At 52.7% G+C, this 139,513-nt stretch overlaps 1 protein-coding gene across 2 annotated transcripts; it reads left to right on the forward strand.

Annotated features, from left to right (window-relative positions):
• Positions 1-26,729: 26,729 nt before the first annotated feature.
• On the forward strand, positions 26,730-107,651 carry CLIP2 (CAP-Gly domain containing linker protein 2). 2 transcript variants are annotated; one of them, XM_060119972.1, is made up of 17 exons: positions 26,730-27,077; positions 45,614-45,804; positions 60,455-61,005; positions 76,104-76,228; positions 77,718-77,931; positions 78,783-78,980; positions 79,913-80,016; positions 82,260-82,320; positions 88,728-88,832; positions 90,481-91,416; positions 93,667-93,724; positions 96,318-96,401; positions 97,362-97,518; positions 99,061-99,220; positions 100,929-101,120; positions 101,404-101,466; positions 105,574-107,651. In XM_060119972.1, the coding sequence occupies exons 2-17, from the start codon at positions 45,681-45,683 to the stop codon at positions 105,583-105,585; spliced, it is 3,144 nt and encodes a 1,047-aa protein (XP_059975955.1). In that variant the 5' UTR covers positions 26,730-27,077; positions 45,614-45,680; the 3' UTR covers positions 105,586-107,651. The 2 variants fall into 2 exon arrangements, with proteins under 2 accessions (XP_059975955.1, XP_059975954.1); XM_060119971.1 differs by lacking the exon at positions 88,728-88,832.
• The last annotated feature ends 31,862 nt before the right edge of the window (positions 107,652-139,513 follow it).

Below are 139,513 nucleotides of genomic sequence, written 5' to 3' on the forward strand. Positions count from 1 at the left end.
GTTCCCATGTGGTAATATTCATATTTTCCTTAGAGTCAGCTGTCACTCACACACACATGTCCCAACCACCACATACCCAGTTTAGAAACTAAACATTTTCAGTAAATGCAGAAAATGGTGTATAATTCTTTCCTCTTTCCTGGTTCTCCAAAAACCCCACTCTAGAAGAGGCTTGTTGGTGCTCCCAGGACCCCGCATTCATTGATGTGCTTGGAATACCAGGAGAATCAGAAGGAGATGACCTTTAAGGCAGAACTGCACCATCAGGACATTTTTTTCTTTTTTTCTAGTCTGAGCCTTCTGTGATTTGTTGGACTTGGGCCCAGACAGAGCTTAGATCTTAAAAGCTCCAGCCACTCCCCTAGGGCCACACAGCAGCCACATGGGGGGACCAAGGAGTGTTGGGGAAACCACAGGCTCTTGTAAAAGGGCAAGAGAAGTCCAAGCAAATCTTCCACTCCTCTCCTGACAAATCTGTGAAATCCCAGGAAATTGAATTCACATATAGGCTAAGCTCCCAGACTCTTATCACAAGAGGGCAATTAGAGAAAAGAGGAAAGATGTCAAAAGGAAATAAAATTGAAAAAAAATCCTTTACCTAAAGCCAGGAGCTTTCAGTCAAATTTATCAAATGGGACAGGCAGCAAGTCTTGGTTAAGATGACACCTTGACTTTGACCATTAAAGTACAGCTCACTTCTCATGTGACATTGCAGGATGGGGGGTTGGAAATCTGGTGGCATCTCAGGACCAGGACTGCCAGATATCCCAGCTTTCCACCCACTAGTAGCCTCCATTGGCCCAGAATGTTGAACCTACTTGATGCTGTTTGCTTTGTTTACACTGAAGTTTTAAAAATTCATTTGTTGTTTTCTAGTGGTTTCCTTATGAATTTTAGCTAATAGTGATACTATCACTGAAATAATTGTTTGCCCTCAGGCACGGCAATCTTCCATCACCGGTAGAGTTTTTCTAACATTCTCATTAGCATTTTCAATATTAAAACTAACGCTCATTATGTAGTGAAAAAGCATACATCCTAAACAAATCTACAGTATAAGGATTTGTTCTAGGGAATTGCTCTGATTAGATTTGCAGGATTTGGAAGCTGGAAACCATTTAGCCTGACTCTTGGTTTCTGTCTAACAATATTGATTGAAAGCCTACAGCCGCTGTTATGGGCACTGGATGTATGAACAGGGCAAGCTTCAGTCCCTAAGGAGCTTGTAGGGAGGGAAAGGGACACCAGGCAGCCAATCATATGTTTACTTAGCTGTAATTATTATGTGTTAGAAAAAGCACTGACTGGTTGTTAGGATGTCAGTCCTAGGGTACCACCTCACCTGGGAGGTCAGGAAGGGCTTTGCTGTGGAGGAGGCATTTAACCTGAGATCTGAACCCTGAATCTCTGTTGGCTTTACCTGGCAGGCACCTCCTAACCCCTTCCTTCTCTCCCATGACTGTCTTCCCTCTCATTCTGTTTATTTCTTTATTGTACTTACCCATGGTTATCTGGGTTTATTGCCTTGTTTATTGTTTGTTTCCCCTCCTAGAATGACAGCTTGTTAAGAACAGGAACTCTGTCTGTCCTGGTCATCATTTCTCCCCATTGCCTGTTGTGCTGGCCCAGCATAGGTGCTCCATTTGTCCTGGAGAGATGAGTGACGGACAGATGGATCTGGGATGAGCGGGTGTTGGGGTTGGAGAGAGATGAGGCCTGCAGGGACCGGAGCATGCAGGACAAGAGTGGGGAGCCCCTGGAGGAGGCTGGGTAAAAGCCACATGACCCAGTTTATGTTTCGATCACTCTGGTTACCGTGCCTCAGGTGGTCTGGAGGGAGGCAAGTGTGCATGTGGAGGAAATGCGTGCAGAACTGTTTGTGTTTTTTTGTGATCTTTTAATTTCTAATGATGATACTTTTTTATTTTTGGCCGCACTGAGCAGCTTGCAGGATCTTTGTTCCCTGACCAGGGATCGAACCCGCACCCCATGAAGTGGAAGCGTGGAGTCTTAACCACTGGGCCGCCAGGGAAGTCCCAATTTCTAAATTTTAAAGTGTAAAACATTTCAAATAGACTGAAAATAATATCCACATTCATGTACTCGCCACCAAGACAGATGTTAAAATTTTGCCTTGGGCTTCCCTGGTGGCACAGTGGTTAAGAATCTGCCTGCCAATGCAGGGGACACGGGTTCAATCCCTGGTCCGGGAAGACCCCACATGCTGCGGAGCTACTAAGCCCGTGTGCCACAACTACTGGAGCCTTCACGCCTAGAGCCCATGCTCTGCGACAAGAGAAGCCACTGCAATGAGAAGCCCACGCACCGCAATGAAGAGCAGCCCCTGCTCGCTGCAACTACAGAAAGCCATGCACAGCAACGAAGACCCAACATAGCCCCAAAGAAAAACAAACAAATACATAAATTTATTAAAAATAAATAAATAAAATAAAATAAAATGACCTTGTATAAAAAAATTTTTTTTGCCTTCTTTAAAAAAAAAAAAGAAAGAAAATCTTATGGATACAGCCAAAGCACTCCATCCTGTTCTCTCCTCTTCCCTTTTCCACCTTCACTTTACAGAAGAGGAAACTGAGGCACAGAGTGGTCAAGCTGTGGTTCCCAAGGTCTCTCCATGAGAAGTGGGTAGAGTCTGGATCTAGACTATAGACCAGGTGGTCTGATCCCAGGGCCTGGATGTTTTATACGCTTTTAAACTTGGTTAAGGCATAGATTCTCTGTTAACATGATGTACTATTGTTTGGGGGGCTTTAAAATATTCCATTAATCGTATCATGCTGTGTATAACTTTGCAATTTGTTTTTCTCACTTAGCGTTATGTTTCTGAGCTTTATCTAGACAGATCTGTTTCCTCTTCTAGGATGTAAACTCCCCGAGAGTGGAATTGTTGTCTCTTTTTTTTTCACTGCCTGGAACAGAGTAGGTGCTCAGGAAAACTTGCTGAATGAATTAATTTGTTTTCTGCCACAGAGTATTCCATTCTGAGACAGTTTCTCTAGGGTGGATACCTAGAAATGGAACTACTGGGTCCCGGGTAAGGGCATCTTTAATTTAACAAGAGTCATTAGAATGACTTTCTGGAGAAGGCCTCCAGATAAAACCTCACAGAATATTTAGAGAAAAAACCCAAGCCCTGTAGGGCCCCATATGTCTTACCTCCATGCAGCCATTTCTCTGACTTCCCTTTCTACCACTCTTCCCTCATATACTCAATTCCAGACACATGGGCCTCCTAGTTCTTTTTTTTTTTTTTTTTTTTTTTTTTCGGTACACAGGCCTCTCACTACTGTGGCCTCTCCCGTTGTGGAGCACAGGCTCTGGATGCGCAGGCTCAGCAGCCATGGCTCACAGGCCCAGCCGCTCCGCGGCATGTGGGATCTTCCCGGACCGGGGCATGAACCCATGTCCCCTGCATCGGCAGGCGGACTCTCAACCACTGCGCCACCAGGGAAGCCCTTGCCACCTAGTTCTTGATGAAAAGGGCCAAGCACATCCACCTCAGGACCTTTGCACTTGCTATTGCCTCCAATGTCCACTTGCTTCCTTGGTTCCTTCTGGTCTCTGCTCTGTGTCATCTACTCACCAAGGCTTCCCTGCCCCCCTCCTCCCACCAATTTTTTTCCTCCCTACCCTGCTTTTCTTTTTTCTCTATAACCTAACTCTAGCTGATAAATAGGTATTATGTATGTATTGTGTGTGCAACCCCCTTCCCCCATTAGAATGTTTAGTGATGGCAAGGATTTCTCTCCATCTCAGTCACTGCTGTTACCAGTGCCTCCAGTGGTGCTTGGCAGACATTGGCACTTTGTTTCCAATGAATGAATAATCCCAGGGAGTTGCAGAAGTACAGACGTGATGAAGTAAATGAGAATTTTGCATTAGTATTTTTCTGTAGCACTAGCACATCATTGTTACATATTTGATAGTTTAAGAGAACTTGGAATACTAGTGTCTAACAGGGGAACTTTATGACTCTAAAAGGTAAAATTGAATTAAGTTAAACTCGTGATTTTAAGTTGAAATCTTACTAAATTTATAAATAGTATTGGGACATTTAAGAGAACTTGAGATTCCACATATTGCAGGTTTAACTTGTTAGATTTATGAGATATATTTAAATACTTGGAAGGTTTGTCAGATAACTGAGATACTTAAGAAGGGAATCAAATATGTTGAATTTATAAATGTAGTTCCAAATGTTTGACAGATAAAATATATTGTATCTATAAAGACCTTTAAAAGTCACTGTCAAAAAGAGCTAGAGGGCTTCTCTGGTGGCACACTGGTTAAGAATCGGCCTGCCAATACAGGGGACACAGGTTCTAGCCCTGGTCCGGGAAGATCCCACATGCCACAAAGAAACTGAGTCCGTGCGCCACAACTCCTGAGCCTGAGCTCTAGCGCCGGTGAGCCGCAACTACTGAGCCCACATGCCACAACTGCTGAAGCCTGCACAAAGACAAGCCACAGCAATGAGAAGCCCACACACTGCAATGAAAAGTAGCCCCCACTCTCCACAACTAGAGAAAGCCCGCTCGCAGCAACGAAGACCCAACGCAGCCAAAAAAAAAAAAAAAAAAACTTGAGTAACTTTGCAAATAAAATTTCAGTGCACAGAAGTTGTCTCAGGGCCCACCAGAAAACCCCCATTTCCCCTGGGTGTTGTCACTGTATCCTGCAGTGTGTACCAGCATAGCTCTTACCGCAGTACCAGGAGGTAATTTTTGTTAAGTGCTAATCAATGCTTGAGTACTATTTTTAGTACAGATGAGACAACCAAGGGTCACTGAGATTCAGTCTGCCTCTCTGAGGACATCGTGACATCCTGGGGGCCTTGATGGCCTGGGGTTAATTAAGGTCAATCTACCCGCAGAGAAGGTGCACTGGCCACCTGAAAGTCCCTCCCTCCGTGCCTGTCTCTGTCTCTCCTGGAGTCTCTCCCTGAATCTGGTGTCTCTGAATTTGAGAGCTGCTCCTGTCATTCCGGATAACAAGGTCACGGAGTGACCTCCAGCCGGCTCTCTCCACAGGCGTCCCAGAGAAGGCAGCCCATTTTTCCAGGACAGTCCTAGCTATTGAGCCAGAATGTGAGTCTCACATGGTCAGTCCACAAAGGACCGGCCCTGTGTGAGCTCTGTTCTGGGAGCACTGTTCTGACCACAGTGGGAGATGCAAAAATAAGCCCGACAAGAAGTTCATGATGGGAATGTCCTCGCACCTGGAGAGCACTTGCGGCTGGAGTGGCCCAGGCCCCATGGGGAGATGACCTGTGAGCTCAGCCTTCAAAGGAAGCACAGCTCAAGTTTAAATCGATGCTCCTGAGCAAGAGTGTTCAGAGGAGGCCTGATTTTTAAACGTCTACACCTCTCAGAGGAAAATATTGGGTCCTAGGCCCCCAGACACCTCCATTTTGAGGGGCAGGGGGAAGATGCTACACAGGACCCTAAGATGCACCCTTTAAAAGACCTTCATTTTTCCTCACAAGGAAAAATGGCATTTTAGAGGGGGTGGGACTGGGGATTTCAGAGAGACCACCCTGCTTTAGGCAAACCCCGAGTAACAATCCTTTAAAAACCCTCCCAGAGAACCAGCTAGTCTAAAAAAATGTGGTTCCAGTTCAGTGCTTTCTGTATGTAAATTTTTCATTTTAACTGTTTCGTTACATTTTAACAATCAGGAAATTTTGAAAACTGCTTTACACACTTCCTTGCCTTCTTAAAATAAAAGCGGATGAATGTTTCCTGGTGCCTTAGAGTTTTCACTACAGAGGCTGCGTGACTTGTGTGCTGTGATGGGGGGCTGACCCCAGGGCTGGGGGGTGTGCTGGACCACTTGTCCTCATACTTGACACCCCGGATCATTAGTCTCTTTGGATTTTTTACTTCTCATTTTGTTCTGTTTGTTTATTTATCCAAGCTCTCCCTTCTTCCTGTTCTCAGTCTGTCTGCCCTGGCCTCCGTGTGGCTACATCTCAATCTGCTAGTGGATGGGGGACCAGAACATGAAGTTCGTTCAGTTACGTCCCGGCTATCCCTCCACCAATAATGTTAAAATTACTACATTTTAACATTATGCAAATGAGAGATGAGAGAGAGTACTTTTGTTTTTTTGCCAATCTGGTGTATATATATATATATATATATATATATATATATATATATATATATATATATACACACACATATACAGATACACACACGTATATTACATGTAATATACATATTATCTGTAAATGATAACATATGTGTATGTATAATTGCTGTTTTAATTTTAATTTTCTTTTCTTTTTTTTTTTGGCCACGCCACTAGGCATGCAGGATACCCCCACCAAGGATCCAACCCGTGCCCCCAGCCCCCCGCAGTGGAAGCATGGAGTCCTAACAACTGGACTGCAAGAAAACTCCCTAGTTTTCAGTTCCTTGATAAGCTCCTTTTAATATGTGTGTTGACCTTTGACATTTCCTCTTCTGTGACTTGTCTGTCCATTTTTCTGTTCTGTACAAATTATAAGGCCCTTTTGGAGAACAATGTGTCAGTTTCTAGGGATGCTTTGTTTTTTATTTCTATTATTATTATTATTATTATTATTTTGGCTGCGTTGGGTCTTCATTGCTGCACACGGGCTTTCTCTAGTTGCAGCGAGCAGGGGCTACTCTTCGTTGCAGTGCGTGGGCTTCTCATTGTGGTAGCTTCTCTTGTTGCAGAGCACGGGCTCTAGGCACGTGGGCTTCAGTAGTTGTGGCACACAGGCTCAGTAGTTGTGGCTCTAGGGCTCTAGAGTGCAGGCTCAGTAGTTGTGGCTCACAGGCTTAGTGGCTCCGCGGCATGTGGGATCTTCCCAGACCAGGGATCCAACCTGTGTCCCCTACATTGGTAGGCTGATTCTTAACCACTGCGCCACGAGGGAAGTCCCGATGCTTTAGAACTATATATTTTTTTGACGCAGAATTTACTTCTAGAAACTTGTCTGAAGGAAGTACACATATTCGCAAAGATATGTGCACTAGGATATTCATTGCAGCGGTTTTTTGTTTGTTTGTTTTGTTTTGTTTTTTGGGGCCGCATTGAGCAGCTTATGGGATTTTAGTTCTCTGACCAGGGATTGAACCCGGGCCATTGGCAGTGAGAGCATGGAGCCCTAACCACTGGACTGCCGGGGAATTCCCTCATTGCAGCAGTTTAGAATGGAACCAAACAGAAAATGATAGAAATGTCCATCTGTAGTTGAATGAGTAGGTAAATTATGGTATATTCATGCTGTACAGTCACTTAAAAATGAAGGCCATTTACGTATGCTGAAATGGAAAGATCTCCGTGTGCCACCCCCCAAAAACAAACTCACAGGAAAAACATAATCCAATGCATTTTAAAAGAAACTATATCTCAGCCTGAAACAACCAACGTTAGCTGTGTTTCCCTCTGGGGAGGACAGTGGTGTGGAGGGGTTGCTGGTGAATTGGAGAAGGAACTCTTTCTCTCATGGACTTCTGTTAGTTGTAATCTTCTACAACAAGAGTTACCTGTGAGCTATTTGTGTCTGAAATATCTTATTTCAAATGAAAATTATTCTGTCTAAAGTCTTGCCACATCAGGTGTGGTCCAGGGTCCAGCATCATGGGCACCAGCTGAGAACAGTTTAGAAATGCAGGCTCTCAGAAATCTCTCCACCAGTAACGAAAGCGGCAGAACGCGTCTCAGTACTCAGTAGAGTGTGGGCTCTTCTGTCTCAGGGCAGAAAGAATTCAGCGAGAGGCAGAGTGACAAGTAAGGGAAGAGTTTATTAGTATAAGACACTTGTGAGAGATACAAGCAGGTGGGTCAGGGAGTGCCACCTTGAGAACTTAGTGGGCTGTAGTTTTATAATCAAAGGAAAAGTGGGGAGGGGAAGAAGACCACCTTCTCCCTCATTTTTTTTTTTTTTTTTTTTTTTTTGCGGTACGTGGGCCTCTCACTGTTGTGGCCTCTCCCGTTGTGGAGCACAGGCTCCAGACGCGCAGGCCCAGCGGCCATGGCTCACGGGCCCAGCCGCTCCGCGGCATGTGGGATCTCCCCGTACCGGGGCACAAACCCATGTCCCCTGCATCGGCAGACGAATTCTCAACCACTGCGCCACCAGGGAAGCCCTCTCCCTCATTCTTGGGTAGACGTCAAGGTTCCATCATCAGCTCCGCCTCCACGTCAGGTGGGGGAGTTTTTTTGTCCCTACCGAGTTCAAGCCGGGACTGTCATGGTGCAATGGAAAAGAGCCAAAAGGCAGTAACATATATTAAAATATGGTAAATCATCTCAGGTTTCAGTATAATGTCACCTTTTCCTTATATTTTTTGTTTTTCTTGGGCACCGAGAAGCATGTTCTAGAAAACATTAACTTGAGCTCACAGGGCAGGATGTGGGTCTCATTCCACCATTTATTGTTTGGGGGCATGTCTTATGCTTCTGTTGCATGGTTTTGTTGCTAAGAAAGCCTGCTTGGTTTTGTGGTTAAGCAAACCTGCTTTCTTGAGTGATCATTAACTTACAGGGTCGCCCATAATTTTTTCTTTACTTGTAATCCCCTAGTGGGATTAACTATTTAATCACCTACTCTGTCCCTTTACTCTGTGCCTATCGGTAATGTTAAAATTACTACATTTTAACGTATGAGGATGATTAATGAGACAGCATGTTTTTGCTCAAGCCTGGCTGCAGAGAATCACCTAGAGAGTTTTACACAAATGCAGAGGCCCCAGAGGTTCTGATGTAGTAGGTCTGGGGACCTGGGCATGCAGTTGGGCTGAACCTCTGCTAAGGCGTCAATAAATGAGGGGGAAGCAGTGTGAGTAGGGGTGGGGGGATTCTCCCAGCAGGAACGTGAGAACCAGGGCAGGCTCTTTAGGCTGACCTGTGGGATATTTTTTTTTTTTTTTTTTTTTTTTTTGCCTCCTGTTGGGTACTCTGTGGCATGGGATATTTGGACTGCCAGATCAGGAAACCCACTTAAGAAGTCCTGGGAATTCCCTGGTGATCCAGTGGTTAGGACTCTGTGCTTTCACTGCCTAGGGCTCGGGTTCAATCCCTGGTCAGGGAACTAAGATCCCACAAGCCACCTGGCCCCCCCAAAAATTGTTTTAATAGGAAAAAAAGAAGGCCTATACTGAAGAAAACTGTGTGTCCTCACAGGATCACTTAGGGGTTGATTAACTGCATTCAAAAAACATCATCTAGGGCTTCCCTGATGGCGCAGTGGTTGAGAGTCCGCCTGCCAATGCAGGGGACACGGGTTCGTGCCCCGGTCTGGGAAGATCCCACATGCCGCGGAGTGGCTGAGACTGTGAGCCATGGCCACTGAGCCTGTGCGTCCGGAGCCTGTGCTCCGCAGCAGGAGAGGCCACAACAGTGAGAGGCCTGCGTACCGCAGGAAAAAAAAAAAAAAAAAAAGAATCTGTCTGCCAATGCAGGGAACACGGGTTCAACCCCTGATCCAGGAAGATCCCACATGCCGCAGAGCCACTAAGCCCATGGACCACAACTACTGAGCCTGCACTCTAGAGCCCATGCTCCACAACAAGAAAAGCCAGTGCAATGAGAAGCCCGTGCGCAGCAACGAAGACCCAACACCACCAAAAATAAATAAATAATTTAAAAAAAACATCATCTAAGCAGTTTCACATTTCTTTCAGTAACAGTCTCCGCAGGACATTATTTCTCAATCTGAGGTCATGTCCACCATTTCAATACCACATCCACTGTGAATGGTTCATGTTGGTCCAGTCTAGCTGGCTGGTGCTCCAATTTGGGGGGTATATTTTATGTTTCCCCTAATCCCAGAAATAACCAAGCATGGGTCTCATCTGAAGAAGGCATCATGTACATTTTAAACAAAGCTTAGTCCCAGCATGCCCACTCATGCTCACACAAGCACACCACATTCCTTGGGAAGCCCCAAGGGCGTCAGTTCCATGAAGGATGTGTCTCATAGGTGGAAATGTTTTCTTCATACCTGAGGCCATTGGGTGCAGGGTGTAACTGCGAAAGTCCTCTGTACCCTGATTCCACCAAGACTATAACTTCTTATGCTCCAGGAAGTGTCCTGGGTGCAGGGATGTGTAGTACACAGGCTGAAGGGTGAGGCGGTGAGGAGACACAGCAAGAAAAGCTGGTGCACAGTGTAAGGCCCTAAAAGAGTAGGGTCTGACATCCATGGAGCAGATGCGTGGGAGTGAAGGGTTCCATCTGAGGGTGGTAGCAAGAAGAAATGGCCACAGGGCTTCTCTGGTGGCGCAGTGGTTAAGAATCTGCCTGCCAATGCAGGGGACACAGGTTCAAGCCCTGGTCCGGGAAGATCTCACGTGCCGTGGAGCAACTAAGCCCGTGTGTCACAACTACTGAGCCTGCGCTCTAGAGCCCACGAGCCACAACTACTGAAGCCTGCTCGCCTAGAGCCCGAGCTCTGCAACAAGAGAAGCCACCACAATGAGAAGCCCACACACCGCAACGAAGAGTCGTCCCCACTCGCCACAACTGGAGAGAGCCACGTGCAGCAACAAAGACCCAATGCAGCCAAAATAATAAATAAATTTATTTATTTTAAACAAAGAAGAGATGGCCACAGACACAGGTGGTAATTGAGTTCTCTTCAGCCATCCATCCATCTATCCATCCATCCATCCATTCATTTATTCAGTAAGTATTTATTTAGTGAACCAGGAACAAAAAGTCTGGGCCCTATCAGAGTGTGGGATACGGATGAGGAAAAGCTTTAGCTGAGCATTGCAGGTGCTACAATAAGGGAAATCCCAGGCCATGGATGCGGGGAGGGGGACTCTGAATCCAGATTTGGAGGGGAAGCATCAGGACCTGATAGTTGAGAGGGAGTTATCCTCCTGGGGGAGCCCAAGAGATGGGGTGCCCTGGGTTCCAGGAAAGGGTGTAGTCCATGCAAACATCTGGAGGGGGTGTCTTAGAGACCAGTTGAAGCTCACAGAGGTGAGATCGCACCAGGTGGAGCAATTGGAAAAAACAAAGGGACAGAACCCTGAGAAGGTACAGTTTGGGGAATGACGGGGGAGGTGAGGGGCGGTTGTTAGGAACACTCTTAAGTAGCTGAGACAAAGGATGCCCAGCTGCAGAAAGGGCAGGTGAGGGGCTGGAGAGGAGGCCAGGCACTTCTGCGAGTGCCAGCAAGTCAATCCTGTCTCAAACCGAGGAAGAGGGGATGAAGGGACCCAGGGATTAGGGGAACCGGATGCACCATAAGGTTAAGCGGCATCCCGACTCACTTGGAGGGCACTGGAGTCCCAAACCCGGTCTCCAATCAAGGGGTGGAGCCTGCACATGCCCCCCACTCCCAACCTATAGAGGAGACGGCGGGGGGGGTGGTGGTGGTGGTGGTGGGCGGGTCCCAAGTAAGCATTGTCCAGGAGGTCCCCACTTTGGACAGTCCCCGATCAAATACCACCTCTCCACAACCACCCGCAAATATTTACATCCTGTTTATGCCGAGGCCTCCCAGGGCCTCAGTTTTCATGAATAAAATATGAGTTTCCAGGCCGAGCCAAGGAGGGAAGAACCCCCGCCAGCTGGTAGGGACCAGAGGCAGTTTAGCATTTCGGTTGCTGTCGCCTCCCGCGTGGTATTTGGAGGCAATTTGAATTGGACGGTCAAGGTGACCCGGGGCGGGAGATTTGGCTGTTTCTATACTGTCTGAGGGTTCCTGGAACTAAACTACTTTCAGTGCACATACCCGAACTTTTTTCATAAGGCTGTTCCCTGAGAAACTCAAGACTTTCGCTTGTTTATCCTTCAGAAATGCTAAAGCCTGAGCATGTTATAGCCAGAGGGGGTTGTTTAGAGATAATCTAGCCGAAAGCCCTCATTTTAAAGATGAGGAAACAGGATCAGAGGGCAAGGAGCTTGCTCAGGGCCATTCAACGAATCAGTGATAATCACACTTCCGGCAAGTACAAAAAATTTACATTAATACAGTATTCTTCAGAACAGTTTTAGATTTACAGAAAGTTAAGTAGATAATAAAGAGAAGTTCCCCTATACCCTATCCCCTGGCACACAGCTTCCCCTATTATTAACATCTTGAATTAATGTGGTGCATTACTTATAATTAGTGAACCAACATTGATACATTATTATTATGTAAAGCTCACAGTGTACATTAAGGTTCACTCTTTTTTGTTTGTTTGGTTTTTGGTTTTTGATTTTTTTTTTTTTTTTTTTTTGACCGTGCTGCACAGCTTGTGGGATCTTAGTTCCCTGACCAGGGATCAAACCCAGGCCCTGGGCGGTGAAAGCATGAAGTCCTAACACTGAACCCGCCAGGGAATTCCCAAGGTTCACTCTTTATGTTCATCAGTTTTATGGATTTTGACAAAGGCATAATGTCATGCATGTATTCACGATTACAGTGTCTAACAGAATAGTTTCAGCACCTAAAAATCACCTGTGCTCCACCTATTCAATCCTCCTCCCTTCCTCTCCCTCCCAGTCCCAGGCAACCACTAATATTTTTGCTTTCGCGGTGGTTTTGCCTTTTCCAGAATGTCATGTAGTTGGAATCATACAGTATGTAGCCTTTTCAGACTGGTTCTTTCACTTGGCAATATGCAGTATATATACATATATTTTTAATACCCAAAGAAACTTCCTCATGAGTAATAGAGATCTTATAGTTTGATTGAATATTTCACATTCTTTGCTCCTTCCAAAGATGTGGAAATTCATGGAAAATGATGCAAAATTCTTCCTTAATTAGAGAGACGGATTCAGGTTGGTGCCTGGACTTGCTTCTCTGAGCCTCAGCAATTTTTCTCCCTTGCCTTTCAGATACTTTCTCTTTAAAAAAAATTTCTTTGCCAGCCTTTCTTGTCGGGAATTTTTGCCTCTCACGTGGTCTTTTTCTCGGTTCCGACTTCTCTATAAAACCTGAGTTGGGAGTGGGTCGGGGAGAAGTTTTGTTTCTTTGGACATGGAGTGTTTTTCCTACGCCAGGCTCTGTGCTAGAATCAATTTCCTGCAACATTTTATTTAATCTCTACAAGTCTGTAGCAGAGAAATCCTTCCTATTTTTATACAGGAGAGAACTGAATAAGTCCCTGATCAATTAGCCCAAAGCCAGGCAGCCAGCAAGTGCCTCCAGGCGGGGGTGGGGTTTGAACCCAGGTCAAAGATCTGGGCTTTAAACCTTCACTGCTTCCTTGGACGGCCTTAATTTTAATTCGGATCCAAATAAAACGTCCCCTAAATTTCCCCCGTTTTCAGAGTGGGGTGACAATGTTAGTAACCTGAGGAAATACTACTTGTGGGAAAGAAAGTTCTGGTTTAGAACTGCTGACAGAAAACAAAACAGGAAGTCAAGCATTCCTGGCTTAAATGGACCATCTGGGAATCTACTAGAATTAGTCCTGCCGGAGGCCAGGCTGTGCAGCGCTTCACCCTGGGCTCAGAGGAGAGGAGAGGGGCTCGAGTCTGCAAACAGCCCTGGGCCGGATCTGCCCTCCCACGAGGGTGGGAGTCAGGGAGGGGGTGGCCACATCTGAGCTGAAGCACCAGGCGCGGGAGAGAAGCGGGAAAGGCAGGAGCACCGGAAGCCCTCCAGCCGATGGGGAGGTAGTGCCGTGGGGAGGGGTGGAGCGAGTGTGTGGGTGGGGGCAGACACCAGGGCTGGTGGGGGGATGAATCAACCTCGGGGGTGTGTGGAGAGCCTGCCTGGCTGGAGCTGGGTGGGCCCTTGCAAGGCACTGGAGTCATTCTCTCCCACTGGGGTTCCTGGGCCGCTGGTACAAATCGCTGGCACCCCTGCTGCTTGAGAGCATAATTACTACCCCTTCCAGAGGACCTGCAGCGGTGCCAGAGGCAGGCGCTGTGTGCAGAGCCCTGGAGAAAATGCTGTCTTATTTTGCTCTCCCAGAGAGGCAAACTGAGGCACGGAGCAGTGAAGGTCGTCATCCAGGGTCACACAGTCAGTGACTGGACTGGGATCTGAAGAGAGGCTGTTGCTCCCCGGACATCCCTCCTACCCCTCTGCCCGCAGCCTCTGTCTAAACACCTTGGACAGCCTCTGTGTCCCCTTTCCCAGGAAGTACCCGGGACCTGGGTCCAAGGTGTCATCTGATCTCCTCTCTGAGGCAAAAAGGGGGGAGCGAGGATGAGGGGCCCCAGATGTTTGTGGCCTCAGTCCAGTTAGATGGTAGGAAGGAATATACCAGAGAATGGGCTGCAGCCATGGGAGGGGAAACAGGATCCATGGATTCTTTCCCAGTTCCAGGCTCCTTGAGTTAGGGCCTCCAGGCCAAAAAGCGGGCCCCGCACCAGGGCGATGCCCTCTCCACCCCAGCCCACCTGCCTCAGTACCACCGGGGGCTGAACCATCCAGCTGGAGGACAACTGGCCATAGTTAGATTTTAACAGACAGCTGGAACAGGGCCCAGGTGGAAGGGAAGACCAGGTGGGGCTGGCAGGGTCCCTTACCTCCCTGCTAGGGGCGCTGGAGCCCAGGTCCCAGGCTGAACTGGCACTACCCGCCAGCAAGGCGGGGATCAGTTTTGCAGCCCCCCACACCCCGACATGCAGCCGTTCAGGTCTGAGAAGCCCATCTGAGTGGAGAGGCTTCGTTTACGGCCCCTGCCCTCCTGCTTCCTGGAAGCTCTTCATCTTTTGGAGGCTAGCTCTGGGCTTTTTGCATCTCAAGATCTCCAGGAGAATGTCCTTACTTACCAACTTTCTGAAATGACTTTGCACAGCAAAGAATAATTTTGTAAAGTGAATTAACTTAATTTTATCTGGAAAAAAATAAAAATGGCAGAAGGAGAGAGTCATCCTGGAGCCTGACCTTGGCATGTAGGTGGCCAGGTGGCTAGCATGCCCTGGGCTACCTTGGGCAGCGTTTGCAGTGGTGTCATTGATTTCTTTCATCTTTACCTTTCTGAGTTTTGTTATTGTTGTTGTTATAAAGATTCATTTATGTAGACACTGAGCATTACATGTTTATTTTGTTAACTATTGAAAAATGTTAACAAACTATTGAGTAAATGTAACATTACTCTCCATGGCAATTAGATCTTTGATGTATGATAGTTTGCCCAAGAAATTTTCTTTAAAGAAAGAGTTGAGGGGCTTCCCTGGTGGCGCAGTGGTTGAGAGTCCTCCTGCCGATGCAGGGGACATGGGTTCGTGCCCCGGTCCGGGAAGATCCCACATGCCGCGGAGCGGCTGGGCCCGTGGGCCATGGCCGCTGAGCCTGCGCATCCAGAGTCTGTGCTCCGCAACAGGAGAGGCCACAACAGTGAGAGGCCCGCTTACCACAAAAAAAAAAAAAAGAAAAAAAAAGAAAAAGAAAGAGTTGGCCCTGGAAGGGGATGGGCATTCAGTGTTGGGACCCATATGTGGCTTCTGTAGAACAAAGAGGCGTGTTGCTAAAACGTAAATTGAAAATCTCTGATTTAAAGAAGGCCCCCAGAGACTTAAACCATGAAGAAAAAAGATGATAAATCTGACTACATTCATATTTAAAACTTCCATCCATTCACAGACATTATAAACAGAGTTAAATGAAAAGCAACAAACTACCAGAGGTTTTGACAATTCTTCCAACTGATAAAGGAATAGTGTAAATAATCCTACAAATCATTACGATAAATGACACACCATCCCATAGAAAATGGACATTTGCGTGGATAACTATTTCACAGAAAAGGAGACTCACACAGTCCACCAACTTTTGAGAGATGCCCAACCCCACCTGTAATCAGCTTTCGTTTGTTTGTGTTTATTTGTGGTTTTGTTTTTTCTTTTACAACTACAAGACAGCAAAAACTAAAAGGTTTGACAGTACAAAATGTCATCATGAATACCAGACCAAAGAAACTTATATTCTGCTGTGAGGATGTAAATTGGTACAACGAATTGGGAAAACAATCCGACATCATCGTATGAATATGAGGGCGCATGTCCTCCAAGAATTTGTAAATTTCCCTCCTGAATGCACATGCCATGAGACAGGGTCAAATGAGCAAAACCAGAACAAAACTAAACAAGACCCCAAACTGGACACAACCTAATGGTCCATCAGCCAGGGAACAGGTGAGTGTGTTGAGGGACAGTGGCCACCCTCATCCACGTGGACGGATCCCAAACACTGTTTTGAGCTGCACGAGGGAAATCGCAGACGAATACCTACATCATGGTTCTTTTTACATATGAGCTGAAAGCAGCAAAACAAACAAATGATCAAACAAATAAACAAAAACAAGGAACACAGCATCATTTGAGGGGCATATACATAAAAAGAAAAGAAAAGCAATGGGAGAAAATCCAAATTCAAGAAAGCAGGTACCTTTGGGGAGGGGATGGGCTGGAGAGGCGGGTGTAGGGGGTTCAAAGGTCCAGGGAACATTAGTTTCTTAAGCCAGGGGTTCCTAACATAGCTGTTCTTTTTATTATATTTAAGCCATGCCTACAAGTGTGCTTTACATGCATGATATTTTATGATCAAAACCAAAAGCAATTTACCACCCACCTCTCCACCCCTATTCCCATCTTATGAACCAAGGACCAGGATGGTAGGGGCAGAAATCTGACCCCGGGCTTCCCTGGTGGCGCAGTGGCTGAGAATCCGCCTGCCAATACAGGGGACACAGGTTCGAGCCCTGGCCCGGGAAGATCCCACATGCCATGAAGCAACTAAGCCCATGCGCCACAACTACTGAACCTGCACTTCTAGAGCCCGTGAGCTGCAACTACTGAGCCCGTATGCCACAACTACTGAAGCCCGCGTGCCTAGAGCCTGTGCTCGGCAACAAGAGAAGCCACCGCAATGAGAAGCCCGCACACCGCAACAGAAGAGTAGCCCCTGCTCGCTGCAACTAGAGAAAGCCGGCTCGCAGCAACGAAGACCCAACGTAGCCAAAAATAAATAAATTTATTAAAAAAAAAAAAAAAAGAACTCTACCCCCAAATCACACAGGGAGTTGGGAGCAGAGTGCAAGATTACAGCCCCACCCTGATCTAAAGACCCCCCCCAGCCCCACCCTGACCTACACACTCCCCACTCTAGGCAAAACACCCTATGTGTCTCCTTTATTCCCACCCGCTACTTCACTGCACTCCTGATACCAGATGTGTGGGATCCCCACACCAAGCAATTTTCTCTGCTACACCAGCTGGGGGTCCTGCAATTTTTTTTTTTTTCCACACCGCGTGGCTTGCAGGATCTTAGTTCCCTGACCAGGGATTGAACCCGGGCCCTCGTCAGTGAAAGTGCAGAATCCTAACCACTGGACCACCAGGGAATTCCTGGGGGTCCTACAATTTAACTCAATTCTGACGCTCTCTACCTGGAGTTAGCACTCCTAGCTTCTCCCCAAACATGGGGCCCATAAGTTAAGGGCTGAGACCCATGAGACTGTCCCCCCCCACCCCGAGATGCTAGTCACAAGTCCAGGTTGTCACCTGTGCTTTTGATCAACTGGCTGTAAATTTGACGTTCCCAAGACCCCTGCTTGTGTTCAGTCATTTGCTGGAACAGCTCACAGAACTCAGGGAAACACTTATGTTTACTGGTTTATTATATAATAGAGGATATGATAAAGGATAAAGATGAACCATCAGTTGAAGAGACACATATAGCCGAGGTCCAGAGGGGTTGCAAGTGCAGAATCTTCTGTCCTCATGGAGCTGGGGTGCATCACCCTCCTGGCATGTGGATGGGTTCGCCCACCCAGAAGCTCCGTGAACCCCATACTTTGGGGATTTTTATGGAGGCTTCATCATGTAGGCACCATCGATCATTAACTCCATTTCCAGCCTCTCTCCCCTTCTTAGAGGATTACGGGGGTGGGGCTGAAAGTTCTAAGCCTTTAATCATGGTTTGTTCTTCCTGGTGACCAGCCCCCCCATCCAGGAGCCCACCCAGAGCTGGCTCATTAGAACAGAAGATGCTCTTGTCACCCAGGAAACTCCAAGGGTTTCAGGAGCCCTGTGTCAGGAACTGGGGTCAAATACCAAAGAACAGCACAAAAGATGCCCCTGGTGCTCTTATCACTTAGGAAATTGCAAGAATTTTAGGAGCTCTGTGCCAGGGGCTGAGGGACAGAGACCAATATATTTTTTCTATTGTTTTCCACCCACCCATCTGCACCCTGATCTAGAGACGCTCCCACCCCACCTCCACGCTTACCTAGAGACCCTCCACCCTACTCCCACCCTGATCTAGAGACAGTCCCACCTCCACCCCTCACCCCTACCCCGGTCTAGGGGCCTTGCTGTGACTCTGATCTCTGTGTTTCCACGAGGCTCCAGGGAGGAGACCAGGGTCAGTGTGCTGATCCCAAACCCGGGGCAAAGGGGCTAGAGGGTGATCTGTCAGTGCGCCCTCATCTGCAGGGAGCTGGCAGGCACAAGAGGGGGAGGGGTGGCCTCGAGCAACACACTGGGCCTCAGACAGAGACCCTTGTGGACAAGAAACTTGGGGAGACTGCAGCTGCAGGCTGGGTGTGGGCAGGCGGGCACCCCCTGATTTGATAGTTGGAGGCCCTTTGGTGGATAATTCTGGGGACCCTTTGGTAAATGATACCCTCTTGACTTCTGACAGCCCCTCTGACTTGCCCTGGGGCCTCTGGACACTTCAGCTGGGGGTGCTGGGTGGGAGGACGGAGTTGCAGAGAGAAAAAGGAGCACGTCGGAGGGGCTGCAGGACCTGGGCTCCTCCCTGCACTGGCACCAGCCCTGGGACCTTGTGGCGAGGGCTGGGGGAGCTTGGCCGTGAGAAAAAACAGCAGCAGTGTGTGGTGGGGAAACTGAGGCAGGAAGCTTTTAGGTGTCTTTCTCAGAGCCCCGTGGAGGGTTTGTGCAGGAGCTGCTTTCAGCTCTCCAGGCTGGAGGAGGAGAGGAACCAGCTCGCTGATGACATTCACAGACACCCTCCCTCCTGCCAAAGACGGAAAATGCTCATTTTGGTCCCCTCCTCCTCTCTTCCCTGCTAAATCTTGATCAGAGCTGCCCACTCTGCACCAGCATCGCTGCTTCTGCCTCTTCCTGCCCAACCAACAGGAAAAGACAGGCGTGGCAATACTTTACAGACATGGCCCCACTGCCCTAAATTCCCTGTCTTCTTAGCGCCGCAACTGAGAGGTAGACGTGGCCCCAGGCACCCTGACCATGACTCCGTCAGAGCACTTAGGCTTTGAAGCCTGTCTGTCTGTCTGTCTGTCCATGCAGGTGGAGGTGGAGCCTGTCATTCCCATTTTGCAGACAAGGAGACTGAGGCTGCCCCTCCACCCTCACCTCAGTCCCAGTTCCCTGGTGCTCTGTGGGCTGAGCTCTTCAAGCTTCCTCCCAACATCACTTTTGAGCTGCCCCCTCTGCCTGCGCACCACACTTATCCTTCCAGACACATCTGGGCTATCACCTCCTCCAGGAAGCTGCCCTTGGCTCCATGCATTGAGAATTAGATGTGGCCCAAAGCACTCTGCCCACAACTTCATCAGAGCTCTTACCACTTTATACTGAGAAACTGTGTCTGCATCTTTTCAAAGCAATTTTGTAGCCACACACTGGGCAGAAAAGTGGTGAAAGTATTTAAAAGCAGTAAAAGGGGTTTTGTTGCTGGGACACTAGCATTTTGAATATGAGCTCTAACTGTTGTATGTTATGCACACCTGGACCACATCTGTGGGATGAGGGGACAGTTTGAGAATGATGAAGCTGCAGGGGTGAGCTGTAGAGTAAGGAGGCTGCTGGTGGTTTTCCTAATGATGTTTTGTCTAATGCACTTTATCTTTCCTGCTGAAAAGCAACAGGGGTTGAACAAATAACCTCCTAGCTTCTCCCCAAACATCTGGCTCACAGACACTGGGGGTGGAATGACACCAAAGCTCAGAGGGTGCCAGAAGGTAGGGTGGGGAGGATGGAAGGGTGTGTGGGTTGGTCTAAGAAAAGCCAGATTAGGCAGCAGCGCAATTCTGTCAGGCAACCAAGGTGGCCGAGAGCCCCAGGAGGGGTGGGACCAGGAACGTCACTGCCCTGGGCCAGCGTGAGCCTCCTTAGGACACTGGTTCCCAAACATTCCAGGAATAGCTGCCAACTTTAACCTCCATCTGCCGCAAAGTGAAGAAAGTTTTCCAGAAAGCCAGGTTTACTTAATTCAAAGGGTTGTCTTTTATTCCAAAATGACGTTCTTACCTTTTTCTGGTGCTAAAATGTCTTTTCTCGCGGCAATGATGGTGATAGCCCAGTTATTTTTTTCCAGCGTCTTTTTATGGTAAAATCACAAACTGGTAACCTTCTGTCAGTTTCAAGTTTTGTGTTTCTGGTGGGGTGGGGTGGGGTGACTGGTGATTGGTGTGACTTCTCAGAAGGACCCAAAAGACCGAAACCAAAAGAAATGACCCCTCAGGTGGGGGCTGTGGAGAAGGTGCAGCCTGTGAGGGGCAGGCGGCCCTGGAGGGAGCAGGGGCCAGCAGCCAGTGCCCTGGGGAGAAGGACACTGGCAGTCTCCCCGGGCAAGAGGCTCACAGAAACAGAATAAACATGATTCCAGGGTGTGTTACCACCTCGGCCGAATTATGCAATTCACAGATGTGCAAACTTGGGGACGTGAAGAGAGGGATGAGGAATAGCAGCTGGGAAGGAAGGCTCTTTCCCTTGGTTGGAAAGCAAGGGACTGCAGAGGGGCCCTGCAGGCAGCACCTTCTAGAGGCTTCCCTTGGCGAGAGGAGGCTGGGTTCTTGTGGCCCAGCTGGGGACCCAGAGAGGAAGTAACCCCAGGGGTGTGGCAGGCACAGGCAACTAAGGCCTCTACCCACAGAGGCAGATTTCCACCCCAGCAGGAACCACGGCAGCAGCAAAGTCCTTAGCTGCACGTCACCCGATTCTCAGTGACTGTGGGTGTTGTCCACCCATGCAGGGGGTGGCTTCTTCCCTCCACAGTCCCCCATTTCCAAGGCCCCCCGTTGAAGGAGCCCATTCAGGAATCGCCCAAGGAGAAGTGCCTCCCCCCGCCAATCAGGCCTCAGAGGAGGACTTGTGCCACCCCAGGGTCACAGGTGCACCCCCCCCGCAAAGCGTATTCACAGCCACTGCTTCATCTGAGAGGCAGGAAATGCAGGGATTAAAACATGGACTCTGGCCCTGGGCCGCCTGGATCCCACAGGGTGCTTCTGCCTACCTGCCTGTGAGCCTGGCCGAGATTCAGAACCTCACCTGTAAATGGGGCAGGTACAGCCCCTGTTCCTGGGGCGTCCTGAGGATTACGTGAGCTTACAGAATCTCAGGTGCTTAGAAGGGTGCCTGGCATGCAGTGAATCATCAGTGCAGCATATACAATAGGCACTCAAAGTGTACGCCTGGAATTGGCACTTTGCGAGCAGCCCTGTGGAGCAGGCAGGATTCCTGTGTTACCTGCCCAGGGTCATAAAGCCGGGGAGCAAACAGAGCTCAGGTTGGAGTTTAAGGTGGCATCTATCTCCCTGCTCTTTCCTTACAGGCCGGAGGGAGCCTGGCTCTGAACCCCGGGGGCCTGGCTAACCACGCACTCACAAGCTGTGTGACCTTGGGCACGTCTCATAACCTCTCTGTGACTCGGTTTCCTTTTCTCTAAAATGATATAGTAAGCCCACCAGCTGTAGAATATTTGGTGAGGATCACAGGAGTTAATACTGACAGACTGCATAGACAAATGGACAACGGCCAGACCATATATAAAAACTGACTGGGCTTCCCTGGTGGCGCAGTGGTTGAGAGTCCGCTTGCAGATGCAGGGGACACGGGTTCGTGCCCCGGTCCAGGAAGATCCCACATGCCGTGGAGCGGCTGGGCCCGTGAGCCATGGCTGCTGAGCCTGCGCGTCCAGAGCCTGTGCTCCGCAACGGGAGAGGCCACAACGGTGAGAGGCCCGCGTACCACAAAAAAAAAAACCCAACTGACTCACAGCCTGAAACCTCCAGTCCAGGAATGCAAATGGTAACCCCCAGAGCAATGGGCCCCGAATGGCCAAGGCTCGATCAAGAACTGCCAGCTTCCTGAGTTTTTGCCTCTCCTTCCTGCTTAGGGCCAATCCCCGAAAGCCAAATGTGCTCCCCTCACCAATCACAGAGGCGATATTCATCCCTCTCTAGTTACCCAGCCTCCAGCCTCCAGCCTCCCCAGCCAACAGCCTCCAATCAAAACACACCCGAGGACTTCCCTGGTGGTGCAGTGGTTGAGAATCTGCCTGCCAATGCAGGGGACACAGGTTCGAGCCCTGGTCCGGGAGGATCCCACATGCCGCGGAGCAACTAAGCCCATGCGCCACAACTACTGAGCCTGCGCTCTAGAGTCCGCGAGCCACAACTACTCAGCCCGTGCGCCTAGAGCCCGTGCTCCACAACAAGAGAAGCCACCGCAATGAGAAGCCTGCACACTGCAACAAAGAGTAGCCCCGGCGCGCCACAACTAGAGAAAGCCCGCGTGCAGCAACGAAGACCCAACGCAGCCAAAAACAAATAAATAAGTTTATTAAAAAAACAAAACAAAGCCTACATCCGAACCTTCCCTCTGGTCCTCTCTGAAGCCCTCCCACTCCTGGCCTGTGAGTCTTTGCCAAATGCGAGTGATGCATCTGACTCCCTCGCTAGAGAAAGCGTTGAAAAAACAGCCTTGGCTGGTTCTCCGCTGGGTGGTCTTTGTGGATTTCCATAATCCACATAACTACTCTGTAATAAGTAGTCAGAAATGCCAGCTTTGGGTCACTCAGCGAGCCTGGGTACGGGCTGTATCAAGCCTGTACCAAGCGGAGGGAGGGGGCACGGCTTCCTCTTGAGGAAGGAAGAACTGGGCTCAGGCATCTTCCTTGCGTTTGAAAGTAAGGGTGTGGCCTTCAGAGTGATGTGGCCTCAGCTCCTGTCTCCATGGTGATGTCACTCCCAGCTCAAGGCCACAACAACATCCAAACAATGTTTTGTGTGTTTTTAACAGAGACACAACATCCAAACAACCATTTGAACAGACACGGGTTTGGGTTTACATTTCTTTTGTTAGTTCTAAAAGTAACACATGCTTGTAGGAAAACACAGAAAAGGGAAGAGAAAAATCCCATTGGCTCCCCCCACCCAAAGGCTACCACGGTTACATTTTTCCCCCTTGACGGTTTACAAGGCTGAGATTGTACCATATGCACAGTTTTTTTCATTTGACATAAATCCAGGAGTGTTTCCCGTGTTATTACAAATTCCTTGTAAATAGCAATTCAGAAGCTATAAAATATTCTATCATGTGAATGTGCTATTGGTCCTAAAGAATTATACAATAAAAAGTATCCCAGGGAGCCAGCAACCTGCAGGGCAGCCAGGCCTCTCGCCCCACCGCAGGCCCCCGCGAGAGCGCTGCCCTGGCCCCCCAGCTATTCCCAACGTGCTCTTCCCATGAAACTCCCCCTCCCGTGAGGCTGCCAGTCATGGCCAGTGTCAGCAAGAAGATGGCCAAATCAGCACTTTCTGTGGAGACAAAAGAGCTGGGTGAGAGGTCTATGGGGACAGCCCCCTCCCCCAGTCCTCCCCCTTCCCCCCCATCCCCAGGCCTGATGCCCAGGGCATCGTGCCCAGTTCCACCCTCCACATCTACAGCAGAAAACCCCAATCCAAGCTTCAGCAAGGTAGAAGCGGATCTTCTCTCACGTAGAAAAAGCCTGGCAGTAGCAAGGGCAGAACCTCTCAGGTGAGTTGCCCCTTTGCAGCTCTGCCCACCGTTCAGGTGAGGGGAAGCTAGGACTCTGTGGTGTTCCCTGCTGCTCTGAATAACTGGGGTGGGGGAGGGCTGTCAGTGAGGGAGGGGGGCCGGTGGGGGCCGGGGTGGGAGGAGGGCAGGAGAGGGGTGACTGAAACTGCCAGGTGGCACAGGTGAGCTCAGGTGCATCACAGCAGCACCTGGGTAAATCCCTATCTCTCTTTAGACCTCAGTTTCCCCACCTGTACAAGGAGGGGCCAGTACTAAATGGTGGTTTTGTTTCCAACAAGGAAGCTTCTTAGTTCATCCCTGATGGGCTGGTGTCCTGGGAACTTTATCCAATTTCCTGGTTCCAGAAGCCTCAGGTGTTGAAGAAGGGAGAGGTGCCCACAGGGCCCAGGTGCCATTTGATCTGGGTCAACCCCCCTCCCCGGCCCTGCCCCAGTTTGGGCAAATCACACTTTCTGCTACACCCCACTTACCCCCTGTCTGTTCTGAGCTCTCTCTCCTGCCCTAGAACCTGGGTGTACAGACCAGGTGGGCTTCAGGGATCTGTGAACTGCCTGAAGCTGTCTGCAAAACTCCGTGTGTGTGTGTGTGTGTGCATGCACACGTGTGCGCATACATGTGTGCATGTGTGTATGTGTGTACGCATATTGCATGTGTCTGGGGAGAGTCTCCATGGATTTCAGAGTTTCCAAGGCATGTGTGGCCCTAAAAACTTATAAGAACCCCTGGCCTGGGCCTCTCCCTTTGTTTTCTGTGCTGTCTCCCCTCCCCAAGAGAATCCCAGACCCCCAGCTCTAGCCTGGAGCCTCCCAGCCTCCCAGCCTCCCAGCTGGTCTCTTAGGGCTTCAGCCTGCTCCCACAGGCTGCCAGGAGAACTTTCCTTTTTTTTTTTTTTTAATAATTTTTTTTTTTTTGGCCACACCTCAAGGCATGTGGAACTTCCCTGACCAGGAATCGAACCTGCGCCCCTGTAGTGGAAGTGCGGAATCTTAACCACTGGACCACCAGGGAAGTCCCAGAACTTTCTGAGTAGTTTTCGACTGAGTCCTATCTGCTTTCTGTCATCAGGACCCCCCTGGCCTTTGTAGCCATCCTGAGCTCTCTTCCTACCCCACACTAATTCCCAGGCAGAATATTCAGAGGAGAGTAACCTGCAAAAGCCCTGCCCTTTTACTCTTTGTGTTTCCTCCTCTCCATGGTGAGAGAAGTCCCTGTTAGAACTCATTGCTCACAGGAGAAAATCCAAACTCCTAATAGGCACTCAAGTTCTTTTCTAACCTAGCCATTTGAAACAAAGTTCACATTTCGTGAATGCAGGCACTATTTGTTCTTAGCACTTCACCTAGATTAACGTATTCAACCTTGATAACAGCCCTAGGAGGTAAGTGTGTCACTAGCTCCATTTTATAGATGGGGAAAACTGAGGCCCAGAGAGGATTGCCCATGAGCTGGTAGGTGATGGAGCTGGATTCTTACTACTGCACTTTGCCTCGGGTCTTATGTCTCAGTATCAAGACCGTCCATCCCAGCCACATGGAACAATTCACTCCATGTTTTCTGAGCTCAGCCCTCTCCACTCCCTTCCCACCCTGTTGACACCTCTTCCAGAAGCCTGCTCTCCACTGGGCTCACTCTGCACCCTCCTCCTACCTTGGTCTCCAGGTCTGGCTCCCCTGACCAGCGGAGACCTCCTCAGGGCTGGTCCAGTGCCCACCCTCCATCATCAATATCATGACCCATTTGCTGAACTGAAGTGAAACACGATCTCCAATTTATCAGTGGGGAAACTCAGTTCAAGAGGTGAAGAGGACTTCCCTGGCGGTCCAGCTGTTAACACTCCACGCTTCCACTGCAGGGGGCATGGGTTCCATCCCTGGTCGGGGAACTAAGATCTTGCATGCCACGCAGTGTGGCCAAAAATTTTTTTTAAAAAAAGGCTCATTCATTTCTCAGAGATTATGGATACCAGTGGAGGGATGGTTGGTAGCAACTTAGCAAATTCATCCATTCAACAAGTGTCATTGAATGTCGACCCTTGGCCAGGCAGTGCACTTATTCACAGGGCATATAAATAAGACTGGGCCTGGTGCCTGCCCTCCCCAGTCTCACTGTACAGACCACACCTCCCCCGACACACCCACATTCCCATATGCAAGGGAGATGGAGGTGAATTTGAGATGGGCTTTGTCTAACCGAGAAAGTGGCGAGGAACCAGCAAGGGCAAAGGAACTGAGGTTACCTCATCAAGGGGAAAAGGGAGAACAAAGGCACAGAGGCCAACCACAGCCAGGTACCTTGGGTGTTGGGATTCAGTTACTTCTCATCCCTGGACGGCCACTTAGCCTCTGCCCTTGACCTCCCTGGGAGGGGGTGGAGGGTAGGGGATGTGGGGTAGGCGGGTAGCTATCCCAATCCTCTGATATTGTAGGAGTCAGCTGCTGCCGGGGGAGGATGGTGCAGGGTTCAATCTGTATCTTGAGTACCACTTTTTCCAAACTAGTGTTGGGAGAAAATCACCAAGACATCCGTGCCATTTGTCCCCACCCGTTTTAGCCTCAAGACAGCTCAGTAAGACCTGGAGTTCGCACGTCAGCTACCCTGTCTCCTCCTCATCCCTTCCGGTCCAGTTCAAAAGTCACCTCCCCTGTGAAGCCTTCCCGGAAGCTCCAGGAACCTCCCCAACCTTCTCCGCAGCTTCCCGAGCTTCCATCTCTCGCAGTGCACTGGGACATCCTTGTGAGCAGAGCAAGGCTGAAGGATGCTCTTCCGCCAAACACGACTGAAGCACCAATAGGTGCCCAGAGCTGAGGTGGGGGCTGCCGCGCCTCGGACGCCCCACGTTTGACTGTCGCTGGAAGCGGTGGACAAGGTTCCACTCCGTTTTCCGCCCGCCCGCCCCCTTGCGGCGCGGCGCCGCAGCCTGAGAAACGCGAGGCCGCGCGAGCGCGCGCCTGACCCCCGCCGCGCCAGGCCCCGCCCTCCCGCGCCCGCCCTAGCGCCGGCCCCTTTTGTTCCCTCCTGGAGCCCGGCCGCTCGCTCCGCTCCCGCTCAGCTCCGCTCCGCTCGGCCACCGGGAGCGCAGGCAGCAGCCGGGGCTGCCAGGGTTAGCGGCGGCCGGGGCTGCCAGGGTCAGCGCCTCCCGCCTTCCCGCCGCTGCTCGGCCGGTCGCACACGCGGCGCGAGGCCCGGGCCCGGAGCGCGAACGCAGAGCCCCGGGCGCCAGGAGGGGCTGCAGCCGGTGGGCAGAGGCGCGCGGGGAGGGGCCGCAGCATCCTCTGTCCCCGCGGCGCCCCGGCCGGGAGAGGAGGGGGCCGGGTGCCCGGCCACCAGCCGCTCAGCCTATTGCTGGAAGAGCGAAGGTAGGAGCAACCGGAGGGACCCCGAGGGAGGGGGCTCGATGGGCAACAAAGGACCGAGGGATGCGGGAGGCCGCGGTAGCCCCGGCCTGGTCCGAAGCGGGGCGGCCGGCCCGCAGGCATTTTCGGGGCGTGGGGGAGGTCCAAGGGTCGGGGGCTGGCGGGTGGGTGTGAGCGGGAGCTGGTCCTGGGTGCACCCCCAACTTCCCCGTCGCCTGCAGGCGAGGAGGGGGCGCTGCTGGTGTTGGCGGACCCTTCCCGGGCTGCGGGTCCTCTCGGTGAAGGCATCACCGGCACCCTCGGTGCCCCCAACAGGGCTTCGGCACATATACTGGGGAGCCGCCCGTTCCTCCTCCCAAGGGCAGCGCTGGGCGGCTGGACGCGCCGCGGGGCTCTGGGCTCACAGGCCCGGCGGAGGGGGGTGGGGTGAGGGTGGTGGTGGGGTGAGCCTGGTGGGCGCGGCTACGCAGCCCCAGGATCTGGGAGGACACGGAGCCCCAGCTCCGCTGGCCGGGGTCGCCTGGCCAATGCCCTTTGCACAACTTGGTTGAAGTGCATGGCGGAGGGGGTTAGGGGGAGACTGGGGTGGGGCGGCTTTCCGCAAGGGTGGCCCCCCCCCATGCTGGCGCTCATGGCTGGTGAGGCAGCACATTTTCTGCCCTCCCCACAGGGAGGGGCCGTGGCCGCGCGGAGGATGCTTCGCTGGGCCTCCAGGGCCCGCCCGTTTGGGTCCTTCAGGCAGGACCTGGGCGGGGCGGGTGCCCACTGGGCACTGCCATGCAAGTCCCAGCCCCACCCAGGATAGGAGGGGGCACCTTGTGGGGAGTCACACACCCAGCTGCGAATCCCCCAACCTCTGAGATGCCGCCTCTCCCTTCTGGGTGAGAAGTAGGAGTCCAATATGGGGGGGCTGCCCTCCCCCCTGTAAGATGCCCAGGGAGGCTAGTGGGGGTGGTGCTGGCTTAGGGTTGTGGGCAGAGGAGGGGGAGGGTGCAGGGAGTACCACGTGGGGCAAGACTTCCAACCCGTTGTAATGTAAACAATGAGCCCTTCATTCATCCAGCTTCTGTCACCTGGCCCCGCACTGCCAGGGGCTGACAGGTACCCTCACTGCTTCCACGGAGCACAGCCCAGCAGCCTTTGATGAGTGCAGTGATGGGGGAGCTGGGAGCACAGAGGAGGGACACCTGGAGGATGGGGTGGAGCAGGGAGCTTGATAGAGCTCACTGTAGAAGTTTGCTGTCAGGATGCCAGGGGGGCTTGAGGGAGGGGAAAGAGCATTGGCAGGGGATAGAAGTCAGTCAGAAAAGGAGGCAGGAGCCCTGGTGGCTGGTGGCTGAGAGGAGCAGCAAAGGATTTGGGTGACTGGGGCATGAGGTTTAAGGCAAGGGAGGTTCTGTTGAGGGAAGGGATTGTTCTGTCCCTCCTACTTTCCCAGGTGGGGCTCCTTAGACGCCCTTCTCCATCATCCCCGGATGCACTGGCATCTGCAGTGCCTGGCCTGGGAGGGGTGTTGGGATACAGGCTCTGGGACAGGTGGAGGGGGATGGGACGTTGAGTTTCAAAGGCAGAAGAGTCTGGCAGAGGAGACCTGGGGGGAGCCTCAGCACACAGGACTGTGTACCCGTAAGCCCGCAGGTGCAGCCAGCAGGCTGGGAAGGAGGTGCCTGGAATTTGTATCCAGAGCCTGAAATCCCAAGGGGTGCCACCCACAGAGGCACTAATCCCTTTTCAGCATCTGCTGTCCACTCTGGCGATTAAGAGTTTGGATGCTGGAGCCTGACAGCCTGGGTTCAAAGCCCAGCCCTGCCACTTACTAGCTGTGTGACCTCAGACAAGTCACTATACCTCTCTCTGCCTCAATTTCCCCATCTATAAAATGAGGATACTTAAGGTATCTACCTTTTAGGGTTGTTGAGAGAATTGAATGGATGGATGTGTGCAAAGTGTGTACTGTGATGGAGAGAATGCCCGGTGTTAGTTGTCGCCACTGTACTAGGTGGCCCTCCAGCCTCCATCCATACCCACGAATGGCCCATCCCCTCCCCAGCTGTTTGTCCACTGTCAGGTAGTCCTGCCTTTAGCCCTGCCCAAGGCCCTGCTGTTCTCTGCTTCAATGCAGCCTCTTCCCTGGGCTGTTCTCTCTGCTCTGGTCCAGCCTCCCTTGGTGATGGGAAGGCCACCATCCCCACAGCCCTGGCCATCCTTGCTCCTTCTGCTCTGGTCCACGATGTAGGGGACAGTTTTCTCTTGACCTTTCCTCCCTGGCCTTGCCACCCTAAAGATTGATCCTGCCCTCTTGATGCCACCTACCCTACCTCTGCTTCAACACCCAGAGGAGAGAAGCTGCGTTCTTCACCCCTCCTGGTTCCCTGCTATCTTAGTCTGAGCTGTCCTAACAAAATACTAGGACTGGGTGGCTTATCAACAACACATTTATTTCTCACAGCTCTGGAGGCTGGGAGTCTGAGATCAGCATGCCAGCATGGTTGAGGACCCTCTTCTGAGTTGCATTTATTTTTGTATCCTCACGTGGTGGAAGGGGCTCGGGAGCTCTCTGGGGGTCTCTTTTACAAGGGCACTAATCCCATTCATGAGGGATGCACCCTCATGACCTAATCACCCCCCAAAGGCCCCACCTCCTAATACTGTCTCCCTGGGGGGGTAGGATTTCAACCTATGAAGTGGGGTTGGGGGGGACACATTCAGACCAAAGCACCTGCCTGGTGGTCCTTGGGGAAAATGTCAGCCTTCCTATAGGTTAAAAAAAAAACAAACCCAATGCATATTGAATGCTTACTCTGCCAGGAACTGTTTGAAGCTCTGAGTGCCTGTATTAGTTTGTGGATATCTTGATACCATTGCCTCCATTTTACGGATGAGGAAATCAAGATGTGGAGAGATTTCCCTGTTTGCCCTCCACACATTTGTTAAACACCAACTGTGTGCTTGGGAGACCTGCTTCCTTCCCCCACCACACCCACCTACCTACCTGGTTCATTTTCTGAAAGCAAGGTTTTGGCGGTGCCTTCCTCAAACACCTCCATCCATTGGCTCAAGTACAAAATCCAGACACTATCTGGCCCTCAGGGCCCACCCCCAGATGGCTGTGCCCTGCCTTCCCAGTAAGGCTCTACCCAGACAGGCCTCACCTTTTATAAACTGACCAGTGACCCTGGCTTGATGGGTAGGCCTGGCCCTGAGCTGGAAGAGGGGGGAGGGCCCTGACACATGTCTTAGGATTATTTTGTCGCAGGGAACAGGAACCACCTCCAATTAGGTTAAGCGAAAGGGGAGTTGAGAGGAAAGGAACTTTGCAGGAAGCAGTTGCAGGCGGCCTGGCTCAGCCTGGCTCCCCCAGGACCCGGGAAGCTGGCAGGCAGCCCCTCCTCCGACTTTCCTCTCTCTGGACTGTGGTTTCATTTTCTCATCCTCTCCCAGCGCCTGTCTCTTCTCCTCTCCCTGTAGGCTGCTCTCTCTGCATGGCCGCCCTGAATGGTGGCTTCAGCTTGAGGCCCCAGGACCACCCGGGGCACTCCCCTCAGTCTCTGGGTGCCTGAGAGCCGGATGGGCCCAGCCTGGGTGAGGGCGCCCACCCCATCCCCTCCGCTGGTCGGGGCAGGCCACGTGGCCTCTGGGGCTGGGAGCGGGAGACAGTGCTGGGCACAGCTGGTACAGTGTCAGCTGCAGTTATGACGTGGGGTGTGTGCTGGGGAGAATGGGTGAGTGGTGGCCTCGCTGTCCCTGGCAGCCCACTGCAGGCCTCCCGCCCCCCCGCCCCGCCCTGGGCTCAGGGGCAGAGGATGTGCTCTCCCTTCAGCGCCTGGGAACTGGTGTGGGGGGGTGGCGATTGCTGGCAGGGGACCCCCCCTGTCCCACCACTCCTTCCTCTGGGCTGTGCTGCCAGGCTCACAGAAACAGTAACACAGAACTCAAGTTTTCAGAGGACACGCTTCAAAATGATAATGAAACATTATCCCTCTGAATAGAAAGTAGAGCATATCAGGTGGTTTTTATTAACAAGGCATAAATTTGGGGCCTCGTGCACTTACTGGCTTCCGTCTTCCCGGAGCAGCTCTGGCTCCATCCCTGGAACCTACCTTTGACTCCAGCTGCAGCCCAGAGAGACAGACGCCCACTCCTCATTCACTTCCATCTGTGCCTTTTTGGCCTTTTCACCCTGAGAGGGGGGAATTTGAGGCTCACAACGAGGGCCTGGTTTTCTAATCTCTCCTCCCTAAGGAGGTGACGCTGTGGTGTCCAGGGCTGATCCGCTCCTGCTTGCACCCATCTCCTCCCCGGGGTGCCCCAGTCCTGCCCTCCAACCTGCAGCGTCGAGGGTGACGGCTGGGCGGAAGCCAGCCCCTCAGTGTGGGGGGAACACAGTACACCTTAGTTTTGGGCCCTGCCTTTGAGAAGCTTTTGCTGAATTAGGAAGACATCAGCCCCCTTCCTGAAAGTGTAAACGACATCAGCATCTTTGAGCAACATTTTAAGGCCAGAGCAGAAGAGCCTCCCTGCCCAGTGGGGTCATTGCCCCGGGAGTGGTTCAAGTCCCAGCGAGGGTTGCTCGGGCAGGGCACGGGGTGTGTGGGAAGGCTGAGGAGACTGTCTGGGGGAAAAGGACTGGGCTGCGTCCCGAAGGGTGGGTGGACTTGGGTAGGTAGGGAGTGCCTTCCATATGGGCACAGGGAGAGAAAAGTGAAGAAGTTTGGGTGGCCGGGTGTCGAGTGTCCGGCGGCGGGGGTGGGGTTCAGCGTGGAGCCCACCATTCTTCCAAGTCCACTGTGAAGTCGGGCATCTGGTTGTTGGACCCTGCGATGAAGGAGGGAATGACATTTGGTGTTTTCCGATTTTTTTTTTTTTTCTTTTTTGCTACCTTGTATCCTGATTCCGCTCCTGCCGTTCCCTTTTCTGCTGTAGACTGTTCCCTGCTTAACTTCATCTGCTTGTAAGTTCGCTCAGTCAGCTCACATTCAGCTGGGCACTGGGAACTCAGAGCAGAGGAGGGAAGGCCTCTGAAAGGGTCTCGTGTGTTCTTTGTCGGATTCCAGAAAGGACTCGAGGTGATTTACAAAGATAAATGCAGTATAACGAGATGAAAAAGATGTGAGAAAATCAGAGCAAGGAGAAACCCTGGGTAGCAAACATCAGATGAAGCTGGAGGAGCTTCGGCACCTTCTATCGGCGGTAATTTGACTCTGAGCTCTCTAGCAGCTGGATCGAGGGGGATAAGGAGTTTGGAGTGTCTTCGCATTGTCAGGTTGTCTCGTGTAAGCTGCCGCTGTATATAACGTGAAAGCCTGAGCGAGGGGCAGCAGCCCCAGGGAAGGGCTGGACAGGGTGGTCCTCGTTCTGGGGTAGGGTCCCCGTGAACCAGCATCTAGAATGCGGGGGTGGGGGGCTGGAGGAAGGCAGCCACCTTCTGATCTTTCTAATCCTCCTCCTGGAGGGTCCTTACCAGCAGCTGTGGGAGCCAAGAGCTGGGGCTGAGGCTCACAGCCAGCCCCCTCCTTGAGAGCCTAATGGGCTCCAGGGGTGGGTGAGACCTCGTGAGCCAGGAGCCAGACTGGTCCCTGCTGGAGAATCCCCATCCTGCTAGGAAGCCTCAGGGACTACGATACAGGGGTGTGCAGAGAGCTCTGGACACACCCACTTGGCTCCAGGGCTTGGCTAAGGGGCAGAAGAGGGGTGAAGGCATTCCAGCAGAACAGGCTATGGGCTGGGGTGTCTTCAGGAGCAGTGAGAAGTTCAGGGAAGCTGGAATCAGGGTGCTGGGTGGGAGGGGTCCCAGGAAACAGGCCAGAGGCGGGTGGGGGCCAGGCCAGCTGGCAGAGGTGCTGCGGACCATGGCCTTGGCACCCAGGGCCGTGGGGCACCCTCATGACCTCTTGCTTAAATCTGTGCCCTTGTTCCTGCAACCCTGTGCCTGGAGGAGCATTGGTCCCAGTTCTGTGGAAGTAAAGAGCAGTGGTTAAGAACGTGAACTCCGGGGCTTCCCTGGTGGCACAGTGGTTAAGAATCCACCTGCCAGTGCAGGGCACACGGGTTCGAGCCCTGGTCAGGGAAGATCCCACATGCTGCAGAGCAACTAAGCCCATGCGCCACACTACTGAGCCTGCGCTCTAGAGCCCGCGCACCACAGCTACTGAAGCCCGTGTGCCTAGAGCCCGTGCTCTACAACAAGGGAAGCCACCGCAATGAGAAGCCCGCACACCGCAACCAAGAGTAGCCCCCACTCGCCGCAACTAGAGAATGCCCATGCCCAGCAATGAAGACCCAGCGTGGCCAAAAATAAAAATAAATTAGTAACTTAATTTAAAAAAAAGTGAACTCCGTGGCCAGAGGGTCTGAGTTCGAATCCCACCTGCAGCTGCTCAGTTGTGTCATCCCGGGCAAGCGACTTGCCGGCTCTGGGCCTCAGTTTCCCTGTTTGTAGAGCTCCCAACAGTATCTTCTTCACAGGGCTGCTGTGAAGACTGAACAGGTTAATATCTGTAAAGGGCTCTGACATGCCTGCAGCAGAACAAATGTTACTGGTCTGGGAATTCCTTGGGCTGAAACAGCTTGGCAGGGGATAGAGCCTCATCCCCTCTGAACCGCCACACCCAGCACACTGCACAGGTTCAGAGTCAGGCGCAGCAGCCCTGGGGGCGTGGGGCAGGGCTCAGCAGGTTCTGGTTAATGTTACTGACAGTAATGATAGCTGTGCAAGCTCATGAGAGCCTCTCAGGGCAGCAGGAACCCACTCTGAGAGCAGGCCTCAGTCTCTACTTGATTCCTCCAGAGACAGGGAGCTCACTACCTGATTCTTTGCTTGTTGGATCTACTGGTGAGCACTGGCTCTGTGCCGGGTGTGCTCAGTGCTGGGATTCAGAAGAATGTGAGTTAATCCTCTCTGTCCTTTCCAAAGATAGCTCCAAGCAGTGAGTGTGGCCATGGGGTGTGACAAGCTATTGTGGGCCTCCAAGTCAACATGGGAAGGATGATGGAGGCAGAGGAGTGTATTTCATTCATTCATGTATTCGTTAGACATCTTTTGAGCTTCTCTATGTGCTGGGCGCTGTCCTAGGTACCGCGAGTCCTGAAACCAACAAGATATGCAAAGAACCTGCCCTTTAAAGCTGCTCTCAGTGAGAGAGGCTAGGGATTATGCCAACGAATGAGAGGAAGGGTATTCTAGCAGAGGGAACAGCATGTGCAAAGGCCTGGAGATGTGACAGAGTGTGCATGGGGTGGCGGTGGCACTCCGCCAGAATTTGGTGGCCGGGGAGCTTTGAGGTGGGGAGTGCCTTTCTGGAAGCAATAAAAGAAAACACTGACTTTGAGAGGTTTAGTGACTGACCTCACCCCTGGGACCACCAAGTTCTGCCCCTCCTCCCCCCTTCTTTCCCCTCCACCAGCAGCCCTGGCTGGCCCTGTTGGTAACCATGGCCCCCTGCCTGGTTCATCCCTTCTCCAGGCCACCCAAGTGTGACCCCCTTCCCTGATTTCTAGCACCATTAATAAATTTTGCCTGCCTTTGAACTTCTTTTTTTTTTTCTTTTTTTTTTTTGCAGTACGCGGGCCTCTCACTGCTGCGGCCTCTCCCATTGCAGAGCACAGGCATGGGACGCGCAGGCCCAGCGGCCATGGCTCACGGGCCCAGCCACTCCGCGGCATGTGGGATCTTCCCGGACCGGGGCACGAACCCGTGTCCCCTGCATTGGCAGGCGGACTCTCCACCACTGCGCCACCAGGGAAGCCCTGAACTTCTTTTTTTTTTTTTTTTTGCGGTACGCGGGCCTCTCACTGTTGTGGCCTCTCCCGTTGCGGAGCACAGGCTCCGGACACGCAGGCTCAGCGGCCATGGCTCACGGGCCCAGCTGCTCCGCGGCATGTGGGATCTTCACGGACCGGGGCACAAACCCGTGTCGCCTGCATCGGCAGGCGGACTCTCAACCACTGCGCCACCAGGGAAGCCCCTGAACTTCTTTTTAAATGGAAGCATACAGTCACACTCTAAGCACTTTTACATCTGCCTTCTTTCACTCAAGAGTCACAAGGTTCATACATATTGTTGCATGTGGTTGTACTGATAGTTTGTACATTCTCATTGCTGTGCTTTATTCCATTGTGTGAATAAACCACCAGTTATTTACTCATTCTGATGGAGGGATAATTTGGCTTATTTTCAGTTCGGGAGTATTAGGAATAGTCCATATCTTTTGGTGCATGTATGTGCACTTTTCTGTGGTGGCATAGCTAGGAGTGGGATTGCTGGGTCATGCTCAGCTTTAGTGTGTAATGCCAGGCTGTTTTCCACATTGCTTACACCAACTTCCACTCCTACTAGCAGTGCGTGAGCGTTCTGGATATTCCACATCCTCACCAACACTTGGTGTGGTCCGTGTTTCATTTTATACATTCCGGTGGATGTAGTGTTGTCATGGTGGCTAATGAAGGTGAACATCTTTTCACCTGTTTATTGGTCTTTTGATTACCGACCCCCCCCCCTTTTTTTTTTTTTTGGTGAAGTGCCTGTTCAAGTCTTTTGCTGATTTTTCTAACTCGATTTTTGGAGTTATTTCCATATTCTGAATAGGAATCCTTTGTACAATACAGGAATTACCAATTCTTTCTCTCTCTCCCTCCCCACCTACCCCCATTGGTATCATTTGATGCACGGAAGCTCTAAATATTGTCCAGTTTATCCATCTTTTCCCTTATTTTCAACACTTCCTGGGTTGAAATCTTTGCCTGCTCCAGTGTTAAGGCAGATCTTCTTTCATGTCTACTTCTGAAAACTGTATTGTTTTACCTTTCACATTTAGATCTGCTGTCCATCTGGAGTTGATTGTTGTGTACGATGTGAAGTACGTGTATTAGTTTCCTGTGGCTACTATAACAAATGACCACAGACTTAGTGGTTTAAAACAACATAAATGTATTATCTTACACTTCTGGAGGTCAGAAGTCTGAAATGGATCTCACCAGGCTAAAAGCAGGATGTCAGCAGGGCTGTGTTCCTTCTAGAGGCTCTAAGGAAAAATCTGTTTCTAGAAGCCTTTTCCAGCTTCTAGAGGCCTCCCGCATCCTTTGGCTGTTGGCCCCTGCCTCCATCCTCAAAGCCAGGAATGTTAGACCGGGTCCTTTTCAGGCTGCCATCTCTTTGCTTCTCTCTCTCCTGCCTACCCCCTTCCACATATAAGGACCCTTGTGATTACATTGAGTCTGCCTGGATAATTCAGAATAATCTTCTGTCTGGTCAGCTGATTAGCAACTGTTCTCTCTGCAACCTTAATTCCCTTTTGCCACGTAAACTGACACGTTCACGAGTACTGGGGATGGGGCCGTTACTCTGCCAGCCACAGAAGGGAGCATGATTTTTTTCCCATGTGGCTGTCCATTTGATCCAGCACCACTTATTGTAAAGACTCTCCTTTGCTCAGGGGTAATTTTTAGTTGCGTGTGCAAATTCCACCCCGACAGGCTGGGTTGGGGAGGAGAACCCAGGAGATGGGGGTGACTTTCCTGCAGCTGCCCTGGCCTAGATGTGTTGGATAGGGCTGCCATGGAAACCAGAAGTGAAGGAGGCAGTAGTGAAAGATGACTGGGTCAGCATCCTGGCCTGGAAGGCAGGATACCAGAGCCCGTTCCTTCCTGTTCCCCTGATCGCTGGGTGACCTCAGCAGGCCCCTCCCCTCCTTGGGCCTCTGACTCTGTCTGGTCTCAAGGACCTTCTTGGCCAGCACAGGTTTTCTTCATTTGGGCAGCTGACTCTCACTGTCCTGTTTGCTTCACTCCTGTGCCCTGGGCCTCAGTTTTCCCATTCTGTGAAATGGGAATAAAGGTGGGTCTGGGGGCAACTTGAGGTGCGTTGTTCCCCAGCCCTTCTTTTTGGGCCTGATGAGGGACCCCATCCAGCAGAGCCAGGGTGATGCCTGCCCAGTGTCCTGGGCCAGTAGCAGGAGGGCTACAGATGTCCAGTTGCTGGGGCCGTGGGTGGCCACACAGCCAGGAGTGGGTTCTGGGGCCATGGTTGTGCCCTGGTTCTGAGCATGCCAACTGTTTGCGTGCATGCATGTGTGTAAGACAGGGAAGTATATTGACGTTCCTTCCCCTCCCTAGACCTGACACAGCCCTGATCCTTTTTTTCTTTTTTTTTTTTTGGCTGCCCCACATGGCTTATGGGATTTTAGTTCCCCGACCAGGGATCGAACCCTGGCCCTCGGCAGTGAGAGCACGGAGTCCTAACCAATTCCCAGCCCTGATCCCCTTTGCCGGGAGACAGGATCTGAACTCCAAGCTCGAGGGGAGGATGGCCACACCCCAGTGTGTCCAGCTCAGGTAGGACTGACAGGATGGCCCTTCCCAGGGCTCTGCAGTCACCCCAGGGGTGGGCAGGACACAGAAGATACCAACTGACTTTACAAAGTAAGAACCACAGCCCTGAGCTCAGAGGCCATGAGGATGGTAGGATGGTGAGTGTGTGGGACTGGATGCCAGCCTTCCGGCCTCAGCCCCTGCTTGTCTCCCCCCGGCAGGTGCCAGGGAAGCAGGGGAGTCGACCGGTGCTCTTAGATTGGTCTGTCCTTCCCCGCTCAGCCCCGTGGGTGCTCCTGCACCCCATGTCCGAGCTGCTGGCACGCATGCCCTGCCGTCTTCCCAGCGTCATCCTCTCTCCCCGTCCTTGAAGCCACATCAGCTGGTGTGGCCTGGGTTCCTGCCCCAGCCCTGCTGTGAGGCTTGGCTGGGTCCCTTCCCCACGCTGGTTCTGGATGGCCGCCAGGCCCCTGGGTACTCCCAGGGCGACTCGGGGCCCCAAGCCGGGCCCACCACCACCCCATTCTTCCTGGGGTCTCCCGTCCCATCTCCTGCTGCTGGCCGGCCCCTGTGTGAATGTTGGGCTCACACAGCCCGCCCCGCGGCCTCACTGACCGGGGGAGAGCAGGGGTGGGTGGGGGGCTGGGACGCGGGCAGACAGGCGCCGTCTCCTCCGCTCTCCCAGGCCTGAGGGGCAGCTGGTGTGAGCGGCAGGACTCGCAGCGGGGGCTGTCCCAGCTCTGCTCTCTGCTTGCACGTGGGGATTCTCGCTTCACCAATGGGTAAAATTCCCTGAACCGCAGTCGCATGCGAACAAAATGGGCCTCTTTTCCAAGCAGGATGGGACAAGCAGTGGGTGCCGCCTGGGCTGAGGCTCATGGGGACGTTGGTCACACTCGCCCTTGGGGCCCCTGCTGGTTGTGGGGGTTGGGGTAGCACTGGGTTTCTGGTGCCGGCGGGAGTGTTGAGATGCCCCGTGGGGCAGCTGGCGGGGGGCCGCGCCACGCCCACATAGGGGCCTGCCTTTGGGAGCCTGGTGGTCAGCACCCATGGGGTTCAGTCTGTTTGGGGCCTGCCCCCCATTCCTCTTGGTGGGTGTGCATGGGGAGGGGAGGAACTGTTTCCTCTCCCCGTCCCCTGGTGTCTGTCTTTAAATTTTTTTTACTTAAATTTTTGAGGCACTCAAAAAGAATAGACAGGGCACAGTGAACTCCCATGTACAGCCTGCAGGACTTGAGCAAATCTCGGGACTTCCCTGGCGGTCCAGCGGTCAAGACTCCGCGCTTCCAGTGCAGGAGGGGCAGGTTTGATCCCTCCCCTGGTTGGGGAGCTAGGATCCCACATTGCCATTTGGCATGGCCTACAAGAAAAAGAAGAGGAGGAGGAGGAAGAAGCAAATCTTACAGATAGAAATGAAGCCCCAGTTGCCCAACCCCGGCCCTGTTCCCATCCCCCAAACTGCATTTCTTGGCTGTTGCGTGGGATGCTGTGGATAAGTGCCATGTAGGCGCCTCCAGGACCCTCGGCCAAGGTGCCCGGCCGAGTCTCCACTGCACCTGCACTGTTCCCCCAGGCTGTGCCCGCCCTTCGCCCAGCCCTTGGCCCACCTGCCCTTTCCCCGAGGTCTTTCTAGCAACTTGGTATCACCTGGCTTTTTGACTTTTCGCCCATCTGATTGGGTGGGAAAGGGGATCTCCTTGCAGCGTGGATTTGCATTTCCCTGATGACTGGGGAGGCCCAGCTGCTCTCCAGCCTAACGACATCCTCTCCTGGAAAGCTGGCCCGGCTGTCATCAGGGTGCCGTCAGGTCGGTGCCCTCTGGTCCCTTTCTTCTCTGCCTCCAGCCCCATATACTACACACCAGGTGGGTGCCCCAGGCCTCAGTCACTTCACACCCAGCCTGTCCCCAGATGAGCTCCCCACCCTGGCCCCTTCCTGCTCCCAGGTCCCTCCAGGTGTTGAGAGGTTCTCCTGCCTTCTGCCGTCCTCAGCCCTGCCTCCCCCCCACCTCCTCCCACCTGCCCTCCTCCACCAGTGCTTGTCACCTGCTTGGCATCTGTCCCCGCTCTGCCCCCTCCAGCCCCTGCCTCTGTCTCAGCTCAGGCCTCGTGGAGTCCCTGTCTGTCACAGCACCCCCGTCATCCTCATTAGCTCCCAGAGGTTTTGCCGAAATGCTCATTCGATCTGTCGGATCCTTTGCCTGATGCCCTCCGTGGCTTCTCATCCCCTCAGCCTGATGCCTGGGCATGATTGGGAGACCCCTCCCCACGCCAGGTGTCCCTTTCAGTCCCTGGATACCCACCCGCTGCACATTTTGGGCAGTCTAAATCCTTAGCTGTCTGGTTGACCTGGCAGAGTGGAGTCTGTGCCCCGTAGTTTCCCCAGCTTGGACCCAGCCCCCCACCCCGTGCTCCCAGTTACAGCACGCCTCCCACCACCCTCTTCGCTCCGTGGCGCTGCTGTGGTCTGGAGCCTTTGGGCTTTTGCAGTGAGTGGGCAGGGGCCACACTAAGTCCATCTCTGGCTGACATGTAGCCCGGCACATGGGTCACAGGCTCAGGAGGTGGGGGGAGCATGGGCACCCCAACTGCTGGGACCCCTGGGGTGGGGAGGAGGAGTCCCCCCCCCCCCGAAGAGCTGCGTCTGCTGGGCAGCAAGAGAGCCCAGGGTGTGGCTCTTGGCCGAGGTCTGTGAGCTGAGGTCTGGTCCTGGGAGCCTGCTTCCTGGTGCCCGCCTCCCATGCCCTCTGGGCGACGCTGGCACAAGGACATGGGCTTTCCACTGTCCTAGTTGGCATCTTTCCCCCTTCTGTTGGGCCGCACCCTGGGCCGCTGATTCGTGGAAAGTTCCTGGGCCTCATCCCCCGCCCCCGAAGCTGCAGCCCGCCACCCCCAGAGCAGCTGAAATGGAAACCCTGAAATGCAGCCCGGGTTTGTCTTTGGTAAATGGTAATTGAGGGCAGCACAAAGGGGGCCTGTTGGTCTGAACGCCACCCGCCCTTGCTCGCCTCTCCCACACCCGCCTCGTCGGGGCCCCGGCTCCCTAGGGGAGGCGGGGTGTGCATCCCGGGCCTTTGGAGAATGTAATGGAGACCAGATCGTAGTGATGCTGCCCTTTCCACACACCCTGCGTGCCGGGCACAGGGGGACATTTGTGGGGCTGTCTCACGGACTCGCTCATCCGTGCTCCCCACACAGCAGCAGTGCTTTCCCCCGCATTTTACAGGTGATGACTCTGAGGCTCGTGCTGAGCCAGGGTCCCACAGCCACTCCTGGTGGGTCTGGGGTTTGGACTCCATGAGACTGAAATCTACTTCCTCCCAGGCCTCCTGCATCGGCTGCAGTGTGGCCAGAGGCCAACTTATCCCCACGTCCCGGCTTTTTCCAAGAAACCCCTCTCTTCCTCTGTCCCACAAGCAGGGCTGAGTCATAAAGGGGCCTCCTCCCTCTTCCTGTTCACCATTCTTCTCTCCATCTCCCCTTCCCTGTGTTCCCCCAGCACCGGAGGCCTGCACAGGGGCAGGGGTGGGACTGGGGTGGGCCAAGTCATGCAGCCTTGGTTCTTCTCTCTCCCGCCAGCTCCTCTGGTCTCCTTTGTCCGTGAGGCACGTGGGTGCTCTCCCCAGAGGCCAGGGGTCTCACAAATGTTATTCCAGGCCTGGGCCAGGCAGTGTAGGGAGGCGGAGGGCTAGACCTGGGTCTGGTTCCAGCCCAGCTGCTGAGCCATGTGTGACTTTGGGCTCGACCCTGCACTTTTGCGCATCGGATGTTCCTCCTGTAAGGTGACCACCGCCTCATCAGGACATAAGGCCTGGCACACAATAGGTTCCTCACGCTGGATGCTGCTGGGTCATCAGGGTCTGAGAGGGTAGGAGGGTGACTGTGAGAGCCTCCAGAAGCCTCCCGTGGGAACAATGTCCCTGGGGATTTGTGGCCTTGAAGGCCTTTGTCCTCTGGGCCGTAGCACATGTGCTCTCATACGGGGTTTCCTAATCACAAGCTCTGTGCCAGGCACCATGCTGGGGCTGGGTTCTCAAAGAGGAGACTGTGGCCCCACCTGGGGTTACCCGTGGGCTCCCAGGAGGCATGATGAAGGTAGGAGAACGGTATCCTCTCTCCTTGGCTCAGTGTGTGATCCTGAGGTCTCTGGGTCAAAGGTCCTGGGAGACTTCCTGGAGGAGGAGGCATCGAGTTAAGTGTTCCTTATGTGGTTGGAATAGGTGAAGTGAAGCAGGTGGGAGAAAAGGCACAGGCAGAGTCTGGGAGGTGGGAGACTGTCAGGCGAGTGGTGAGGAAATGCAGGGTCATCGGCAGCAAGGCTGGTTGGGGAGCCTCCAATGCCGGACACAGTTATGATGCCTGGTCCCTGTCTCAGAGGGCACATGGGCTAGTGAGGAGTCTAGACCAGCTGCGTGAAAAGCTGTGGTGTCAGACGGCCAGCTGGGATGATCACTACAAGCCACTCAGTCCTGAGGGCTGGGCCCTGAGGAGGTGAGGGTGGCCTCCTGGGCCTCTTATCCCCATAAGCCAGCATCATTCATCCATTCAAGTGATTTCCTGAGCACCTATAGGCACCAGGCATCCCATCAGTGCTGAGGATACCACAGTAAACAGACTCAAGTCTTTTCCTTATGCAGTAGAGAAAAACAAGGCAGGGGAGGGCTGGAAAGGGGTTATAATCTTCGAAGGGGACATTGGAGCAGATACTTGGAGGAGATGAGCAACACACTGGATATTTGAAGAAAAAGCATTCCAGGCAGAGGGAACAGCATGTGCAAAGGCCCTGAGGCTAGAGTGTGCTTAGTGTGAGCTAGTGTGGCTGGAGTGGAGTGGGTGAGGGAGGGCCTTGGAGGTGGTGAGGAGGGCCTTGAAGCCCATCGCACTAGGAGGAGCCTTCAGGGATTTCTTTTTTTTTTTTGGCTGCATTGGGTCTTCGTTGCTGCACGCAGGCTTTCTCTAGTTGCGGCGAGCGGGGGCTACTCTTCAGTGAGGTGCGTGGGCTTCTCATTGTGGTGGCTTCTCTTGCTGTGGAGCGCGGGCTCTAGGTGTGCGGGCTTCAGTAGTTGTGGCACGCGGGCTCTAGAGCGCAGGCTCAGTAGTTGTGGTGCATAGGCTTAGTTGCTCCGCGGCATGTGGGATCTTCCTGGACCAGGGCTCGAACCCGTGTGACCTGCATTGGCAGGGGGATTCTCAGCCACTGCGCCACCAGGGAAGCCCAAGGATTTCATTTTTTATAGAATTTTTTTTTAAGTTGAGATCTAATTTACACATTATTAAATCTATCCATTTTAAGTGTGCAGTTTGATGACTTTTAGTATAAACATACAGGTGTGTAGCCATCACCACAATCCAGCGTTAGAACATTTCTACCACCCAGAAAGTTCTCTCCTGCCTGTTTGAAGTCAGTCCCTGCTCTCAACCCCTGGCAACCGCTGATCTGCTTTCTGTGTCTATAGTTTTGAAATTTCAAATAAGTGGAATCAAGCTATATGGAGTCTTCTGTGCCTGGTTTCTTTCACTTAGAATAATGTTTTTGGAGGTTCATCCATATTGTCGCAAATATCAACAGTTGGGTTCTGCATTTGCAGATATGGAGGGCTGACTGCACTATACCATTTTATATGAGGGACTTGAGCATCCTCGGATTTGGGTAACCTCAGGGATCCTGAACCAATTCCCCAAGGAAACCAAGGGACAACTGTGTACTATTGTCTAGATGAACTTTGTGTTCATATATTCACCAGTTGATGGACATTTAGGTTGTTTCCATGTTTTAGCTATTGTGAATAAGGTCACTATGAACATTTTTTTTTTTTTTTTTACAAATGTTTGTATGGATATATGCTTTTATTTCCCTTGGGTGGTTGGGTCATATGGTAGGTGTATATTTAACGTTCTAAGCAACTGTCAAACTGGTTTCCAATGGGGTTGCACCATTTTTCATTTCCACCAACAATCTGTCCTGATTGCTCCACATCCTCATCAGCACTTGATATTGTCAGTTTTTCTGATTTTAGCCATCCTAATCTGCGTGAAGTGGTATCGCATTGTGGTTTTGATCCACATTGCCCTTGTGACTAATGATGTAGGTCATCTTTTCATGTGCTTTTTGCTGTTTACGTAGCTTCATTGGTGAAATGGGGATTCAAATCTTTTGTTCATTTTTTTATTAGGTCTTATTAGTAAGTCATAAGGGTTCTTCATATGTTGGTGAATAAATGACCTTTATTAGATATATGATTTGTAGCTTGGCCCAAGCCTGACAGTGAGTGACTCCTGGGCTCCAGAATTCCTGGGGTGCCAGGGAGTTGGTCAGGGGATTAGAATGTTGGATTTGGCGGACTCTGGGGGGGCGGGCCAAGGCTGGCAGGCATGCGCATACTCCCATCAGCTCACCTGGGCATGTAGGTGCCACTACTTTGTGCCTTGCAGGAGCTCATTTTCCTTTGCTCTTATGTCTAACCACCCTGTGTGAGGAGCTGATCCTTCCCATGGCTATGCCAGGACGGTAATAGTGTTGCTGGCTCATCCTGCTGGCCTGGGAGCCTTTCTGGGGACACATATTCCTGCTGTGAGCATTGTGGGTTGGCTTCTGTATGAGTCAGAACTTCTTTGGTTGCAAGTGACAGTGTCCCTCAAAGAGAATTAGGCAAAAAGACATAACAATGACTGTGTGTGTCAGGATTTGTTGGCTGATGTAAGTGAAGGGCTCAAGTGACCAGCTTCAGGTTCAGCTGGATCCAGGCCCTCCAAATCCTGGGACTTAGCTCTGCTTTCTCTGTGTTGGCGTTGTTCCCTGGCAGTCTCTTCTGTGTAGTAATCCTGCAGCTCCTGGCTTTCATCCCACACCTAGACAGCCCCAGAACAAGAAGAGCACCTTTTCCTAAAGGTTCCAGCCAGAGTCCAGGCCCTGATGCTCCTTGGGTCACATGATCTTCCTTCAGCTAACCATGGGGCTCTGTCCAGGCCTGGGTCATGTGTCCACTCTCAGTGTGGGGATGGGGGGTCAGCTCATATAAGTCATATGGCTCAAGAATGGAGAAAAGCGTTCTCTAAAAAAGAATAATATTCTGTGACCATGGGTGGGATAAGGATATGGCTGGACGGGCAAAGGGTGTGGCATCCCCTACTGCATGAGTTTAATGTCCAGAAGGCACTAATTTCACCTGTTCCCGAGGTCCTGAGGGGGTGATGCTTTCTCCCAGAATCCTCTGTCCGTCCGCAGTGCTGTGCATCCCCTCTCCCCACTGGACAGTGTGCTCCCCTAGGTGGAGGACGCATCCTGCCTGCGGCTCTGGGGCAGGACAGGGCCTGGCCTATGGTGAGCCCTACATGAATACCTAGTTCGAGAGAGGGTGTGCACACAAGACAGTGGGGGAGTAGGGGATGTGGGCCTGTCCTTTCTGCCTCTCCCCCAACTCCCCTGCAGCCAGTCCCATCTTTCTGTCACCTAGTACCCTGAGCTGATCACCATGGAGATTGGGGGCTTCCCCTCTCAGGAATCCCCTTTGTCAAACACTAGTGCCCTATTTGCCATATGCATCGCATCCTTCTCTGCTTAGTCATGAAAACAGGGAGCTGTCATCGCGGGAGGGCAGGCTGAGGCATGGCGAGTCCATCCTGGCAGGGGGTTGAGGCAGGTGTAAGCTCCTCTGTATGTGTGTCGCCGCACCTGGGGTGGAGTGGGTGAGTGCTGGATGGTGAACCCAAAGCTGGCGTATGGCCTGTGTGGTGAGGCTGGTTGATTAAATTAGATGTTGCTTTGTCCAGCCTGCATTGAGGGATGTGAGCTGTTGGCTGGTCCTAGAGGGTCTGGGGGCCACTGGAGAGTGACCCACTGGGTTGCCCATGCATGTCAGAATCTGCTGGCCAGTGCTCTGTGGTGAGAGCTGCATTCAGCTGTTGGTGGCCGTGCTGACCTGCATGGTCCCGCTGAGGGGGCTGCTGGGGTTAATAGAGCCTGTGCCTTAGCCCCCTGAGCCGCTTGCTCCTGATTTTCACCTCCTGGGTCCTGGATGTAAGAGAGAGTGTGTGCCCGACCCAGAGTCTGGCAGACTGGAACACATGTCCTGGCAGCGCCACCGCCATGCCGGGCCCACGCCTGCGGCCACTTCTCTATACCTCAGTTTCCCTATCTAGAAAATGGGGACGACCGTGGTCCCTGCCTCACGGGGCCAGGGGTGCTCTGCCAGCTGGTGACGCTGTGATGTGACCCCTCCTGTTCTCTGCCCACAGGTGAGTGACGATGGCGGAGAGCACGTGACCTGCACGGACCCTTCTCTGCCCACCGAGTGGCACCGCCATGCAGAAGCCCAGCGGCCTGAAGCCCCCCGGCCGCGGGGGGAAGCACTCAAGCCCCATGGGCCGGACGTCCACTGGATCAACCTCGGCCTCTGCCACTGTGACGGCCACTGGCTCCAAGGAAGGTGCGCGGGGCCAAGGGGGGAGCGGGGGTGGGTAGTGCTTCTTCTGGAAGAGCCAAGGGAACTTGGGCTGCTCCCTGACCAGCCTGGAGGCCAGCAGTTCCCAGAAGTTCTTGTTGATGTCTGACCACATCCCTTTGAAAATTAACGGGCAGGGACACATGCTTTATGTGCATTGTTCCTTTTCACGCTCCTCCAAATTGGGGAGGCAATACCACTGTTGGCTTCCCATAGGGATGAGGAAATGGAGGCCCAGGGAGGCATGGCAACTTGCCCACGTCACTCAGCCTGGAAAACACAGCCCGATTCAAACTCTAGCCTCTGCCAGCCTCCCTGCCCCCACTCATTCCCCTTCCAGGGTCTGAAATGATCGCCATCTTCCCATCAGCTTTCTCGTCTACCACCCAGACCTATGCCCTTTGAGCTCTACTTGTGTAACCTCTAGTCCCCCTGCTGGTGGGCAGAGGGTTCCAATGGCAGGGCAGGGGTAAGGCCAGCTGCTCGGGCTGGATGCACCAGCTCTGAAGGCAAATGGGTTGAGGACAGCTGTTAGCTGTTGGCTTTTTCTAGTGATAAAAAGTAAGAGAGTCCACTCTGTAATATTTGGAAAGTTTGACGTAGGGGTAAAATTGCCTATAATCTTCCTTAGAGGTAACTATTACTATTTTGGTTTATATCCTTTTACTTTTTTTTTAATCTTTGCAATCATGCATATACAACTTGAAAATCTGCTTTTTTCTTTTTTTATAAATTTATTTTATTTATTTTATTATTGGCTGCATTGGGTCTTCTTTGCTGCACGTGGGCTTTCCTCTGGTTGCGTCGAGCTGGGGCTACTCTTTGTTGCAGTGCACGGGCTTCTCATTGCAGTGGCTTCTCTTGTTGCGGAGCTCGGGCTCTAGGCAGGCGGGCTTCGGTAGTTGTGGCACGTGGGCTCAGTAGTTGTGGCTCGCAGGCTGTAGAGCGCCGGCTCAGTAGTTGTGGTGCACGGGCTTAGTTGCTCCGCGGCATGTGGGATCTTCCCAGACCAGGGCTCGAACCCGTGTCGCCTGCACTGGCAGGTGGATTCTTAACCACTGCGTCACCAGGGAGGCCCTCTTATTTTTCACTTTGGTAAATAATGCTGTGATGAACATCTTTGGCACAAATTCCCGCTTTGACGACACTCCAGCCAGCAGGGTAAGACAGGGTCCATCTCATCTGATTGGCATGGAAGTTTGGAGAGGCAAAACCAGTCACAGGCCAGACTGGGCAATCTGGGCCCTGGGTAGGGTCAAGTGAAGTTTGAGCCAAAGGCACGGGCAGTTGACAGAACCAGGTCCCTGGGAAAGCCAGACAGCTAGCATGGAAAGGTGAGGAAGATGTGTCATGTGGCCCGTGGACAGCCCTGCCTGGTACAGGCTTGTGTGGAGGCCCAGACAGCCCCTTTCAAGGTGGCAAATCCTCCTTTCCTCATTTCTGAGCCTGAGAAGAACGTAGGCAGGGAAAAAGCAAGGAGGAAAGGCTGTTCCGGGTGAGGGAACAAGTAACACAAGGACCCTGAGGCAGGAATGGATTGTTTGTTAAAACAGAGAAAGAAGACAAGTCTGGGTAAAGAGGAGTGTGAAATGAGGTTGGGGAGGGCGGCAGAGGCAGGTGGTGAAGGGCAGGGGGCTGGGCTTGTTTTAAGTGTGCTGGAAGCTGTTGGAGAATGTTAGCAAAGATCGTCTGGTGTTGTTGGCATCCCTCAGGCCACCAGGCAGAGGGCGGGTTGCGGGGGTTAAGAGCGGGGCTGGGAAGACTGGTGAGGAGGCATGTGGTCACCCGGGCGAGGATGTTTGCACTCACTGCCAGGGCTGGGGGAGGTGAAGGGGCTGACCACCATGAGTGGGCTGCAGGGAAGACTTCCTGGAGGAAGTGTGAGTGAGCTCAGCCTTAAGGAAGGGGGGATTGTAAGTGTGGAGGAGGACGACGATGTGGGGCCTGGAGACAGAGCATGGGCAGAGGCACCAAGTGGGCCTAGTGGTCTAGAGCGGGTGGGAGTTGTATATCCCACTGGCTGGAGAAGGGCCCCAGCCAGGCTTGACCCTGACCTTCTCCTCCACTGGAGAGAGCCCCTAGCACCTTCTGGATTCTTTCCTCATTGCCTCCTCTCTGATCCAGAGGGCCTGAGTTCTGGCTCTGATCCAGCTCTAATGTCCCTCCTGTGTGACCTTGGAAGCATTACTTAACCTCTCTGAGCCACAAATGGGATAATGTCATTTCTCTCAGGGAATCAAGTGAGTTAATAAATGGGAAGTGCCTGCAGGCACAAGACTCATTAAAGAGTAATTTCTTTTCCTTTCATCCCTCCATAATCTCATTACAGGAAAATTTGAGTGATAAAAGAAGGAATTCCCATTACCCCTCCATTTCACCTAATCACAGCCACCACTGTGACATATTCCTTCTGGTCTTTTTTCCTGTTCACATGTTGTTGTTTCAAGCAGTTAAGTCATGGGTTGTATCCAGACTTGCATCCTACTGCTTCACATTTGATTGTGTTCTGTGGGAAGTGCCCCCCGCCCCCGTGCTACGGCAGTGTCCTCTTCGCCATCATTTTGAATGGCTACATCCTGGTCTCTCGAGGGAAGGGGAATGGACCATACTGTGTGGCCTGCTGATTGCCTCCTGGTCACACCGCATGGTGGTCTGGGGGCCGCTGAGGGTGGGGGCTGGGTGGTCAGACTCTGCCTGGACCCCAACCCCGCAGGCCTGTTCCTGTGTGGGAGAGGAGGTGCCACTCCATGAATGCCCGATTGATCACAGAGACACGCCCCCTGCCGAGGGACACGGTGGCGGCAAAAGGCTGCAGCTGCGGTTGGTGCCGCCCTCCTTCCCGCTCTGGCACCTGCTGCCTTTGCAGGTCAGAGGGAGACAGACCCCCGGGCTGGGGGAGGGAGCAGAGAGCCGGGAGCAGTTGGCCAGGGCGGTGGAGCCCTGTGACAGGGGAAGGGAGATTTCTGCCGCCCAGAGCTGCTTTTGTCCCTGCTCCAGGTCTCATAACAAGAGTCCCAGCAGAGGCGGGATGTGTGACAGCAGCCGGGGAGGACGGTGGCCCCATTCCTGGCCCACAGCCTCCCTCACCCACCCCATGGAACTGGCCATCAGCTCTCCGAGGTGCTGGAGGTGCCCACCCCCATGGGAGGCTGGGAGGCTGGGACTCCGGAGGTGGGTGCTGGAGCACCAAGAGAGGGTCTGGCAGAGGCTGGAGCCTGGTGGTGGTTGGAGGGGGGCAGTTGCTCTGGGAATCGGGGCAGTGGCAGCCTCCCAAAGCATGAGCTCAGCCTCCAGGCAGAGGATCTGCCAAGGGTCAGGCCTGGGCTGATGCCTCCACCCTGCCCGGCCTGTGTCGGTTCCCAGAGCAGCAGGACCAGAGGGGCCGTGGGAGGGGGTCTCTTATACCAGGAGGTGGCCCAGAGGTGGTCAAAGCAGGTGCACAGGAAGGTGGTCTGGGACCCACCAGTGGGCCAAAACCTGGGTGGGGCCTCTAGGTCAGGGGCAGCCCAGCCAGATGGGATGGACCCCCTGGAGGCTGTTTCAGATCAGGCAGTCGGGACGGGGGAGGGGGTCCTCGCTCAGGAGGTGACACTGGTGTGAAGATCTTAGTGACAAGCAGGAACCCGCAAGGTCAGGGAGAGGGCATCCAGGCAGAGGCAGTAGTGGCTACAGAAGTCGAGTCTTGAGACCTGAGGACGGGGATGGAGAGCGGCTTGAGAGGCCGGGGAGGCTGTGAATGGGCCGCGGCAGGCATGGGAGCTGGGGAGCTGTGACCCAGGCCGCCTGGGGGTTGGGAGCCTATCCTGGGCCTGAGGAAGATGTGGGGGGAGCTCAGGTCTCCGGGCTGGTGGCCCAAGATGCTGCTGGGGTTAGGCCTTCCCTTTGGGTCAGGAGCAGCCGGTGGTGGTCGGGCAGGTCCAACACTGCTGGGCAGTCGTAGGAACCACGGCAGGCTGTGCACAGGAGCCCTTAGTCCTTCCCGGGGTCTGCTTTTGAGCCTCAGGTGGGGGCAGGCCAGGCTAGGCCGTGGGTGTCCCTCTTGGGACAAGAAGGGCTGGCCGCAGGGACCTGGGGAGGACTCTAGGGACAGGGACAGACCATAGGCCACTGTCGAGGTCCCTCCGCCCTTGCCCCCTACTGGGGCAGGCGGGTCCTTGGAGGGCCTCTCCCATCCCTTGCCCTGTGGTCCAGCCGCAGAGATTTCCCATCTAGGAGGGACGGCGTTTGACACTTGTGTGTCACAAGCCGGCCCTGCAGCAGGTGTCTTGTCACATTTCTTTCTCATTAACAACTGAGTGAGAGAACTGCTCTTCTGTCCATTTGAAAGATGACAGAACTGAGGCTTGGAGGTCTCAGCTGAGTTGCTCAGAGTTACAGGGCCAGAGGGTAGCAGGGCTGGGCTTGCTCTAAAGCTGGTTCAGGCTGCTGGCACCCACTGCCCCCAGGGCTGAGGCAGCTGGGGTGGCTGGACTCCTGAGTCCACTCCCACACTCTGCTCAGGCACCGGCTAGATGGGCAGGGTTGGAGGAGCGATCTGTTCTCGTTAGGTTGGTCACAGCTATCCCCCAGTGTGCCTGTGGCCTTTGCACACGTGGGGGACCCAGGACACAGGAGGTCGAGGACGCGTGTGCATGGGCGTCCCCCTCAGAAAAGCAGTGGGCCACTTGGGGCAGGGTCTACCTCCTATATATTGATCTCCCCCAAGGGGCCCAGAGCTTTGCAGTTCTGGCTTATTGAGCTGGGGCCCGGGTGCTCCCACACCCTGCGGGTGCTCCAGACATGGGAGCCAGCCTGATGTGCCCGGGGTGGGGTGTCCCACAGAGCTTCACAGCTGGCTTCTAATCCTAGACACTGACCCCACTCCACTCCACCCCCGGAGGTTCGTGTCTTTCACCTTGATCCCCTACGTGGGTAGGTGGCTTCATCCCCGTCTTTTTTTTTTTTTTTTTTTAACATCTGTATTGGAGTATAATTGCTTTACAAGGGTGTGTTAGTTTCTGCTTTATAACAAAGTGAATCAGTTACACGTATACATATGTTCCCATATCTCTTCCCTCCTGCGTTTTAACTGACCTGTCCCAGATGCTGCACAAACCTGGGCAGAACCAGGACCAACTTCCAGCCCTTGCTCCTGCAGAGCTAGCGCTGGCTGCAGGCGGCACTCACTCCCTTCAAGGTCAGCTCTCCTGCTCTCCTCCCCTGACCACATCCTAAACTTTTTAATGGCATCAGGATGGGGAAAGCCAAGCTGAGCTTTTCTGTGGCTGGGCTGCGGATGGGCGGGGGGCAGGGCAGCCTCCTAATGTTCCTGACGACGCCCAGAATCGATCGGGAATGGGGGCGGGTGGGGGGTGAGCTGGGGGAAGCAGGGGCCCAGCTGCCAGCGCCTGCCCGCCTGCCCGCCTGCCTGCCTGCCTGCCTGCCTGCCGTGGCCGGCGTGGCTGTAGCAGGGCTTCTCCATGGGGAGCTGGCTCTGCTCTTTCCAGGGTAAGCCTCCTGCATCTTTTTCTCCCTGGGGCCTCAGCTGAGTCTGCTGGGTAGGGGCTCTGTCCCCCTGGTTTGGGAGTAAGGGGAACAGAAGGGCGCTTCTGAGTTCCCTTTGGCTCAGGAAGGACGCTGAGCAGTCCTTGGGACTGGGGCCCGCCCCGGAACGGCGTGGTAGAGGGTCCCTTCTGCAGGGATGGATGGCTGAAGACAGCGTAGCAGGGGAGATGCCGGGCCTGTGGTGACCACAGGGGGCGGGCCCTGCCTTGGTCAGAGTGGGTTGGGAGGGGTCTTTCCAGAGCCCATATGGGTGGGGTGCTGTCAAGGGACTGACTGGAGGGTGGACCGGGCTGGGGGGCTCACGGTGGGAAAGCTGGCTCCCTTGAGGAATGCTCTAGAGACCCCATCCCTTCCTCTGGACCTCGGTGTTGAGTCCCTGCCAGGAGAGCCGCGGTCCTAGAGCAGAAAGCTGCTTTGGGGTTTGTGGGGCATTTATGTACGTTGCATTGGGGCCACCAAGGAGGGGAGGTCAGGGTCGTGGCCAGGGTATATTTCAGCCCCATTTTGGGGCTCCAGGGATGGAGAAGGGGGTCTGTGTGGACCCCACCTCCCAGGGCTTGTGTTCTGGGTGGGGTGTAGACGTGTACCCTGGCAGCCTGGGTGACAGGCTGTGCCAACCAAGGAAGAATGGAGTTCCGTGGGGTGGCAGTGCCAGTGAGAGGTGGTGGAGCTGGCCTGATGGGCAGGCAGGGTTTCCTTAGGTGACACAGAGAAAAAAATGCTATAATTTTAGGCCAGAGTGACCATGTACTGCCGGGGACAGCCCTAGTTTATGCTTGTGGTCTTGGCATGATACTATATTAATAGCACCTCTTTTCTCTCCACCGTGTCTGGTTTTGGATTATAAATTATGTAGTCACCTTATTTATAGCCCTTCCTAAGTCATCACACTGCTCATTTGCACATTAAAGGCTCTGACAAGTCCCGCAGCAAAGTAACCTTAACTTTGCTTAAGCCCCTGTTCCTCAAGTTGTTTGAATTTGGAGATTAAGGTTTTGTTTTCATGATACCTGTTAATGCCTTGTTGAACTATGTTCTATGGAACATTTATAGATATGCTTTTTTCCCCTCTGGCCTTCAGGGGCAAAGGGCCAACTTCATCATGCTCCTTGGTGCATGTCATATCATCACTGTGGGTCCCTCCAAGGCCCCTCTTGTGTTTTGGGGGATTTTTTGTGGTACGCGGGCCTCTCACTGTTGTGGCCTCTCCCGTTGCGAAGCACAGACTCTGGACGCGCAGGCTCAGCAACCATGGCTCACGGGCCCAGCCGCTCCGCGGCATGTGGGATCTTCCCGGACCAGGGCATGAACCCGTGTCCCCTGCATCGGCAGGCGGACTCTCAACCACTGCACCACCAGGGAAGCCCCATCTTGTGTTTTTTAAATTGATCCCTTTTTATCCTGTTTCCTATTCCCGTTTCCCCCACCCCCAGGCATTCATACCTGTGTACTGTGCATTGGGACACTCTTGAACCCTTTCTCACCAAGCATCACATCATAAACACTTCCTTATTTTTAAAGAGTATTTAATAATCAGAAAGACTTGACCATAATTTATATAACTGCTTACTATTTTGGGGGGCCCTAAATCCAGGTTTTGTTTGTTTTGTGAATAACAAGACAGTGAGTCTGTTTTTTCTTTCTAAATTATTTCCTTGGGAAATGGGCCACAGATGACATTATTTTATTATTTTCTTTTTCAAATATTGTATTTAATTTTTTATTACGTTATTCATTTTATTACGCAAGTAACATGGGCTTCTCGTAAAAGCCAAAGGTTAACATAAAAAGTGATACCCATCTAGAGAGTGAAAATGAGTCGGGGGAGTGATGATGTGGTTGGGTTTGCCTTCAGAGGGCTCACGCTGATGGCTCTGGAGGAGGGCCTGAAACAGGGGGTTGGAGACTAGATGCTGGAGACCCTTCTGGAAGCTTCTCTGCTGAGCAAGGTGTGAAGTCTCAAGGACTTGATCTCGGGAGGGGTCTCTGAGACCCTAGAGGGAGGTGTGGATTTAGGAGTTATTCTGTGAAATTGCTAGATCTTGATGAATAACTGGTTTGGGGGTGGTGGGGGCGGGGGGAGGAGCAATGAGGGTTAGTGGCCTGAGTAAATGGATGGGTGGGGGGCACTCCCGAGATGGGGAGGACAGAGGAGGAGCTTTTGGAGGTGGGGTCACTTTGGTTCAGGATGTCTAACGTGAAGTCCCGGGGGACATCCAGGAGAAGGCAGCTGCTGGAAGGGCAGGTCTGGCGGCCAGGGAAGGGATCTGGACTGGGGAGAACAGCTTCATTCTGTGTCATTTTGTGTCACTTGGATCTTTTACAAGGGGAATTTATTAACGTCTTTTAAAAAGCAGAAATGTGACAGCATATAAGCAGTAGCTAATGGTGCAGGAGAGCGTTAGCTTATAGGGGAGCTGGGTGTAAAGCAGGATTCCCAGGTACTGACCAGAGAACAGGGACATTTTTGCTGCCTCTCGCCCCCTCCCCGCCTGCTCCCTGCGTTGGAGATAGGTCAGGGGCTTGGTCCTTCTCTGTCTTCTCTTCCTGTCTCTCATTCACAGGGTCTAGATAATTTAGACGGTTCTTTGATGGGCCACCATCCAGGGTGTGGGCTGGGATAGGGCCCATGGTGTGCTGGCGCTGGCCCAGCCTGGCTCACGAAAACCAGTTGTGAAATTGTCAGGAATTTTGCAAGCTAGGTATTAAACACAGCCATCATTTAAACAATCAGATTGTGTGAACTTAAACTTAAGTACATTCTATTAAAAACATACGTAATAAATATTCAAAACTCATGACTTCTAGTGGTTCTCCTAGTAGTGTTTATACCACTAATACTACTACTATTTTACTGCTGGTAAAAAAGCTACTATTTACTACTAGTAAGATTTTGTAGCATGTGTGTTTTTTTTTGTTTTGTTCTGTTATTTATTTATTTATTTATGGCTGTGTTGGGTCTTTGTTGCTCGCACAGGCTTTCTCTAGTTGCAGTGAGCGGGGGCTACTCTTCATTGAGGTGCACGGGCTTCTCATTGCAGTGGTTTCTCTTGTTGCGGAGCACGGGCTCTAGGTGCGTGGGCTTCAGTAGTTGTGGTGCACGGGCTTAGTTGCTCCGTGGCATGTGGGATCTTCCTGGACCAGGGATCAAACCTGTGTCCCCTGCATTGGCAGGCAGATTCTTAACCACTGCACCACCAGGGAAGTCCCCAGCATCTGTGTCTTTGAGGTTACTTACTCTATGTTGGAAATACTATATATAATCTCTTCCCAATTCTGTGTTCAGTGGCATCTTGCTGGTAGCTTGAGATGGATCATGGTGGGAGAATTTACACTATGGAAATTGGCAAAGGCTACAAAATCAGGGTTATTATTATTATTTTCTTTTTTCTCTTGGAGAACGAGTTAAGCCTTTCCCGGCACAGCACTGGTTGGAATATAGGTGGAGAGGTAGTGGATGGAGGCCACCCCGTCGGAGAGGACCACCAGCGTGGGCCAGGGTGGAGGACTGGGGAGGCCCCAGTCCTGTCACGGGAGCAGGGAGCCTTGAGAGGAGCATGGACAGCAGGGCCAGGCACCACAAGGCCAGGAAGGGCCCCCTGCAGTGCAGCGAGGCATCCTTGCAGGAGAAGTTTCCAGAGCGGGGAGGGGTCAGGAGCTGAGGGTCAGAGAGGGACTGGGAAGCAGAGTCTTATTAGGACATGGAACCGTTTCCTTCTAGACACTGCTGGATGGAAAAATACCAACTGCAGGAAGAGCAAAGGACTGAGTAATATCTAACTACAGCCTGGCTTGTGTTTTTGACTTTTAAGTAACACACACACACACACACACACACACACACACACACACACACACACCCCTACACGCACAGGATAAAGCGTGGAAAAACACACACCAAGATGTTAACTGTGATGATGTTTATATGATGGAACTATAGGTCCTTTTCTTTTTTTTAATCAGTAACTATGTTTAAAAATTTTTCTGCAATGGACATGAATGATCTATGTAATAAACATTTAGAGAGAGAAAAGCTTGTTTGCTGGGAAGGAGAATGGGTGACAGCAGGAGGGGGCGAAGTGAGGGAAGCTGTTTTGTGGGCCAGGGCGGTGTTCATGCCACCCGTGGGCTCTGACCTCTGTTGGAGGGCCATCGCGGGGAGAGGAGAGAGGTGGCGGGGAGGCGGGTCCCAGGGAAGACCAAAGGGGGATGGAGGTTTGCTTCTAAAAGGAGAAGAGGGTTCTTAGCTTTCCTCTGGAAACACAGGGAAAATGGGAAGGGCTCAGGGAGGTACAAAGGCAGAAGGGGGACCAGGTGAACTGGAAACTGCCTGGAGTGAGCCTCAGATTCCTTGACTGAAGAAATGGGAGCAACGTTCTGCAGCTCGGATTGTTGACTATTCCATGCACCCAGCACAGAGACAGGGTGGGCCCCAGTTCTGAGCCGGCAGTGCAGTGCAGTTTGCATGGAGGGCCTGCTGCGGGGAACCAGGCTGGGTGCTGGAGAGGAAACACAGCCCGAGTGAGCTTCCATTTAAGTCTGGAGGCAGACATACACAGGTGAAGATGAGGTAAATCTCTTGAAGAATAAAGTGAGTAGAGGGTGCTGCAAGTGGGTGGGCTTTTAGGTGAAGCAGTCAGGGAAGGCTTCTCTGAGGAGGTGAGGGAACGAGCCCTGTGACTGTCAGGGCAGAGGTTCTGGGAGGTGCTCCCACCTCTGTTTGCAATGAGCCCTCTCTCCCCAACCCCAGGGCCCCGTGGACCTTGGTGCCTTCCTGCCAGGCAGAAGGCCGGCTGAGTTGTAGCTGCGGTCCTGGTGTTCTCCCCACCCCTTTGCTGGGCCCACTTTTGACACTGGGTGCTCAACGAATGGGGTCCCTGGTGGCTGAGATTCAGCAGGTATGAAAAATGCCTGTCTCCACTTCCCAGTCAGGGCAGGACCAAAGCCCTTGCGGAAGCAGGGGAGGATGCGCTCTCATCTGGGCACCTCCCACCACCCCCGCCTTGAGCACCCCCCCGCTCACGTTGGACCAGGCCACCAGCTGCTGTCACTCCACACCATGTCCTTTAGCCCTTTTTATCAAAGTTCTACTTTGAACTTGAAACCAGCAGTCAATTCCCTTGTGCCTGGTGTCTGGGGAAGGATCAGCTGCTGGCGTGAGGTTTAAGTCTGTTGCTGCCCTTTGCTTTCTTGGGGCTTTGCCGAGCCGCTGCTGGTCCATGCGGGAACTAGGAGGGCGGGGAGGCCCAGGCCCTGCCCTCAGGGAGCCTCTAGAACCGCCCCAGAGGCTCAGCCCATCAGCCAGGTCTCATAGCTCTGACGACCTGCCAGCTCCTCTGGGAGAAGAGGTGGGGCTTGTAGCATGTCAGTGCTGGCCAGTACCTTAGCAATTTCTGACCTCGCCCTTTGTTGTCCCATGGGGAAGCTGAGGCCCAGATATGGGAAGGGGCTCGGCCAGGCCCAGCCAGTGTGTTACTAACGGCTCCCTGGAGGGAAGGGGGCTCTAATGGGGTTGCCACGCTTTCCTCAGCTCAGGCGGCTGCAAGCTGCCCGGGGTGAGTGGGGGAGTGCGTGAAGGTTTGTGCCTGTGAGACTAGGACGCCAAAGAGGAAAAATGCAGCAGAACACCCAAGTGTAGTCGCCAGGCTCGTGACCTGGATTATATTTTAGCAGCTGTTCAAACAACTGGTCCCCGGGGCCTGTGACCTCTGGAAGGGGCGGGGGTGGGGAAGAAAGGAGATTACCTGGGGGTCTGCCTGGGCCAGGACAGCTGGGAGGACAGCTGAGTAGGCAGCTTCTTGCCAAGAATAGCCACGCTAGGTCCCCCTCGACCTGGGACCCTTCTCTGTGCCCTCTGCACAGACAACAGGTAGGGCAGGGTCTCACCTGAGCCACAGCCATTCTGTTAAGCAGACATCACAGAGCCCCTCAGCACAAGGAAGTGTTCTGGAAATGGATATGGGAAGGGCACTGACACCTGCTAGACACCTCCTATGCCTGCCTTACAGGGAGGCTCTGAGCCAGACCAGGGGGGCCTGGCTCCTGCCTGGGTAACTTTGGGCAAGTTTTATAACCTCTGTTTCCTAACCTGCAAGATAAGAATATAATATAGAAAAAGTACCCAGTCCAGGGCTTCCCTGGTGGTGCAGTGGTTGAGAATCCGCCTGCCAAAGCAAGGGACACGGTTTGAGCCCTGACCTGGGAAGATCCCACTTGCCGCGGAACAGCTAAGCCCGCGAGCCACAACTACTGAGCCCACGTGCCACAACTCCTGAAGCCTGTGTGCCCAGAGCCCGTGCTCCGCAACAAAAGAAGCCACGACAATGAGAAGCCCATGCTCCGCAACGAAGAGTAGCCCCCACTCACTGCAACTAGAGAAAGCCCATGCATAGCAACGAAGACCCAACACAGCCAAAAAAATAAATAAATAAAATAAATTTATATATATATAAAAAAAAGGTACCCAGTCCATTGAGGGCACGTAGTCTCACTTCATGAATGGTAGCTACTGTTTTAATGATGATAACCTTGACCCCTCATTGTTAGCAGGACCCACGGGCTACTTGGGCAGTTTTACGAGGGACCTGGAACGCCATCTAACTTGTGGCTTCCTCCCACTATGGCTGCTTTTTGGAGCAGGTTTTTTTTTTTTAAGGAACGGGCCCACCTGACCTAGTGGGGTTCCCAGGCCCCGTACTGCTGTGATCCCAGCAGAAGCTCCTTGTAACAGGATTGTCCTAGATGAGAACCAGGGACCCAGAGCTCAGCCCAGACACTGGGAACAGCAGGACGAGGTTGGCTGCTCTGGGGTGTGTGTGTGTGCTGGGGGCAGAGCCATGGGTCCAAGTTCACCAGAACTTGCCTGGAAGCCGTTCTTCTGCCCCCTGATCCTTTTGTGGTTTTAAATTTTTTCTAATCCCTTAGTTTGAGGATCAGTCATTTTCATCACAGTAAGAACGGTCAGTACTTGTTCACTTGTGTGGCCCAGGCACTGTCCCTAGGGCTTTGTGTCCATCACTGTACAGCAGCCCCGTGGCGGAGGGCAGGTGAGGAGACCAAGGTGAGGCTCCAGGGTCTGCTCCCTCAGCCACTGTGGCCTCCACCTTGTGGGATCTCAGGGGTGGAAGAGAAGAGCCTTGGGGACCCCGCCCCACCCCCGCCCCCAGGGTCCCACGCAGGGTCCCACAGAAGAAGGAGACATCCCTCTGCAGGAAGGAGTACAAGATGAGATTGTTCCCTGCTCGAAGGGAACTGTAGGGTTTGGTCAGAGTCTAGGAAACAGGTCCATGCAGAGGAGTCCAAGATTGGGGTGGTTGTAGTTTAGGGTTTGGCATGGCGGGTGCCTTGTACACATTTCCTGGACGAATGAAATTGCCCTGAACCAAGAGCCAGGGGCTGTTGGCCGGACCTTGGCGCTGCTGCCTCCTGCCTGGGGGGCCTAGATAAAGCACCTGATATCTCCAAGCCTCAGTTTCCTCATCTGTAAAATGGGATCATGGAATCACTTCACAGGGTTAACTGAGGGTCCAATGAGCTACTGTATGTATGTCTGCCTCTTAGCACAGAGCATCAATTCATGGGTGTGATCACTCTGGTTGTTAATCAAGTTCAGTAGCGAAGCTCACTGATTCCCCAGGAGCCCAGCTCACAGCTGAGAGGGAACCCCTTGCCCCTCAGTTAGGACCCCCATCCTGGCTCCCCAGGCCCTGGGTGATCACATGCTTTCCCACCACTACCAGTGTCCCAGAAGGAGAACCTGCCTGCTTGAGCTTGTATGTCAGCCCTGCGTTGGAGTTGTGTGGCTTGTCCTTCCAGCCTTGAGACAGCATGCAGCCAGGCCTGCGGCCCCAGGCTCCTTGGCCTCGGGTACAAGGAGGATGCTGGTGGAGCCGCTGCCCCTGTGGCTCCTCTACTGGCTACCCATGGAAAGGACCAGAAACACAGGCAACTCTGATAGGGGCATGGCAGTGTCTGCTTGCCTCCTGTCCCCGTCTGTATTTGACAAGTCCGTCAGCCTCTGGAGTAGAGGAGGAAAAGGATGAGTCCTTCCCTGCCTGACACTTGGTCTGGCAGGAAGGAGGGGCAGCCTCCAGACCTTGAGGTGTAGATGGGCAGGCTTGCCAGCATCCACTTGCACAGGAGGCCCTGCGTGGGGCCCAGGAGCCAGACACGCACAAAGCATGGTGGGTTTGAGCTCTGCTTTGTCCTTTTGTGAGTGAGCATGAGCAGGTTGTCCCCCCTTCCCTTCTTCTTCTGAGTCCAGAGCACATCAGAGCCCAGGCCTGGGAGGCAGGCCCCCTCCAAGGGTTTGAGTCCCCATTTCTGCTGTGTGGCCTTGGGTGAGGCCCCGGCCTCTCTGAGTCTCAGGGTCATTCTTTCTGTAAAGAGGGGCTGGATTAGGGTACCCAGTTCAGGCCAGAGAGCCTGGAGTTCAGTCCAGGAATGAGGTTAAGTGCTTGCTTCCGCCTCTCACCCTCCTCACCGCCCCCCCCCCCCCCGCCCCGCCCCGCCCCGCCTTTTCCTGGTCTGTGTGCCCTGAGGCTTGGGCTGCAGCTTGGGGACCTGGGAGGAGAGGGAGACTCAGGAGTGGAATAAGAGGGTTTTCTGGCTCCTTCCTTGTCCCGAGATGTCTATGGTCAGCTGCCAAGGAACAGTAAGGACCCTTTCGTGGGGCCCAGAACTTGCTGGAGAAGAAGGTGGGGGGGCACAGAGATCCCCCCACAAGACCTGAGTCCCACATGGGGCCGTGGGTGGCCTCAAAGTAACAGCTGAGGGCCTGAGCCCACCAGGATGCGGAAGTAGCAGCTTGTAACCCTCGGTCATGGGTTCATTCTGCCCTCAATTTCGAGTGACCCTGAGCAGTGGAAAGCCTTCAGAGGAGGCACTGTCCTGAGCTTTTCATCCCTAGAACTTTCCAGAGGGGCTGGCAGAGTAGGGAGCCACCCGGGGATGCCGACGGCCCAGGAAGAATGAGACCCGCCCCAGGCCCCACTCCCAGCCCCGCCTGCCTCAGTTTCCCCCCGGCCAGCTGGACCGCAGAGGGTCCAGCCCCAAGCCGAGCCCTAACTGCCGCCTCTCTCCTCCTCCACAGGCTCCCCCCTGCACAAGCAGGCCTCGGGCCCCCCGGCCGCGGCCCCCGCCGCCCCTGAGAAGCCCGGCGCTAAGGCGGCCGAGGTGGGCGACGAGTTCGTGGGGGACTTCGTGGTGGGCGAGCGCGTGTGGGTGAACGGCGTGAAGGCGGGCGTGGTGCAGTACCTGGGCGAGACGCAGTTCGCGCCGGGCCAGTGGGCGGGCGTGGTGCTGGACGAGCCGGTGGGCAAGAACGATGGCGCCGTGGGCGGCGTGCGCTACTTCGAGTGCCCGGCCCTGCAGGGCATCTTCACGCGGCCCTCCAAGCTGACGCGGCAGCCTGCGGCTGAGGGCTCGGGCAGCGATGCGCACTCGGTCGAGTCGCTGACCACCCAGAACCTGTCGCTGCACTCGGGCACGGCCACGCCGCCGCTGACCAGCCGCGTCATCCCCCTGCGGGAGAGCGTCCTCAATAGCTCCGTCAAGACCGGCAACGAGTCGGGCTCCAACCTCTCCGACAGCGGCTCTGTGAAGCGGGGTGACAAGGACCTGCGCCTGGGAGACCGTGTGCTGGTGAGTCCCCCCCACAAGCATTCCATCCCACGTGAGTGAGCTGGATCCCCGGGACTGGGCAGGGCGGGGGACCCACGGGGCTCGGGTGGGGTCTGGGCCGGGGCACCTGCTCCTGGTCAGAACCACAGAGTGACCAGGGAGACGGGTAAAGTGGGGACCCTGGAGACTGTCACTGTGTGACCCTGGACAAGTGTCTTAACCTTCCTGGGCCTCGGTCTTCCCATCTGTAAAATGAGAACTTTAATAGTATCTGCCTTGTAGGTTGAAATGTGTGAATACATGTTAATGCCTTTAGACAGTGCCTGATACTTAGTGACCTCAAAATGTTAGCTGTCATTGATATTATCCATTGATCCAGCCCACCAGCGTGGATGTGCCAGGATTATACTGGAAAAGGCTGGGGACCAGAGTGCTCAAGACCCTTGGCCCTCCACTTCCTAGAGTAATGAAAATAAAAACAAAAATAAACAAATGGGACCTAATTAAATGTAAAAGCTTTTGCACAGCAAAGGAAACCATAAACAAAATGAAAAGACAACCCACAGAATGGGAGAAAATATTTGCAAACGAAGCAACCGACAAGGGATTAATCTCCAAAATATACAAGCAGCTCATGCAGTCAATATCAAAAAACAAACAACCTATTCAAAAAAAGGGCAGAAGATCTAAATAGATGTTTCTCCGAAGAAGACATACAGATGGCCAAAAAGCACATGAAAAAATGCTCAACATCACTGAGAGGTGTTGAGATGTTATTAGAGAAATGCAAATCAAAACTACAATGAGGTATCATCTCACACGGCTCAGAATGGCCATCATCAAAAAGTCTACAAACAGTAAATGCTGGAGAGGGTGTGGAGAAAAGGGAACCCTCCTACACTGTTGGTGGGAATGTAACTTGGTACAACCATTATGGAGAACAGTATGGAAGTTCCTTAAAAATCTAAATATAGAACTACCATACGATCCAGCAATCCCACTCCTGGGCATATATCCAGAGAAAACCATAATTTGAAAAGATACGTGCACCCCAGTGTTCACTGCAGCACTGTTTACAGTAGCCAAGACATGGAAGCAACCTAAATGTCCATTGACAGAGGAGCAGATAAAGAAGATGTGGTACATATATACAATGGAATATTAGCCATAAAAAAGAACGAAATAATGCCATTTGCAGCAACGTGGATGGACCTAGAGATTGTCATACCGAGTGAAGTAAGTCAGACAGAGAAAGACAAATATCATATGATACTGCTTATATGTGGGATCTTTAAAAAGTAGTACAAATGAACTTATTTACAAAACAGAAATACAGTCACAGACATAGAAAACAATCTTATGGTTACCAGGGAGGAAAAGGGGGGAGAAGTTGGAAGATTGACATATACACACTACTATATAAAAAATAAATAACTAATAAGGAACTACTGTATAGCACAGGGAACTCTACTTAATACTCTGTAATGGCGAATATAGGAAAAGGATCCAAAAAAGACTGGATATATGTATATGTATAACTGATTCACTTTGCTGTACACCTGAAACTAACACAACATTGTAAATCACCTATACTCCAATTAAAAAAAAAAAAAGACCCCTGGCCCAAGGTTGGGTGGTTCAGACATCTAATCAGCTATAGCCCAGAGTGATCAGGCAAGCTGGCTTAGAGTCTCACTGAGCTGTCCTTGGGGATGCCTGGGATCTGAGGGCACCTGCTGGCCATGGCCACTGCAGGGAAATCAGGCCCAGGTTCGTGCCTTTGCTGCTACTTCCCAGCTGTGTGATGCTGGGTGATTCACTTAACTGGGCCTCATTCCCATTCATTCATCATCTGTCCATTCAGCAAAACGGGCGTAGATAACTCCCGTGTGATACTTTCACTGGGATCATTGAGAAGCTGCTGGCTGTGGAAGTGCATCATAGTTACCAAGGGCTCTGGCTGTGCAAGACCTGGGTAGTGTCATGTGAGTGCCCTGTGGGGTGGGAAGTGGAGCCCCTTAGGGTTATTGACCATCCCTGAATGCTCCTCAGGTTGGGAGAGGAGAGAGGTTTAACCCCAGTGTGATCCTGCCTAGAACTCCCCTTGTACCTGCTCCCCGCCCAGGGAGTGAGAACTGGACGTACTGAGCAGGGGGCACTCAAGCTGTCACGAGGCAGGCCCTGCTCTGGAAATCTCCGCCAGAGGGGCAGCCCTTCAGCGGGGTTGGAAGTAGCAGCAGACGGGCCCCAGTGACTTCCCAGCCTGAGACTGGGTTGCATCCTTTGGTTTGAAACACTGCTTTCTCCAGGGCGTATCCATGCCCAGCACTCTCTGCACCTTGTCTCTTTTGGTTCTCCCCACTGCCTTACGCAGTGGGTGTTATCTCCCCATTTTACAGATGAGGAAACTGGGCTCAGCCCTGGAAAACAACCTGCTCAGGGCCACTCAGCCAGGAGGTGCTGGGCCATTCATTCCTTTATTCACTCAGCAACTGTGACTGCCCTGGAAACAGGACATGCTTGGATTCTGGTGGGTTGGGGAGAGGAATTTGAAGGAGGGATTTACTTTCACCTCAAGGATGGAGCCCCACATGCCCCACCCTAGTCCACAGCTTCCCTTGGGTTAGTCCTCCAACCTGGACCGCTGTGCACAGCCAGGATCCAGCTGGCTTGGCCGACCCTGGGACTTGCTACTTCTCCGTTGTGCCTTCTGTAAACACCTGACACATCATCTTCCTATCCTTACCCCTCCCTTTAATAAATTATATCCTGGACATGAATGAAGGTAGAGACCTGAGCTTATACAATTTGAGGATGGGGGCTTTTTAGGAAACAACAATACAAAAAATATTGCTTTCGCAAATTTTACAAATCATGTGATCCCATGAATGTATTGTCAGGGCCCTCCCCAACCAGAGCCTCCAGAGAGGCTGGTGTATGTGAGGGGCTCTGATTACCTAAGCTATGTTAGCTTCGCCAGCCACAAACCTGCTTCTGACCCGGGTCAAAGGCATGAACAATATTTGTTATTTTTGAACATAAATAACAGAATTTATGTCCATTAAGTTATGCTGCTCTTCAGTGATACCTCTGGATCCTGGTTTCATTTGGGCCTCAGCACTACCCCAGGAGGTCCGTGTACTTGCCAAATAGTCGTGGGCAAGTTGTTTATCCTCTCTCTGCCTCAGTTTCTTCACCTATAAGATGAGGATAAAAGTTCACCTGCTGGGAATTCCCTGGCAGTCGAGTGTTTAGGACTCTGTGCTTTCACTGCCGGGGCCCAGGTTTGATCCCTGGTTGGGGAACTAAGATCCTATAAGCTGCACAGCATGGCCAAAAAAAGTTCACCTGCTGCATATGTAGTGTTTAGAAGGTGGTCTGGCTCCAAGTAAGCTCTGTGAAGTGTTAGCTGGTATCAGCATTAAAGTCCATGAAGGGTGGGCATTCTCCCTGGGCCATGGGGTCCTGGACACAGGGAGGGACTCAGAGCTCGGGGAGCCTCTCTGAGGTCACACAGCGGCTCATGTCGGCTTGCGTGTCCTTGGCTTTCACTGGCCGAGTGCTCTCTGGGAGCGGAGCCTTGTGCCAAGAACTTTACACGCACAATCCATTTCCTCTTCAACCCTAAGGGGCCCTGGCCCCCGGAGGAACCCCTGGGAGAGTGACACAGGGGGAACATGCCTGACCTTCCTGGAATAGTGTCACTTAAATACTGGGAATCTTGTCACATGCCTGCCAGAGCCAAATTGGCAGAATTTCCAGGTGTGGTTTGGAGTTGCACACTGAGCTGCATGGATTCACCTCTTACTATCCCAGATGCCCGTGACACAGATGTTCATTGTTCCATTTTACAGGCTGAGGATGAGAATCAGAGGCCTGAGTTTCCCACAGCACCCAGAGTGGAAGTGGCAGAGCTGGGTTGTCCTGCCTTTGTCCTTCCCGCCCTCGGCCCCTCCCCAGGACACACACACACACACACACACACACACACACGCACGCGCGCGCGCACGCACACACACATACACACAGAACCTTTCTGGCTAATCCCTGAAATTCCTCCAGCATTGAATCATTCTATTCCACCCCAACTTCCTCTTCTGAAATCCTCCCTCCCTGAGTGCTCTCATAGCTCGGACTGGGTGAGTTTGGGGGGTAGTACTCAAGGATCCTGGGTGTCTGGAGTTGGGGCGCATGGCAGAGGTGGGAGCAGAGAGATGCAATGACTTGTCCAAGGACATGCAGCCTTTTAGAACATGCCTGGCACAGCTGAGACGGGACCCAGGCCCACTGGCCCAGCCTGGTGGGACCCTGGCATCCCAGGCCACCTCTCTATTTCCTTCTGCCTGGGAACACCCACCACTCCCTTTGGTCCTGGGCACCTTCCAGGCCCGGGGAGCCTATGGGGGGCACTCGGCTGCCTAGCTGGCCTGAGACATAGCTGCTGTGTGTGTCCCCCAAGGTGTGGTCCCGAGGGTCCATCCCAGGAAGTGGGTCTGTCCGCGTGGTTTTAGGGATGTTGCTCCAGAAGCAGCAGGGCTGGTGTGGCAGACTCTAGAGCCAGCCATTAGTTTGGGATTTAGGTCCTGGAAGAGAAGAGACATTCCAGGGGAATTAACGGAGAAGAAGGAACCGAGACTATGTAGAAAGGCAGCTTGAGAACTGGTGGCACAGAAGAGGGGTAGGAAGACAGCCCCACCCCGGGGGGCTGATCCAGACTCAGACAGGCCTGCTGGGGCAGAGACCACCAGGCCTTAATCACTCATTGTACAGGAAAGGAGCGTGAAGGTCAGAGAGGGTGAGGGGTTGCCTGGGGTCACACAGCACATCAGGGGCTGGCCTGGAACAGGAGCTCTGGGCTTTTATCTACCAGTCCTGGAATGTCCTCTGTATCCCCCCCACCCTGAGTGGATCCAGCAGTCCAGGTGGAGGGCTGGAAGTATCTTGGTCAGCTACAGTTGCCAGCATGGGGTATGATTAGCAAGGACCAGAGGAGGCTGTCTCAGGAAGGAAGAGGCCTGGCTGGTTGCCTGTGGCTCCAAGAGGTGCCCCAGGGCCAAAGCCGCAAGGAGTGGATGTCAGTGAGGTAATGGGAGAGCTCTGACCCCCAAAGATGTCAGATGGCTCGTAGGTTGCTGTGGAGGGTCGGGTTCTCCAAAAGTAGGCGCCAAGGTGGGGTTTAGGGTGTTTCTTAGGGCTTTTAACTTCTGTGAAAGATTGGGCAGAGGGAGAAGTCAGACTGCTCTGCAGGCCAGACAGAGTCTCGGCCAGCCTGGGGCAGCTCTGGAGCAAGATTGCCCATCACTGCGTCCTCATGCTGAGCCAACGTGTCCGGGCCTTTCTGCCCCAGCCTCGCTCAGTCACCGCATGTGAGTGCCCCATCTCAGGCGAGGGCTCCGCACAGCAGGGCAGCAAGGGCTTCCTTGAAGTGGGATCTGAGTGGAGCATCTCCAAGTACTTGAAGTCTCTGCCCCTTTATGTCCCTTCATGTACTGGCCACAGAAGCATCCTGAGGATGGTGGACCAAGAAACCTTTCCAGGGGATCGCCTGTACTGCTGGCACCCTCTCCCGGCATATCCCAAAGCTCCCTGCTGGTGCCAGCCTGGCCTTGCAAATAACCCAGAGTGTACCAGCCCGCGAGGCAGTCTGAGCAGCCCGGCCCCTCTGCACTGGGTGGGTAGGTTCTCTGCAGGGCTGTGTCCTGCCTGCTGCCCTCTTGGCAGCTGGCCTGGGCAGTGTGGGACCAGCCTCCTGAGAGATGAGGAATGAGGTTTTCTCTCTGCAGGTGTCTCCCTCTCTCCTCAGGCCCCAGTCAAGTTCCCACCACTCTGCTGAGAACAGACACCCAGCAGGGCCATCCGTAGTGTAGAGGCTGCAAGGTGGCCTCTGGGGTGTACAGGCCTGGGCGTGAGCTCAGCTCTGCCCTTCAGAGCAGTGTCCCAGGGCAGGGTGCTGAGCCTCAGTTTCCTCGTCTTTAAAATGGGCCTGATATTCCCATTTCGTAGGATTTGTATAAATTGAATAAGGAAGGGACTTCCCTGGCGGTCCAGTGGTCAAGACTCTGAGCTTCCACTGCAGGGGCCATGGGTACCATCCCTGATCAGGGGACTAAGATCCCACATGCCATGGCGTGGCATAAACAAACAAATAAATAAATAGAATAAGGAAGACTCCCGGTTTGCAGTGAGCCCTCGGGAAAGGCTGGTTTTCTTTCCTTGCTCTGGGTGTTGTTTCTTCACCCCGGAGTCTTCACAGCTGAGGGGCAAGTGCTGTGATGCCCAGTGTGAGGCCTGGCTGTAGACGGGAGAGGTTTGTGAGGACTGGCCAGGGGGCATCCTGGGGGCTGCTGTCCTGGGTGCTCAGGCAGAGGGAGCTGGTGTCTGTTGGGAGCGGGGAGGGGTGAGCAGGAGGGGACTCGGTGGCCCACCGAGCGCACAGGGCTGCTGGGCCTCCGTGTTCAGGCTCTGCTAATGGGGGGCAGAGCCAGGTAAGGCAGGGGGCCCAGGAGGTACTAGAGCTGCGTCCTGCTTCCTCTGTGTGTCATGGGGCTTCTGGCTGGATGGCAGGGGGCAAGGGTGTGGCCTTTAGTCCTCCCATTTCCTAGAGGGACAGGGGCAGGGCCTGGGAGGTCAGACTGACCCCAGGCTAGGAAGACTCCAGAATGTCTCCCTTTTTTTTTTCCCCCTTTGGCCACACCTCACGGCATGCGGGATCCTAGTTCCCTGACCAGGGATCGAACCCGTGCCCCTTGCAGTGGAAGCGTGGATTCTTAACCACTGGACTGCTAGAGAAGTGCTGAAACGTCTCCCTTTTTCCCAGGGGAATTCTGGCTTGAGTTTGTGCAGTAGCCTCTGTCTGGCCCCTCCCACCTTTTCTTTAAACTATCCACGTGCCTGGGAGGACAAATGACCGACTCCCCCGTGTGCTGGGCTGGGGAGAGGATGGACTCGAGGCCCGCAGACCTACTTGGGGGAGTCAGCTGGGCCACTCACTACCTGCCGCTTAGCCTCTCTGACCCTCAGTCTCTTCTGTAATATTCATAACCATCTTCTCTCCAAAATACTGCCAACGCCTGCCCCTCCCCCACATTTCAGCTGGTTGACTCTTCTGTGCTTCCTGGGAAGAACAGGGCTGTTGTCCACCACCAAACCCGCCGGCGTCTGCGCACTCTGCCTTCCCTCCAGCTGGTTTTGTCCAGTCCAGGGCCCCAACCTCCAGCTCTTGTCCGAGGCCAGCCCCTCCCACCCGCCCCCTGCAGACAGCCTCCCTCCTCCCGTGCACATTCCCCCTTTCCCGATTGCCCCAACCCCTTGCCTTCCTCCTGCTATTTGCCCATTTCTCTGTCCTCCCTTCAGCTAAACCCCTTAAGAGGCCCATCCGTGACCGTGGTCTCCACCTCCTGCTCTCTTCCCATCACTGATCACTCTAGGGAACTCCCCCCCGCAAGGCCACCAGAGCCCTTCACATTCCAAGTACAATGGTCAGTTCTCAGCCCTCATCTTCATTTCACCTCTTAGCAGAATCGGCCACCATCTCTCCCTGCCTCCTTCTAGAAGCACTTTCTTCCCTCACCTCCTGGGATTCCGCACACTCCCCTGGTTCCTCCTACCTCCCTGCTCTTCCTCTTCCCAGCATCAGGTCAGAACTCCAGCCTCAGCTTGTCTCTCCCTTGATGGAACCATCCAGGCCCGTGACTTAGGACAGTCCAAGCATATGTGGGCATCACACTGCCCAGGGTTCCATCTCCTGTCTCGTGTGTCAAGCCCTTAGTCAACATCTCCACTTAACCTGCATTAGTTTCCTATGGCTGCTGTAACGAGTACCATGAACTGGATGACTTAAAACAGAAATGTACGCTCTCCAAGTTCTGGAGGTTAGACATTTGAAATCCCAGGTGTTGGCAGGGCCATGCTGTCTCTGAAGGATCAAGGGAAGAATGTGCTTCATGCCCTTCTCTTGGGTTCTGATGTTGCCCGCGCTCCTCAGCGTTCCTTGGCTTATAGGTGCGTTCCTTGAATCTCTGCCTCAGTCTTTACATGGCCTTCTTCCCTCCGTGTCTCTCCTCTTATAAGGACACCAGTCATATTGGGTTAGGGCCCGCCCTAGTGAACTCATTCTAATATGATCACATCTAAAAGACCCTATTTTTATTTATGTGTTTGTTTGTTTGTTTATTGACTGTGCCGCACAGCTTGCTGGATCTCAGTTCCCCAACCAGGGATTGAACCCGGGCCACGGCAGTGAAAGCCCGGAATCCTAAGCACTAGGCCACCAGGGAACTCCCATAAGAGACCCTATTTTTTAATCAGGTTACACTCATAGTCGTGGGAGTCAGGTCTTCAGCATGTCTTTTTGGGGAACACAGTTCAAACTATAACACACCCAACCCCCATCCCCGACCTGCTCCCGCCCAGCCCCATCCTCCCCATCTCAGTAAATGGCACACGTGTGTCTCCACCAGACCAATCCAGGAACTTGGCAGTTGGCCTTACGTCCTGTTTTTCTCTCCTCCTGACCACGTGATTCATAATCCGGCCTCTGGTGCTGCCTCTAAAATACACCCAATTGGTCCCCAGCCCACCACCTCTGTGGGCAGGTCCTCTCTCTCCAGTAATGGAACCGCCCCCTCCTTGGTCTCCCTGCCCCCACTCAGGGCCCAACACTCCAGGAGCCCCCATCTCACGTGGGATAAAACCCACCCATCTTCCCATGGCCCCCAGACCCTTGTGGTCTGCCTGCCCGCCCTCGTCTGATCCGACTTCGCCCTCCGTCCTGGCTGCACTCGGCCGCCCTGGCTTCCTTCTCTTTGCTCCCGTACCAGGCCGGTGCCTCTGCTGTGCCCTGCTGACCTCCTCCACCAGGGACTCTGACCCCAGGGCTCCCCACAGCTCACTGTCCCGCTTCCGTTAGGCCTCTGCGCCAATGTCACCTCTTGGAGACAGGGCCCTCCGGTGCTGTTCCACGTAGCCCTTGTCATCCTGGAATGACAGCATTTACTCACTTACTGCTGGGCTGTCTGCTTCCCGCCCTGACGAGGAAGGTTGTGGTGTTTTGATCACGTGGCTGCATCCCCAGGGCCTGCAACAGAGCCTGGTGCCAGGGAGGCGCTCAAACCTTCCTGCTCAGTGAATGACCCACAGCCCTGCCAGGTGGTCCTGAGAGCGAGTGAGGTACCACGTGTATGACGTCGATGCTGCAAAAGCTAGTTGAGCCCCAGGTGCCCCTCACTAGCTGTTCAGGTCAGCGACCGTGGACATGGTCAGGGAGGATCACTGAGAGGGGTTGCTCACCTCTGTCCCCTCATCTCCCTGAAGGTGGCCCAATGCCACCACTCACCTGCCCGTCTCTCCCGGGCAGCCTCTTTCCTACCAGGACCCCCTCCTTCCCCGCTTGCTCTGCTCTTATGCCACAGCGGCCCAGCAGGTGCTGCTCCAGGTCTTGGAAATGAGCCCCTCACTGGACCCTCATGGCTGCCCTGTGAGACGGGGGGACTTGCCCCAGCCTCCTGATGGCAGAGCTGTCTGTCCTTGTGGGCGAGACGCATGGGTTTATTTTAAACGAGTCACCTGTTTTAACTTCCTCAGAGGAAAATCCCGGAGAAACAGATAAATTCAATCTGCCCACCTCCCTTGTTTTATGAGATCCGGATGTAGTCGGTGTTTGGCCCAGGCCAGCGGGGATTCCAGCCTCACAGATAACCCTCAGGTGCTGGAAAAGGAGCGGGTGGGGCTCATCCCTCCGGAGACTGGGGCCCAGCCTGTCCCCCAGTGGGGGTGTGGGGAGGGACAGTCCCTTAATGGAACTACACGGACTCTGGTGCATTGCTGGGGAGGGCCAGGATGCAAAATGCACAGGCACTTAGGAAGACAGTTTGGCCACTTCTTACAAAACTAAACATGCTCTCACCATGCGATTCAGCAGTCCTGCTCTTTGGTACTTACGCAAATGAGCAGACATATCTGCATGAAAACCTGCACACAAATTTTTCTAGCAACTTTATTCCTAATTACTAAAACTTGGAAGCAACCGAGATGTTCTTCAGTAGGTGAATGGATAAATAAACTAAGGTGCATCCAGACAGTGGAGTGTTATTCAAGGCTAAAAGGAAATGAGCTGTCAAGCCATGAAAAGACATTCAGGAACCTTAAATGCATAGTATTAAGTGACTGAAGCCAGTGGGAAAATGCCACGTACTATATGATTCCAACTGTATGACATTCTGGAAAAGACAAAACTTTGGGGATAGTAAAAGATCGTTGGTTACCAGGGGCTAGGGGAGGGAGGGATAAATAGGTGGAACACAGAGCATTTTTAGGGCAGTGAAACTATTCTGTATGATACTATAATGGTGAGTATGAGTCATATATATTTCTCAAAATCCATAGAATGTACAACACCAAGAGTGAACCCTGATGTGAACTATGGACTTTAGTTAATAAGTTAATAACAACTTGTTGGCTCACCATTGTAATAAATGCACCCCACTGATGCAGGGTGTTAATAAGAGGGGAAACTGTAGGGGCGAGAGGTAATGGGATATATGGGAATTCTCTGTATTTTCTGCTCAAATTTTCCAGAAACCTAAAATATCTCTATAGAACAAAGTCTATTAGGGACTTCCTTGGTGGTCTAGTGGTTAAGAATCCGCCTTTCAATGCAGGGGGTGCGGGTTCGATCCCTGGTCGGGGAGCTAAGATCCCACATGCCTCAGGGCCAAAAAACCAAAACATAAAACAGAAACAATATTGTAACAAATTCAATAAAGACTTTAAAAAAATGGTCCACATCAAAAAATCTTAAAAAAAAAAAGAGAATCCGCCTTCCAATGCAGAGGACGCGGGTTCGATCCCTGGTTGGGGAACTAAGATCCCACATGCTGCAGGGCAACTAAGCTTACACACCACAATTACTGAGCCCTCGCGCCACAACTAGAGGGAAGTCCATGCGCTGCAGTGAAGATCCCGCGTGCCACAACTAAGACCTGATGCAGCCAAATAAATAAATAAAATTTTAAAAGCAACATCTTAAAAAAAGTCTATTAATTTTTTACAGTAAAGACAAGGTTAAATATAATAAAAAAAGAAAGAAGGGAAAGGTCTCATACCTTGGAGGGCAGGGCCTGGCACACATGCAGTGGGGTCTGATGAGGGGGAAACTTGTTCGTTTCTTCTAGGTTGTCGAATTTGTTGGCATGTAATTGTTCGTAGTATTCCCTTATGGCTTTGGGGATTTGTTTTGTTTTGTTTTTTGCCGTGCACCGCGGCATGCAGGACTTAGTGCCCCAACCTGGGATTGAGCCCGGGCTACAGCAGTGAAAGCGCCAAATCCTAACCATTAGGCCACCAGGGAACTCCTGAATTGCAAGGTTTAGAATTCATGTCTTCAATGTGCCTGGCACATAGCCAGTCCTTAAGAAATGGTGGGAATAGAGTGAGTTTTAATTAGGGAGCTGGTTCCTTTCGGGCACACCTGAGGGTGTCAGAGAAGGTAACATTTAGAAAGTCCTATTTTGGTTCAGATAAACACAGTAGATAAACACACACGTTTATTTTCACCCTTTCCTGAATTTGCACTAGAATGACAGTGAAGGGATTTAAAAAAAAAAAAAAGGTATTAAACCCTCAAGGACAAAGAGAACAGGAGAGGAGACAGCAGAAATACCACTGGAAACCCAGTGCAGCCCAGTGCACAGGCAGCCGTGGGGAAAGCAGAGAAGCAATCAGTGTTTCCCTCAGAAGCCTGCTGAGGATCGGAAGTCAGCCGTGTGGTGGCCTCTGGAAATGGAGCTGACATTGTTTGAAAAATCTTCAGACTCCACCTCCCTGCCTAGGGTCCCCTCTGTGCGGTGACTGCCCCTCCAGCAGACGTCTGGGATCAGTGGTTGTCTCGTGAGAGGTTCAGAGAAGGAGTCTTTGGGTGGGGGAACCCCTGGCATGTTGGACTGAAAAGGGAGGATTAAATGAACATGTCTGTCCTAAAAGCTGAGCCCCTTTTTCCCACCGGCTTCTCCCTCACTCAGCTCCTAGATCACTGGCGGCCAAGCCTGCACCCTCCAGAGGGCACAGAAGCTTCTCTGGGGAAGGTGGCCGGTCCTTTGAGAAATAAGAGAAGGTGATACCAGTGTCAAATCTGAACAGAAGGCCATGGAATATAAATATGGATATTCAATAAAAAAGCTCTGGATAATGGAAAATCTGATTGCAGATATAAGAAACATCACAGAAGTACTGGAAGATAAATTTAAGGAAATCTCCCAGACAGGAGAGCCAAAAGACAGATGGAAAACAGGAGAGAAACACAAAACGATCAGAGGAAGAGAAGGGTGGAAGTCAAATAAGCAATCAGAAAATTCCCAGGGTTGACAAGCATTTCTTGGTTGGACAGGAGCCTAGGAAAATGGATGCAAAGAGGCACAGTGCTCCTGTTTGTGAAACTGTACAACCCTGGACAGGCAGACAGTCCTGCAGGTTTCCAGAGTGAGAAGATGGGCTCACAGAAAGGCGTGGGACTCAGAATGACTTTGAACTTCTCAAGAGCAACACAGGATGCTAGAACACACAGAGGGAGACTTCTAAATTCTGAAGGAAGAGACCCCGCCAGACTCTTGTTCAAGAGTGACAGTCACAAGAGAATTGAAGGTGTTCACACATCAACTTGTACATGAATGCTCACAGCAACTTTCTTCATAATAACCAAAAAGTGGAAACAACACAAATGTCCATCAGTGAATGGATGGATAAACAAAATATGGTATAATCTATACAGCGGAATATTATTCAGCCATAAAAAGGAATGAAGTGCTGATACTGATAAACACGGATGAACCTTGAAAACACTCTCCCACATGAAAGAAGCCAGACACAAAAGGCCACATAGTGTATGATTCTGTTCATAGGAAATGTCCAGAATAAGCAAAGCTATAGCGACAGAAACTAGCAGAGGAGCTGGGGAGAGGGGAATGGAGTGGGCAGTGACTGCTATTGGGTACAGGGTTTCTTTTTGGGGTGATGAACATGCTCTGGTTTTAGGTAGCAGTGATGGTTGGGAATGTACTAAAAGCACTGAATCGTATACTTTAGAATGGTGAATTTTATGTCATGTGAATTTTACCTCAATTAAAAAAGAAAGTGAGGACAGAATAAAAAATATTTTCACATAGGCAAAGGCTCAAATATTTTACTTCCTCGTGCACCTCTTCTTAGAAAGCAATGGAAGGCAATAGATAACTAATAAGGACGTACTGTATAGCACAGGGAACTCTACTCAATACTCTGTAATGACCTATATGGGAAAAGAATCTAAAAAAGAGTGGATATATGTATATGTATAACTGATTCACTTTGCTGTACACCTGAAACTAACACAACATTGTAAAGCAACTATACTCCAGTAAAAATTAATTTAAAAAAAGAAAGCAGTGGAAGGATGTGCTTTACCAAAATAAGTGAATAAACCAGGAAAAATGGAAGATATTGCATCCAAGAAATGGGAGATCCATCCCAGGAGCGAGGCAAAGGGACTCCTCAGGGCAATGGTGACAGGTGGTCTTGGGGTGACGGCCATGCAGAAGGAGGGCACCCGGCTCCAGGAGCGTCTTCTCCAGGAAGAGCTTGATGGAGTTTCCAGTGCCTCTGGACATCTTGGCAGGAGATTTAGGCAGTTGAAAGAGTTTACGTTAAATTAGTGTAAGGGCCATAAAAACTAGACAAACAATCATAAAAGACAGTTGTTATCTGTAGGGAAAAATTGGTGCTGGGAGGGAAAAGTATCTGCATCTGCCCATCCACGTCTGTGAGTAGTGTTTGCTTAGTCCCAGCACCGTCAACCTGGAGTCTGATCAAAATGAAGCCATCACTACGTGGCAGGGGTAGAAACCCAGTAGGGGTGTGTGCAGCCTGGTGATGGGGAGGGAACGCCTCCCTTTTCCCGATGAGATGTAGATGGATGTCACCCCCAAATTGAAAAATTGACAAGTAGCAATATTAGCATGTCATTTAGAAATATGGAGGTCAACACCAAAAACTTCATCTTAAAGAGTGAAAGTGCTTCTGGGGAGAGGTGGAGAAACTTACAGGGTTTTTTAAGGCTTTGGAAGTATGTGTATGTGTATATATATATATATATGTGTGTGTGTATATATATATATATATATATATGTGTGTGTGTGTGTAAAACTTTATGTATATATATAACTTGAATTGAAAGTTTTTAAAATCATTGTTACAGTAATATTCCTGATTACTGGTCTGTCCTGAGTTTTTTTAATTGTGGTAAAATACACGTAACATAACATTTACCTTCTGAACCATTTTTGAGCGTACAATTCAGTAGTATTAAGTATATTCACATTGTTGTGCAACAGATCTTTTTCATCTTGCGAAACTGAAACTGTATTCCCATTAAACAACAACTCCCCACTTCCCTTCCTGCCCAGCTCCTGGCAATCCCCATTCAAACCTTTTTTTTTTCCTTTTGGCCGCACAGCTCGGCTTGTGGGATCTCAGTTCCCTGATCAGGGATTGAACCCGGGCCCTCGGCTGTGAAAGCGTGGAGTCCCAACCACTGGACTGCCAGGGAATTCCCTAAACCTTTTTTTTTAAAAAACATCTTTATTGGAGTATAATTGCTTTACAGTGGTGTGTTAGTTTCTGCTTTATAATGAAGTGAATCAGCTATACATATACATATATCCCTCTATCTCCTCCCTCTTGAGTCTCCCTCCCACCCCCTAAACCATTTTTAAGGATAACATTTATTGAGACTCTAGTATGCTCCAGACACTGCACATTTAGTACTTAATCCTCACAAAAGCCATTTTGACAGATGAAGATGCTGGAGCTCAGAGAGGTTAGGTAACTTGCCCAAGCTCACACAGCTTGTAAGTGGCAGGGTTTGAATGCAGGTCTGTCTTTCTGACTCCAGAGCTTTTGCTCAGGACAGCCCTGGGAAGCACTCTTTATACTTGTACCCCTCCCAGCTGTCCTTGGGCCTCCCCCTCATCTCCCCTGGCCCTTGCACACTGGAAGGGAGGCGTGGGATGAGCCCGGGCACTTGGGTGCCTGTGCCATCTCTGCAGTTCCCACTGCATCCTCTGGACCTGAGTCTCTCTGTGTGCCTATAGGTTGGTGGGACGAAGACTGGCGTGGTACGGTACGTCGGGGAGACAGACTTTGCCAAGGGCGAGTGGTGTGGCGTGGAGCTGGACGAGCCCCTTGGGAAGAACGATGGGGCAGTGGCGGGCACCAGGTATGGTGGGGAGGGAGGAAGGGAGTCCTCTTCTCCTAGGGTGGGTGCAGAGGTCGGGGTTGGGGCATCTGAGAATGCCAGTGTTGAGCATCTGGGTGGCTGTGCCAGATACCATGTACAGATGCTACCACCTCCCTTCTGTCATAGCAGCTCATGGAAGCAGGTGGTGGGAATATCACCCCCATTTTACAGATCAGAGAACCAAGGCCAGAGAGGTCATTGCTCAAGGTCACACAGAGAGTCACGAGCAAGCACTAGGAGAGTCATCTGTCCCTGGGTTCCCCTCCCCCTGCCACCCATGACTAAGTGAGGTGGGAGCACCAGAAAAGGAGAGGCAGGGGTCCTGCCTTCTGAGAGTTGCCCTGGGTGACACAGGAAATAAGCAGACAGTGCCTGGTGCTCTACAGCCAAGGTTAGGGTCACAGCTGGGTCCCAGGTTTCTCAGCATCTCTGATTAAAGGGAATTGACTGCCAGGAATGCTGGGTTGAGAAGGTCTAAGGCCATGCCTGGGCCCTTTGAGGGTGGGAGGGTGATGCTATGGCTGAGCAGCGTCAGGGGTGTGGGGTAAGGCAAGGTGGCCCGTGAGCCTGTGTTGGCTGTCCCTGGCCTAGGTTCTGTCGTCCAGAACCTGTGACAGCTCTGAGAAGGAAGGTGTGCTAGGCTGGGGGTCAGGCTGCACAAAGACCTGGATGTGGGAAGAGGCAGGGTGGGGTGGCAGTTTCAAGGTGAGCGGGAAGCTGGACAGAACTAGGTCCCTGGTCCCACGTGGAATCCATGGCTAGAGAGGTTTTGAGAGAAGATGATCCAGAGTTCCATGACAACACTTGCCTTCCTGTTTTCAAGACAGCTGTTTCTCTCAATTTACTCTTGCTTTCAGAATCCAGGGGCAGGTTGGGCAGCATCCCTCACCCCACCCCTAAGGTGCCTCCTTCAGGCTTCTGCTTCTCCATTCGGGGGCTCCATGGGCAGAGAGCCTTGGGGCTGGGGGTGGTCCAGAGGCAGCCATGAAAGTGGGGCTGCAGATATGGCTGGGAGCCTCTGACTGATGTGTGGGAGCCAAAGCATAGTGGGCTTTGGAGTCCACTGGGTCCAGTCTCAGCTTTGCCATTTAATCAGCTGTCTGACTGTGGACAGGTTACTTAACCTCTCTGAGCCTAAATCTCATCTGTGAAATATGGATAACAATAGAGTGGTTGGGGGATCGAAATGAGCATTTATGTAAAGGGACTGGCATGGAGCAGGTGCTCAGTAATTGTTATTCCCCCATCCCCCAGAAATATGCCCAACCGCTGTTCATGGCTATGCAGAATATCAGGCCCTGCTCACCTCTATTCCCTTTCTGGGAGTCCTGTCTATTGGTCTTAGGGTGTGGGTGATGGGTCCCCCAGGAGAAGCCTCTCTCTGCTGGACTCTGAAGAGGTAGGGGAGGCAGGCCAGGCTCCAGGCTGTGGGGCCATGATAGCAGCATGGTCTCTCCTACCTCTCCAGGTACTTCCAGTGCCCACCCAAGTTTGGTCTCTTCGCGCCCATCCACAAGGTAATCCGCATCGGCTTCCCATCCACCAGCCCAGCCAAGGCCAAGAAGACCAAGCGCATGGCCATGGGAGTCTCGGCACTGACCCACAGTCCCAGCAGTTCCTCCATCAGCTCTGTCAGCTCTGTGGCCTCCTCCGTGGGGGGCCGGCCCAGCCGCAGTGGCCTGGTGAGGGATACCCTGGTGTGTGTATGGGGGTAGGGCGGGGACAGAGAGACCCAGTTGTCCCCTGACTTGCTCTGGTTCCAGGCATCTGTCAGTTTGGAGTTTTAGAACAAAAATGAAAGTGTATATTTTTTAACAGAGAAATTGACCCATTTACATTTATTGTTATTTTTTTTTTTTTTTTTTTTTTTCTTTTTGCGGTATGTGGGCCTCTCACTGTTGTGGCCTCTCCCGTTGCAGAGCACAGGCTCCGGATGCGCAGGCCCAGCGGCCATGGCTCACGGGCCCAGCCGCTCCGCGGCATATGGGATCCTCCCAGACCGGGGCACGAACCCGTATCCCCTGCATCGGCAGGCGGACTCTTAACCACTGCGCCACCAGGGAGGCCCTATTGTTATTTTTATATTACCGATTTGTCAGTAGCTTAAGCTCTTCCCTGGGAGTTAAAGAGGGTCATACAGAGGCAGGGCAGGTTATACAGGTGCAGGGCAGGTGCTTTAGAAAGGCTGGCACAGCCACCTTGGGTGAGGAGGGAAGGTGAGGTTGCCCTTCCAGCAGAGCTGTGTCTACATGGGAGGTTCCTCCTAGTCCAGGAGAAGGTGGCCCAGGTGAGGGAGCCCACCATGAGGCGGACCCCCAGGGGCTGTGACTCTCCTGGGAGCAGGGAGTTCCCTGGATCGCAAACATCATGATTCCCTTTACATAACTAGGCAGAGTGTCTAGGGCCCTGGGAGGGGGAGGAACCAAACCCCAGGAGTTGAGGCACTTGGACCCCCCACTTGCTAGGTAGTGGTGGGTTGCCTGGACGGTGCTCCACACCCCTGAGTCCTGTCTGCGCCCACGCTTTCCTGCAGCTCACGGAGACCTCTTCACGCTATGCCCGCAAGATCTCGGGCACAACTGCCTTGCAAGAGGCGCTGAAGGAGAAACAGCAGCACATTGAGCAGTTGCTGGCTGAACGGGACCTGGAGCGGGCCGAGGTGGCCAAGGCCACGAGCCACATCTGTGAGGTGGAGAAGGAGATCGCCCTGCTCAAGGCACAGCATGAGCAGGTTGGTGGGCAGGCAGGGCCATGGAGCACCCAGAGGGCACCAGCGGTCTCCTCGGGCCAGTCTTGTCCCTCAGTCACGCTCAGTGAGGAGAACTTGGGGTGTGCAGAGAAAACTGAGACGCGTGTTACCAACATCCCTTATCCTCCTGGTGAATTTCCTTCCAGTGGTAGGTCCACATTCTACCTCCAGAACCTCGATACAAACTTGCGTGTCCTGCTTTTTCCTACTTCCTATAGTGCCAGCATGATTTCTAGGTCATGGAAAATTCTTCCCCGTTTGAAGGACTGCATTGCTGTCTGTTACGGGCTGTGTCCTTACTGACCTTACTGACATGGCCTGTCCCCTGCTGGTGTTTAGGTTGTTTTCCAATTCCTCACTTTTTCTAAATAATACTGATATAAACATTTTTGGGTTATATCTGTCCACATTTCGGATCATGCTTTCGAGCAGATTGATTCCTGGGTTGGGTTTCAGGGAAGGAAGTCCTCGCCCATAGCCTTGACTCTGCTGCTGTCATGTGTCTACTCTTCCCTGATGCTTGTTCCCCACATGGGAGCTCCTTCCTAGGACCCTGTCCCCATTTGGAGCCTGGCTCACTCTTCCCTCGGGTTCTGGAATTACTAAGGCCAAGCTCACGTGTGTGCCATGACAGGGGCCTTGACAAGACAATAGGTCTTAGGCCCTCAAGGACTGAGGGAGGTGGCAGGTACTGGGGGCAGGTGAACCTGAGGTTCCCGTTCCTGGCACTCAGCTGGCCCTCTTCCCTCACATGTAGGTCCACGGTTCCGGTCAGACTAGGGCTGGCAGGGGATTAGGGGTGGCTGGGTTCCAGGCCTGGCTCCTTGCACCACCTCCACACCCACCCCTCCCCCACCTGGCTCCCGGTCCCCAGGAGGAGGCTGACCCTGTCCTGGCCCTCGCTCGGGGCCCAGTATGTTGCAGAGGCAGAGGAGAAGCTGCAGCGGGCCCGGCTGCTGGTGGAGAGCGTGCGGAAAGAGAAGGTGGACCTGTCCAACCAGCTGGAGGAGGAGAGGAGGTAGGTGCCACTCCTGTCCTGGTCCTGGCGGGACACTTTCCCAGAGCCTCGTTAAGGATGACCAGGAAAAGCAAGGCTCAGGACCAGCAGGCACAAACCCTGCCTCCCCCACGTACTGGCTGTGTCACCTGGGCTGGTGACATGAGCTCTGCGGGCCTTAGTCCTCTCATCTGCAAAGTGGGGTGATGATCCCCATCTCTGCAGGCTGTTGGGAGGACTTACAAGGTAACTCCAGTAAAGCACCCAGCGTGACACTGAGCACATGGGAGACACTACATACGTCACTGTTTTCCTTCCTGACATGGGGTTCACCGTTCCTGCCCTGCCCGGCTCATGCAGCACCATGAGAACGCCCAGGTGGGCGGGGGAACCTCTCACTAGGGAGATGTGCATCCGATGTCCCCACCCCCTGACCCAGTTCAGCTCAGGGAACACCCCTTCTACATCAGGTCCCTCGTGTGGAGCTCACAGCCCGTGTCCTGAAGCTTCATTCCCATTTCATGTGTCAGGAAACCGAGGCTCAGAGAAGCAGCAGGAAAAGGCCCCTGGAAACACCTTGCGCCTGGGGCTCAGCCCCGGGGCTGGGTGCTTTACCTGTTCTGTCTCTCTCTGTCTTACAATTAGCCCAGGAGGCAGGTATTGCCCCCCAGGTCACAGATAAGAAAACTGAGGCTCAGAGCAGGGAAGGGACTTGCCTGGGGTCACCAGCCTGTTAGTGATACCACTGGCTCTTTCTGTCCTGCCAGTGGCAAGTGGGAGTTGTGTTCCCTCTGTATGGGGACTCTGGCCTGACTTGGTCCTGGGTCACCTGGTGGGACTCAGAGCTGACTAGGCCTGACAAGGGTTTCCCTCAGCCCAGAAGCCTCTCTTTGTCTCCTAGCTGCTGGCACACAGATTTCTGCAGCTTCCTCTGCTACCCTGCACAGTAGCACCTCCCAGACCCAGCCCTCCACCTCCCCCAACTTGGGTCTGGTTTTGGGCTTTCAGCTGAGGCATTTGCTCCATGGGCTGTTGTTACTGTCTGACTTGGAGACAGGAGGGCTTATTTACATCTGCCTGAGAGGGTCGGTGGGGCCCACGCATCTGGTTCCCGTGGCAACGTGCCTGATGCCAACAAACAAAAACAGATCTTTGAGACATCGTGGGAGTTGTGTTCAGGAAGGCCTGGGTGCAAGTTCCAGCATTGCCCTGCACTTGCTGTGTGACCTTGGGCAGGTCACTGGCCCTTTCTGGGCCTTAGTTTCATCCTCTGTGTGCTGGGAGCTGTCACGAGGCCCCAGGAGTAGCAGCTTTGTGAGCTGTAATGTGCCTGTGTCTCTTCCCTGTGCTCTCTCGGGGGTGGGTGGGTGTATCTCCTTGAGGGTGGGCCCCACACCTTCAGCAGGGCATTGGGGGCCCTCCACATCAGGGAGCAGCCCAAGCAGTGGGGGCTGGGACTCTGGGCCCTGATTTTGAGGGGAGGGAATGAGAATGGGGTCAGTAGGGGAAGAAGCCCACCTTGCCTCCTTCCCCACAGACTGTTCCATGCAGCATGTCTGTTCCCTGCTGTGATGAAAACAGAGCTGTTAGTGCTTCTATTTACTATCCATTCTGTCATTTATTTCCACAACCACCCTAGTGGGGAAGGATGCTGCATTAAACATTCCTATTTTATTTTATTTTATTTTATTTTTTTTGCGGTATGCGGGCCTCTCACTGCTGTGGCCTCCCCCGTTGCGGAGCACAGGCTCCGGACGCGCAGGCTCAGCGGCCATGGCTCACGGGCCCAGCCGCTCCGCGGCATGTGGGATCCTCCCAGACCGGGGCACGAACCCGTATCCCCTGCATCGGCAGGCGGACTCTCAACCACTTGCGCCACCAGGGAGGCCCAAAACATTCCTATTTTATATCTATCTGTCTGTGTGTGTTTGTGTGTGTTTGTGTGTGTGTGTGTGTGTGTGTGTGTGTGTGTGTGTGTGTGTGTTTGCAGAAGGATTTATTTCTTGCAGCAAGTAAGGAGAACACTGGGGATCTTTCCCAAAGCAGTGTCTATTTTAGAGAAGCCAGTGTTCTCTGTGTAGAGCATGGATCAGTAAATTGGGAGGGCTGGATGTTTCCAGGAACTTGGGGCTCTGGGCAGTGTCTTCTGCATAATCTGAGTGTGGACTTTGGGCCACCTGTGGCCTTGGCTCTCTCTGCCATTGCTGACTTGGCAATGCCCACCCCTCTGGGTGAAACTCACTCAGCCCCCTCTCCCCCTGCAGGAAGGTGGAGGACCTGCAGTTCCGAGTGGAGGAGGAGTCCATCACCAAGGGAGACCTGGAGGTAATGGTCAAAGGCCCCCCGACCCCAGGCTTGCACCCCAAGCCCAGCCCTCGAAGAGCAAATGGCCATGAGGTCTAGGCAGCAACTCTGGGCCCCCTGGGAGGGGGCAGGGGGTATTGCAAGGGAGAAATGGGGAAGGGTCAAAGATCATACCCTGGGTGGGGGTGGCGGTCACGAGAGCCTCAGTGTCAGAAGTGGCTCAGCTCCAGGAGCCCCAGAGGGGCCGCTTCCTGTGTCAGCAGCTTGGTGGAATGGACCCAAGGCATCCACAGAGCTGGGCCTGAGGACATAGTGGCCAGGCTCCCCCGTCCCTTCTTTCTTGGGCAGTAGCCCTAAAGGTGTTCCCTGGGCCCTTTGTTCGTCTTGAATTCCACGTAAAATTTTGGCTGGAAGTAGCTTGTGGTTGAGTCACAGAATTTATAGACGGGAAAACAGGCTCAGAAAGGCAAAGGGACCCTCCCAGTCATGGAGCAAGTCAGCAGCCGGTGGGACCAGGACCCAGGACTCCTGACTCCTGCATCCAGCCTGTAAGAATGGCCAGTTACAGCACCTCCTCAGTTACAGCACCTGGACGAGGGGTCTGGACCTTTCACTCTCACTCTCCAATCCAACCCACTCTTTCTGAGCTGAGCGATGAAGGATGCTCACATCAATGAGTAAAGCACTTAAGGATCCCTGCCCCCCAAGACAAACACTAGCCCCCCTCACCAAATCATTTGGAGACCACGGGGCTCACTAGGCCTGCTCACAGTTGGGTGGGCAGGAGTGCCTTTCCACTGAGACCCTTCCTGCTCCCTGGGAGGTGACAAAAGACAAGGACTCCCAGAATTGTCAGATGGGGCAGGGGGCAGTCAGTTCAGTCCCTCTCCACACTCTGGTCCTGGCCCTAATTGGCCTTGGACGGCCTCTTCCTTTCCCTGGGCCTCTGTTTGCTCCTCTGTAAAATGAGGAGGTTGAACTAGGTCAGTGATTCTCAGACTTGAGAATTCATCACCTAGAGGGTGTGTTCAGACACGAAATGCTGGGCCCTGGCCTGAGTGGCCGTTCGGTAGGTCTGGGTGGGCCCCGAGAATCTGCATTTCTAACAAGTTGCCAGGTGATGCTGGTCTGGGGACCATGCTTTGGGAATCACTGCACTAGATCATGTCTGAGCTCCAATGGGAAATCACGGTTTCTGATTTTGTGAAAAAGCCATGTTAAGACCCCTATGACTTCCAACATCCAGCAGAATTGTGCATATGGCTGTCCTGTCCCTGGATGACCACGGCTCGGGGAGAGACATGTGTGATCTAGGGTCACTGACAGCTGCCCCTGTTGAGGCAGGTTTTGCTGCCTGAGCTTAAAGGATGGATACTGGGGCACAACCTGGTGTAGGAACCGCAGCCTGATATCAGGGTGTTCCAGTGTAAGTTTCCGTCTTAGCCAAGGGGGGCAGGTCATGTGGTTATGTTTATCAGGCTCTCCTGCTGGGCGGCTGCCCTCCTGCAGAGGCTGGGCCTGGGGGCTTCTGGGAAAAGCACCTGTGGTTGCAAAGAACGGAGACCCCTCCTGCTAACTCCAGTCATCCGGGGGTTACTGGAAGGCTGTAGGGAAGTCTTACAGCCCCAGTGGCAGGCAGTTCAGGGAACCAGAAGGAGGAACAGCATCAGAAATGGAGCCTATTCTCCCCCACTGAGGGGCCTCCCTCTTCTCATGACTCATGGTCAGTCTGTCTGTCTGTCACCGTGTCTGCCAGTCTCCTGGCACATCTGCTCCCTTCTCCCCGACACCCATCCTCCTGGATCTGCCCAGGCTCCAGCACCCACTGTCTCCCAGCTGTCCTCTTGGGAGAATCTGATTGGCCCCAGGCTAGCCAATGGGCTGGCTGGCTTTGAATCAGGTGTCCAGCCCAGATCCAATCAGCCTTGCCTGGGAGAGGCGTGGGGGTGGGACAGACAGTGACAGACAGCTAATTCGGTCCAAGGGCAGTGGAGCCCCGTTGCTGCTGTTTTTATTGCGACTATATTCATGACAACCGGAAGGCAGAAGTCCCTCTCATCCTCACCTGTCTTAAGAGTAAAACCCAGAATACATCCTTGAGCTTCTGGTCCCCCTCCAGCTGTGTCACCCCAGTTCTCTGCTTGTCCTTCTCCTGTCCTCACTCCCCCAGATACCCAAGGTGCCCCATTCCAACCTCTCACCTCCTTCCTGACCTTGAATGTTGGCCTGTCCAGGGGCTCAGTCTCAGTCTACACTCTCCCTGAGAGCGTCCAGTCTGTGGCATTAATGCCCCTTATAAGCCCATGATTCCCTTGGTCCTCCCCTGAGCTCCGCGCCAGTATACCCACCGGACATCCCCACCAGGAAGAGCAAGTGACAGCTACTTGTAATAGTTCCTGGGGCTTCAGGAAACAACTACCACAGTTCAGTGGCTTCATCAGCACACATTTATGCTCTCACAGTGCTGGAGGCCAGAAGTCTGAAATCAAGGTGTGGACATGGTCAGTTCCATGCCTCTCTCCCAGCTCTGATAGGATGGCTGGCAGCCACTGGTGTTCCTCAGCTTGTCGCCGCATCACTGCCTCTGTCATCACGTGGCCTTCCTCCCTGTGTGTTCCTGTGTCTCTTCACGTGACCTTCTTATAAGGACACTAGTCATCAGATCCACCTTAACCCAGTATGACTTCATCGTAACTACTTCCATGTGCAAAGACCCTATTCAAAACGAGGTCACATTCTGAGGTCACATTCTGAGGTTCCAGGTGGACATGAAATTTGGGGAGATGCTCTTCAGCCCAGGACAGCACCCCCACATGTAACGTGCCCCAAACAGATCTCTCCATTTGTTCCTGCCTCCCCTTCACCCCGCAACCCCCTTATCCTTCCCATCTCAGTAATTAGCCCCACAATCCACACGGTTGCTCAGGCCCCACAGCTAAAATTCATCTTGAACCTTCTCTTTCCCTCATCCTTCCATCAGAAACCCACTTGACCTGGCCTCCAAAATTGTCTTCATCCCCACCGCCACCTTCCTGGACCAGGTCACAGTGGGTGACCTGGGACAAGTTACCCCTCTGTTTGGCCCCTGTGTTTCCTCTCTTCTTCCACACTGAAGCCAGATAGCCTTCAAAAAGAATCTTTAAAATTTTTTAACGTTGGAAAAAATTTTTTTTTTTTTTTTTTTTTTTTTTTTGGCGGTACGCGCGCCTCTCACTGCTGTGGCCTCTCCCGTTGCGGAGCACAGGCTCCAGACACGCAGGCTCAGCGGCCATGGCTCACGGGCCCAGCCGCTCCATGGCACGTGGGATCCTCCCAGACCGGGACACGAACCCGTGTCCCCTGCATCGGCAGGCGGACTCTCAACCACTGCGCCACCAGGGAAGCCCTGGAAAAATTTTTAACATAAGTAGAGAGGATGGTATGATGCACTTCCATTTACCCATCGCCCAGCTTCAACGATGATCAACTCCTGGCCACTCTTGTTTCACCGCCATCCACAGCCCTCTCTCAGGTTATTCTGAAGCAAACTGTAGACATCATATGACCAAATCTCTTGAAAACATAAATCAGATCCTGCCCCTTCCCTGCTCACACATCTGGTGGCGCTACTCTAGATAAAAGCCGGGCTCTGTAGCCCAGGGACGACCTTGGGGACCCAACCCTGCTCCAGGTATGTGGGGCTCCTGTCTGAGGTAGAACACACCCCATGCTCTGTCTGAGCTTCTGCACGTGCTGGTTCCTCTGCCTAAAACACTCGTTTCTCCTCCACCCCTGCCCTGGTCAGCCGGTTCCTGCTTTTCCTGCAGGTCTCCCCTTAAATTGTGTTTCTCAGAGAGGCCTTCTCTGCCTCCTTGGTTTTGCCTCATCCTCCTTGCTCTGTTCTAGGCCAGGTCACGGTCAAAGTCTGAAATGATCCTCCCTGGTCATGTATAGTTTGCATCCTTCCCCAGGATGTAAGCCCCTTGGGGGGGCCCCTGTCTGTCTTGTGCTCCTTCCTGTCCCCAATGCCAGAGCAGGGCACAGCATGGTGAGATGCTTCTGGAAAACAGGCCGGGGACATGTTCTGTGGTTCTTGAATGGGTGTGGCATCATGTTGCCTCATGAAAATGTGTGCCACTCCCTGTCGCCCCCCTGGTGGGGACGTCAGGTAGCTACCTTAGACTTGAAGATATTGGGGTTTTGCTGTTGTTTTATCATCCAGGGGTTTTGTGTTATTGTTTTGTGAATTAAATAGCGCCTCGGTGTTATTTTTCCTTGGCATGGGAACACCCATTGTAAGGGGAAGAGCCAGAACTCAGAATCAGCTATTTGTTGAGAACTGGCTGTGCAGCTCAAGGCCTGGAGGGAGATGAAGAGGGGCGACGTGCCTCTGGCCTTCAGGAGCCACTGGTGCAGTTGGGGAAACTCCCCAATTAATAATAGCAGCCTTCTGTTATCCGAGGGGCGTCCCAAGGCAGTAACTTTGTGCTTTGGAGTGGGGTAGACACCGGGCGTGCAAGGAGAAGGGGGGAAGCTGTAGGTCAAGGGCTCAGGCCAGGCTTCACCGAGCTTCCAGGATTTGGACGGGGGCAGGGACACAGGGAGTCCCCCGCTTCAGGAGCTTCCGTCACTGCTCCGTGTTGCTGCTGGAAGTCTATGTCTCCCCTCCGTGAAGTCAGGATGGTTTGGGGGTGGGGAGGCCCTGGTTCTAGAATCTGGAAGTCTGAGGTTTAGGCCTCCTGCTGCCCCAAGTTGCTGGATGATTCTGAGCCTGAGGTCTTCCCCCTGGAGTGGCCACTGTGAGATAGGGAGATAACCGAGATACCCTGGGTGGGGGGGCTTGGGTTCTAAAGTCGGCACGTGAGACAGAAATGACATCCTCCCTTACACTACCCTGAGTGTAAGCGTGGTAGCTGCCACTGCTCACGCCTTGGGCAGCATCCCTGGAGCAGAATGAAGCCCAGGTCGTCCATCTCACCTAAAATCTAGGCTTCAGGGGCTCTCCCCCCGCCCCAAGCCCCTATGGGTTCTCCTGTGCCCCCATGGACCAGGAGGCTGGGAGTTCTGAAAGGGATAGTGAAGGGTCCTTTTGTAGGGGCTACCAAATGAAGTTGCCCATGAAATTGTGAAGCCTGGAGGCTTGCCCTTGGGGCCACAGGTATGGTATTTGTGATCAGGCTCTGTGTAGTGTGGGTCCCGGGCAGGGTCGCCGTGCCTGTCATCTAGGAGCAAGGTGACACGGCCCCTGCAAGGCTGGGGTTGAGGTACCATCTTCAGCCTGTAATTTTCTGGAAGAGACTGAGCAGGGCTGTTTTTTAGCACTGGGGCATGCTGCCCTCTTGGGAGGAGAGAGGGAAGAGGCGTTTGTTCCTTTAGGAAAATTCACAGGGATAAGATCATGGGCCAGAGGACATAAAGGTCTCCGTAGCTCTTGATGAATTGCACGAGTATTTCTGGGACGATACTGTGAGTCTACGCTGTCACCATTACCCTTGCCCGTGTCGGGTGTATTCTTGGTTTTTACACAACATGCTTCGGTGCTAAGCCCTGCCTCTCCTGAACTGCCGCTCAGGTTTGCTTTCACCTCATCTCTCCTTGGTGATGACGGGATGCGCCGGAGGATGCAGACAGAGGACCCTGGCTTCTCCCTATGGAGAACTTAGTGGCCAGACCCCTCTGGATGCCCTGGGCCTTCAGCCTCCCGCTGCCCTCGCAGATCTCTTAGGGGAAATCCAAATGCCAGTCTGGATGCCCTGAGAATGTCGGGCTTTGTTAGTGTGTGAAGCGGGTGTTGTGAAGCAGGGACAAAAGTGCTCTTGTGCTTTCGGGAGACCAGGCGTCCTCGGCGGGGCCTGGGGAGTGGGCAGTGCTGGGGCCGGGTTTGGGGCAGGGCGGGGTGGGGCATAGTCCAGCCTCCACTAAGGAGGCCTCGCCGGGAGAATCCTGATGGTACGGGTATATTTGAAAACCTCCCATTCAGTCGGTTCTTTGACCTTTAAGACAGGCCTGGGGGCCAGGAATCCTGGGGTCATTTACGGGGGCTTCCTGTGTGCAGGATTCCGTGCCTAAAATGAGAAACAGCCCTAGGCTTCCCGATGGGGCGGGGGGAGTAGGCTTTGGCCCCTGCCCCGGAGCTGCAAGGGGAAGGGCCACCTGGGGGTGACAAAAGGGATCCGGGTGCCCATTGTCGCCCCTTCCAGGGGCCGGCTTGGGCAGGGTTGCTGCAGTCTGTGCTCTGCCCTTAAACCCAGCTGGGACACAGTGAGGGGCGGGCAGCAGGCCCACCCCGCCCCGCCTCCCCAGACCTCCTCTCTTTCCTTGACCTGCTCTCCTGTCTTGTGCACAGAAGATGACCTGCCTCTCTCTCTCTTTTTCTCTCTTCCTCCGGCTTCCTGTCCCTGTGCCCCTCTCTCCTGTCCCCACCTCACCACCCGCCCTGGGTGGACCAGACCCAGACGCAGCTGGAGCACGCGCGCATTGGCGAGCTGGAGAAAAACCTGCTACTGGAGAAGGCGCAGGCCGAGCGGCTGCTCCGAGAATTAGCCGACAACAGGGTAACCGCCGCCACCTCCTGCCACCAGCGCCTTCGCCTGCTGACGCCCCCTTCAGCTTCCCTGTTTTTATTATTTTCTCTCTCTCTGGCCGCTCTCCTCACTTTTTTTTTTCCTTTTGCGCCCCTTCTAGGGAGGTTTAGGAACGTGCTTTTATGCCCCGTGGCCATGTGATGCTTGTTGAGAGGAGGGGGTCTTGGTTCTCTGGGACTTTGCTCCCCAGCTCGTGGACCCACTGGCTGGGAGTGTTCTGTGCGAGCCTCCCCCCGCCCCCCCCCGACCATTGCATTGCCATGACCGTGCTTTGTCATGTTCAGAAATCGGGGGGCTCTTGGGAACATTCTGCCCCTTCTGTGGCCAACCTATCCATGCCTCCCTTCTCCCCAGGCTGGGGAAGGCAGAGGTTGGGAGACTGTGGATCCAGGTTTCTTTAGCCTGGAGGGTCTTAAATAGAATGGCATGAGGGGCCAACCTGAAGGACCTGGGGCAGTGGTGGGCCTTCGAGGGAGTGGGGTGTTCCCAGGGCATGGGACTCTGTGTCAGCCCCAGGGTGTGAGTGGTTCCTGGACCAGGGAAAGCTCTGCGTGGGAGTGAAGTCCCCCCTGACTCCCAGGGCATGGTTCTGAGTCCAGTCTCCAGACCCTGCTAGCCCCTCCACGTCCACCATGCGTGCCCTGGGGGCTGGGCCCCCATGCAGGCACACATCCAAACAGCTGGTCAGCCTAGTGGACAGCCCAGCTGCAGTTCCCCCGGCCATAGAGTTAAGCAGCCACAGAGCAGAGATTGGGGAAGACCACCAAACACAGGCAGTGGGTGTAGGGTGGGAGACCATTGGTTTCTGCAGGTCAGCCTCAGTACATGAGTGAACATGTGTGTGCCCGTGAGCATCTGGAGACACACACGGGTCCCTGTCCACACATTGGCCATTGCCAGGTGACTGCGTGTGCAGTACATATGCATGTACACGGAGTCTGCTTGAAGAAACCGACCCAGTCACAGTTGACAGGCTGGAGCCCTCCACACCAAGGCATCCTCCTCTAGGGTTCAACCTGATTAGAAAAACAAAAGCAGGTTTATTGAACTAAAGGTCACCTTCAGAAACAAATTTCTTAAGCTTGTAAAAGATTTAAAACTTTCAAATATATTGCACCCAAATCTGTGATCACTGACACGGTCGAAGTAGGTTTCTGGCGGATGGAGCCTCTGATCTCAGAGTTTTCCACCAGAAGGAGGGTCTGGGAGCATTCTTTTTTTTTCTTCTTCTGCGTTAAACATTAAACCGGACCCTTCTTTGGCCACCCCCTCCAAAAGGCCTCTCTGGGAATCAACTCCTTCCAGCTGGAACTTTTCTAGAGCAGGATAATGCGGAATTCCCTCTGTTGTGTCTGCCCTTTAAAAATAACATGAACTTGAAGGAAGCCATAACCTCAAATAGATGGTTTCCTTTCGCCACCGATTTTTCCCAAACCGCCTAGAGCAGCGGGGACCAGGGAGTCCCCGAGTCACGGGGACACAAGCCAGGAGAAGCCCCCCTGGGAGCTGCAGTGGGCAGGGCGGCACTCAGGTGGAGTGGGGCATCCTTCCCTTCTCACGACCTTCCCCCGTGCCCTCCAGCCGGCCCGCTGACCCCGGTCTCCCTCTCTCCCGGTAGCTGACCACGGTGGCCGAGAAGTCGCGGGTGCTGCAGCTGGAGGAGGAGCTGAGCCTGCGGCGCGGGGAGATCCAGGAGCTGCAGCAGTGCCTGCTACACTCCGGCCCGCCACCCGCCGATCACCCCGAGGCCGCCGAGACCCTGCGGCTGCGGGAGCGGCTGCTGTCCGCCAGCAAGGAGCACCAGAGGGAGAGCGGCATGTTGAGGGACAAGTACGAGAAGGCACTGAGGGCCTACCAGGCGGAGGTGGAGAAGCTGCGGGCGGCCAACGAGAAGTACGCGCAGGAGGTGGTGGACCTCAAGGCCAAGGTCCAGCAGGCCACCAGCGAGAACATGGGGCTCATGGACAACTGGAAGTCCAAGCTGGACTCGCTGGCCTTGGACCACCAGAAGTCCCTGGAGGACCTCAAGGCCACCCTGAACTCGAGCCCGGGTGCCCAGCAGAAGGAGATCGGGGAGCTGAAGGCCGTGATGGAGGGCATCAAGATGGAGCACCAGCTGGAGCTGGGCAATTTGCGGGCCAAGCACGACATTGAGACGGCCATGCACGTGAAGGAGAAAGAGGGCCTGCGGCAGAAGCTGCAAGAGGCCCAGGAGGAGCTGGCCGGGGTGCAGCAGCACTGGCGGGCCCAGCTGGAGGTGCAGGCCAGCCAGCACCGGCTGGAGCTGCAGGAGGCCCAGGACCGGTGCCGCGACGCCGAGCTGCGGGTGCGCGAGCTGGAGAAGCTGGACGTGGAGTACCGGGGCCAGGCACAGGCCATTGCATTCCTCAAGGAGCAGATCTCCCTGGCCGAGAAGAAGATGCTAGACTATGAGCTGCTGCAGCACTCGGAGGCCCAGAGCAAGCAGGAGGCCGAGAGGCTGCGGGAGAAGCTTCTGGTCACTGAAAACAGACTCCAGGCTGTCGAGTCCCTGTGTTCGACCCAGCACACCAACGTAGGCGGCCACCCCCCCACCTGGCTGTGCGGGGACCACGGACGGCAGCGGTCCAGGCTCGAGGGCTTGGCTGGGGAGGGTCTAGGCGTCTACTGACCTTTTATTTCCAGTCCAGGGAAGCGTCCTCATTGCCCCCAGGAGCACGCCATGCGAGATCGGAGGGCACCTGGCTCAGAGGAGGAGGTCCTTCCATTAGAAGGGCAGCAGGCCCGGGTGACCATGGGGCCCCAAGGTGGTCTGAGCTGACCTGGCTGGGTCCCCACAGGCCAGGCCTGGAGAGATGTGTGTCTAGGGCACAGGGAACAGCCTTCTTCCCAGTCCCCAGACCCGCCCTCCTGTGCAGGCTCCTGGGCCGCCCCAAGGCACCAGTACCAGATGCTCTGGCACTGGGCTAGCAGAGATGTGGAGGGCAAACCCTGCCCATCTCCAATGAGAGCACCGACCTAGGGGACCCGAGGGCGGCCCCCTACCTGCTGGTCCTGATGAGACTGAGCAACAGTTCAGCAGCCGCTTTCCCAGGCGTGGGGTGGTCCCTGGAGAGGCTGCTGCCATTGGAATCAGCTTTGCTCCAAATCTAGAAGTCCCAGCTGAGCATGCTGGGGAGGCCAAGACCCCGGGTAGCCTGGGCGTGTGCTCCAGCGGGGGCAGGAAGGGCTTTATGAGTGGCTCTGGGCACCACACCTGGTGCAGGCCCTATGATGCCCTATCTCACCTGGACTCCTTCAAGGTCCATATAGGCTTCATTTCATAGATGAGCAAACTGAGATTCCAAGGCAGAGTACCTTTCCCAGGTTTTCTTGTCCATCAGTGGCAGACCTTGTGTCCAGCCCCACTGCCTAAGGGCCAGCAGAGGGTGCCCGGGATGACGAAGTCAAATCTTACACGATAGGACAGCTAGCAGCAAGATCGTTGCCTTTTTATTAGCCACGGGGGTTCCTGAGCTTCTGGTTCCCTTTGTACACTTAAACCAGAATTTAACGATTGAGCCACAAGTATTCAGGAGTTCCACATACAGGGGGTGGCTTTTTTGTAAAAGGAGCTCTGCCCGTGTCACACCTTGAGGTCCCACTGCACCGGCCTTTCTGCCCCCTTCTCCCAGGGAGGGACCCGCAAGTGCTCTCCCAGGATGCTGGGCAGAGAGAAAAGGAAGATCCTCAGGTTAGCTGTGTACACATGACCTGATTGGCTGCTCAGGCAAGGAGGGTCAGGCCCGGGACCCCAGGACCTGGACTCCTTAGCAGGGGAGGTTTGGAGCTGCTGTGGTGCCGCAGGATGGCCCGCTGCCCCTCAGTCACAGACCTCAAGCCGGGGAGTGGGTGGTGATCTCAGGAATGCCCATCTCTTGATTTCCACACACGTGGGGACTTGGTCTGGACCCACATGCCTCCCAGATTCAAAGGTTTAAGTCCAGGGACAACTCAGTTTTTGGTCTCGTGTAGTAAGTATGGGAATTTGGAAAATTTTTAGTGTGTGCCTCATTTTCCCTGCAGTGTGTGTAAATAAAGATCTAGGAAGCTTAGTTAATCGCAACAGACTGAGACTAAAGCAGGGCTTGGGATGTATGAGCAGAAGTATGAGGGGCAGGTGGATGGAGGTGACTGCCTGCTCAGCTCTGTGCTGCCCTGGTATGCAGTGCTAGAGTCTGGCAAACTGCAGGCTCAGGGGACAGCCAGCTTGGGCAGGAGGCCAAAAACTTCCACCAAAAGGCAGCAAGGAGCCTGTTGATGTTTGCCACGCAGGTTTTTTTTTTCCTTGGTTGATCTTTCTTCTTTGGCTTCTGGATTTCTTTTTTTTTTTTTTTAAAGACGTGTTAGAGAGAAAAGAAGTAACATTTCTTGAAGTTCCCCCAGGAGCCGACCCCGGTGCGTGCCCTGCACACGCTGCCCCATGGCGGTCAATTCTTGCTTTATGGATGGGAACCAAGGCCGGGAGTCTTGCCTCTGGATGATGGTGGAGACAGAGTCCCAGGACCAATCTCTGTAGGCATCCCAGGGAAGGAGACATCTGTTTAATAGGCGTTTGCACGAAGGAAAAGGGTAGGAGGTGATCACGTGGAAGCTACATAAACAGCCTTCCGGGGCCCTGGGAGCAGAGGGGGTCCTCTTGTCAAGGAAGCTAGCCCAAGGACATCTGTGCCCCCTGCTTCATCGAGCCCCTGAAAGTCTCCTTGAATTGGGGAGAGGTGGGCTGGCTGGGGCTGAGGGCCGAGAGGGGGAGGCGAGTGTCCCCCTTACCAGGCTCTCCTTTCAGATGATTGAGTCCAACGACATTTCAGGGGAGAAGATGAGGATGAAGGAGACTGTGGAGGGTGAGTGGCCGCTGGGCCGGATGAGAGGCGGGGCTATGGGGAAAGGCTGGTCAGTTCTGCCTCTGAGCTGGGTCCCACTTTGTTTTGCATCATCTGCTGTTTGGTGAGAGCCGCCTACTGTGTGCACCAGCCACTCACCCACCAGGTGAGGAGGGCAGAGGCTCAGTTTATTGAGAACCTGATTGTATGTTTGATCTTGTTATTTTTAAAATAGGTATAAACTTCAGCTTGTTCAAAGGGCATATGACGAAGCATCCTCTATCCCCTAGTTCCCTCTGCAAAGGCACAATGTTGGCCAACTCATGTCTCTTTTCCAGACATGGTTTATGCACATACAAGCACAGAGGTAGCACAGATGGTGCCACACTTCCCGCACTGTTTGGGCCCCTTACTTTTTTTTTGGCCACGCCATGCGGCTTGCGGGATCTCAGTTCCCTGACCAGGGATTGAACCCCGGCCACGGCAGTGACAGTGTGGAATCCTAACCACTAGACCACCAGGGAACTCCTTCGGTCCCCTTACTTCTTTTTTCCCATTTAATAATGTATCTTGGAGACTGCTCCCTGCCACTACATTCTTTTATGTGGTGCAGAATATTCCATCATGTGGAGCCACCATCGTGTATTTAGCTGATGGATCACGGGTTGTTTCCAGTTTTTGTCTGTTACAAACCCTGCTGCAGGAAATTACCTTGCCCTCCATTAGGCTCAACCCGGGCCCTCAGCAGTGAAAGCGCAGAGTCCTAACCACTGGACTGCCAGGGAATTCCCAAGGCTCAACTCATTTTAACTCCCACCGGCTCTGGTTGAAAGTATGTTTCCCCACAAGCTTCACCAACAAAATATTTCATCAAACTCTGTGATCTTTGCCAATCTCAACTGTAAAAGATGTTACCCGATATAGCTTCAACTTGCCTTTCCCTTATGTGAGTGACACTCCATTGCCATTTCTCCTTGCATCCTTTGCCCATTTTTTTCTCTGTTGGGTTATTGATCTTTTTGTTGATTTTTAGAAACTACTTACATATGACTTTGCAAGCATTTTCGCCCCATTTGTGGTTTGTCTTTTGACTCTTCTTTGGGTGGTGGTTGCCATGCAGATTTTTTAAAATCAGTCTTTTCTTTTTGGGATCCTGGGTTTATTATTTTTAAAATGTATTCCGTGGTTTCCTCTAGTACCTTTTAAGTTCCATTTTCTATGTTTAAATCTCTGACCCATCTAGAATTCTCTCTTCTATAAGGTGTGAGGTAAGGATCCATTTTTATTTTTTTCCCAAGAGTACCCACTTATGCCAGTACCATTTTTGAAAACCTCATCTCCTGCCTCCACTGATTTGAATTAACCAAATTTACCATCTTTAAATTCCATCAGGTAATTGGCTCTATTTCTAGACTTTCGATTCTTTTCCAATGACTTGTCTGTCTCTTCATGTGCCATTTCTGCAGTGTTTTGAAGCTTTGTTTATATTTCAGTTACTGGCAGGGCTAGTCTGCCTACTCTGCTTTTCCAAAATTCTCTCAGCCATTCTTTTTTTTTTTTTTTAATCGAGACAAAATTAACGTAAAATAAAATTAACCATTTTAAAGTAAACAATTCAGGGACGTTAATACATTCACAGTGTTGTGCAACCACCTCCTCTATCTAGTTCCAGAACATTTTCATCACTCCAAAAGGAAGCCACATATGCATTATCAGTCACTGTCTATTTTCCCCTCACTGCAGCTGCTGACAACTACTAATCTTTCTGTCTCTGTGGATTTGCCCATTCTTAATGTTTCATATAGATAGAACCATACAATATGTGGCCTTTTATGTCTGGTTTATTTCACTTAGCATAATATATTCAAGATTCATCTGTGCTATAGCATGTGTCAGTGTTTCATTCCTGTTTATAGCGGAGTAATATTGCATCGTATGCATCACCACATTTTGCTTATCCATTCACCTGTCGATGGACATTTGGGCTGCTTCCACCTTTTGGCTATTGTGAATAGTGCTGCACGTGCAGGTACTTGTTGAGTACCTGTTTTCAGCTCTTTGGGATATATACTTAGGAGCAGAATTGTTAAGTCATATAGTAATTGTGTGTTTAACTCTTTGAAGAAGTTTTTTGCCAGACTCTCTTGGCTAGCCTTGCTTATTTTTTCCAAGCGATTTTAGAATCAGTTTATCTAGTTCCACAAAAATTACAATCTGGCTGGTATTTTTATTGGTATCATGTCAAATTTATAAATTAACTTACAGAAAGTTAATACCTTTCTAGCACTTTCCATGAATCTTTTTCATGACTGTTCTGAGGCTGTCCAGTATTGAATGCACATGGCCAAGTGACATGGGCACCATTACTATCCCCATTCTTCACTTGAGGAAACTGAGACTCTGAGAGTTAAGTTGCCCAAGACCACACAGTATTGGTGCCTCTTCTTCAGGGTGGGTTACCCAGAGGGACCACTGGGATGAGGAAGAACTTGGACTCTTGAGGCCAAGTGTGACCCCATTTTAGGGTTTTGATGGAAGGGCCACCCCCTCACCCACTGGACCGCAGTGTTGGCCCTGGAGTATTGATGGCCCCTCATCTCTCCCTTCACCCCAGGCCTGCAGGACAAGCTGAACAAGAGGGACAAAGAGGTGACAGCCTTAACATCCCAGACCGAGATGCTCAGGGCCCAAGTAAGTGGTAAGTCTCCCTCCTTCAAGGCAGATGCGGAGAGCTTTCTTTGGGCCGTGTGCCAGTCCAGCAGGGGGTGGGTGGTACTGCGTCAGCGTGCCCTCCCCCACTCTGCCTTGAGGAGAAGGCGGCCTGGCCCAGTTCACATGCACTGGGCTTCCACCTGGACAGCAGTGAATGGGGAGCAGTAGTCCGCACTCGGTCCATAATATGATTGGGGGCCCCAGCCAGCTTCTCTCCTCAGAGCCAGGTCTGTGTTCTCTGTGTTCTGAAATTGTATCACTAGTTCTCACTTGCTGGGCTTGAAGACCCTTGGGTTTCAGTCTTTCTACTTTTTGATACAGTATTTGTGCACCAGCCCCTAGAAGAAATACCAGGATTTCAGAATCAGGGGGAAGGACTTTGGCCACAGCAAAAAGCAAGGCACAGGGAGAATGATGCCAGAGGGGAGACTGGGGAGAGACGGGGGGTCTGGAGTCTGTGACATGGTGACAAACTGGCCCTGCTTCTTGTCCGCCAGAATGCCATTGGTGGTGTCCATGAGACGGCCCCCATCCTGGGAAATGGTTCCCACCCCACTCCTATCCAGTTCCCATCACGTTCACGTGGCATAATTGGTCCCGACCAAGGTCAGTTGACCTCAGATTCCTCTGGGGCCAAGGTGAAGTTTTAGCTTTTCCTTGTCCAGGCAACAGTGTAAATACCCGGGCCCTGTCTCGGGAAGGGTGGACTGCTTTCCTGACACCAGAGGGCCCGGCTACTGTGTGGGAGCTTTGGTCTGCTTTTCGTAGTAGCTCTTCTCGGCCCCTTGCTGCCTGGCCCTACAGGACGAGAGAGGCCCACTCAGTGGAGTGTGTCCCTGTGACCCCTGGGAAACCTGCTCCCTGCCCGGGCCTTGGCCCCCAGGTGGGATAGATTCCCACGGTGATCCCAACGCTCTCCCTCCTTGCCCTGCCGGCTGGCCCTCAGCACTGGAGAGCAAGTGCAGGTCGGGAGAGAAGAAGGTGGACACCCTCCAGAAGGAGAAGCGGCGCTTGGAGGTGGAGCTGGAGGCCATGTCCCGGAAGACCCATGACGCCTCGGGCCAGCTGGTCCTCATCAGCCAGGAGCTGCTCAGGAAGGAGCGGTGAGTCAGCCGTGGGCTGTGTGGTCAGACCTGCCTGACCCTCACTCCACCCAGTTAATATTAGCCAGTCTTCTCCAGAGGCGGGGCAGGGATAGACCCGGTGGACAGATGGCTGGCATCACCGATGATCACCATACTGTGCACTGCTAAGCTCCGATGAAGCCTCAGAATCCTTCTTAACACAGTTCTCCAAGCAGAGCTTATAGGAAAGGTTAGTGGTTCCCAAGCATCTTGGGCCCAGGGACTCCTTGAAACTCTTAAAAATTATTGAGGATTCCCACCACCTCTTCCTTGAAGCTCTTCTTGATTGATGTAGGCCACCGTGAGCTCCTCCATGCTTCTGTGGTACTTAGGATGGGAGTGGGAGATCAGCAGATTAAACAAGTAGAGATTTATTTTCCTCACATAACAAGAAATCTGGAGGTAACTGTAGCTGGCATTTGGTTCAGTGGCTCAAGATATCAGTGCCAACACCTTTGTTCTCTTGGGTTCTGTTAGACTCTCCCTTGTGGTTGCAAGGTGGCTGCTGAAGCTCCAGCCATCAGGAGCCATCATTCCTAGCAGGAAGAAGGAGGAAAGGGAAAGGGGTCAGTGCCAGCAGACTTCCACTTTGTTCTCAACTACCCATGGCCACCCAGAGAGGGAGTTTTCCCCTCCTTTATAGTAGATGCAAGCAAGGGAAAGAGCTTAGAAGGTGTGTGTCCTTTTCTCCCGTGTTGTGCCCATGGAAGACATTGCTACTTGATCACTGCACTCTTTTTCTGCAAAGCCCAGAATCATTCTCACCACAGTACTCCAGGCAGCTACTGCCAGTTGATTAAGAGTTGACATAGGAAATAAAACTTATTCGACATCAGGCGTTTAAAATGTCTTGCCACATGAGCTCTCTTGGATAAATGTTTTGTTTTTTTAATTTAACTTTATTATTATTTTTTAATTTGAGATAACGTTGATTTATAACATTATATAAGTTTCATATGTACATTATATTTCTACTTCTCTATTATTTAGTTTTTAATTAAACAAATACTAAATTCTCTTTTTAAAATTTATTTTATTGAAGTATAGTTGATTTACAATGTTGTGTTAATTTCTGCTGTACAGCCAAGTGATTCAGTTATACATGCATATACATTCTTTTTCATATTCTTTTCCATTATGGTTTATCACAGGATATTGAATATAGTTCCCTGTGCTCTACAGTAGGGCCTTGTTGTTTATCTATTCTCTATATAACAGTTTGCATCTGCTAATCCCAAACTCCCAAATATGCTCTTTTTAAAAAAAAAACTTCAAAATCATTCTAAGAAAGGCTAAGTCCTCTTGACCGTACCATCCCCGAATACTGGCCCCTCTCGGGTTGTGGTTGGATGGTTTCAGGCCTTGTATTTCCTCTCTGGCCCTTCCTGGCACAGATGCTGTCTTAGTAGCCAGCGTCCCCCCTCAGGGTGGCCAGTCTCCAGGCAGTTGGCAAATTGCGGAGAGCGGGAGGGGAGGGGCCCCTTGAGTGCAGGTGTTCTGTGCGCCCCCTGCCCCCTCCAGGAGCCTGAACGAACTGCGTGTGTTGCTTCTGGAGGCCAATCGCCACTCCCCGGGGCCTGAGAGGGACCTGAGCCGCGAGGTCCACAAGGCCGAGTGGCGGATCAAGGAGCAGAAACTCAAGGATGACATCCGGGGTCTGCGGGAACAGCTGACCGGGCTGGTACGTGGGGAAGGGGGCGGCCTGGGGACGGCGGACACCAGGGAGGGACTGGGGCTATCTGCTGTCAGCCATGGAGACTGGTGACCTCCTGGAGCCACCCCAGGGATAGCCAAGCCACAGGGAGCGTTCAAAATCCCCTAGAACCACAGGCAGGGTCAGCGAGGTACCTGGTGGAGGGGCCGTGGGCGGCCCTCTTTGTAGATATTGTGGCCAGCTGTGTGTCCGTCTGGGTGATGCAGTGCAGAGGAAGACTTCTTAAGAATCTCACCAGTCCAGAGGTGGGATGGGCTACCGGCAGGTGGTGAGCTCACCATCCAGAGACGTAATCAACCAGAAACCAGCTCCTTGTTCAGGGTCCAACAGTGGCGATTCATGCATCCATCTCAGGAAGGAGAGGGGAACAGGGACCTGACTGAGCAGAGTCTCCAGAGGTGGGGGTGGGGTAGGCGAGTGATGCTGGTAGCACAGGACGGAACCATCCCACTCCATCCCCCTGTGGTCAGCCTTCAGGACGAGCCTGTGGCCGGTTCTTGGGCCTGGTCAACTCCAGAGCATTGACAAGATAGGGTCTGGGAGGACAGGACTGCTGTCAGGGGAAGCTGCTCCAAAGACCCTCGCTGCCCTCCCACCCAGCCACACAGGCTCAGCCACGCTGGAGGCGATGGAAGGAGAAGAGAGGCCTGCAGCCATGGAAGCAGCCCTGGGCCTACAGGGTTAAGGGAGAAGGGTATCACTCTGGCTTCCTCCAACTGTGTGTATGGGGACCACCGGGCCCAGCCACCCTGCGGCCTTTCAGTCCTGGCAGGTCTGGCCAGCAGGGGGTTGGTTACAGAGCCCTCCGTGGTCCTCGTGGTGCTGTGAGCCTGGGTGTAACTCAGAAGCCAAGGCCCCGAGGCTGGTGTGGATTTGGGAGCTCTGATTCCAAGGCTTTCCCAGAGCCGCGTCGCGGGGGCAGAGCCGCGCTGACTGTCTCCATGGGCCACAAGCTGGTCAAATTTACATGTGACTGGCTGCCCCTTACCCTAGGAGAGCCTCTGCCATGTCCCCCTGCACTGTCCTCAGTGCCACGGAGCTGCCCCCCTGGGAGAACTAGGGACAGGCTCGGTGGTTAGAAAACCTCCTGAATGAGGAAGGTTTGGGTGGAGAGGGAGGTTTGGGTAGAGAGTCAGAGCAGAGCCGAAGGACCCTGGAAGCACCGGCCCAGGGAGGGCAGTGCAGGGAAGCTTCGTGTGGGAGTGAGGAGGCTGGTCTGCCCCCAAGGCAGGTGCATCTCCAGGTACCATGGTGGGCGGGGTCAGCTGCAGAACACTTGGAACGGAAGGGAAGGCATGTCCTGTTGGGGCAGGGGCGGGTTCTGAGGAGAGGTTCGGGGGTGAGGTCTAGAGGTGAAGAGGAGGGACCTACATAAACGGTGTTGAGGGAGGCGGGGGGGTGCAAGAAGGAAAAAGGGGGAGGAGGGGTCCTGGGTTTCGGGACCTGAAGAATATGGAGCCTCTGACAGAGCCTGGGAATTCAGGGCGGGAGCCAAGGAAGATGCTTCAGAGAGGACCCTTAGGTGAGGGAGGGAGGCCTGAGGGGCATCCTGGTGATTCTCAGGCCTGACCCAGAGATGAGGTGGGTCAGATGAGTTTCCGGCCTAAAGGAGAGACCATCCTCCTGCAACACGTACACGCGAGCACACGCTCTTCCTCTCTTCTACTGCTTCCAGGACAAAGAGAAGTCCCTGTCGGATCAGAGGCGCTACTCCCTCATTGAGCCGTCCTCGTCCTCGTCACCGGAGCTCCTGCGGCTGCAGCACCAGCTGATGAGCACAGAGGATGCCCTGCGGGACGCGCTGGACCAGACTCATCAGGTGGAGAGGCTCATGGAGGCTATGAGGGGCTGCCCGGATAAGTCCCAGGTGAGCTGGGTCTCAGGTCCTGAGGGGAGAGACTCTGCCCTGTGCCCTGGGAGTCCCAGCCCAAGGGGTACATGGCTTTATCCTGAGGAGCTCAGACTAAGGGCGGAGATGCCCTGAGAGCCTGTGTTTCCTGGGGTGTGTCCTGGGACCCCTATTCTGATGGGCTCTGCTCAGAGTTTGGATCCTGAGATGGTCCTGTTGGGAAAACCTCGCCATCTAGTGGACAAACCAGGAAATGCTGCCTGGTGAACCTTGCTCAGCATCTTGCCCTCGACTCTTACAGGCCACCGGCAATTCCGGTTCTGCAAATGGCATCCACCAGCAAGACAAGGCCCACAAACAAGAGGTAAGGGGCACCCTGGCCCCGGGGAGATGCTCTGCCACTCCCACGGCCCTCCCGTACAGGCCGACTTCTCTGGAGAAAAACTTTGAAAAGCCACCAAAAATACACAGATACATCGTGCAAGAGGCTTTTCAATAGGGTCGCTCACAGAGTGGGGCCAATGTAGTCAAACTTGATTCAGTTACCATCCTGCTCTTTTAACCTTGTTTCTCTTTCAAAAAAAAGAAAAGAAAACCTTTTATTATAAAGTAATACATGCCTACTGGGCACTTTTTGGGGAAAAAAATTAAAAATATATAAAGAAGAAAATACCAAGAATTCCCTGGCAGTCCAGTGGTTAGGACTCCATGCTTTCACTGCCATGGGCCTGGGTTCAATCCCTGCTTAGGGAACTGAGATCCCACAAGACACGCAACGAAGCCAAAAATAAAAATACTTACCAGTAGCCCTTTTACCCAGAGATGACCAAGGTTAACATTTTTAAGTGATATCCTTCGTGAACTTTGCTAAGCATGTACATGTGTGTATGTGTATGCATGTACAGTCAATCCTTACTATTCCGTATTTGCAGACTTACCTACTTGGTAACATTTATTTGTTAACCCCAAAATCAATACTCATAGCACTTTCCTGGTCATTCGTGGACACCCGTGCAGAGTGGAGAAAAAATTTAATCACCGGACATGCACGTTCCCAGCTGAGCTCATACAAAACACCGTGCTGCCTTCTTGTTTAGCTCATTCTGCAAACAAGTGTCCTTTTCACAGTCTATTTAGTGACATGTTTTTCACATTTTCATGCTTTTTTCTTGGTGATTTCCACCGTTTAAAATGGTCCCCAAATGTCTTACTAAAGAGCTGTCTAGTGTTCCTAAGTGCAAGAAGGCTGCAATGTGCCTTCCAGAAAGTACTTTAGAGAAGCTTCATTCAGGCATGAGTTATGGTGCTGCTGGCCTTGAGTTCATTATTAATGAGTCAACAATATATATTCAGTGAGGTGTCTTTAAACAGAAGCACACATGAAACATGGTTACATATTGATCAATCAATGAAAATGTCAGACCAGAGGTTCGCAGGAACTTTGTATTTCCACTGGGAGCGATGGTTCAGTATTTGCTGATTCCGCATCTGTGTGATTCTGTAGAACAGAACTCCTGCAAATAACTAGAATTGTTATGTGTGTATGTATATGTCTGCAGATGTGTGTACACATTAACTTTTAAAAAAACACTTATTGAAGTATAGTTGACAACTTAGACATTAACTTTTTATTTGGAAATAATTTCAAGCTGACAAAAAAGTGGCAAGAATAAAAATAGCACCTAGAGCATCAGCTCTCCTTTTCCCCAACATAACATGTTGTTCATCTTTTGCCCCATTTGCTTTATCTTTTGTTCTCTATGTGTAGATGTGTGTGTTATATGCGTGGAGTATTTTTCTGAACCATTTGAGTATAATTGCATGTGTCATGGTCCTTAATACTTCAGTCCGTATTCCCTGAGAAAAAGGACGTGATTTTACATAAACACAGTACAGTTAACAATCTCAGGGACTTCCCTGGTGGCACAGTGGTTAAGACTCCACGCTCCCAGTGCAGAGGGCCTGGGTTTGATCCCTGGCTAGGGAACTAGATCCCACATCCATGCCACAACTAAGAGTTTTGCATGCCACAACTAAGGAGCTGGTGAGCCGCAACTAAGGAGCCTGCCTGCCACAACTAAAGGGAGCCCACGTGCCACAACTAAGGAGCCGAGAGCTACAACTAAGGAGCCTACTTGCCACAACTAAGACCCTTCACAACCAAATAAATAAATATATTAAAAAAAAAAAATCTCAGCAGATGTAATGCTGATACGAGATTTATATCCAATCACTCTCCATACCCAGCTTCTTCACTTGACCAGGGAGTGTCTTCAAAGCTCTTTCCCCCTCAGTACAGGATCCAGTCTAAGGTTGAGTCAGCTCATTGCATTTACTTGTTATGTCTCTTTAGTCTTCTTGAATCTAGAACATTTCCTCAGCTTCACTTTGATTTTTATGACATTGATATTTATTTATTGGCTGCGTTGGGTCTTCATTGCTGCACGCAAGCCTTCTCTAGTTGCAGTGAGCTGGGGCTACTCTTCGTTGCGGTGCTCAGGCTTCTCATTGCAGTAGCTTCTCTTGTTGCGGAGCACGGGCTCTAGGCACGCGGGCTCGGTAGTTGTGGCTCACGGGCTCTAGAGCGCAGGGTCAGTAGTTGTGGTGCATGGGTTTAGTTGCTCCGCGGCATGTGGGATCTTCCCAGACCAGGGCTCCAACCCGTGACCCCTGCATTGGCAGGCGGAATCCTAACCACTGCGCCACCAGGGAAGTCCCGACATTGACGTTTTTGAAATACAGTCCTCCCTCCTTTTTTTTTTTTTTTTTTTTTTTTTTTGCGGTACGTGGGCCTCTCACTGTTGTGGCCTCTCCCGTTGCGGAGCACAGGCTCCGGACGTGCAGGCTCAGCGGCCATGGCTCATGGGCCCAGCCGCTCCGCGGCATGTGGGATCTTCCCGGACTGGGGCACGAACCAGTGTCCCCTGCATCGGCAGGTGGACTCTCAACCACTGTGCCACCAGGGAAGCCCCTCCCTCCTTTTTTAATAGAAGATTCCTCCTTTGGGGTTCGTCTGATGGCTCCTGCTGCTCAGAGCCAGGTTCTACAACTGAGGCTGGAATACACAGTCAGTGCCACGTTCTTCTCTGGGCACCACGACTGCAGTGTGTGATGTCCATCTGCCCTTCATTCCTGATGTGAATCTTGATCACCTGGTCAGGGTGGTGTCTGATTCCTCCGCTGTATAGTTGCTGGTTATTTCCTAACGAGCGTTTGGTGGAGACCCTGGAAGACCCTGTGGATCCTCTGCTCGTCACCCAGGTGTCCCCTGGATTCATCATCCATTCATGGATCTTGCCTGAGCCGGTCTTTACCGTGAGGCTTGCAAAGTTACATATAAATTATTGTACTGTATTGTATTGTATTATTATTATTTTTTTGGACACGCCGCAGAGCTTGTGGGATCTTAGTTCCTCCACCAGGGATCAAACCTGGGCCCCCTGCAATGGAAGCGTGGAGTCCTAACAACTGGACCGCCAGGGACCTCCCTAAATTAAGTTAATGGAGTAGGTAGTGTGCTCTATATTCAATTTCACCTCTTGGTTTTTTTCACTGAATATTTTCTCTCTTCCTTAAGCAGTCTTTGTAAAGTCTATGTTTTATAAAATTGTGGGTGGAAAATTTGTTTCCTAAAACTTCATGGGCCTGACTCCCTTGCTGGGAATGTCTTTGCTGTGTTGTGTTTTAAGCGGGTGCCTGGTGGCCTCCACCCCACAGTTAGCCACTGGCATTCACCCACAGTGTTAGAGAGCCCACCTGGGGCCCAGGTGCTAGCCCGATTAGGCTCTGTCCCTGGCTCGCTGTGTGTTTGGGCCAGTGAGGCTGGAGCACAGGAAGGAAGGCTTGTCCTTCCAACTTGGCCAGTGGGACCACGGCCGCAGGCGCTCATGTAGAGACAGGAGAACCCTGGCCACAGCATCTGCCGAGGGCCTGGCCCTGTGAGTGAGAAGCAGAGAGAGAGAGATGGGCGCGGGGAGGAGGGGACCCTGCACAGGACCTGGGAGCAGGGTGGAGGCACGGAGCTGTAGTGGGACGTGGTGGGGTTGTGTCTGCAGAGGAGCTGCCTGTACCAGGCGCCCTGGGAGTTGATGTCCAGACCTTGTGCGGCTTTGTCCTGCAAGGCACATGGGGGTCATCCTGGTTTACAGACGCAAAAACTGAGGCTTGGGGTCTCAGCACTAGTTTTCCTTTCCTCGGATCCAGCCTCCGTGCAGGCCCTCAGAGCTGTCTGTAAAACCCACCCGCTCTCGCCTCTTCCCCTCAATTCTCATAAACTGCTCCCACCCTGCCTCCTGTCTCACCATGCCCCAAACACACAGCAAAGAGAATGCTCCTGCCTCAGGGCCTTTGCACATGCTATTCCCTTTACCTGGCCCAGGTGGGTCTCCTCCCCCAGCCCCACCCCACCCCCTCTGTCGCTTGTCCCTATGCCCACTGAGACACTTGCTGACCAAGCCCATTCTCTCTCCAGGACAAGCACTGACCCTGAGGGACACTGTGGAGCTGCCGGTCCACACCAGAGCCCCTCCAGCCTGCCCCAGCGGCGCCACCTCCAGGCAGGGGCCAGGACTGTTGCTTTGGAGAAGAGAACAGTGTAACAATAACGTACCCACCGCCGCGGACAATCCCCCACCCCGACCCCCCTGCCGGACCAGGAGGCTTCCTCAAGCACGACCTTCCACAGAAGGCGGTACAACCCCGGCCTGGTCCCCGGGACCTTCAGCCTGGACACCCTGGACACCCCGACAGTTTCTGGAGTTGGTTTGGGGAGGCCGATGTGATCCGGCCAGGCCCCCTCCCCAGAAGGAGCTGCCCTGTGGACCATCTTGGCCCTTTGGGCACGTCCCTGCCCTCCCTTTCTTCCCCTTCTTCTCCTGGGTCCCTCTCAGACCCCAGAGCCATTGTCCCAGGAAGGGGCCAGAGGAGGGCTCCAGCTTCTCCTTCAGGCAACAAAGAGGGAAGTCCAGCCCTTAGGAGCCAGGTGGGGGACCCCCTTTTCTGCAGCTGCTTCCAGGCCAAGGCAGTCCCCAGGGCTTCTTGTCCCCGCATACTGAGCCTCTTTCATGCAGTGGTACAAGTTCCCTTCAGCCCGTCTGCCCAGTGAGGCCCCAGGTTCAAAGTGCTGGGAGGTGAGGCCCTTCGTTCCCACCCTGACCCCAACGCACACACAGCTCCGAGCTGCTGGCCGGAGGGTTGTCACCAAGGCCGGGAGCCACAGTATTAGGAAAGTCTGGAAGCCCCTCTCCTTCCTGCACCCCCTACCCCCAGTGACCTGGCTTGGAGCTGGAAAAGGGTGGCCCCAGGGGGCCCAGGACTAGGGCTCTGGGTATGTTTTGACTGGTCAGTAATATGCTGTCCCCTGGGTTGACTTGTTCCGAAACCGGGCCTGCCATCTGCAGATTCACCCTTGCAGACCCCGACATATACACCCACTGACCCTTGGCACACACACTCAGGGGGTCATGCGTGCACACGTGCCGTGTAGGTGGGACTTTTGCAGTCAGCCACACTCAGACCACATGGACGCTCGCCCTCGGGTTCCAGGACCAAGCCCCAGGCCTGGCAGGGCCGTGACCACACGCGTTGCAAGTGCTCCTGCGACCTTACCGTGCACATACACAGCCAGGGACACATGGGTGAGCCTTCGGGGGGGCGTGGCCACACATGCACAGGAACACACATCCCAACAGCCCCCTTTCAGTGGTACAAGGCATCTGCCTTGGGCTTTTTAAGCCCTGTCTTCTGTAGCCAAGAAAAGAGCCCAAGGATGATTGGGACAAGAAAAATCTCCCTGCCTCCCCCGCTTCCCCTCAAGCCCTGCCAAGTTACTCCAGCCTCATGTGTGGTGGGAAAAGACAGCGTCTGCCCAAAGCCCCCACTTTTAGAGCTGGAGGGCCCACGGGTGACTGCCTTGTACCCTGCAGCGTCTCTGTGGAGGGCCTGCCCCTCCTCCCCCAGCTCAGGGAGAGTGCTCACAGGGGCCTCTCCCACTAGGGTCTGGTGGGGGGGGTGGTCTGATGGCCCATCTCGGTGTTCCTGAATTGCACCAGGACAGGTATGCAGTTGGTGCCCTGGGAGCAGCCCAGGTAGCCTCTGAGTGCTCCTGGGGACAGGTGGGTGGTGCTCACGTCCCTGCCCCAAAGCAGCCCATCCTGGGGGTGGCCAGTTAGTCCCATCGGCCCCCTCCCCTCTCCCCGTTGGCTTTCGGTAGCTCTTGCATGCGGTTTTATTAACAACGGTCTAGAAGCAACGCTGTAGTGGCTTAACCCAGAGTCAAATTCTACTCTTTCCAGCAAAATCAGGCAGCTGCCCTGCCCACTGGAGATTAGTCTACTAACAGCCAAAAGCCCACACCGGGAGGGGCTGAGCCCCCGGGGCAGGCTGGCAGGTGGCAAGCGCTTTCCCTGTGAGCGTCTGCGCCTGCCCAGTGTGCGCTCAGCCACGCCCCCTCCCCAAGTCCTCCCGCACCCTTCCCTTCCCCAAAGTGGAATTGTTGAAGTGTGGCGAGTCCGTGCTCGAGACAATAAAGCTTGTGACTGAGGTCCAGGACCCCTGCAGTTTCTGCTTCTCTCTGTGGGTTCCCTGGGCTCCCCCATCCTCTCTCAGCTCACTGGCACCCTGGTGCCAGGAGTGTGTCTTGATCCTGTTCCTTGTGGACTGCCAGCTAATTCTTACTCAGGTGTGAATGGCTGATGAGAGCCTCAGAGGGCCTGGTGTGGCTGCCATGTCCAAGGAGAGGGAGCTCAGCAAGAACAGGCAGAGAACCAGAGACGGGGGACAGCAGTGGAGGCCAGGCAAGGTTGCCAGAGAGGTCTGGGGGGTTGGATTTGAATCTGTTGGAGGTATAAGTGGGCCCACAAGGAACAATTGAAAATACAAAATAGTATGTACAAAATAGTGATGGATCAGCTAACACAAATTTGATGCGTTTGGTGAGAACACTTTTAAAACTTCAGTGAGCTAATCCTGTCTCCTGCAGCAAGATGTCTGTGGATCAAATGGTCAACGTTTTGCAAGCTTTATGGTCATTTTGCAGGCTGTGCAGTTGAGGGTCCTCCACCCCCCCGCCCCCATGGAGACTGAACAAGGCTCTCGAGGTTAACAGCTGGATGTACCCAGAAGCTTTGTGCTCTTTCTCAGGCACTGTATCAGCAGAGTCCTGGAGGAAGCAGTGGGGCCGTGCGAGGGGGAATAAGAGTTTAAGGAGGGGCTGTGTGCACAGGTGTGGACAGGGCAAAGGAAACCTATGAGGGTCTCTACTACCCCCCCACCCCCCCGCCGCTCTTGCCAGCCCCTCCCATTGGCTGAACACAAGCAGAAGCCAAGGCAAGGGAGCCTATTGGAGGCCATAGAGGTCAGCTCCTGGGGCACAGCCAAGATGGAGAGGTGGGTGCACAGTGGGTCTGGAGGTGGGGACAGATGGAGAGCAGTCAACACAGTGTCCATCCGGGGCAGATCTGGGATAGATTGAAACAGCAGCCAATTCTTAGGTTTCTGCCGCCTCCAATATAAATGGTCTTTATCTTTCCAGAACTCATCAGCCCAGTATTCTGAAATTCAGAGAGCTTCTGCAAAGATCTTTTCCTCTGAGACTTACCAAACACCGCTGTGACTTATCGGGTTTTTTTTCCATTTTACCCAAGGCACCGTGTTAGCCCAGTCACCCATCAGGCGATGACGCTAAGTGGGTCACCCTCCCCAAGGTAAAGCGTTTCCAGGACCAGTTTAACCTTCGGTGGGAACTCCACGCTGGGGGCTCGTGGTCGGAGAAGAGAGAGACCCCCCCACCCGCTCATGGCTCCCAGGCCAGCAGTCGACGTAACCCTGACGTAACCCTTTGTTAGCTGCCGTGAAGAAGAGGTTGCTGGCAGCGGGGGCAGGGAGGAAGGAAGTGTGGGCAGGCAGGGACTGTCAAGGGGAGGGCGAGGGGCCTGGTGTCTCTGGCCCTTACAGCCGCGGGGCTGAGGGTGCATGCGACCTGAGGCCAGATGGAGAAGGGGGGCTTGAATCTCATGGAAGGAGCTTCCTGAGTCCTTATCTGTCCAGGGCTTGGCATCCAGGAGGTGCGGGATGAAAGGAGGACACCTGAAGGAGGATGAGGGCGGCCGTCCGCCAGGGGTGAAGTGGTGACGACAGCCTACCAGAGTCCTGCTCACAGGGGCTCAAAGCCTGAGGGGCAGGAAGCCCAGGGGTGGGGACTCAGGGAGCTGTGTGCAAAGTCAAAGACCTGGAGGGCAGCCTTGAGCCCTTCAGAGCTGTACCCCTTGGGGGGGTGTCTCTGACAGCATCACCCTGGGAAGAGCTCAGGCACTGGACGTCCTTGGGGTCCAGCCCAGCCCGCCACCCTCTGGCTGTGGGCCAGGTCCATTTCTCCGCTTCCCTGAGCCTCAGTTTCTTCATCTGTAAAATGGAGAAAATAAAACGGATCTTGTGCACCGTGGGGTCTAAATGAGACCGTGAGAAGCCCTTAGGTTATGGGCTACACCTGGTGGTTTCCTTCACTCTCCCAGCCTAGCAGGGAAGTTGTCCTTTCTCCATCTGCAGGCCCCTGGGAGCCCTCACCCCCAGCTTGGTGGGCCCCTGGACAGTCCAATTTAGAGGCAGCAAGCTTGCTCCCCCCAGGACCGGGTCTGGGGTATGGGTGGCAGGGGCGGGAGCCCGCCACTCTGGGCAGAGGGTGTCTTGACACCACCCCGGGTCGATTTTTTTGGGGGGGGCTGCACCACGCGGCATGCAGCACCTTAGTTCCCCAAGCGGGAATCGAAGCCGGGCCCCCTGCAGTGGAAGCGCAGAGTCGTAACCACTGGACCGCCAGGGAAGTCCCCTTGACTTTCCTAACTTTTAAGTGTTGAGATAATGTCAGCCATACAGAAGAGCTGCGGAGAGAACTCCCACACACCCTTCACCAGCTTCCTCTAGAGTAAACCTCTTGTCCAACCACAGGACGATGATCCAAATTAGAACACTGACACTGGTAGGGTACTGTGGACTCAAGTACAGACCTTATTTGGATTTCACCAGTTTTCCCTCTAAATATCCCTTCTCTGGTCCGGGATCCCATCCGGATCCCACAGGGCATGGATTCGTCATCCAGTCTGTAGTTTAGTGGACTTTCCTGGTCTTTCACGACCTTGACACAGTTGAAGAGCATGGAACAGCTGTCTTGCACAATGTCCCCCAGCTTGGTTTGTCTGGTGTTTTCTCACGATTAGATGGAGCCCCGAGGGGATGTGCCCTCTGGGTGCACCATATCAGGGGCACCTGATTTCAATCAATCTGTGTTATTACTGATGACCTTGATCGCTTGGTTAAGGTGATGTGTGCTAGTGTTACCGACCAGGGTTCTTGGCCTTCCCCAATCAATAGAAATTGACTAGAGGCCAGACAAGAAATTTGGGCAAGGCTTTACTGGGGCCCCTGCTGCAGCAGGGGGCAGTGAGAACAAACAACAGGTTCCCTTGCTTGCTCACTCCCTGAGGGCGGCAAGCTTGTTTCTTATATGGGGTAAGAGTAGGGGTGTGTCCAGGGGTCGGGCCGGAGGGTTGGCTTAGGCGTTTTGCCCACCCCTTAGGTGATGTTGTGTGCAGGGGCCAGGTGCAGTACCCTGCTTTTGCTCCAGACAACCTGTTTTTGCCCCAGCCTTTTCAAAAGTGGCGGTTGGGTTTTTTTGGTCTCTTTGTATATTTTGGGTCCAGAATTTGCCCCAACTGCACATGCACGCAGTTATTTTTAGTCCCATACAGTTTCTTTGTATTTTGTTGCTCAAGGAGAGGTGTGTCCAGGTGCAAGCATTGCAGCACTGCAGCAAAGGGTCCCAGGTCCCAGCCTGTCTCACTAGGATTCTCCACTGTCAAATTACTCTTTTTTTCCATTTCTAATCGTAACTATTTTGGAGGATATACTTTGAGATTATGCAAATGTCCCATTTCTCCTTAAACTTTCACCACTGATTTTTGCATCTGTCCACGGAGCTTGCCTGCTGTAATTATTACTATGATATTCTAATAGTGGTTTTCTAGTTCTCTCATTCTGTCTCCATTTATTAACTGGAATTGTTCTGTAAGAGAGAGTTTTTCTTCTCCCCCATTTATTTATCTATGTATTTATTTCGCTATGGATTCATAGATATTTATTCCGTACTTTGGGTTATTATCCGATACAATTGTTATTTACTTTGTTGTTCAACTTGTCCTAGCCCTGACCGTTGGGTGTGCCTTCAGTTGGCTCCCCTGTCCCTTTTTGTTTTGTTTTGTTTTGGTTTTTTTTGGCCTGCACCTGGCAGCATGTGGGATCTTAGTTCCCCGACTGAACCCATGCCCCCTGCATTGGAAGGTGGAGGTTTAACCATTTAACCACCAGGGAAGTCCCATCCCCTGTCCCTTTGGTCCCTTTGATGTGCCCTCATCCTTTTGTTTTTTCAGCACTTCCATACTTTCTACAGTATGCTCCAAACTCATTTTGTATTTTTCCTGCCTCAGCCCTGGAGTCAGCCACTGAGATAAGAATCTAAAGCACAAGCAACCAAAGGGGAGAAAAATAGATGAATTGAATTTCATCAAAATTTAGACCTTTTTTTGCCTCAAAGGATATCCACCAAAGGTGAGAAAAAATGTTTGCAAATCATTTACCTGCTAAGGGTCTAGTATCCAGGATACATAAGGAACTCTTTCAACTCAACAATAAAAAGATAAATACCTCAATTTAAAGTAGGCCTAGGGGGACTTCCCTGGTGGCACAGCAGTTAAGAATCCACCTGCCAATGCAGGGGACACGGGTTCGAGCCCTGGTCTGGGAAGATCCCACATGCCGTGGAGTACCTAAGCCCGTGCGCCACAACTACTGAGCCTGAGATCTAGAGCCCGCGAGCCACAACTACTGAGCCCATGCGCCTAGAGCCCAAGCTCCACAGCAAGAGAAGCCACCACGATGAGAAGCCCGTGCACCACAACGAAGAGTAGCCCCCACTCACTGCAACTAGAGAAAGCCCACACGCAGCAATGAAGACCCAATACAGCCAAAAGTAAATTATATTAATAAATAAAACTTCAATAAACAAACAAACAAATAAATAAATAAATAAGACTTCAATCAGAGGGGAATTCCCTCGCAGTCCAGTGGTTAGGACTCTGTGCTCACTGCCGTGGCCTGGGTTCAATCCCTGTTCAGGGAACTAAGATCTTGTAATGGGGCGGCACTAACCCCTGCCCTCCCAAAACAACCACTTCAGTGAGATACCACTTCACACCCACTAGGAGGGCTACAATTAAAAGGCAGATGGGGGCTTCCCTGGTGGTGCAGTGGCTGAGAGTCCACCTGCCGATGCAGGGTACACAGGTTCGTGCCCCGGTCTGGGAAGATCCCACATGCCGCGGAGCGGCTGGGCCCGTGAGCAATGGCCGCTGAGCCTGCACGTCTGGAGCCTGTGCTCCGCAGCGGGAGAGGCCACAACAGTGAGAGGCCCGCGTACCGTAAAAAAAGGAAAAAAAAAAAAAAAGGCAGACGGTAACAACTGCTGACGAGCTTGTGGAGAAATTGGAATTCTCATACATTGCTGGTGGGACTGTAAAATGGTGCAGCCACGTGGGAAAATAGCTTGACAGTTGCTCAGAATGTTAACCATAGACTTACCATATGACCCAGCAATTTTACTCCTAGGTATATACCCAAGATAAATTTTATTTTTTATTTTATTTTTTAATTAATTAATTATTATTTTTTTTTTTGCGGTACGCGGGCCTCTCACTGTTGTGGCCTCTCCCGTTGTGGAGCACAGGCTCTGGACGCGCGGGCTCAGCGGCCATGGCTCACGGGCCCAGCCGCTCCGTGGCATGTGGGATCTTCCCAGACCGGGGCACGAACCCGTGTCCTCTGCATCGGCAGGCGGACTCTCAACCACTGCGCCTCAAAGGAAGCCCCCCAAGATAAATTTTTAAATGTCCACACCAAAACCTGTGCACAAATGTCCACAGCAGCATTCTTCACAATAGCCCCAAAGTGAAAACAGCACAAATGCCCATCAGCTTATGACTAGATAAACAAAATGTGGTAGATCCACATAATGGAATATTTTTCCACCATAAAAAAGAATGAAATACTGATACATGCTACCACGTGGATAAACCTCCAAATCATAATGCTAAGTAAAAGAAGCCAGTCATAAAAGGTCACATACCCTATGATTCCATTCATATGAAATGTCCAGAATAAATTCATAGAGATGGAAAGCAGATTGCTGGTTGCCAAGGTCTGATGGGAAGAGGCAGTGGGGAGGAAACTGCTTAAGGGAAGTAGGGCTTGACTTTGGTGTGATGGAAATTTTTTGAAACTAGGTAGAAGTGCTGGTTGTTGGACTTCCCTGGTGGTCCAGGGCGTAACAATCCGCCTTCCAATGCAGGGGACACGGGTTTGATCCCTGGTTGGGGAATTAAGATCCCACATGCTGCAGGGCAACTAAGCCCACATGCCACAACTACTGAGCCCTTGCGCTGCAACTAGAGAGAAGTCCACGTGCTGCCATGAAGATCCCACGTGCCACAACTAAGACCCGATGCAGCCAAATAAATAAATAAATATTTTTTAAAAAGCAACATCTTAAAAAAAATCTATTAATTTTTTACAGTAAAGACAAGGTTAAATATAATAAAAAAAGAAAGAAGGGAAAGGTCTCATACCCTGGAGGGCAGGGCCTGGCACACATGCAGTGGGGTCTGGTGAGGGGGAAACTTGTCCATTTCTTTTATGGAAACTTGTCCATAACTACTAAGCCTGCACACTCTAGAGCCCGTGTGCCACAGCGAAAGATTCCCGCATGCCCCAACGAAGATCCCACGTGCCAGCAACGAAGATCCCACGTGCCACAACTAAGACCCAACATGGCCAAATAAATAAATAAATATCTTTTTTAACAAGTGCTGATTGTATAACGTCATGAAAATACTGAATGCCACTAAGTGATCATTTAATCATTTTAAATGATTAATTTTATGTGATATAATTTTTTCACCTCGGTAAATTACTTTTTAAAAAGAAAAGAAATTTTACATTATGATAATTGCCATGTTTCCACATGTGTACCAGTAAGATTGTGGGAGGAGTATGATTTGTTCATATTAACACCAAACTATTGGCAATCTTTGTTAAGCCGTGATGTGTGAACTTTTTTATTTGTTCAGCTAATTTCAGAGAAGAAAATTGCTAAGAACCTGAGCAGGCTTAAGAACTGGACAGTCTGATTTTGTATTCCAGCTCAGCCACTTACCAGGTTTATGACCTGCACCAGACCCCTAAACCTCCCCGAGCCTCTGTTTTTCCATCTCCAGTATGGCAGGGATAGTGGAATACATCTTATGGGATTGTTGTGACAATCAAATATGACATCCCCTCCCCCCAACACAGGGTCTGTCTCCTGGGGGGTGCTGGTCTCAGGAACCGGTATTTCTCTTGTCCCACTTCCCCTCTTTACTCCGACTTCCTGGGGAAACATCAGTCAGGCCAGCTAGGTCAATTGGGAGGTCTTGGCCATCTCCTCCTGAGGGAACTGGGGGTGAAGCTGGAGGGTGGGTGAAATACACAGCCCTGGATCCACGGGGACCCATCTGGCAAGCCAAGCCTGTGATGCTTCTCACTTACCACCAGGTGTCACCCTCGGCCACTGCGTATCAATCCACCGTGGATGGATGGGGAAGGGGAAGGGGAGACTGAGGCCCAGAAGGCACATGGCCACGTTCACAAGCCAGAATCAGATGGGGACCCAGATGTCCCAGTGCGTGACCCTAGAGCTCTCTGCCCCTGTGGCCTCCCAGTCTTGCTTCCGGCCTCTATGTGAGTATCTATCTGGGACCGAGGCCAGCTGGGGGTGGATACTCAATTCCATCACCAGGACCCTGCAGAACAGGACCTGACCCATCTCCCTCCTCCCATCACGGTGGCCTCCCCACCCTGCAGGACCTCGGGTCTTGATGCACCCCTCCTAACTCTAGGCTCTACCCGCTCCATGGAGATGCCTCCTAGACCTAGAATCTCTGTCCTAAATGTTTTCTTCGTGTCCCCCTTGCCAACCCCAACTCTGGGTACTTTTTCTGGTCCCCCTCATACACCCCAAGAGTGGCTTAAAAATGTCTTAAGACAGAAGTTTGGGGCCCAGTGTAAATTTAGGAGACAATATAGGATAGAGCAAATAACCAGGAGACCGAGTTCTAGAGTCTTCTCTGGAAACTTGGGCAAAGTTTTCTGCTCTTTCGCTCGGGTGTCCCAGCAGAGGGAAGGACCTGCTGCCTCCAGGGCTGCCCCAATGCCCATCTAGATGCCCCTTACAGCCTCCTTCTCCCAGTCACAGTGACCACCCTCCCCTCTGACCCACACAGACAACTTTGCCTCCAATTTCCCAAAAGCCTTGAGCCCGAAATTTACCAGGAACCTCTTCATTATGCCCCTCGCTAGGTGTGCGTCTCTGGACTTGATTACATTTGTCACTTTCTATCCTTCATTTCTCAATCCTGCGTGGACCTCCCCCAGGTACCCCGTCCCCCTTCTCACAACTCAGCCCTCAGATCCTGGCTCAGACCCCATAGCCTCAGAGAAACCATTCCAAGTGACCAGACACACACGTTTTTCTCCCCCTGCATGCTCCCCACCCCCTCATGGCACAGACCACAGTCTGAACTTGTGTACCACCTGTCTCTCCCAGGGGCAAGCACCGTGTGGGGCTCACCCCATATCCCTCACAATTAGTCCAGTGCCTGACACAGAGTAGATGCTCAATAAACAGTTGTCAGGTGGATCTATCCCCACCCGACACACACACCTAAATCTTCAGCCTTGCTTTCCTCTTGGCCATCTTCTTTGAACTCCAAACATTCCCAGGTTTGCCCTCCGTTCTAAAAAATATAGCCCTTTATGGGTCTCTTAATTGGGTCTCTTAATTGTCCTCATTTACTTGTAATCTGAGTTTATTTTCTGTATCTGTAAACTTCTCCAAGTTTTTTTTGCTGTTGTTTCCTTTAAAATGGTTTTTCTCTTAGTCCTCTTTCAAGTTTACTTCTTGTTTAGAAGGTAAACAGCACCGTCTGCATTCTCAAAGTCACTTCTTCATCCAGGGTCCCGTCCTCTTGAAAATCTCTCTTTATCTCGTGGGTGGTTGTCTGCATCTTCTTCTTTTTTTTTTTTTTTTTTTTGCTGTACACGGGCCTCTCACCGCTGTGGCCTCTCCCGTTGCAGAGCACAGGCTCCGGACGCGCAGGCTCAGCGGCCATGGCTCATGGGCCCAGCCGCTTCGCGGCACTTGGGATCCTCCCGGACTGGGGCACGAACCCATGTCCCCTGCATCGGCAGGCGGACCCTCAACCACTGCGCCACCAGGGAAGCCCTGTCTGCATCTTCTTAAACTCTTACATCTTTACCTTTCCTAGGTTTAATCTTTTTTTTTTTTTTTGCGGTATGCGGGCCTCTCACTGTTGTGGCCTCCCCCGTTGCGGAGCACAGGCTCCGGACGCGCAGGCTCCGGACGCGCAGGCCCAGCGGCCATGGCTCACGGGCCCAGCCGCTCCGCGGCATATGGGATCCTCCCAGACCGGGGCACGAACCCGTATCCCCTGCATCGGCAGGCGGACTCTCAACCACTTGCGCCACCAGGGAGGCCCAGGTTTAATCTTTTAAACTCAGACTTTAGGCTTTGATCTTCAGTCTTCAATCACATTCATTTTGTCACTTTATTTTATCATCATTTTAAACCTCTTAACTTTCATCTCTCATTAAGGGTAATTTTAAGCCCGATTTCCTGGTTTTTCATTTTCATTTTGCATTGGCTGATTACAACTTTGTATGATATATACCCATTTACATTTTAAAGTTGTCATCTCATTGGTCCTAGTCTTTGATTTCTGTCATCTTAAATTTTTTCATGATTTCAAATAATTCTCTACCATAAGTCTTGGCTGGCTTTTGATTTTCTCAGTTTAAAATCATTGTTTTTCTCAGGGATTACGTCTTCTTCATCTTCCAGGCATTCAATCTTCACTAAACCCAGTGCAACTGGTGTTCTAGGATTGCCATCAGCTCTTTTTGAAAGGTGAGCAGATGAGACCCAAGGAGGATAACAGTTGCTGGAGGTCACACTGCCGGTGAATGGCAGGAGGGATGGCAAGCCCAACGTGGCTGAGTCCAGGCTCTCACTCTCTGCTTCCCCTTCTCCTGGCCCCTGCCTCTGCTTCACCCCAGGAGCCCCCCTGGCCCTCTGCAGAGATCCCATGCCTCATTCCCCTGGCTGTCCCTGTAGGCCCCCTCAGATATCCCCATAGATCTCCCCACCCATTCACTGCTGCTTTTTCCAAAAACTTCATTCCAAGAAACTAGAGAGGCTCACTAGCCTCTCTGTGCAAAGGTCACCTTGATTTACTGAAGCACATGGTTGCCTAGAATCTCATGCCACCCAGGCTTTCACTAAGGACCTGCATGTTTTAGAGTCCGTGGTCTCTGACACCCACAGCTATTGGAGTCAGGGCAGATTCTGCCAGGAGGATGCCACAAACCTAGAGGCTGTGCTGGGCAGGAGGTCCTGCCCATGTGCACTGGTCTCCAATGGGAACTCATGCTGGGGTCCTGGTAGCTGGTGATGGAGGACAGGAGAGGGTCTACACCAGGAACCTGGCCCAGCTTTACACCAGGCTGCCCCGACATATTCATTTCCTGGATGGTCCAGTCCTGTTCTCTGAAAGCCTGTGTGAAAGCCAGGCCGCCATGTTGCACAACTCCAGGGGATGCTATTCACGTAGCGCCACGCAGGGATGCTGTGTGAGGATCCTCCTGACTGGCCGAGGGTCAAGGAGCAGCTGGCTCTTACAGAGTTTATCCCAAACAGAGATCATCTTTAGGGTCACACAGGGGCTCCTGACTCAGGCCAGCCAGTTAGGTTACCTCCTCACCCCCAGCCCTTTCCTGCCAGGACCACGACAGGTCACCAGGATCCCCTAGATTGTCCATCCCTTAGGCTTGTCTCACCTCCTTCACACTTCACCCCCAGCTATAAAGAACAGAAGCGTAGCAGACAGTTAAAAAAAAAAAAAAAAAAAAAGGACTTCCCTGGTGGTTCAGTGGTTGGGACTCGAGGCTTCCAAGAGGGGCAGTGCATGGGTTCGACTCCTGGTACCCTGGTGGGGAACTAGGATCCTGCATGCCACAAGGCGTGGCCAAAAAAAAAAAAAAAAGGAATAAATCTGTTAAAACAAAAGGTGCCAGGCAAAACAGTGCATACTGTAGAATCCCATTTGTATATGAAATAAAACAGGCAACAGTAATCTATGCTGTTGGAAGTCAGGGTATGACAAGCAGGAAGTATGGGGGTACTCCTGGGGGCCTGGAAGATTCTATTTCCTCACCTACATGCTGGTTACATGCAAGTGTTCAGTTTATGAAATCCAACATGCTGTACACTTGTGGCATGTGTCCTTTTCTGTATGCAATACCTCAATTAAAAGTTTTTTAAAAAGCAAAAAAAGACGCATTCTCCTGCAGGCAGAGGATATAGCTTTCCCTGGGCCTGGACCAAGTCTGACCTGCCCTCTATTATTGCATTAAGAGGGCTCAGACCCACCATCCCAGGTCACGACTCTGGGAGATGCTCCAGGCTTTTAGAGACTTTTAGGTAATGATCCATTTCTGCAAGTCACCCCAGTGAGTTTGGGGCCTGATTTAGAGCCAGGAACCACAGGACTCATACCCACACATCTACGACACCTTACTGTGTGTTATTCTTTGCTCTCCTTTCATTTTTTTAAACAGCTTTCTTGAGATATGATTCACATACCATACAACTCGCCCTTTTTTATTTTAATATTTTATTTATTTATTTGGCTGCGCCGAGTCTTAGTTGTGGCACTCTAGATCTTCATTGCGGCATGTGGGAATTTTTAGTAGTGGCATGCGGACTCTTAGTTGTGACATGCGGACTCTAGTTGTGACATGCAGGATCTAGTTGCCTGACCAGGGATCAAACCTGGGCCCCCAGCATTGGGAACGCAGAGTCTTAACCGCTGGACAACCAAGGAAGTCCCCAGCTCACCCATTTTAAGTGCTATTTTTTTTGGTATAGTCACGGGATTGCGTAACCTTCATCACAATCAATTTTAGAACATTTTCATCACCCCAAAAAGAAACCCCATGCCCCTTAGCTGTTACCCCCTCAATTTCTCCACCACTCCCAGGAACAACTGTGTTTACCTGGTAATGGCCTGCTTTTACCTTTTAGATAAAAACGGATCATGTTTCCCTCTGTATATCAGATGCCAAAAATTTCATAGGGCAATCGTGTCCCACCTCTGACAACTACACAAGCCCTCACCTCTGGCTTTATCTTTTTTTCCTGCCATTATTTTCCCTAATTTCCTAACCTGTTTTTGTTTATCTTTGCAAATATAACTTGAAAAACCCACATTAGGATTTGATTGGGGTGGCATTGAATTTATAGATTAATTGAAGGGAGAATTAGCTTCCCATCCATGAATTATCCTCCCATCTGTAAGCATGGTATATCTTTCCATTTATCTAGGTTTTTTTGTTGTTGTTTTTTTTTTTTTTTTTGCGTTACGCGGGCCTCTCACTGTTGTGGCCTCTCCCATTGCGGAGCACAGGCTCCGGACGTGCAGGCTCAGCGGCCATGGCTCATGGGCCCAGCCGCTCCGCGGCATGTGGGATCTTCCCGGATCGAGGCACGAACCTGTGTCCCCTGCATCGGCAGGCGGACTCTCAACCACTGCGCCACCAGGGAAGCCCTATCTAGGTGTTTTTTGTTTGTTTGTTTGTTTTTGGGCTGTGCCATTCGGGGATCTTAGTTCCCTGGCCAGGGACTGAACCCGTGCCCCCTGCAGTGGAAACGAGGGATCCTAATCACTGGACCACCAGGGAATTCCCCATATCTAAGTGTTTTTTAAATTTACATCCCAAAGTTAATTTTACAATGTTATCTATTAGGTCTTGAGTAACTTTTATTAAATGTATTCCAAATACCTTATACTTTGTTTTGGACTATTCAATAAATGATGCTAGGACCATTAGCTGTCCATATGGAGAAAGAATAAAATTAGATTCCCACCTCCTACATAAGCAAATATCAACTGCAGATGAATTAAAGAACTACGTGTGAAAAGTAAAGTTGTTCAACTTTTAAAAGAAAATGTAGGATAGGGAAGTGTGTTCAACTGGAAACACCCAAAGCAATAGTGGCTTAAGTAAGTTCTCTCTTATTTAAGATCATTTCTATCTCAGGTATAATCACTCTAGAAGTAGGCAACAAAACAAAACTAAACTAAACCAGAAAAACTGTTATGACTGATTCACAGTGATACCAAGAATTAGGCTTCTAACTTTGGCCCTGCCATATTCAGCATGTTGCTTCCATTCTGAGGTCGGCTCAAAGTCCAAACTAACTGCTGGAGCTCCAACCATCACATCTACATTCTAGATGGCAGAATGAAGAAGGTAAGGAAGGGGAATGTCCCAGAAGTCCCACAAAACACTTTCACTCATATATCATCGGCCAGATGTCAGGCTAATGGCCACACCCAGCTGGAAAGAGGACTGGGAAATGTAGTCTTTTAGCTGAGTGGCAATATGTCCAGCTAAAAACTGGTATTCTGTTACTAAGGCAGAAAGGTAGAATGGATGTTGGAGGCCCCCAACAGAATCAGCCATAGTAATTTTTTTGAAACAAGGTGCCTAAAGCACAAATGTTAAAGGAAAACATTGGCAACTGTGACTAAATTAAAATGTAAAACTTCTAATAAGTAAAATATTTAACTTATTTTAATAAATAAATATTGACAACAAATGAGTGTTAACTCTTAGTTTGGGGAAGGATTTGCAGTGCATATAGCTAAGTGTTTTAAAATTTTACACAAAGAATTGGGATCTATTGTATCTAAAGAATTCCTACAAATCAGTAAGAAAAAGGTTAAAACCCAGTACATGAAACTTACCCTCATGCACCTAAAAAAGACCATAATGGATGTGTTTTGTCTGGGCGGGACAAACCAGCAATGTTAACACTGAACCCCAGGGTACATGGCGGGCGGCTGAAGCGGTGGCCTTAAGGACCAAGCTGCTGCAATGGGGCCATGTCAATTAATAAGGCACGAGATGACCCAACTCACATGAGTGTTATACATGTGCTGTTGAAAGTGGCTTTAAATTTTCTCTGAAAGGAGGTACAGTCGAGATAACTGAATAATTGAAAGAGTAAAGATGCAAACTTTTTCCACAGATGCTTACTTCTGGGGTGTCTCAGCCTTTATAGCTTCAGACACCCCCTCTTCCCCAGGGCTTCTGCAGCCCCATACTCCTGGGCTGCTTCTTAAATAGGAGTCAATCCCAGAGAAATAGGAAATTCTGGCTGGTTTTGCTCGAATTCCCCAGGGATTTAAGTGCAAGTGATTGGGAGGTGACCCAGGATGACTGTGGAGGGGGTGGGACAGGGAGAAAAGCCAGTAAAGAGTGTGTCAGTTAGCAGGTGACTTTGGGGTAACGGGGGCCCGGGACCCTCTGAGATCTGTGGCTGGCTTTGTGCCTCAGGATCGTCCCACGGAGCGGGGGCAGCTGGGGTGCTCAGTTTCCAGCTTCTGCCTCTCAATGGTTGAGGGTGCCCCCCTTACCTAGAGCCAGACATCACCCTTAGGCAGAGTCATGGGATGCTGTTTGCAGGTAATGCCAGGTGGGTCAAGGGTATATGGGGAGGACACCATATGGGGAGGACACCAACAGCAAAAGTGTCACAAACAGCATCGTGTCCCCCCGACATTATGACTGTGGTCCACCACCACCCCTGCCTGCGGGGCCCCTCCCAGTAAATCTGCCGCTTCTCTTTCCCATCTTCTCTCCCACAGTTGGGTCAAGCTGGACAACTCGTTATTCCTGACGCTTCCTGTGTTGTCTCTGCATCCTGTCTTGTCCACAGGCTCTTTCCTCGTCCTAATCTGTCCTTGCTCCTCTCCCATCACTGAGGTCCAGCTTAGAAGCTAGTGTGTGTCTCTCCACTCACCTTCTTTTGTTCTTTATCTCTCTCTTTCTTTCATCCCCACAGCCTGTTGCCTTCTTCAGAGGATCCATCTAATTGCCTGGTATTTATTCTTGGATGCCCTCTCTCCCCAGCTAGGCTTGGGCTCCTAGAGAACAGGGAATGGTCAGATCTGCTTCCTCTGTGGGTCCCAGGGTCTATCACTGGGACCTGCACATAGCAGATGCTCCACAAAATGCTCAAGAATTCTCATTTTGCAGATGGAGACACGGACCCAAGAAGCAAAGTGACTTACATCCCAAATGCCTTCTTGAGCACCAACAGTAAACTCAGCCCCGTACACAGAGATCCTGGGGTAGGACTTGTTGGTCAAAAAAGAGGAGACGACTTGGTCCTTGCCTTCTGGGAGTGTCCAGTCCAGCCGTGGAAAGAGTGACCTATGTCAGCGCCCGGGGACTGGCACTCATTTACGAGTCCAGCGCACATGGAGTGTTCTGCCATGTGTTGGGAATGCAGGTAGTTGGGGATGGCCAGCCCTGTTTGCTCAGGTCTATGCAAAGCCACGTGTGGGGCTCAGAGGCAGGAAGCCCAGGAACCAAGGGGATTCCTCCTTGACCTCAGTGAAGCCATGGTCCATCAAGGAGACCAAAGCATCCTGGGAGAAGAGGACCACCTGGAGGGTCAGGTGTTGGTGGGCAACATGGACAGTAAGGGGTGAAGTAGCTCAGAGAAGTGAGAGATCCAGGAAGACTTCTTGGAGGAGGTGAGTTGGGGCTGAGACATGGAGAACAAAAAGGAAGGGTTTCCTGGCTGCCCCAGCCCTCAGGGACCACGGCTTTGTCTTGCCTCAATTTTCCTTTCGTTGTTTTCCGGTGAGGGCCTGGTCTCCCCAAATTCCCTGGGGGCCCATAGAGCTCGGGAGACCCTACGGGGTGAGATGAAAGGACATTGAAGCCCTGAGTGATGTTGGGCAAATCCCTCCCGTGCTCTGTGTCTCAGTTTCCTTATCTGTTCAATGGGTCCATCCCCCTTAACGCCCTTACAAGTTCGCAGGGAGGAAAAGAGACGATTTGCAGTTTCTGAGCCAGGAGAGGGCAAAGCTCCTTAGAGATCACGTCACCAGCTGCCTCATTTTACAAAGGGGAAACTGAGTCGCAGAGAGGCAGAGGGCCCTCAGTCAGGTTCAGTGAGACCCCATCTGGGACTGAGCTTCCAGGACGATGGCAATGTACTTCTCACCGGCAAAGTGGGGTTCCTCCCAGAGCAACGGGGTCCCCACTTGGGGTGTGTGTGTTGTCTTCTTCTTTGGCACCTTAGAAATGTTAATTGAGGGACATTATGCAAAGAAGCCCAGATTGGAGATGCTCATTTGAATCCTAACAAGGTTCTATATTAAAAATAGCAGGAGGAGGAGGTAGCTTTGGGCTTGGAGGGAGGCAGCCAACCCTGTGACCCGGGAGGGTCCAGACTCTTGGGCCCCTGGTGGAGCGTCCAGGTCTCAGAGCCTGAGTGTGGTCCACAGCTCTGACAGCCCTGGGTCCCCACTGTAGTCAGGCTCCCACGAGTCCTTTTAGCACACTGGACACTCAAGCAATGATTCTAAAAATCAGATCTGACCCTGTCACTCTTCTGTATATAACCTGCTGATGCTGTCCATTGCCCTGAGGATAAAACCTCAGCCCTGTGCTCAAGGCCTGTCCTGTCTGGTCCCTCAGCCTCATCTCCCACCATGTCCTCAGGGCTCCCTGGCGCTCCAGCCAAGGGAGCATCCTTTCTGATCACCCGGCCTCACCCTCATGCGAAGCCATTGCACAGGCCACTCCTGCATCCTGCGACAGCAGTGTCTCCTCTTTCCCACCAGGACAGCTACGTCATCCTTCAAGCATCAGCAGCTCAAAGGCACCTTTCCGGAGCCTCCAGGCCAGGCTGGTTATCTCTGTCTCTGCTCTTCCACAAACTTCTCTTGTAGCGCCTGCTCTTAGAATTGATGTCTCTGTGGGTCTAGCCATCCGGGGCTACATGCACCCCAAGGTCGGGGGCCACACTGGGGACCTCCCCTGGGCCTGCCCCCCCCCCCCCCAGAGCCAGCCCTTCTGCACAGAGAACGTTGAGGGGGGAGTGTCAGAAATAATCACAGGGCTGCCTCCCTGGGCCCCGCCATGTACCCCTCCCTCCAGAGATGGCCGAACTGGCCTGGGTGACTTTGGGTCCCCCACCCCGACCTGTCCTCAAGGACATCAGGGGGAAGGGAGGGGAGTGAGGAGGGAGGCTGGTTATTAATTAAAAAGCAAGTCATGTGCAGGTCCTGCCCCATTCCAATAAAAACCGTCAAGGGTATTAATTACCAGATCTGGTGATAGACGCGGGGTAGGTTTACTCAGGCCGGGTAAGGATGCTGGTGGTCAGAATGCCAATGAGCATGCAGCCTCTGTGGCTCGGGCCTGGGCCAAGGAGGGGCTGGGAGCTGAGGGGCACCTTGGGTGGACGTCGGTAATGAAATAACACCACCGCCAGTTACCTCCTGCCGAGCAGTTCCCGAGTTCCAGGCAGGGCCCACGTGACCGCTTTTCTGTGCCTTCTATCATCTCACTCCCTACAGCCTCATGAGAGTGGTCCTATTTTTATCTCCATTTTTCAGATGGGGACATTTGGGCACAGAAAGGTTTTGTAACTTGACAAGGTCACACAGCTAGCAAGTGGCTGCACGAGGACACCAGTCTGGGTTCTTAACCACAGGGACACGAGGACCTAGACGTGCTGGCTAGCATCATCAAGCAGGCGGTCATCGCACAGGTGGGGAAACTGAGGCAGGAGAAGGCGTCAATTGACCAAATCATACTGCACGTTGGTGGAATGGAAACCATGTCCCTGGGTGCTCAGTCCAGGAGTCTCTCTCCTCCTCAGCAGCTAAGTATGTGTGTTGGGGGTTCCCACCAAGAAGGAATAGGGTGGAGGGGCCTCAGGTGGGCCAGGGTTTGGGGCCAAGGCCACCTGCCCTGTCCCGCCACCCTCCCCACCTCCCCATCTCCTCCCTTTGCCACCTCCCAGAAGCCTCAGGATCCCAGCCCGTCTGAACCAACCTAGTACTCCTCTGTGTCAGCCCCAGAAGGCAGTCTCAGCCCAGCACTAGTCCCAGTGGAATTAAAATAGGCCTGACCTAAATACAAGCACAATGCCAGCACTGAAAATACGGCTGTGTCAGCAGAAACTCCAACTGGTAGGAAACCAATGCACTTTGGGATGAACACCCCCCACCCCAGAAAGGGGGCCAGCCTGCGTGACTGTGAACACCGACAGTTCCTTATAACATAACTGAGTGTGACATAGAGGTGGGCAAGAGAGAAAGACACCTCCCTCCTGCTGGCCTGGCTGATGGCAAGTTCACAAAGCTGATCAGGCAGCCACAGCATCATGGCTCTCATCCCAGGGACAAAGAGACCCAGAGAGGGGAGGTACCCTAGCCAAGGTTGCATAGCTCATGGGCAGCAGAGGTCGGGAGACAGGTCTCTGGTTTCTGGGAAGGAGGACAAGTTGGGGGTGAAGGGACCAGTAAATGGGCTCCTGAAACAAAAGTTTGGGCCCATGAGGAGAACCAGGCTGGGGTTGATGCCTTTGACTGGCCTTAAGGTGAGGCCCCAGGAAAGCCCCTAGGGTTGCGCAGACTCCCTTTAGTCACCAAAAAGAACCAGCCCTGCAGGTGTGCACTGATGATGTATAAACAGGCAGATGAGCAAACTGTGCTCCCCTTGGCAGGGCCCACCTCCTGGGCCACACAGGAGTCTGTGCTCAGAAGGGCTCCACGCTCAGTTAAATGCTCTGCTGTTGCCATCTTAAAATTCTTAATAATTCTGTCGTTGAATGTGTGTTTTGTAAGTGAATTCCAGCAGGACAATGAACATGCGTGGGAACAGAAGGGGTACCTGGTACGTATCCGTGTTCTGTGCCACCATAGTCTACAGTGGAGGCGATGCCCATTGGGCATGAAATTCCAGTGGACCCATCAAGAGCAGGAAACTCAAAGCAAGCACAAGGTGAGCGTGTCACACCGGGGGCTGCTGACAACCTCGAGAAGCGCTGCTTTCTGTTCAAACCACAACTTGCTTCGAATGCAGAAAAGAAGGCAATGACTTCTAAGAATCACAAAGGACCAAGGAAGCCTATCATACACTTCCTTATCCGTTACTTCCCCGCGTTAGCCAACCACTCATGCCGAAAATGACAACATAGAAGGAAAATAATAAGTAGGGCAACTCAGAGTTTCTTTTCCTTTTGGTCCTTTTCTTACACACCATAAGCCAGAGGTAGAGGGAGTTGGTTGAATGCATGTGTATGGTAAAGTGAAATTAAGACAGTTGAGTTAGTTTTGTGCCATGTTTCCACCTACTGAAGTAAGGATGACATACACAGGCATGTACAAGGCATGATATAAACTGCGTAAACTCGGGGGTTCCACATATGAGTTAAACGCTCTTATAGCTGCATTTAAAACTGGCCCTGGGCTTCCCTGGTGGCACAGTGGTTGAGAGTCCGCCTGCCGATGCAGGGATCACAGGTTCAAGCCCTGGTCCAGGAAGATCCCACATGCCGCGGAGCAACTAAGCCCGTGAGCCACAACTACTGAGCCCACGTGCCACAGCTATTGAAGCCCGCCTGCCTAGAGCCCGTGCTCTGCAACAAGAGAAGCCACCGCGATGAGAAGCCCGTGCACCACAACAAAGAGTAACCCCCACTCGCTGCAACTAGAGAAAGCCCACACGCAGCAAGAAGACCCAACACAGCAAAAATAAATGAATAAATAAATTTTAAAGATAAATAAATTAATTAATTTAAAAAATAAATTCTAAAAAAAATAGCAAAATTTTCAAAACACCATGATAAATCTAAAGAGAGACTGCAGAAGAAAGGGAAAGTTTTATATTTTAGTACCTTTAAGGACACATTTTTCTTGCTTTTTGAACAATGAGCACCTGTCCCCCCTCACCTACCCTCAACCCCCCGTTTTCATTCTGCAGTTCTGTAGCAGGCCCCGGCCCTGGGTCAGGCAGGAAGAGAAGCTTGTGTTACGTGGTTTTATTTTTCTTCTTTATTCAAGACTCTGCAAACCTGATTGAGCAGGGGCAGAGTGCTGTGTGGCCACGGGGGTCCAGACGAGCAGCTGACCAGCCTGAGATCAGGGACTCCTTCCTGGAGGCAGCGATGTGAGAGCCGGGCCTGGAGAGGTGAACAGAATGCTGACAGGCGAAGGGGCTTTGAGAATGCCGGGCGGCTACCCACCTTGGAGCCTCAGGGCTGAGTGCCCGGCTGGCCCTGGCACGTGTGTCCACCTGGGCGGCAGCTCCAGGTGGCCTTGCACTGGCCCCAGAGGACCTGTCACAAGGCAAGGTGAAAGAAGGTGCCCCAGGGACAGGGGGCCCAGCACTGCAGATCCAGGGCCTATAGAGGCCTACCCACCCCTCATTCAATGAACGAACATCTCTTGCACTTCTTCAGGCGGTCTTCTGGGCACAAGTCATAGAGCAGAAAATGACACAGACCAGAGTCCTGGATGTGTGGGGACAGCTGGCTGGAATTGACCAAGAGCTTGGGGAGAGATAGTCTCGGCCGTCAGCGGTGACAGGAAGCGCCGGGTCCAGCAGGGCCTTGGGTAGGACAGGACTGGACCAACAGTATCTCAGAAGAGGACGTTGCTCTCCGGGAGCTTGGGCAGGTGACCCAGATTCCACAGGTGTCGAGGGATACCTCTCAGGAGGGCTCAGCAGGCAGGGGGCTGGTGGCCTCTGAACACATTAGAAAGTGTCTCTGCTTTGGGCAGATGCCATGCCCAAAGCATGATGGGCTGACCTTGGAAGCAACCTCACACCACTGAGCCCGGGTGAGCTGAGTGTGACCTGGACTTCAGCCCCGGTCACCTGCCCACAGCCTGTCCAACCACCCAGATCTGGCTCAGCAGGTCTAGACATCCAGTGTGTCTGTCCTTGCAGGTGCCTGGCCTGCTTCCCCCATAGGGTCCCTTAGAGCCGAGGGTAGTTGGGGGGCACTCATAGCTGGTGCCGTGGAGCCTTACACATGCCAGGCACAGTGCTAACCATTCAGATGCACGGACTCATTTAGCTCCCACGGCACCTCCTCGAGGTAGGCAAGTTCCTCATTCCCATTTGATCAGTGAGGTCACTGATGCACAGAGAGGTGAGGTTATTTGCCCAGAGACACACAGCTAACGAGGGGCAGTGCTGGGATTTACACTCTTTTTTTTTTTTTTTTGCGGTACGCGGGCCTCTCACTGCTGTGGCCTCTCCCGTTGTGGAGCACAGGCTCCGCAAGCGCAGGCTCAGTGGCCATGGCTCACGGGCCCAGCCGCTCTGCAGCATGTGGGATCTTCCCGGATCGGGGCACGAACCCGTGTCCCCTGCATCGGCAGGTGGACTCTCAACCACTGCGCCACCAGGGAAGCCCTGGGATTTACACTCTTAACCATTAGTCTGAACAACCTCTTTCTCTTTATCTCTTGGTTCCCTTAGGTTCTGGCTTAAGTGACCCCCTTTTTTAAAAAATTTTTACTAGAGTGTAGTTGATTTACAACGCTGTGTTAGTTTCAGGTGTACAGCAAAGTGATTCAGTTATACATAAACATAAATCCACTCTTTTTTAGATTCTTTTCCCATATAGGTCATTACAGAGTGTTGAGTAGAGTTCCCTGTTCTATACATTAGATCCTTTTAGTTATCTGTTTTATATATAGTAGTGTGTATATGTCAGTCCCAATTTTCCAATTTATCCTTCTCCCCTAGATGGCCCCTTTTCGACCATTTAGGATGAAGCCCAGGGAAATTCATTAGAACGTTGGATAACTCCTCCCATTTTGAAAAAAACGGAGGCTCAGAGAGGGAAAGGGACTTGCCTGCAGTAGCACAGCAACTCCTGACTCCTTGCTCCAGAGTAAAGCAAACAGTCCCATTCTGTCACCCAAAGGATACTTCCTTTTTGAGATCTCAGAATGTCCCTCAGCCTCCGGGGACCTGGGAGGTGAGACCTCGGGGATTGGACAGTTTGTGCTGAGGGGGCAGGTGGGGACTGAAATCCTATCCACACTCAGCTCGCTGGTGCAGGATGGGGCTCTGGGCTGGGGCTGCAGAGAAGGAAATTCCAAGGGTGAGACCCTGGTTCCCTGGGTCCAGGTACTCCCCCTTGTCTCCTGTACAGCAAGAACACATGTTTGCTCACAGCTCTGCCTTCAACGAGTTCTTTGAATGCATTCTTCGGAGTTTGCTACCTGGATGGCTTTCCCCTGTCCTCCCTCATCTCAGCAGCCCAGCCCTGAAGGTACAGCTCCTGTACGATGCGACATCTCCACTTGAACTTCAAATGGACAATTCTCAGTTTGCTCCCTTGCTGTTGAAACCAAGTCCATTTTCTGTGACCTTGGCCCCGAGCACTGACCTCCTTTTTTAAATTAACATTGACGTGGGTTCAACCGAATTAACATTCCCATCTTCGAGGCCCTCTCTGGCAAGGGTCCAGCCCAGAGTTCTGGGCCGAGGACCTCCTGTGTGACGTGCTCCTCCCGAGGGGTTGGTGGAGAAGGGCAGAGGCAGCTCGGAGGGAGTGGAGGCTGCGGGGGCATCTTCCAGGCAATGGAGACAGGAGCATGCTGCCTCTTTTATTTATTTTTCAGGCCACAAAAGCACCAGTTAAGTGTGTGTCCAGCCTGACCCTGGCAAGGAGCCCAGGCAGTTCCTCTGGGTCTGACCAGCTTCCAGTCCCCGGAAGATCCCGAGACTGTGCCAACTGCCTGGGACCCAACAAGTGCCAGGGACCAGAGTCACCTGGGTCACCTGGACTTGGGGGTGGGGCGGGACAGGAAAAGTGGACAGAGAGGGGCATCTGGCTTCAGAGCCCCCCCTCTGGGCTCGGCCCAGCTTGCCAGTTGTGTTGGTCTTAGGCCTGGGGTGAGGGGACAGAAACAGGCCATCTGTGAGCTTTCCCAGGACTCTCAGGGGTCTGGGCCCATGGCCTCCGTGTGCGCTGGCATTCTCTGCTCATTCATTTATTTTCAGAGGAGGAAAGTGGATTTGAAACGCTCCTTCTGAATGTTTATCCCCGGGGGGAATGTGGGGCTCATGAATAATGCAGCCCATGGAGGACCCGGGGCCGGCGGGCTCTGTCCTGTCCGGAAAGGCTCCAAGTCGCCACAGACGGGCCCAGAGCACATGCCGGCTGTGCCCCTTGCTCCTCGGGGTTTGGGAAGTGTCCCTGAGCCTCTGAGCCTCCAGATATAAAACAGGAGTGTGGAGCTTCGCCCTGCCACCTGCAAGGCAGCCCATGGAGGGCCAGTCCGTCCTCGCCGTCACCTTGGCCCTCTCCTGGGGCACCGGTGCAATCACCTACAGCCTCGCTCTGATGCTCAGAGCCCACCCATCTTTTCTAACCACGCACTGAATAGCATCAGAGCTGGACAGTTATTCCAGGCTGCTGGAGGACACAGGCTGAGGGGGCGCCCGGTCCCACCGAGATCCAGGGGGCTCAGCTCGGCCAAGTGGGCTGTTGGGTGGTGGCAGTGGGCACATCTCGTCCCTGTCCTTGGATGATCTGGGTGGCCTCCCTTAAAGGGGCTGTTTTTACATCCGATGCAGGATGCAGTTCTTGTTCTTGTTCACACCCTGGGCCTCCAGCCTCACTTCTCCTGGGCAGGGAGCGGCGCCTCTGGATGTCAGAAACGTCCCCCGTCCCCCAGGGACTGTGCTCAGGGCAGTGGCCCTGTCCTGCCCCTTAGCCCTCTGCCAAGACCCCTCAGACCACCCCCGAGCTCCTGTGGGACTGAATCGCCAGTCAAACCCAACTTGGGTGTGGAAGGACCATCCTTTCTGTGCCCCCTCACCTCCCAGGTGGCAGTCACACCACAGCTCTGGAGAGCCCTCTGTTGGTGGGGTGACAGCCTGCAGGCTTCTAAGTGCTTCCTGAGGAGCCAAAAGCAGGAATGATTTAAGGTAGACACGGGGAGGATCGCTGGGGGTTAAAATGGATCAGCAAATGGCCAAGCAGAAGTTCTTCTGGTGAGGATGGAGTGGGGACCACATACCCGCTCTGCCCCTCCTATCCCTCACCCCATCCTCAAGGTCTGGGAGGTAGTGGCCTCATGCTATTCTCTCTCATATTATTTACCAACAGTGCTGCTATCGAGCCAGGCAGCTCGGCAATTATAATCACGTTATCATTATTGCTGATAATTCTGATCATAAGCATAAATTATAAACAGGAGCAGGGCTCAGCGGGTAGGCGTAGGTAGGGCATGTAACGGCAGGGAGACTGGCCTCCCTCCCCACTCACCCACTCCTGCCCCCCTGCTGTTTTCTGGCCAAGGCCAAGTGTCCCCTCCGGAGCCTGGCCCTGGGATACTGGTAGCTACAGGTGGCCCTTTCCCGCTGGGGTCCCTGGCTGTCCTGGCCACCTCACACTGAGCCCTACTGTGCCTCCCAGAAACTATTACTGTGCAATTATTACAGAGACGGTCATTCCAAAGTGATCTTTCAGTTACGCCGCAGCTGCAACCATGGAGACGGCCCCAGCGCAATTACATGCCTCTCTCTGTTCTTGAAAGATTCCAGGAGAGGAGAGTCGGAGGATACAGAGAGCAGGGACGGCGGGGACAAGAGGCTCAAGGAGAGAGAGTCGCAGAGAGCAAGAGAAGTGAGGACCCCCAGAGACAGAGAGAGACAGAAACACAGAGACAGAGAGAAACAGCAGCCCCTGAGAGAGCTGGGAGAGATAAAGGCTCAGGGAGAGAGAGATGACAGACAGCATCACGTGAAAGATGTAGACAGAGAGACAGAGACAGATTCAGAGAGAGACGGAGATGATACGGGAGAAGGAGAGACAGAGGCCAGAGCAGACACAAGGACATAGAAACAGACCCAGGTGCATATTTTGCTGGAGAGAACTACATAAAAAGACAGCAACAGATGGAGAGTAACAGGGAGAGAGAGAAAACAGAGACCGGCAAGTCACATGACAGCAGACAGATGAGGCCTTTTTCATTCATTCATTCATCCATTCATTCATTCAGCAAATGTTTGTAGAGCCCTACTGTGGAGGGCTGGGTGCTGGGGACCCCGAGGCACACCAGGACCCCTCTCCATGTCGGTCCTCATGTGATTTTTTTTTTTTTTTTTTTTTGCGGTACGCGGGCCTCTCACTGTTGTGGCCTCTCCCGTTGCGGAGCACAGGCTCTGGACACGCGGGCTCAGCGGCCATGGCTCACAGGCTCAGCCACTCCGCGGCATGTGGGATCTTCCCGGACTGGGGTATGAACCCGTGTCCCCTGCATCGGCAGGCGGACCCTCAACCACTGCGCCACCAGGGAAGCCCCTCACGTGATTTTAATGGGTGAGTCAGACAGGGACCGAATCATCACTCACCCAACGTAAAATTCCAATGGGAACAAGTGTTCAGGGTTTCTCCCCTGCTCTTTCCTAAGGGGCTCTGAGAGCCTTGGTGGGATGGGTGGCCGGGTCAGTGCGGTCAGAAAGGCTGAGATCTGGAGGACGAAGAGCTGACTTGGTTAGGCGCTGGGTTTAGAAGGACTGTGTATGCAAAGGCCCACTTGCATGCACTGATGCAAAAGCAAAGACTTGGTTCCAAGGCCTGGACCAGACTTCCCCTTGGGAGATGGAGTGGTATGGAAGGCTGATGGGAGAGACAGGGAGACTCTGTGTGTTAAGTATTCTCCTGGGGGTGCAGCAGAAAATCCTGGGGCGGAAAGGACTATTTCAGCATGTGCTGAGGCCCTGGACCAGTGGGCCCATGGCATGGATGCCAGACGGGGCTGCTGGTTTACTATTTCTCATGGGACCCGAGAGCGTGGCCTCGGCCACCCCCATTCCTCCTCAGGCTGAGTTGGGTGCCCCCTCTGGCTCCAGTGCACAGGGCCTCTTCATTGCTGCATACACCACATTGTTGTTTGTTCACTGTCGGCTCAGAGCTCCCAGGGGCAGGTGGAGACTGGGCCTAAAGGATGCCTGCTACAGAGAGGGCGCTTTGGTGTGGAATTAGGGCTCTCCCATTGCAGGGCTGATCTGGCCCAGCCAGATGTCTGGCCCGACTGCTGGTCTGGGCACCAGCAGCCTGTGAAGGAGGAGCCAGACTGGAGTGCCATGTGGCACAGGGGACGTGGCTATGGGTTGGAACTGTGTGGCTGAGTGTGGGCAAACCACAGATGCCAGCGCCTGAGCGACCCTTGGAGAGCGTGAAGGCTAGTGCTCCCCAAACTTGAATGTGTATCAGAAAGACCTGAGGACTGTGTGCTAAAGTGCAAAGTTCCCAACCCCTCTGGTGTCCGGGCCAACACATCTCCAGGAAGGGTCTGGACCTGCACTTTTTTTTTTTGCTCACCGTGCAGCATGCAGGATGTTAGTTCCCCAACCAGGGATCAAACCCTTGCCCCCTGCAATGGAAGCACAGGGTCTTAACCACTGGACCACCAGGGAAGTCCCTGGACCTGTGCTTTTAACAAGCACAGGGGAGGAAACTGAGGCCCAAGTCCCCCTGTCAGTAGCCGAGCTGAGATGGAAGATGCCACAACACGACCCCCAGTTCCAGCTCGTCCACTTGTCTCACCTGGTCCCTGCCCTTGTGTCAAGCACTGGGCTGGGGCTCAACTCACTATAGGCCTTGGACTATGTTAGAAACTCCCTCTACAGATGAGAAAACTGAGGCTTGGAGAAAACAAAGTACCCAAACAACACAGCTGAGCTTCAGTTCTTGCTGTGCTAGACTTCCAGCAGGGAGGGGGGCGCCCGGCTGCTCCGTGTCCTCTCTTCCCCACACCCTCCATGGACACACACTCATAGCGGGAAGTCCCCCCAGAGCTTTTCTACTGACTTTGCTCTTTTCTACGGTTTCTGGGGAAGTTGCTTTGAAGTGTTTTCCCCTTGTTTTTTCCTTTTCTGGCCCTAAAGTTGTTCTAAGTCTTCCCTAATTTATAACTCTAAATTTGCTTAGCAGAGCTGCTGCCTGGTACTTGCTGGAAAGTCAAGCCTGCTGGTTCCCGCTGGGGGTCGGGGGGGGGAGTGGGGGGCTGGAGGGCCAAGACCTGAGAAGCAGGGGCCCCTCATGGGGGATGATGTGAGGGACAAAGGCTTTGTTCCCCCTTGTCCCACATCTTCCAAGTTGGGGCCACGGAAGACTCACCGGCGGCCTCAGCCTAACTTCTGGGTGGGATGATGGAATTGTAACCTTGACCGTGTTTCTCAGGTACCTCCCTGAGCCTGTTTCTTCCACAGAATGGGCTTGATGGAAGATGCTGAGCACCACGCCTGGCTTAGAGAAAGCATTCAGTAAATGTTAGTTATTGTGGGGTTTTTGGATTTGGGGTTGTTTTGGCTGTGCCACGTGGCTTGCAGGATCTTAATTTTCCCAACCAGGGACTGAACCCAGGCCCACGGCAGTGAAAGCACCTAGTCTTAACCACTGGACCATCAGTTATTGTTATTACTAATATTTTTCAATGGTTGTTCTGTGGAGCAGGGAAGGGAGGGATGGAAAGCCGGGGGCAGGGAGTCTACAGGGGCTTCTCAGAGGAATCAGCCGATGAAGGGAATTTCGAGGCAGCTCCAGGACCTCCACTTCTGCTCCCATCCAGAGCAGCATATGGACTGAACTTCTTTGCAAGAGTTTATTGGAAAAAAAGATTTTGCAACTTAAAAAGGGTTGGAAAATTACCTCACAGACCCGCATTGTCCAACACATGGCCACTAGTTGCATATTAAAGTCTGTCTGGCCGAAACTGGGATGTGTTTTAAGTGTGATTTCAAAGACTTAGTACAAGGAAAATAACGTAAAATATCTCAATTTTTAAAAATATTACATGTTTTGGCTTCCCTGGTGGCGCAGTGGTTGAGAGTCCGCCTGCTGATGCAGAGGACACGGGTTCGTGCCCCGGTCCGGGAAGATCCCACATGCCACGGAGCGGCTGGGCCCGTGAGCCATGGCCGCTGAGCCTGTGAGTCCAGAGCCTGTGCTCCGCAATGGGAGAGGCCACAACAGTGAGAGGCCCGCGTACTGCAAAAAAAAAAAAAAAAAAAAAATTACATGTTGAACACACTTTGGGTATGTTGGGTTAAATGAAATATACGACTAAAATGAATTTCACCTAGTTCTTTTACTCTTTCAACATGGCTACCAGGAAATTTAAAATTTCCTCCATGGTGTGCATTTGTGGCTCATATTCTATTTCTGTTGGCCCGCGTGGCCGTACACTACTTACCAGGGCCAAACCCCAGGGCCTGGGAGGCTGGGGCTGCAGAGCTGCCTGTGTCATGAAAGGAAGACCTCCATGCCTCCCAGTTGTCTGTCCCAGCTGGCCAGGGTGCCTGAAATCCCAGTACTAGGGCTTTGCTTTCTGGGGTCTGGAAAGCTTGGAAGAAGGGAGATGATTTCTGCCCTTAGCCTTCTGGATGAGCCATGGAAAGAAAAATCTGGGGGACAGGGCCCAGGCAGGGGATGAAAGGAGATGCCCGGAGGCCTGAGGGATGGCCCTTTGTTGGGGGAGGGGGTTGGAAATCTGGGTCCCAGACTTGGGACCCCCAAGCAAGCCCATCACCAATCCTTTTCTCCTTCGCAGCCCTCACACCATCTGAGCACCCTGGCTGATAGGGATAACATTTAACATCTAGGCTTACAGATTCTCCGCTCACCTCGCCTGACCTTGTTTTATGGATTCTGCATGCTGCCTTGAAAGCACATTTCCATACATTGAATCTATTTTCCCTTTGGTTTCCATGATGGAATAAGAGATAGGTTGCTCTGAAGAGAAATAGGAGTAGTTAAATTCAGAAACCATTCAAGTCTTATTTTTAAAGGCTAGATAGTTATTATTAGATAAAATCATTCTTCCTGAAAATCCAAGGAAAGCCATGGAGATGGCAGAAAAGAACGGCAGTTGGGGGGATTGGGAGTCCAGAGGTCCTGGCCTGCCACTCACCGCTGGGCTGCTGTGGGTTGATCCTTCCCCTCTCAGTACTGCGGGCTGCTTACCTGTAAGATGAGAGCATTGGGCTCACCATCCTCAGCTTTGGTCCTTGTGTTCACATCCAGGGCAGCCAAGCCCCAGGCTCCCTCTGGGCTTGTCCCAGTGTTCAGAAAAGGGATACCTTGATGGAGATGGCTGGGCTGTCCCTCTCCCCCCTACTCCCACCCCCACCCCATGGAGTCTCACCTCCAAGGAACAAGGAGACAGAAGTGGCCCAGAATCGTGGGAAAGGAAACAATGCACAAGGCGGTCAGGGATCCAGGTTGGGCCCAAACCCCCAGGGAGCAGAGGGCAGAGTCCATATGGCAGGTCTCTCGGGTGGCCAGTCTGCTGGTCAGAGACCCTGAATCAAACACACTGAGCTAGGAAGAAGAGACCGGCTCCTGCCTGGGAATTCCTGGGCTGATGGGGAGACAGGACGCCCAGACGCACTGTCACTTCCACAAATGACCAGCCATCCTACATTCCCACCTGTGAAATGGGACAAGTGAACGAGGGCGTGGAAAGGGCTTTGTCATGGGAGCAATCCTGTGGCTTTGAGAGAGTTAGGAAGAAGGTGGAGAGAAGAGCCTTGGTTTCCACGTCTGTGTAATAGTGGGGACCTGGCCAGGCCTGGGCGAGGATGGGGCAGGGCCAGTGCAAAGGCGCTTCATAAAGCTGGCAGGAGAAGTTCCTGTAGGTGGAAAGAAGCCACGGGCAAGGATTTCTCAACCAAACTCCCCTCTCTGCTTAAGGAGGTGTTGTTGCCCTTCTCGGGAGAAGGAATTGAACTTGACAGAAATGTGAGTGTCCATGACCTTGTCCTTAGAATCCCCACCTCCTTCTTTATGAAGAGCAGTCCAAGCAAAAACTCCACGTCTGACGTTGCCCCTAGATGAAACCAACAAATTTTTAAAATGAGAATTACCCTTTGTCGAGCACCTACTATGCATCAAGTGCTTTGCTAAACATTTTCCTGTATTACATGCCATTTAATCCTCATAGCAATCTTATGAAGAAAGGACTATCTTTTTTAAAAATTTAATTTATTTTTTTATACAGCAAGTTCTAATAGATATTAGTTATCTATTTTATACATATTAGTATATATATGTTCACCCCAATCTCCCAATTCATCGCCCCCACCCCCACTTTCCCCCCTTGTGTCCATATGTTTGTTCTCTACATCTGTGTCTTTATTTCTGCCTTGCAAGCCGGTTCATCTGTACAATTTTTCTAGTTTCCACATATATGCATTAATATACAATATTTGTTTTTCTCTTTCTGACTTACTTCACTCTGTATGACAGTCTCTAGGTCAGTCCACTTCTCTACAAATGACCCAATTTCGTTCCTAAGAAAGGACTATCTTGACTCCATTTTACAGATGAGGAAGCTGAGGCCCAGAAAGGGCAACTAACTTGGCCTAGGACACAGCCAGTGAACGTGGAGCAAGCTGTCATACCCCATTCACACACAACTGAGAGGGGCAGGGCCTTCTGCTCTATCACACTGCCCCCAGTCTCTGCCTGGGTGAGGCTGAAGTGAGGCTGGCTGTTCCCACAGGGAGGAGCAGCCCAGGGGCAGGACGTGCCCTCCCAGCACTCCACTTGTTTGTCTGCTGCTCTGGATTCTGCCTGCAGAGGGCAGTCCTGAGCACACACCAAGCCTCGGATCCTTTAGGCCCCGGCCGGGGTCCAGAGGTTTCTGGCACTCTGCCCCTGGACTTGGGGTCCAGGAAGCATTCTGCCCAGAAGCCAACAGCTCAGCCAGCCAGCCCTTCCTGGGACCAGCTTCCCCTAGCTGGGCCCACTGAGGCCATGACTAACCCCCAAGACCTCATGGGTCTGTGCAGATGTAATGGAAGGACCATAGGCCAGTGGGCAGAATGAGGGCTATGGAGAGGGTCCCAGCAATGCCACTCACATGCTGCATGTCCCTAAGCAAGTCACTTCATCTCATTATAAAACAAGGCCAGGGCTTCCCTGGTGGCGCAGTGGTTGAGAGTCCGCCTGCCGATGCAGGGGACGTGGGTTCGTGCCCTGGTCCGGGAAGGTCCCACATGCCGCGGAGTGGCTGGGCCTGTGAGCCATGGCCGCTGGGCCTGTGCGTCCGGAGCCTGTGCTCCGCAACGGGAGAGGCCACAACAGTGAGAGGCCCGCGTACCGCAAAAAAAAAAAACCCAAAAAAACAAACAAGGCCAATAATACTGCCTTGCAGGCTTCATGTAAGGAATGGTGATAGCCTAGGTAATATGCCTAGTAGATACAGGTGCCTAGTAGACGCTTAACCAGCAGTGTCCATCATCACTGTTATCTGCAGAGGCCACGCCGTGGTTCACTGAGAGGCTGCAGGAAGGGGGAAATGGAGGCTCTGAGGGGTGAACTGCCTTGCCCAAGGTCACATGGTGGTAAGAGCCAGGATTTGAAGTCACCTGGTCAGGCTCCAGACCCTGGCCCTTCCCCTTAGTCACTCTGCCACACCAGGGCCAGCACAGGGTGGGTGGGGATGTGAGTCTGAGGGGGACCACAAGACAGGGTGCTTCAAGGTGTCCCCAGGCCTCCCAGCGACAAGGAGGATGAGAGAGTATCCCCAAGAGGCCGGGGCAGCATGGGCTAGAAGGCATGACTGTGGCCTCATTCCCAATCCCCTGCTCTGGCTGATACCCTCTGTGGGCAAGGCATTCATTGGGCACAAGGGCCCCTCTGGGTTTGGCCTTGGGCTGGGCAGTGTGGACACAGCCTGCCAGGGGGACACCTGGCCAGCCAAGGTCAGCCTTTACCAAGGGCCCATTGTGTGCCTGGCAGGGCCCCAGTGGGCTTTGCTAGGACCTAGAAGATTCTCAATCTGACTCCCTCCATCTAGGATGATTGGGGTTGGGGCCTGCCTGGTCTGTTTCCCTCCCCACAGTGTCCAGCATAGCAAGGGCCTAGCACAGGGCTCAGGGCACTGCTATGAACCACCGTGCTCCTCGTGATGAATTAAGATGCATGCTTTGCAGAGGATCGGAGGTGTGCTTCTGACTCTTAGCACGGCTGGTATGGAGGGGAAGGGGGTGGCCTGGGTCGAGGGAATCAGGAGGGCTGCCCAGACAAGATGGGACCTGGCATGTTCAACTGCCTCTGCTGTGACCTTGAGCATGTCACTGCCTTCCTTTCCATCCCAGGGGACAAAGGCTGAAAGAGGCACCCGGGCCAAGCCACCGGGAAATAACCTGGGCACGGCAGGGGTGACCAGCCGCTGCACTTCCAGTTTCCCCAGCGCGTGGCGCGCCGGGCCTACGGTCGCTCAGGGCCCTGGTGTCTCCCGGGGATCCTCCCGGCGCCCGCTGAGTGACCTTGACCCTCCGGCCCAGCTCCTGTGCCCGGGTCTCCCGGGGCCGAGCCGCGGCTTTCTAATCCGCCCCGG

The sequence above is a fragment of the Mesoplodon densirostris genome, chromosome 16 (genome assembly GCF_025265405.1).
Source record: "Mesoplodon densirostris isolate mMesDen1 chromosome 16, mMesDen1 primary haplotype, whole genome shotgun sequence".
NCBI classification, from domain to species: domain Eukaryota; kingdom Metazoa; phylum Chordata; class Mammalia; order Artiodactyla; family Ziphiidae; genus Mesoplodon; species Mesoplodon densirostris.

Bases quoted from the DNA above. Each gene is read 5' to 3' on its own strand.
- CLIP2 (XM_060119972.1), top strand. From the start codon at position 45,681: ATGCAGAAGCCCAGCGGCCTGAAGCCCCCCGGCCGCGGGGGGAAGCAC. The intron at 88,833-90,480 runs GTAACCGCCGCC...CTCTCCCGGTAG, and splicing joins GAGAATTAGCCGACAACAGG to CTGACCACGGTGGCCGAGAA. The intron at 96,402-97,361 runs GTAAGTCTCCCT...GCTGGCCCTCAG, and splicing joins GCTCAGGGCCCAAGTAAGTG to CACTGGAGAGCAAGTGCAGG.